This window comes from Balaenoptera ricei, chromosome 18 (assembly GCF_028023285.1).
Source record: "Balaenoptera ricei isolate mBalRic1 chromosome 18, mBalRic1.hap2, whole genome shotgun sequence".
Classification (NCBI taxonomy): domain Eukaryota; kingdom Metazoa; phylum Chordata; class Mammalia; order Artiodactyla; family Balaenopteridae; genus Balaenoptera; species Balaenoptera ricei.
The window spans coordinates 7,598,749-7,742,524 of record NC_082656.1 but is presented as its reverse complement, the minus strand read 5'-3'; the positions used below and the strand labels follow the sequence as shown (position 1 = coordinate 7,742,524).

At 48.1% G+C, this 143,776-nt stretch overlaps 1 protein-coding gene and 1 non-coding gene across 2 annotated transcripts; one reads left to right on the top strand and one right to left on the bottom strand.

Moving 5' to 3' along the window:
* Positions 1-56,067: 56,067 nt before the first annotated feature.
* On the bottom strand, positions 56,068-130,794 carry ALOX5AP (arachidonate 5-lipoxygenase activating protein). Its single transcript, XM_059902596.1, has 8 exons — positions 130,521-130,794; positions 127,487-127,584; positions 122,980-123,020; positions 86,813-86,938; positions 79,614-79,713; positions 65,346-65,416; positions 61,671-61,752; positions 56,068-56,513 (listed from the first exon to the last, which is right to left on the bottom strand). The coding sequence occupies exons 4-8, from the start codon at positions 86,880-86,882 to the stop codon at positions 56,351-56,353; spliced, it is 486 nt and encodes a 161-aa protein (XP_059758579.1). The 5' UTR covers positions 86,883-86,938; positions 122,980-123,020; positions 127,487-127,584; positions 130,521-130,794; the 3' UTR covers positions 56,068-56,350.
* A 122-nt stretch (positions 130,795-130,916) lies between these two features.
* TRNAN-GUU (transfer RNA asparagine (anticodon GUU)) lies at positions 130,917-130,990 on the top strand. Its single transcript has one exon. It is a non-coding gene; the product is annotated as a tRNA-Asn (tRNA).
* Positions 130,991-143,776: the final 12,786 nt, after the last annotated feature.

The window sequence follows — 143,776 nt, the reverse complement described above, 5'->3', positions numbered from 1 at the left end:
GGGGGATTTAAAAGGCAGAGCCAAGAAAAAAGGCAAAGGGTACCAGTTGTGGCGTCGCAAGACCAACTGTGGTGACCGGGGAGGTGTTCTTCCCACCCCGTCCCTCTCCTAAGTCTCCTCTTAGGAAGAAAGGCCCAAGGGACCATATTCCCCAAACCTGCTTGCAGGAGCAAATCGGTCCGGCACAAGCGTGGACGGTGGCGGCCGTGGAGTGTGGCATTCAGCTCCCCTGTGAGGGTCCTGCTGCAGCCCCAGCACCTCCAGATCCCCCCGGGCCTCCGCTGAGCTCACTCCCCGCCCCCGGGATGCGTCCGGCCAATGGCTACGCACCGGCCTCCTGCTACAGGAACCCTTTGCCCGAGGTCAACCCCGAAGCCTGGCGGAGACCCTCTTAACTGAAGCAGACGGAGGCTCTTCCCACCCCCCCTTCCTCGGTGTCCTTCCGCGGCGACAGCCCCGCCCCCTGACTGCAGCCCGCCCCCCGCACCTCCTCCTAGCCCCTCCCCTTGGTGCCTCACCTGCACTTCCCTCAACATGCCTCTAGCGCATCTCATCCTGTGCCCTTGTCTGCTCTTTGGAAGACCTGACCTGACCAAGGCTGGACGCGGACTGTCCCTAGAAAGGAATGAACGTTCCCACAGCTTGTCATGCTGGGAGCAGCCCACCTGGGACACAAAGGAGGCAGGAAATGTCCTTTCCTGCAGCCAGACGTCCGCGGTGGCCCTGACACCGAAGCACAGAGATTCAGGGACGTTTATGATGCCCTTGGAGCCAAGTTTGGAAGAAAGCAGGAGGCCTGCCCAGTAAGAGGTGCCAGGGGTCTGGGTCTGTAAGGATCACATTCTCTGTGCCATGCTTCCCTTCCATGTATCCCTGGACCTTCTCGAGCCCCGTGGACTCCGCTTCAACCTGGTTTCTGCTTTGCGGGGGGACATTAGGGAAGGACCTGCCCTACACCCAGGAGAACAGGGTCCCCTCCCCACTCCGTAGCCACAATAAGATTCAGAACACAGGGGACCCACGCGGAGAAGATGCAGTCAGGGAGACAGAGGCAAAGAGGGGAGAAGGCTGAGGCTTCAGCTCACGGAGGGGACAGAGCAGCAGGTCATTTGTGGAGAGAGCCTGAGGCTTAAAGTCCTAACTGGCCTGGTGGGGCCTCAGCACCCCCCTGCTTGCCTTCCCACAAGGCTGTTGACACTTCCTGGTCCCCACCTCCATCACCACCCCGGACCTGGCGGGGGGGCGGTGATAAATGAAATTGATAGAATTAGGCCGTCATGGAAGGCGGTTCTCAGGGTCGGGTTGGATATTGGGTCAGAATATACGGAGAAGCCCAGGTGTCGCCTTCATTTTGGGGTTCCTTTTGTAACAGGAGGTATTAAAGGGGGGGAGTATACCTGGATAAAAGAAGCCCCCAGCTTAGTAAAATGGGTTCAGCAAAGCAGAGGTGTGGCCATAAATCTCATTCTCTCCCTCTATCTGTGCACATCCATGCACACACGCACATACACACACGTATACATGCACATGCATGCACATACACATGCACACATACATACACATATCCTCTTTGGGGCTGTGGTCGTCATCAATACCTTTTGCCAAACATTTGTGGTCCTCCTCCTAGTCACACAGCTGAATTGCATTTTCTAGCCCCCTTGAAATTATGTGCGACTGTGTGACTTGATTTGAACAATGAAATGTGAACAGTAATGGTGTCACTTCTGCAAGAAAATCTCAAGAGCCAGTGAGTGATTCACTGCAGTATTTTCACCTGTGTCCCATCGACCAATAACAATCCAGATGGAAGCTTCTCCATCACTTGGGTCCCAGAAAGAGGGCAACACAGAGCAGAGGCCCCGCCAATCGGTGATAAATATTTAGACTGAGCAGTTAAAAACAAACAAAACCCGGGACTTCCCTGGAGGTACAGTGGTTAAGACTCTACGCTTCCAATGCAGGGGGCGCAGGTTTCATCCCTGGTCGGGGAACTAAGATCCCACATGCCACATAGCACCTGCAGCCCAGACCTGAGCGTGGTACTTGTCTTCAAAAAACAAGGATGAATTAACACAGCTTCCATCCCGGGGGGCCACGGTCTGTCTGGTGGGGCTCCTGGCATGTGGATGCAGAGTTGCCACACAAGTACAACCGGAGACACAAATACAGAGCACCATGGGGAGAGGCGGGGAAGCATCAGGAAGTGGCTGGAGGAGGCTTCATAGGAAAGGTGATGGGAGAGCTGAGCTCTGGACACAGGCAGAGCTGCCCAGGTGGACAGAGAGTGTGCATATCAGCCTATGCAGGGCCTGGCCCCTGGATGTCGTTTGCTGGCTGCTGTTGGCACCAAGCTAGAGGACAGCCTGTCGGCGAGAACTTCACAAGCAGAATTGTTTTCAAGCTGGGGAACTAACAGGTTGTTCCTGAGACAAGTTAGAGTGACCACGTCCCGCAGATGCAATTCTAGCACAATCCCCACTGAGGTGTTGATTGGCTGGGCCCTCAGCTTTCAGAGTGTTCGGGAAGCCTAACGACAAGGAACAAGCCCACAGTATGGAGGCATTACCTTAAGAATCCAGACGAATGCTAGACTCTGAGATGTGATATGAGGACGGTATGAAGAATCGCCCAGAACTCAGGGACACAGCTTGCTGTGAGGAAACAAGTGCTAGAAAAATAGATAGACAGATAGATACTAGATAGATAGATAGATAGATAGGTAGATGATAGATAAGATATAGACATAGGTATATGATAGATAGGTGATTGATAGATTAGACAGAGATAGATGATAGATAGATGATAGATAGATAGATAGATAGATAGATAGATAGATAGATAGATGATAGATAGATAGATAGCCAAGTTGGGGGTATGTAGCCCAAGATTTCTGGGGTCTCCTAGAGTGACCCAGTTTTTAAAATAAAAATTTTCTGCACAGACTGCCATCATTTTACTTTTCCGATTTGTTTTATCATCAGGTTTTACAAAGGTTTAAAAATGAAGTCTTGGGCTTCCCTGGTGGCACAGTGGTTAAGAATCCACCTGCCAATGCAGGGGACACGGGTTCGAGCCCTGGTCCAGGAAGATCCCACATGCCGCGGAGCAACTAAGCCCGTGTGCCACAACTGCTGAGCCTGTGCTCTAGAGCCTGCGAGCCACAGCTACTGAAGCCCCCGTGCCTAGAGCCCGTGCTCCGCAACAAGAGAAGCCACCGCAGTGAGAAGCCCACGCACCACAACAAAGAGTAGCCCCTGCTTGCTGCAACTAGAGAAAGACCTCACGCAGCAACGAAGACCCGACACAGCCAAAAATAAATAAATAAATAAGGTCTTGTTTATATTGTCATATAATAATTGCTCTTACTGAATATGTTCAATGACATCAAATCAGGAAATCCAGGTGTACAGAAATCAGAATAACATCAAATCAGAAATCCATGCTGGACACTACGCAGGGATGGGTCTTGACTCCTGCCTTGGTACAATGTGGTGGCACCTCTATTCAAGGAAACCAGAAAACCGATATATTCAAATGTATTTTGAGCATGATCGGAGAAAACAAGTCATTTCCCTGCCTCTCTGAGCCCAATCTCACTCCTACCTCATGAGATAGACCATTTATTGAAACCAAATCCATTTTACTAATGCCTCAGAGTAACTACCAAAACATCACCAAGCTACCTTTGCTGGGAAGAATGACTTGGACTCCTGGCAAAGGGCATGAGGTGAAGCACCAGGTGCCCCATTGTAGGAAGTCCCCTGCCAGGGACTCAGGGGCAGCCTGAGAGCAAATGGCCCCCAACCTAGGGAAGCCTATGGGAGACACATCGGTGGTGTCATTTGGATAGCAACTTGCTCAGAGACAGCTACAGGGTCAAAACAACTCCTTGATCCTTTAAGTGAATACCCTGGCTGTCTTCTTTGATAAATAGAAAACTGCCCCAGCCTAAGCCTCTCTCTCTTTCTCTCTACCTTTCCCCCTCATCCCTATTTGGATGAATTTCTCTCCCTCTGTTTTCTCATTCACGTCTCCGTCCCTTCCTCTCTTTTTCTGACATTCATTCCTACTTGAAAAGACACAGGACTTCGGATCAGGTGCCTGCCACGATGTCTGTAAAATCCTGTTCCCCAAAGTGACACTAATGGTCTATGGAACTTCTCTGGCCCTAATTGCTTGGCAGTAGAAATCTCCGTGGGCTGCTTCTCGCCCAATCAGTTCGCTCGGTAATTACCACGAGCCTGAGCAGCCGGAGCCACGTGCTGAGGAGGGGCAGCGGGTCAGGCTGAGATTCTGGGGCTGCTGACGCCAGCGTGTGCACAGAAAGACGACGCTTACAGCGGAAACGCGGAGCAGGAGGCGCAGACAGAGCCACCACGTTTTCAAAACCAAAATCACCTTGAACAGAAAAAGAGAATTTGTTTCTGCAAAACTAACACCGTTATCCATTTAGACCAAAATCACCAAGTCTCGGATGGTTTGAGATCAACTTGCCCAGAGTGAAGTCTTGCCATCTCGGCTCTAGAATTCTTCACACACAAAGAGACGACATCAGAGGACACCGATGGCCAATGGGCAAGACTCAGCCCTGTTCTGCACATGCTGCCAAAGAGCGAAACTTTTAACGTAAAATATACCAAACCGAAAATGGGTAACAATGCCTTTTTTGTAGAGGCCTTTCTCACTCCGAAAAAGTGATGAGGAGGGCTTTGAGAGGGAAGAAACCCAGCTGTCACTGGGCCACTTTGCACAATAACGTTGCAAAATCCAATTACAGGCACTGGATTGTCATCCTCTGCTTCTCGGAGATAATGGTTCTTACTGAACCGATCTGTGTCCTGTTTTTCATATTTTACAGGACCCGCAGGAGCAATTTCAAAAGCTTCAAATTTACCCTCCTTTAAAAGCTAGCACTTAGTAGACAATGAGGGACATTCACGGCTGTACCGCCAGCACCTAGGACAGTGCCTGGCACACAGGAGGTGGTTGGTTGGTTCATATCTACTGGATGCTGATTGACTGGAACAGAACGGAGCATGTTATGGGTAATTTGCTTTCAGGCTGTGGTTTTCTGACTAAATGCTCCAATGAGCATTCCATCACCAAAGTCATTAATTCAACAGATATTCATGGAGCACCAACTCCAAGCCAGTCCGGAGCTCTGGGGCCACAGTGGTGAGGCAGACAGGCGACCAGCCTTGTTAAAGCCGCTGCGGACTCCACCCTTGAGCTGCTTATAATAGGGTGAGGGAACAGAACAGATCGGAAGCAATTAGAAAACAATTAAGTGTTAAATTGTATGCCTCTGACTAGCCCAGGGGGAGAAGAAGCTAATGTATTCAATGCCGTTTTCAGGGAAGAGGTGGATCTCCGGCTGGGCCTTGAAGAGGCTCTGGATTTGGGAAAGCAGTGCAGAGTGGACAGAGTAGAATGTTCCTTCCAGGAGGCAGCTACCCAGAGCCACCCAAGGAAAACTGAGGCCTTAGATGCCCAGGTACACACTGGACCAGAATCACCCGCAAGTAAAGAGCCTGGAAATGCTCTAAGGGCTTAGAAGGGTCTGAGTTGGGCTCAGAGCTACAACTCAGCTCCTGCCACAAAGGCTACTTTCCTTCCTCTAAAACTCCACCCTGCGATTATTTTCTTCCTTCTTCTCTTGGGATAAAGGCTGGGGCTTCTTCTAATTGTTGGCCCAGGCTGACTGCATCAGAATCTCCTGGGGACCTCTGTTCCTGTCCCCACCAACAGAGTCTCTGATTCAGTGGATCTGCGATGGGATCCGGGAATCTGCATGTTCTTAAAGCTCCCCAGGGGACTCTGTTAATCAGATTGGTTTGGGAACTACTCTCTTAGATTTATTTCAAAGACGTCCCCTTTCTGCAATTAGGATGAAAGGGTAGGCATATAATAACTGAGGAAGTAGGTATGATTTCTGGCTACAAATCCCTCTAACAGGCGACTTGGAGAATTCACATGGGAAAGGAATCAACCTAACACTTTCTACTTCCCAGACCTCCTAAATGGGTCAAAATTTGGCCAAAATGAATTAAATTTTGCCTTTATGGCATAGGCACAGCCTGATGAATGAACATAAGAGATTTTCTTTTTATTTAGACTAGTAGGAAGCTGAAGCTTTCAGAGAATTGGAGCTAAACAAGATTAATGCACTGACTTTCCTTATTTAGCTATGTCAGTTTGTGCGTCCTATTCCTGAAAAATGTCCATTTGTGTATAAGATGGTCCAAGCATAAAAATCAGGAACAGTATATTTCCTTGGTCACACACACTGCTCGGAGAGTAATGCCACATCCATCAGCATTAAGAGGATTGAGAGGACGGTTTTGGACCAGTTTTTAATAGGCGATGCTTATTAATGTTTTAAGATGTCTTCCTCCTCTTAGACTCACCTAGTGAATCCCTGGTTCCATTTTCTTTTACGTAGCTAATTTACACTCTGCCCTGGGGATTGGTTTGCATTTTGTTCTCTTTGTCTGGATGTTCAATTCCTATCACTGTCAATGGGAGTTATGCGCTCAAATTGAAGGCTTAAAATATACCTGCAAATTAGTTCCTGGCCAACACACATACACACGTAACACACATGCTCCTTCTCATCCTGCTGTGTTCTTGACCCTTGCTTAATCCAGGATACCAGCGTTAAATGTATTTGTGACATTTCTAAAATCTGACTGAGGTTCCCCTGAGGTCATCACAGTATGTGGAAATTAACTAGTTTCTCCCATTTGGAAGCCGTACTGGTTTCCGAGGTCTTAATCGCTCAGAGGATGTACTTATTCTCCGCAGACTTAACTATATGACCTAGTTTATTATTCGTTCAGGATTAGTTCTGAATCGCTGGGAGCAAATCTCAATGTTTCCATCATTCTCTGCTTAGAGCAGGTTATCACGCGATGGCACCGAATTCTCTTCTGGAATGTGGGTCTGTGTTGTTTTAACAAATAATCAGCCGAATAATTACCATGGGGATATAGTAACACTGAACAGAAGAGACATCACAAGCGCGCACACCAAAGGGCTCAGTCGTAAATACTCCACATCATTAGCACCATGATGTCATTGCAATTCCAGAATCCACTTCAATGACAGCTTAGGAGTCAAGATTTACTTCCACGAAAACTGATAGGTGCAAAAGGTAAGGTTCAAACACCAGGGCTAATTATACCTACAGTCATGTTACATTAGTCATAATCCTACAGGAAAGAAAACATCAAACTCATTATTAAACTGACAAGCTATTCATTCTAGACCCCATCTCCCTAGTATAAGTGCCTTAGAAGGTTCAGAGCACGCTTTTCTGTTAGAATTCTACTTTGCGGCATCAAATGCATACAGTACTTTTTTCCAGAGCTGCTTATTTTAGATTATTCTGGTGAGTTGGCACAGACCTCAAAGGCCCTTCCTGGAAGCGATTCGGTTGCTTTATTCACCCCCCATGAGTGTGGATTGGGCAGGCACATTGTGCCAGGCACCGTGCAAGTAGCTGAGGGTCCAACGGTAAAAACACACACAGTTCTTGGTCTGATGAAGCCCTGGGCTGGCGAGGGAGACACAGGAGATGGGGTGATGGCACGTACAGTGTATAATCCCAAGCTGGGCTGCACGTTAGCACAGATGGAGCAGCTCTCTGAGAGCAGATGACCACACACCTGGTCTAAGCTGAAGGTCAGGGAAGGTGTGGCAGAGAAAGGGACGTACCTGAGCCGAGACGCGAGGGATGGTCGGGGTCAGGAAGGCCACAGGATCAGCACGTTGAGAAGCGGGTGGGGTATGGACGTGGCCTGTGATGTGCAGTGAAGGACACAGGTGTGGCCTGAGCACAAGAGCCAGGAGAGGTGCCGACGGGACCTGACCCAATGGAGCCAGGAGTCCCCTTCAAGAACCTGGTCTTCGGGACTTCCCTTGTGGTCCAGTGGCTAAGACTCCTCGCTCCCAATACAGCGGGCGTGGATTCGATCCCTGGTCAGGGAACTAGATCCCACATACAGCAACTAAGAGTTCGCATGCCGCAACTAAAGACCTCGCGTGCAGCAACTAAGACCCGGCGTGGCCAAATAAGTAAATAAATATTTTTAAAAAAACAAAGAAGAAGAACTGGTCTTCATTCTAAAGGCAACTGGAACCTATCAAAGGTTTTAAGAAGGGGTGACTCCATCAGATTCACACATAGAAATAATGTTTAGGTGGCAATGCAGAAAATGGATTGGAGAGATGCAAAAGCAGAGGAAAACAGGGAGACTAGTTAGGAAGCTAGTTAGCCTTGAGTGATTGGTACTGAGACTAGGAAAGTGGGTGGAGGACAGATGGAAATAAGGAGATGGATGCAAGCGTCATACAGGAGATAAAATGCACAGGCATTGGGAATAAACAGATCCCCAGGAACAAGGGGGAGGGGCGTGTCAGTAAGGATTCCTACACTTTCGGTTTACGTATCTTGAAGAATGTGGTCTCACTCACCAGAATTGGACAGATTTGCAGGATGGGGTGGCAGTGAAACATCCGAGCAGCCATTGGAAGACATGCAGATAAGACATGCGGGCTAGAGATACAAACTGGGAATTAGTTTATCATTGTCTAGATGGCCATGGCTGTCTTGGGCATGAATGAGACGAGAGAGAAAAGAACAGACCTCGGGTTTCTGGAAAATGATTCTGAAATGCGGAAATGATCTGAGTGACATAACTTCACATCCAACTTCCTAAATTTCATATCCACACTGATTCGTTGTTCTAGGGAACCCATTAACAGCTAGGTTAAAGGATCACTGTTATCTCTACACAGGAGAAACCTTAGGGTTTCCAATGCTTAAAAAGTCATTTATCACAACGTTTCAGTCAGATGTACCTACATGTGCCCTGGATGGTTTGGAGAGACCAGGTTAATGCAGCAGAGTCGGGGGCAGGTTCAGTGTCTACTGTGGGCGCCGAAGGTTTATTTTTGGGGTTCGCCCATACAAAATCAAGGAAGTTTGCCCCAGGATCACTGCTCATTAATCTCACTACTTTTGTTAACCTCTATCAAGCAGGTCGAGGATATATTTGATCTTGGGGCAAAGATCTTTATTTTTATTTATCAGCCCCCCTGCCAAGAACATGTTGATCAAGGTTCGGTGTAATTCTCAGTCCCTTAACTCACCAGCCAACTTTTTGTTCCAGTAAACAAAGGCAAATTCAGACTTGTAAACACTCGAAAAACATTTCTTCCTTTCTCTCTCTTCACAGATACAGTTTTCTATAATCCGATCGCTGTCTAATCTGCATATTTTTATGTTGCCTTTCGCTGGTAGGCTAGCACTCAGAATGTCCTGGTACACCAGTCACCAGCAGAGTTTGGTCCACAGTGGCTCCCACCAGGCTGGGTGGGGGAAACATGAGAAGACCCCTGAGAAACAGTCATTTCTGCCTAATGTCAGAAGCTTTGGGGCGGTGACAGCAGGCACAGGAAGGTGGCGGGACCTGAAATATTTACGATCATGTCACAGACTTGGATTTCCAAAACCTGGTAAGCCAGACACTCTTGTGGGACTTCTAAGGAACCTACCTGCAATTCTATAACCAGACACACTACAATTTACAGTCCTTCGGAAATCTTTGCAGTTTCTTCAATTCCCCAGGTTTCCTCCATAGCAGAGGCAGACTTACACACATGTACCCTCTCCAGACCGAGAGCCCTGAGTGAGCTCTCACCTTCCCTGGCATGTGCCCCTTGCCTAGTGCCTTTTCTTAAATAAATGAATGAAGGAATTAAATAGCCAAGGGACCCTGCTGGGGCCATGCCCTCACCCTCCGACTCTGAGTGGGAGAGGAGAATCCAGCCGAAAACAAGACAAGGAAACACCAAGAGCTGCTTCCTGACTGCAAATCCTGAGCCTCATCTAATCTACCTCTGCTTCTCTTACCAAGAGGGTGGAGGGGACTGAGCTTGGAGCCGTCCAGAGAGGCACTTTGGTTTGCATGAACGGTTTACGTGGGATGGGGGTGGGAGGATGAAAAAATTCTCCGTGAGGCCCACGTGAGGAGTCGTCCCATGAGTGTGAAGGGCCCAGGGTATGTAGTCCCAAGAGGAACCACCAGGCCAGGCCACGGAAGATGAGTGTGGACTGAACCTTGGAGAATGGGCCCCTCCCTGAAACAAGAAACCTCCGCTCTGCTGGGCAACTCCAAGTACACACCTCACGGGTCACACGACCTTTGCAGAAACATCTAGACCATCACGGCCACCTAGGCAACTGCATTGCCATTGCCAGCAGGCACTGGCATCTCCTTCCCTTTCCCAGGTTTTGTATCTAGAAGACCCTGTGTCCAATCGCCTGCTTCCAGACACCAAGGAAAGACCAGAGTGTCAGGAGCAAATGTCTTCTAAAGCAAAGAATGCTGAAGCCAGCCCAGGGCCACAGCTGTGTCCCTCGCCTCTCTACACGAGTGATGGTCCAACTTCAGACAAAGCTCATACAAAGCAATGGTCTGGGGCTGTCGAGGGTGAGGAGCAAACGCTGCAGGGAGCGCCTTGATAGAACCATACTTCCCAGCGCATCTGTTCCAAGAGTGTGTTGTGCCCGTGGTTATAGGGCAGAGGGCCAGGGGTCGGCTATGAGGTGGCCCCGTAGGAGTCGGGGTGCTTTATCCCCGGGAAGCTGGGGCTACAATCCACCCAGCTGGGACCTCAAGGTGCCCGAAGCCCAGCTCAGCTCAGAGCCAGGCAGATGCTGTTACCGTTTGTCTAGTTCAGGTTTCCCCGAAACAAAGCCCACACTGGGGACTTGGGTCTGGTGTGTTTATTTGGAAGGTGATCCCGGGAAGAAGGAGGGAGGGAGTCAGGAAGGAAGGGAAAACCAGTGAAAGGTGAGCTATTGAGCAGGTTACGGCTGTGACAACGGGCTCCATCTCACTGGAGGCGCCCTGAGGAATAATGGGTCTCAGAACCGTGCCTCTGAAGGATGCGGGGCTCCCGTTCTCTGTGGCTGGAGGACACCCCAGGGCACGTTAACGAGCCCATACTTCTGATCTGCTCTGGAACACACCTGGCAAATTTCCATAAGCTCAAAGAAAACTTGGAGGCTGGCGGGCAGAGCCACTCGGACACAAGAGACAGGACACTGTGTGCCAAGGGATCCTGAGCGTGGATCCCAGGCTACGGTCAGCTCATTTCCTATTGTGTGCAGGACACTTCAGCTCTCTTGGACCTCAGTTTTGCCATCTACAAAGTTAGCGTAAGAATGATACCTAACTCCTAGGGCTGTTGCCAGGATAAAATAAAATATGTTGTAAGAAAACACTTAGCACGCCCTAACACGCTTTACAAATGTAAGGGATGAACCTTTAAGATGGGGAATCAGGTTCTTTTTGCCAGTAAAATGTAAAATGGTACAACCCCTGCTGAGGGGAATTTGGCAGTACGTAGCAAAATTACATATGTATTTGCCCTTTGAAGCAGCAATTCCAGTTCTAAGAATTCATTCCAAAGATAAACTGGCAAAAATATAAAAAGAAATATGAAAAGACAAACGCACGTAGCAATTTTTAAATGCCTAAATTTTTAAAAAGCAAAACCAAATTGAAACAAACTTCACTCTATAACCTCGTGGTGGCGTAACCACAGAAACAGGAACGACACCAGAAAATTTAAAAACACCATGTTCTATTGTAAATCTCTAATGGGATATACCCTAAGGACTAGGAAAGAAAAAAAACAACCTAAACTGTTTTCAATAAATACATTGTTGGTGGTAACAGTGGTATTATATTCTGAGACTATTGTATGTGTACTGTGGAATAAAGCAATTCCAAGATGGAAGAAAGGAAAACATTACAAAACCAATGGGACTAAGTGAAAACCTCTCTGTTCTAAATTGAGTATATCAGTATAAACTCATGATATACTGTATCTTAAACAAATGAAATGTACAATTCCCAGCTCTGACCACTGAAAAGACAGACATGTGTATTTCAGTGGCTTCTAAACACCATTTCCTACTGAAAGGGACTTGGGCTCCTTGGATAAATGGCTGGTTATAGGTCAGAGAGAGGACATGTATAAGATGAGCCTGGACCACTTTGTCACATAAGGAAAGAAAGAAACTATCAGAAGACAAGGGTCATGTCAGATGTCAATTGAAAAGGTCCCCCAGTGCTAAGGGGACAGTTTGAGCACCAATAAGGAAACTAAATACAATAGGATACTAAAATACATAAAATATTTTTCATAATGATAATTAAAGAAAGTATCACATAAAGATACTTTTTTCCCTAAAGGATCCATTCTTCTGAATAACCAAAGAGTTAATGAGGGGAATTTTTTAATATAGAAGTTTGTCAGCTAATAAATGAAGGGATGATAGCATATCACTATTCTGTGCCTCCTAAAAAAGAGTGGATCTGCACTAGCATGAAAATTTGAATTTGAAATTAAAAAAGCACAATACCATTTACTTTACACTTCCAAAAATGTGATACTCAAGTAAATCTAAAATAATATGCACAAGATCTATATGAAGAGAGCTAGAAAATTTTGATGAAAGAAATCAAAGAAAATATAAATAAATGGAGAGAGATTTCATGTTCATGGATAAGAAGACAATATTATTAAGTCGGTTCTTCCCAACTTGATCTGTAGATTCAGTGCTATCTCAGTCAAAATTCCAGCAAGTTATTCTGTGGATATCAAAAAAACTGATTCTCAAGTTTTTATGGAAAGGCAAAAGACCCAGGACAGCCAACAAAGTACTGAAGGAGAACAAAGTTAGAGGATTGATACTACCTGATGTCAAGACTTATTATAGGGACTTCCTTGGTGGTGCAGTGGTTAAGAATCCACCTGCCAATGCAGGGGACACGGGTTCTATCCCTGGTTGGGGAAGATCCCACATGCTGCAGAGCAACTAAGCCCGTGCGCCACAACTACTGAGCCCGCGTGCCACACCTACTGAGTCCACGTGCTGCATCTACTGAAGCTCACATTCCTAGAGCCCATGCTCCACAACAAGAGAAGCCACCACAATAAGAAGCCTGCGCACCACAACGAAGAGTAGCCCCTGCTCGCCCCAACTAGAGAAAGCCTGCACGCAGCAACGAAGATCCAACACAGCCAAAAGAAAAAAAAGACTTATTATAAAGCTACAGTAATCAAGACAGTGTGGTATTGGTGAGAAAACAGACAAACAGGTCCATGGAATAGAATAGAGAGCTCAGAAATAGACCCTCACAAATACAGTCAATCGATCTTTGACAAAGCAGCAAAGCAGTACAAGGGAGAAAATATAGTCTTTTCAACAAATGATGCTGGAACAACTGGACATCCACATGGCATAAAATGAATCTGGACACAGACCTTATACCCTTCACAAAACTGACTCAAAATGGACGACAGACCTAAATGTAAAATGCCAAATATCAATATAAAACATTTTAAAAGATTGCAAAGGAAAAAAATCTAAATGACCTTGAGTTTGGTAATGAGTTTTTAGATACAACGCCGAAAACATGGCTCAAGAAAGAAAATAATCCAAATCTGGGCTTTATTAAATTAAAAACTTTTGTTCTGTGAAAGGCATTATTAAGACAACTATAGACTTGGAGGAAATGTTTGCAAAACGCAAATCTGATAACGGACTTGTGTCTAAAGAACTCTTAAAACTCAACAATAAAAAAAACAATTTATAAATGGGCAAAAACACCTCACCAAAGAAGATACACAGATGGCAAACAAGGATCTGAAAAGATGCTCCACATCATGTCATTAGGGAGCTGCAAATTAAAACAACGAGATTCCAACGCACACCTATTAGAATGACCGAAATCCAAAAAAGTGATCATCTCAAAAATTGGCAAGGATGTGGAAAAACAGGGACTCTCATTCATTGCTGGTAGGAAGGTAAGAATGGTGCAGCCACTTTGGAAGACAGTTTGGCAGTTTCTTAAAAGCTAAACATATTCTTACCTTACGTTACAGTGACTGTGCTCCTTGGTATTTGCCCAAGTTAAATACTTATGTCCACACAAAAATTTGTACATGAATGTTTATAGCAGTTTTATCTGTAATTGCCCCAAACTGGAACCTTTCGTAGATGAATGGATCAACAAACTGTGGTACATCTATACAGTGGAATATTATTCAGCATGTAAATAAAAGAAATGAAAAGAATATAAAAAGAACTGAGCTCTCAAACCACAAAAAGATATAGAGGAAACTTAAATGCATGTTGTTAAGTAAAAGAAGCCGATCTGCAAAGGCTACAGACTGTATGAGTCCAACTACCTGAAATTCTGGAAAAGGCAAAACTATGGAGGCCGTAAAAGGATCATTGGTTGCCAGGGACTTAGAGATGCAGGGGTGGAGTGCAGTGTATTTTTAGGGCAGTGAAACTATTCTGCATGATCGTGTGTGGTGGATACACGTCATTACACATTTGTCAAAACCATAGAATTGTACAAAACAACGAGTGAGCCTTAATGTAAACTATGGATTAAATAAGAATTTATCAATATTGGTTCATCAGTTGTAACAAAGGTACACACTACTGCAAGATGTTACTAATAGGGGGCATTGTGGGTGGCAGCGTGAGGGTCTGTAGGAACTCTCTGTAATGTCTGCTCAATTTCTTTGTAAATCTAAAACTGCTCCTAAAAAAATTAACTCTATTTATTCTTTAAAAAGGAATTGATCTAGGCAACAGCCATCAACGGCTGCTAATGTACAAACAGCGGAACAACCGCAGGTTACGTGCCTCCTAATGGAAGAACAGAATACCACCCGCAGAATAATGGTACCACAAAACAAACCAAAAACAAAAGAAAACTTGAATCTCATCAAACCTTTAGCTCTAGCTTCCAATCGGCAGAAAATACCATCACATTGTAGAAAATATGCAGAACAAAGCAGTACATCCAACCACAACTCAGGGGTGCAACCAGCAAAACACAGACAATTGCGAACACTACAGAACAAAATTACAAGTTCTTTAACAAATAATTTGTAAAGAGAAACAAAAAAGATAGAAAGGGAACTCATAGATTAAAGAAATTTAGGCGACCTATCAAGCAATTACAATATAGGGACCTTCTTTAGATCCCGAGTCAAACAAACAAACTGGGCGAAAAAAACCCTCAGAACATGCAATAATAAACATTGATGAGACAGTTGGAAAGACTGAATACAAATTGGATATTTTATGATATTAAGAAATTATTGTTAATATTTTTAGATGTGATCATGGTATTGTAGTTTTATACTTAAAATTAGAGCCTCTTTTGGCGATCAATACTGAAATATAAATATGAATGAAATAATTTGTTGATTAGCGTTTGCTTCCAAGAATCCAATGGGAGGGAGAAAGAATAGGGGAAGAGATGAAACAAGATGGGCCATGAGCTGATTTTTGCTGAAACTGAGTGATGGGTAGAGAGAATCCTTAACCATCTCAAGGGTCAGAAAACTAAGGCCTGGGGGCCAAATCTCGCCCACCAACTAGTTTTGCACTGCTCATGAACTAAGAGTTATCTTTAGATTTTTAAATGGTACAAAAAGACAAAAAGATTGTTTCATAACATGTGAAATCATATGAAACTCAAATGTTAGTGTCCACAAATAAAATTCTACTAGAACACAGAGACATCATTTATGTACCGTCTGGGGCTGCTCTGGGGCTATGACAGCAGAGTTGAGTAGTTGAGGCAAAGAAAAATATTGCTCTCCCTGGAACCCTCTCTCAAAGACTTCCCCACTTTCACCATTTGGCAAAACATACCCCATGCCTCATCGATCCCCCTGGATCCCTCCTGCTCTCCAACTCAGAAGGTGTCTACTACATTGTGAAATAATATTTTTCACTGAGTTAATCTTGACCTGAAGTCCAGGGTGGAAATTGCAACATTAACACATACATGGCTTGTCAGCTCTGGCTGGATTCTCATACAGAATTGTCCAGCCCAAGCCATTCTTTGATGGTCTGCACCCAGGCTGCTAGTCAAGCAAATGCAACTGTATACTAAAGCTACGTACGTTTTACGTGACCCGTGGCAGCTGAACCCTTGAAGGCTGGTAGGATTTTCATGAAAGTCTGCCCATTGAGACCCATTACCTGGGATTCTGAATTCTGCAGTGCAGGTGCTGGTGCAGCTCTGGGCCTCCGCTGTGGATTTCTGCTGAAGGAAGGCGACCTGAGCAGAGGACCCGCTAGGAAAGAGCGCCTGGGATTCCACTGCAGACCCTTGTGTTGTCCGTCCTCATGACAAATCAGCCCTCAGGCCGGGTCTCTGGCGAGTTAACTGGGTGGGAAGGAGGACGGTGGAAGGAGCCTGAGGCTGGAGGCTCCACACCTGCCCCTGGAGGCTCCACACCTGCCCCGCGGCCGGCGCCCGTCAGAAGTAGTGTGGCTTGTGTGACAAGGGCTGGTTTGGACCCTGTACGAGTACTCCTCAAGGCAGAGCTTGGCCACTGCGCCTGGTGTCAGAGGGCGTGTCAGGCAAGCCCCGGGCATGCCTTGGCGTTGACCTCACCACCCCTGGCAGGGCCCCCTCACCGGCACCACGCCCACCGCCCACGCCCGCGCCGCGGGGCAGGCAGTTTCAGCCCCGCCCCTCGGTGCCCCCAGGGCGCTCCCTGATCAGTTTCCCCTGTAGCTTACTCCCCTCTGATGCTGGCTTCAGGCCGCGGCCCTGGGAGGATGGGCCTCTGTGTGTGTGTGTTTCCCCTGATCCCAAAAGCACAGGGTGTGAAGCTTCCTGGCAGCAACAGGCTGACTTGGCCCCTCGGAGACAGGACGGAAACCTCCAGCCGCGATGACCAGGTCCAGGTCCCCGCAAGCACGGGTCCTGCCTTTCACGTGGCCGGAAGCCATGCCCTGCGTCTGGTGCCGGAGTTGGAGGAGGTGGAGAAAATGAAGCCCCCGCTGGGCTGCGCTCAGTCTGGAGCAGATGACCACCCCCTCAGAAGAGGCTGGAAAGAGGTTCTCTGTAAAACTTCCAGAGTGTCTGGATGAAGGTGGAGGTGGGCCCTTTTATTTATTAATTTTTTAATCTCTTTATTTCTTTATTGAAGTATGGTTGATGTACAATATTATATAAGTTACAGGGGTACAATATAATGATTCACAATTTTTAAAGGTTATATTCCATTTATGGTTATTATAAAATACTGGCTGTAGTCTCCATGTTGTACAATAGATCTTTGTAGTTTATTTTCTACCTAATATTTTGTAGGAGGTGGGCCCTTTGAAACAGAAAGTCCAGGAAGCAGTGAGAGACTGAAATGAGAATAAAAGTCAAAATTCTCACCACGGCCCAGGCCCTGTTTAATCCAGCCTCTCTGTCTCTCATTTCATGCCACCTTCCCTCACCCTGACCTGGTCTCACAGTGGTCTTTACTCAGCTGCTCAAGCATGTACAGCTGCAGCCTCAGGGCCTTTGCACGTGCTGCCCTCCCCCCCTGCCTGGAATGCTTCTGGCTCCCCTTCTCCATCCTCCTCGCTTTCCAAGCCCTGACCTTTACCCTGCTCAGCCTGTAACCCACCCTTCTCTTCTGTTTGGCTCTGAGGGAGAGCTTTCCCCTCTCCCCCTTATGCTTTCCCACAGTTGTTCTGTTTCATCCCTTTTTTGAGTCCTTCAAAGCCCCTGATACAACTCACAATTATTTCACTTATTCTTTTACATATTCATTTTTGTCTCCATCTCCCACACCTAGATTATAATTTCCTTCAGGACAGGCACCCTGTCTGACTTATTTTCCACGGCACACCCAGCACAGTGCCTGGACGTAGCAGGTGGTCACTAAATGTTTACTGCATAAATGATGACTGATTTGGCAGTCACTGTGTTAAACTTTGTTTCTTATTCACAGTTCCCTCTACAATTAGGCTAAATGATGTTCTCAGGTTTGGTTGTTCGATCTGTGCTTTTTTTAAGGCCTTTCATTCCTCCTGCCTTTTGTTCTCAGTCTCCTGGCCATTTTGATGCTCATTAACAATCCTTATCATGGAGTGGGTAGAAAAAGACATTTGCTTCTCTTTCACTGAGTCCACACAGGACTTGGTCAGACCAGAGCTCTAATTACTGGCTAAGCGATCATGTGGGGATTATTTATGACTCCAATTATCCATGAGATTTCTGTCCACTCAGAGCAGGCAGTAGTCAGAATAGGCCGACTGCTTTAACAAATAACCCCTAAATCTCAGAAGCTCAGATGAATGCCGTAAAAGTTCATTTCTCACTCATGAATGTCCTCCGCCAAGGAGTGACTCAGGGCTCCTTCTATCATGTGGCACTTCCATCTTCAACACCTGGCCTCCCAGGTCACCTTGATAGACAAGAGATCATGGGAAGACACCTGGACACCTCACCCTCTTGGCCAATAGTGATGCACACAGCTTGCACTCAGTTCCATTAGCCGGGTGGTCACATGGCCCCATGGCGATACAGGGACTGGGCAGAGGCATGAGAGATGAAACCTTGGTGGGCAGCCTTGTCCAGCAATAGCTCTCACAAGGGGACCCTGAGAGTCCCTGCCGTGGCAGCAGGTCACAGCCTGTAGGAAAGAAAGCTCTTGTAACTTCTTGACCTCCTGCCACTTCTCGTACCCTCTTGGAAGAGCCAAGTGCCCTACAAGCTCCAGGGCACCATCCACACAGCTACAACTCCCCTGGAACTGTGTAACGTGCAGCCCTGTTTAAGAGCACGAGAGAATTTTTAGGTACCTTCCACTTCCCTTGTTCATTGTATCCCTCTTCTTGGCTTTTCTCTGGAAGGCTCTAGCAGGTAGCGGTGCCCTAATGTGGCCCCACTGGCTGTCCGCATCCCTCAGTACCCTGCCAGGCCTATCAGCCCCAAGAGGGCTCCATTGGCAAATGGTCCTTTTTTCTCTCTTCTCTCATCAAATTCCCCCTTTTCAACATGGCTTAAATTGGGTGCTTGGAAGAGAGCAGTCCTACTGGGTTTCCTGCCAGTAAGTCATAAAGGACCGACAACACAACACAACTCAACTCTGAGACACTTGCCTCTAAGCAGGAGGTCAGTGGCAGACACAGATCCGTGCAGACAGAAAGGGAAGGACTTCAGGCTGCCAATCATGAGGGTCATCCATTTTGGTGGGGAGGGCTTCCTGGTGTCGAATAGAACCAGGCAATGCCCTCTGTTTTGAAATGTAAGTTGTATGACTATTCAGGTATGGTGAGGCCAGCAGATCAGGAGACAATTGCTATTGTAAAGTAAGACTCACAGTTTCCAAGAGCAGGGCCACATGGGGAAGCACCAGGTCAATCAGGAGCCAGAGACGGAGGCGGGGATGATGGGGAAGAGTCTTCACTATGGTTTATCCACTGCAGGGGATGGACAAGGCAGGGGAAGCAGGCTTGGGATTGGTTTTGGGAATAGTTCAGCAGGCTCTGGGGTATACAGGCTATCCTGAGTTGTCTGGTTCCTGGGCCTGGGGTGATTAGGGCCGGGGACTAGTGGCCCCGGGTGTAAGAGCCCGATAGATAAGGGAGGTGGCTGGGATGTGGGTTGTGGGCTCTGGATTGGTTGGTTTGTATTTGAAAAGTGTTCTCACAGGCCAGTTGCTGCTTCTTTCTAGGAACTGGTAACCCTGGGAGGGGCAGTCCCTCCAGGAACAGCAAGGCCCACAGGTCAAAGCACCAGAAAATACAGAAACTCAAAGATGTGATAAATACACATCCTCCAACTAATAAGCTAATTAATGCAGTTCAATAGATGACAGTCCCGTCTAGCGGCAAGAGGCACATTTGGGGATAATGACTTGCCCTACAGTCCATTGTGCTGATGCCTCCCACCCTTCCCCACACCCCCAGCCCACGAGCAAGTCCAGTGGGCTCCAGCTCCAAAATGCCCCAGACCTACTTCATGTCTTCCGTTCCCCCTGCCCCACGGTGCTTGCCTGAACCACTGCAGAAACCCTTTACTTGGATGTCCCCTGCCCTCCATCCCAACATAATCTGTTCACCAGAGTGGCCAGAGAAGATATTTTGCTATTGCTTGGTTTGGTCCGTTTGAAGTTTAAAGGGTTCTTTTTTCCCACTTTTGTTTCTTCTGCAGTCTAAAGAGTTCTTCTGTAAACTTTCATTATAGCAATTTTCAAGCACACACAAAACAAAAGTGAATGTAATACCCCCCCAAAACCCCACCACCCAGCTTCAATACTTAGCACCCCATGGCCAGTCTTGTTTTAACTAGACCCCGACCCACTTCTCCCCTCTCCCCACACTATTTTGCAGCAAATCCTTGACAGCAGAGGATCTTTATAAGCAAATCAGATCTAGTCACTTCCTAGTTTAAAAACCTACCATAGCTTCTCAAGGTATTGACAGTGAAGCCCTAACCTCACTGGGGCACTCGGAGCACTGCTTGACCACTCGGATGGCATCTTCTCACTCCGCTCCAGCCAGGAGGCCCTTCTGTTCTTGGACTCTCTGAGTGGATCCCTACCTCAGTGCCTTTGCACTTGCTGTCCTGCTCCCTAGACAGCCTACTGCCCCACATTTACGTGGCTGGCTCTACCGTGGCATCCACATCTCAACCCAGACACTCCCGCCTTGAAGGACTGGCCAGTTCATCCCTCCCGCACACCACTGCCATAACACTCAGAAACTAGTTCACTCGCTTGAAAAATATGCTTATTCTAAAATCAAAGCTCCAGAAAAGCAGAACCTTTGTCTATTTTGTTCAATGTTATATCCCCATGGCTAGACTAATGCTTGGTCTATAATAAGCACTTACAATTTGTTGAGTAAAGCCAACAAAAAAGAATAAAAGTGAAAACTAATAACTATAGGGCAGTTTTATTTTTCTTTTTAAGCAGGAAGTAATAGGCAATCTCTTATATAATCCAATCTACAGGGAGTAGAGCCACATCGATGAATTATTTGAAGCATGTTGGGCTGATTCTTTTATTTTTTTTTAATTTTTATTTTTTGGCCATGCCATGTGGCATGCAGGATCTTAGTTGCCCAACCAGGGATCGAACCTGTGGTCCCTGCATTGGGAGCAGCGTGTGGAGTCTTAACCACTGGACCGCCAAGGAAGTCACTAGGGCAGTTTTTAAAAATAAACTTTTCTGGTGCTCTTATAATTAAATTAACTGATTTAATCAAGCATCATTTGTTAGGAAAAATATCTTTATACAAATTTGTGTGAAAAAAAAAAACCACCTCTTATTGCTATATCTGTAAAAGATGCTAAGTGACCTAAGGTTTTTTTGTTTGTTTGGTTTCTGTTTGTTTCTTTGTTTGTTTGTTTTGGCTGCACTTCACGGCTTTTGGGATCTTAGTTCCCCCGCCCAGGGATCAAATCCGTGCCCCCTGCAGTGGAAGCACAGATTCCTAACCACTGGACTGCCAGGGAAGTCCCAAAGTGACCTAAGTTCTGATGCTGCATACAGGGAAAGAAAGTCAGGGGTGAAATGACTATTTGCAGTCCTTGCAAGTAGCTCATGCTTCCAGCTAAAGTGAGAATGGAGGAACTTGTGGCTTGTAAAGTTCCTTTATATGATGAGACTACACTCTCCAGCTCTTAATGCCATGCCAGGGGGAAAAAAAAGCCTCTAAGGAGACAAGAGTAATGAATTCTGAAATGAGAAGTAAAAGATTAAAATTTAGGTTCATTCAAGAAAAGCCTCCATTGAAGGCCTTTGAGTATTTGTGGATCCTGATTGATGGAATGCAAATTATAAAGTGAAATTGCGTTGTGTTTTTAATTATTTCATATCCGATTTTAAACAAACACCCACATAATGTATTAATCGGTGAAAATCCATTCTAAAAACTCCTCCTTTCTTCCCAGCCCTGCACCCCACGCCCTACACCTACACAGCCCCGCCCTCATCCACCGCCTCTCCGCAACCTCCCCTGTCTTAGAACCGGGATTCTCTCTTCTTTCTGCCTGTAGGAACTTTTCTGTAGAACTGGGGTTCAGCATTCCTGAATGTGAGTGCGTATTGCTTTACACGAAGTACGTGTAGTAGAAAAGTTTCACGTTGATTAAATTTGTATTCATCAGAGGCTTTTAAACTCCCTAGAAGGGTGTCCTTTTACAAAGCAAGCCGCGCTCCCTGTAACTGCTCCTTTGTGCAAGGCCACTGGGCTGGCCTGATGGAAGGCAGGCGGGACCCGGGACCCACGTGGGCGCTCCCTCTCCCGGCTCAGGCCAGCCTTCAAACAGCTGGGTGGGTGACAGGGTCCCCTCAGCCTTCTCCCACACGCCCCTCGTCTCTCAGGGAAACAACAGCATTATTGATTCAGGCACTGGTAGGAATGAGCAGGGCCTGGGCAGGCTCCCAGGATGTAAACCCTTTGAAGATAGAGAACTCCAGGAAACCAGGAGCGCTTGTGGGGCCCCGGGCCCAGCAAGGAACCCGCGGGGAAAGATGCGCCTGGCTTCCTTAACTCCGTGCCTGCCCCAGGCCTCCTGACCTCAAGGCCCTCTGTGGCTGGGCTGGCCTGGGCCAGCCTGGGAGGTTTGGAACACAAGTTTCTTTGAAGAAGCCACTTTGAGTTCTGTGAATGGCATACGTCCAAGACTTCGTATACATGCAATGTCACTTTGAGCATTTTTCTGAGTGCCAGCGAAAGCCCTTTACAGGACTAACTCATTTAAACCTCACAGATCTCTGTGAGGTGGGATTAATGTCATTTTACACTCAGTTGAGGAAATTGAGTCATGGAGAGGTCTGAAACCTACTGACATCATACAACTTGTAAGAGGGGGAGCTGGGAATGTACTCTAAGCCATTTGACATCAAGGTCCAACTTCTTGACCACTGTGGAGCACAGAGCCAGCACAGATAGAGATCAAAAACACAGACCCCCCGCTGTGTGGGATCAAATCCGAGCTCCGCTGATTTTCAGCTGTGTGACTTTAGCAGGTTGCTAAACCTCTGTGTGCATCAGTGGCTTTGAGTGCAGAATGGAACTCATGATAGGACCTATCACACAGGTTTAATATGAGAATGAAATCAGGTGCTATATGTCAGTGCTTAAATGGTGCCTGGTAGATAATAAGTGCTCTGCGTCTGCCTTTGTAAGTCCTACAGCACCACTGCCCAGCTTGCAGAATCCTGTTTTTCTGGCTCCTTTTCCCACCTGCTCATGGAGGACACCTACCCCCTGCAAACCCATGCCAATTATTTCAGGCAGGGGGACTTTCTGGAGGAGGTCCTGTTAGATGCAAGTTCCGAGCTGCATCTCTTTCTCTCCGGCTGGACATTGTTCGGTGATGTCCACCTTCAAGGATGCTGCCTTCCAAGGTGCCTAGAACCTTTTATCCAGGGCCTGGTAGACACGGTGGTCTCTCCAGACAACGTGGTGCCCACCCCCATCCCTGCCAGATGGGCGACCGGGCCCTGGCACTCCAAGGCTGAACCAGCTCTGTTCTCTGAGCCTTCATTGTGCCAGAGCCATAGGGGACCAAGCTGGGCAGCTTGCCTGAAGGGCCTTGCAGAGCACTTAAGGGAATTGGCTTCCGATCTATCCTCACAGAGTCCATGAGCTCATAGGAAGCTGGGCTGAGGGTCACATCTGAGGCAGAAATTAGAATTAAGCCTTCTCTGCAAACGCCTGAAGCTCTCTTATCAACCCGCACCCCCATCTCACCATTCCCCTCCCCTCCTGCGCCCACACCCTCCCTCAAACCAGGGGTTCTCAACCTGACTCAGAGCCCCCTGGGGTGGCCTGGGAGGTCTGCACTCCGTGAAACTGAGTGTGTGTGTGTACACTTCCTGGGAAGACCCCCAGAGTTATTGTCATGCTCTCAAAAGGGGAACATGATCCCCAAAATGCCAAGGATGCTGACTTCCATAGGGTAAGTCAATCTGTTAGGTTCGTTCTCCAGGAAAGACCCAGAGATGGAGTTAAGCATGCAGCCGAGAAACTCCTGTGGGAGGGGACCCATCAGGCAAGAGGGGCATCTCAACAGGGATTCTGGAGCACAGCCTGCCCAGGAAAGGAGTCCTGTGTTGGGCAGAAACACTGGGCCTTTGGACCACAGCCTTGCTCTGAGGTTGGCCTGGGCCGCCCGAAGAAGAGTAGAACCAGGTTTGAAAGCCGAGGCATGTCCTGGAGGAGCAGACACCTGGATGCTGTCAGCCAGCCGCGCTCCTTGTAACTGGGCCTCAGGCCCTTTCTGGAAGGGGATCTGGGCCGTGCATCTCTGTGCCTGCTACGTGCTCTGGGCGGCACTGCACACAGCTCCTGGCCGGTCCACCCCACACTCCATCTGACTTGCCCAGGCAGATCTGATCTGAATCCTACAAGTGGCCCGGCCTAAGCCAAGCTGGGCCCCTCACCCCTGACTTAGTGAATACCGGGTCCCAGAGTCCTGGGCCCTGATCTTGACCTGGGGAAGAGAACTAGGGGGATGAGATGCCAGGTAGGAGAAGTTATAGGCAAGGGAAGCCCTTATCTTATGATTGGATTGTATACACGCTGGTTGTTTGGAATATGGAATACATTTTCTCATGGAAATTCTATTACAAATGTTTCCCGGGGCTTTTTTTTTTGCAAAAACCTATTAAATTCATAATGATGTTGAAATAGTAAGAAGGGTCATCGGTCATCCTGAGCTCCAAGACCCGGAAGACGGCAAGGGCGAGCTCCCCTGAGTTGCCCAGGGAGCCCTGCACAGTAGAGGACAAGGAGAAGTGTGCCAGCATTAGGGGGTAGAAGCAGCTGCGGTGCGGAGCCAGGGGCGTCCCAGGGCTTCTGCGGCGAAGGCAGCAGAGAGACGTAGCACAGGGATGCAGAAGGACCAGGGATCTGAGTCAGGGAGAAGTCCCTGCGGCAAAGGCACGCTGCCCTGCAGGGAGGGTACGCCGCATCTTTCTTAACCGGGTTTCTTGCCTACCATCAGCCCAGGCCCCTTTGCGACCACCCTCACGGAAAGGCTTAGCCAGGCTGGAAGGAGAACGCGAGACCCAACAAGCTCTAGGTTAACCTCTGGAATGCCGGGGCCTCTCATCCCAGAGCGCCGGGAGCCTCAGGAGCCCGCCCTTGGGGGACGTTCTGAGAGCGACCACTAGATGGCGTGTCCGCCCTTCCCTACTCCGGGAGCGCGGGAGCCCGGGCACTAGGTGAGGAAACTGGTCGTTTAATTGCCATTTAATGAGAAGGCTGATCCCGATGTGCCCTCCTCCTAGGGGAAGCTCCAGGCTTCTATCAAAGGGAACAGCTTATTTATACTCTAACATGAAGAAGCATCAATTAAACACATTTAATGTGACCATAGGGGGAAAGCATCTAAGGGATGGAATACAGACTTGTCACCGTTTAAAAATATCAAACCGCCCATTCTGGTCTCCGTGGCCTGTAGATTGGACCTGGGAAGGGTCTCAAGAGTGCCTGGATCTCACGGAGCCCCGCCCCCTCCCCCGACAGGCTGAAGGTTGGGGACTTGTCCAATACTCCACACCAATCAGGTGATCTTTGCATCATACTCAATTTTCTTATTTGTCCCACTTGGACACTCACGTTGTCGGGACGTTCCTTACAATGTGGGGATTGAAAAATACAGTCATTGGTGATATTTTCTGCCTACTTGATCTGTAGGGCGGATTCTGGAAGATGCCATTGTCTGGACCAAAGTACACAGATCCAAACTGAATAAGTATGTGCCCAGGTATGTAGTATGTGGGAGCAGACTATGCACCAAGAAAACAATGAAGTCCTAAGCAAGTTTCACAGTTCTAAATTTGAGGCGAGGTCAGATACAGGGTGCTATTAAGGTTGTGGCTTAGTACATTACACAGATGCGCGAGGAAAGGCCCTCAGGAGAAATGCCTGCCTTTCCTTGATTCCAAAAATAGTGATCTCAGAAGTAAATGATCCCTTTTATGTTAAACACTCATCTGTTTCCCTTTCTTCATTAACTCCTAGTGCCAAACTTGTGGCCCATTGGAGGGAAGTCTATGAACCTGAACAGTATACTTTCTATTTTTTCCTCACTTCACTCCTGGCTCCACTGTATGTCAACCATCCTTATCTTTCCTTTTTCACTTGCTCCTATTTTCAGTGTATATTAAACTTATATTTTATGTCTCCTCTGTAAACTCCCTTAAATCCTTCCTTTGTGGAACAGAGCAAAATGCAAATAAAATAAAATGGACATCAGATGCATTCTTTCTGTGGCACAGCGTTAGGTCAAAGGGCTGCTGAGTATTTGTTGCCTGTACTCCTTTGTAAGAAAAGAGAATTTTAAAATTCTCTGCCAGCCTACCTGAGTGGTGACATTTTCCAATGCTATTTATTTTACTTACCAGCATCTTTAATTTTGCTTAATCTTTGATTTGGACACCTCCAAGTTGTGTCTTCTAGACTTTTCTCTTTTGTATGTGATACACAAAGCCTACTTTTTCTGATTTTCTAAACTCGGAAAGTATATTCTAACTTCTCAGAGGACTTAGGTAGCAGATTCATTTTTAAAAATTTTAGATTGGTTTACAATCCTATTATAAATGATTGCTGAACTTTTTTGCAAATTAAATTAAATTCATAATGATGTTGAAATAATAGGAAGGGTCATTCTGAGCTCCGAGGCCTAGAAGACCCACAGCAATATCATTTCACGAGTCTGGCTGGTGCCGTGGAAACATAGGAAGAAACAGAGAGAAAGTCATGGCGGGTTGACTCGAAAACTCAGATATCCCCAAAGTAATACAATTTTTTGGCTGCTGTTGCTATGACAGATAATGAGACAGTCTTTGAAGGCCTCAATTCCTGAATCTCAAAGATTCGTCCCCCAAAATCTGAACACAGTAAGCACTCAGTACTATTGTTCAAAGAATAAATGAGTTCACACAACCAAACCAAAAAGCTGGGGAAGAATGAATGAATCTCCTGGGTCAGGCCTTGGCAGTTCCATCCCCCAGGTCTCCAAGTGGGACTGGCCAACTTTCAGAGTTATGAAGATTCGCTAAAATGATGTTACTGTGGTTTTCTCAAGGAGGAAGTAACTAGGCAGGAAAAGGCCAGTCTCTGGGAAAGGCAGCTTTGAAGGAGAAAGATCTGGTGGCCCAGGAAACTTCGCTGGGAAAGGGCCTGGAACATTGCTATTTTATCAAATGTGCCCCCTCCCTGCCTTCTCCCCCGACCTCCCCTCCCTCGAGTGTTAGTAACTTGCTGTATGGATGCCAGCAATGGTAACACCACCATCCCGATTCCCATGCCTACTTCTGAATGCTTGTCCTGAGAGGTTTTCTATTTCCAAGGGTTTTATGTCATTGGCCAGGCCTAAACGTTTAAGAAAACAAAGAGGGTAATTAGTCTGCGGGTTTGGGCTGTGTAAACAACTGATTTCTCTAATTCAGGTCAAAAGCTGGACTTGCCAAGGACATACATTTTTACTGAAAATGTGCATTTAGATTAGAAAATTTCACCCATTGGTATTTTTTCAGCTCAGCAGACGGGTCTCCTCCTCCCTGGCTCCTGTCTCTTTGGCTTTCTCTGGGATTCCTTTTTCAGGATTTTTGAGCACCCCAGTGCCGTAGGGCTGGACTTTACGAGAAGCAGGCAGTGTTTGGTGTGGAGGCCTCTCCACGGCCTGGAAACATTCACTTTCCCGTCCAGCCTCCCTCCCTGCCAAGGAATCAGCGAGCCTGGGGGAAATGCTTTCCCTACTGTGTTTACAAAGCACTAAATTTTCAGTCATTAATTCCCTTCCTCCAGAAGGAGCCTAATGGAGTTTTCTACTAGTCACTGAGATAGCAGCTATAACCCTGAAAGATCAAGAAAGCCAGAAGGGCCTAAAGTGAAGTGAGAGACAGGGGACAGACTTCTCCCGCTTCAGAGGGAAATAGTTTGAATAGCTCAGTCACTACCTCACGCACTTGTTTATTTTATTTTCCTTTCGAGAACGTTCAGAAGTGTTGTGTAGATGGGGCCCCATCCTCCCCCCGTGCGCGCGTTCTTTGTCCTGGGGCTGCTGGCTAAGCTCTTCCCACCGTGGCGGGGAGGCTCGGGGTCTTGACCCCCCCAGGGGCAGGCACCAAAGCTGGGGTGCCCGGAGCGCCATACAGAAAGGGCCCTGTTTTCCCGGTGCTCAAATTACTCCTTGCAATCCAGGCTTCCAGGCAGACCCTTAACCCTCTCGGGGCCAGCGGGCTGCCGGGAGCCGTCCTCCTCCGAGCTCACGCCGGCCCGTCTCTGGGAGCCCAGACTGCCCTCTCCGGGCTCTGGGGCAGGAGAGGGACACCATTCCTGGTGGGGACACTGCTCCCCGGGCAGAGTCACAGGAGCAGCCCTGCCCCCGGGCCCCCTACTGCTCTATGATGAGCCCAGGGAAGACTCCCCTTGACTCCAGTGTGGATTCGTCTTCTAGAGAATGCCCTGAGACTCCAGGCGGCTGTAAGTGTTGCCGTGGCCAGACTGGAGGCAGTGGAAGCTGTGTTGGCAGGAAAAGCATCAGCGTTCAAAATACGGCCCACAGGCCTCCGCATCAAAGTCACCAGGAAAATGCAGACTCTCCCTCACCGTCACCACCAGCCCCGCCACCTCCAACTCCAGAATCAGAATCTTCCCAGGGATTGGGGGGTGACGGGGCTTCGATACAGGGCAGAGACCTAAAGGGTTTCTGCACCAGCCTCTGGGTCCCCGAAACAGGCTGCCCTCCTGGGCTCCCATGATAGTCTGAGGCAACGCTGCCTGGAGGCTGCAGGGGCCCTCTGAGGCGTGCCCTCCCAATGCAGCGGCCAGCAGGCTGTGCCTGCCTCCCCTCCGGACTCTGAAATCTTCTTGTGTGCGCCGGTGTTGTTCTCATCTCCATGCCCCTGGGTAGGATCCAAGAGAGAATTCGAATCCCTCCAGAAATCCCTCGATAGCATGGATTTTGGTTACCCTGGCGATGGCCTTGGTCCCCCTGGCCGCCTGTTTGGCATTGGATCTGGCCCTATCGTGTTCGCATCCCCAGAGACACTGCCATGAACCTTCTCTGGAGGAAATTTACAGAGAGACCTGAGGATCAGGGCCGCCTTTAGTGGAAGGAATTCCCTACCTCTGACTGCCAAATGAAGCCAGGGCCTCTTGGCCACCGGGGTAGCCCTTGAGACCCATCTCCTCAAGGAGACTTTCGAAAGGATGCTGGGACATCCTTCCTGTGTGAGCCTTTCCTCTGTGCCATGCCTGTAGAAGCAAGGAGCTGGGAGCCAAACCCTGGCCCTGCCTCTCATTCCGCGTGGTCTTAGGTACATTACTCACCTTCTCTGAGCCAGAGATTTTCTTACCTGTAAAAGAGAAATAATCATAATAATAACAATAAAGATAATGTCCCTGCAGCTTTGAGATGATGTGAAACATGTCTGTTCCCCCCCCCCCCGCCCCCCGCCCCCCGCCGATAGCATTCTCACCAGGCATCCGAGCTGGGAACTCAGGCACTGGGCCACTCAGGGAAATGGTACCAGGGAGTCATTCTAACTGCCTACGATTGACATCCAATCTGTCACACCTGATATTTATTCCTGAGTTTGACGGGAGATAATTATTGTTTTGTGGGAGGTGGTCTGGCCACGCCGCGCGGCACGTGGGATCTTCGTTCCCCGACCAGGGATCGAACCCCTGCCTCCTGCAGTGGAAGTGCAGGGTCTTAACCACTGGACCGCCAGGGAAGTCCCTGAGGGGAGATAATTATTGTTAGTTCTTTAAAGCAACAGTTGCCCAGGCTGTTGACGATAGCTCCCATCAAGGCATATGCTCCACCAGGCTAGGGAGCGGATGATACCAAAGCCGTCTTGCTTCTTGGATTTTCTCCTGAGCCCTGCCATGCTGGGGTGACTCTGCGTATAGTAAATATTTAAGCACATGTCTTGTGTAACGGTCACCAATCTGGATGCAGAGGGAGCCGTGGAGCAACACGCTGTCACCTGCCTCAGCGTCCCGGCTTCGAGAGAGACGGTGTGATGCCAATACCAGGAGTCTCTTGGCTACCAGCGGCTGATGGGTGGCAGAATTCTGTGGCCTGTTAATCGTCTTGGAAACAAATCCTTGAATTGGGAGAGACAGAGAAAGGAACTGTAATTAAAGCTTCCCTTGGGCAAAATTTCCCAGTGATGGGAATTAACACATTTCTTGTGTGCCCGTTAAGCTCCAGGCTCTAAGCTGAGAACGTTACATATACAGATCTTCCTTGACTTACAGTGGGGTTACGTCCTGGTAAACCCATCATAAACTGAAAATATCTTAAGTCGAAAATGCGGTATATACACCTAACACACAGAACCTCAGAGCTTAGCCCAGCCTACCTTCAACGTGCTCGGAACACTTACATTAGCCTACAGCTGGGCAAAATCACCTAACACAAAGCCTACTTCACAATAAAGTGTTGAATGTCTCATGTCATGTATTGAATTCTATGCTGAGACTGAAAAACAGAGTCTGGGTCCAGAATGGTTGCAGGTGTATCAGCTGGTTACGTCTCGAGCACGTGGCCGGCAGGGAGCTGTCTTCGCTGCCGCCGCCCTGCATCACCAGAGAGGCTCGGGCCACAGACCACTAGCCCAGGAAAAGATCCAAATGCAAAATTTGAAGTGCTTGAAGGTTTCTACTGAATGCAGACTGCTTTTGCACAATCGTAAAGACGAAAACTCGTAAGTCGAAACATCGTAAGTTGGGGACCGTCTGCATTGAATCTTTTAATCCTTGCAACAGCCAGAGAAGGGGCTCTTATTATTGTCACCAAGAAATGAAGGCTCCGAGAGGTTAACCTGTCTGCTCAGAGAACGAGGGGGCTAGAGGATGAGGCCAGAGTTGGGAGCTCTGCTGATGGAGAGAGGGAATCCGTGCTGCTCTTTTTAACCCTGCAGCCTCGTCAGTAACTTACCTTCAGAGACTTAGAGAGAAGCCTCGTGCTGGTCGGGACGCCTCCAGGTCTCTCCCGGGTCAATGCTAAACCTCTGATGCCTCCTGGATGCCCACTGGGCAAATATATTCTGTCTTATCTCAACGTATATATTTATTAAGACTCAAGGGAATGGAAAGACAGAGACAAAAGTAAATAGAACAATGCAGGATTAAGGGACTGGGCAGTGAACAGGACCAAGGAAGCCAAACCGTAAGAGACGTAGAGCCCGCTTCACCCTCCCCCTCCCCTCACCCCGGCCCCTGTGCCCGCTCCCTCCTCCCTCCTCTCCTCACACAGACCTCAGGGTTCACCAGCCACTGCAGACCCTTCCAGCCTCTGTTCCCTGCGTCACCCACAGCCACGTCTACGTCCACACTTCCTCCTTACACAGCTTGGTGCCTGAGCTCCCTGGTCACCCCCGCCGAGGAGTACAGCCTGCTTGTTCCCTGCTGGTTTATACTCCTTTTGCGTGGCGTCATAATCGCATGTTTATACGTGTGTCCCCCTCTATGAACTGCACGCTCTTCAGAGGGTGGATCGTCTTGTGTTCATCTATGCTCCGCGCGTATGTCGTCCAGGGCTTGGTGCATGGAAGGCGCCCTATAGATGCCGAATGGCGGAGGAATGAAGGCATAGTGGCCTGGAAAGAGAAACTGCGTATTTCCAATCCATATTCTGTGACAGGAAGGGTCTGATCATTGCTTTTGTTGCAAACTTAATGCAGTACTTTCTCACTCAAAGATAGTCGCTATGACTTTGTTTCCTCAGGTAGTAAATAAGCTTACACTGTCTCATAGATATCTCCTAAGGAACAACCAGGAACTAAATAATAACCTAACGGTCACAAGATCATAGGAAAACGAGAATAAGAAGACCTCTAGAATTCAAAGATAATTAAAAAAAAAAAAACCCTGGAAAACTAAAGTTTAAAATCTTCAAGCAGGTATTTTAATAGATACTGGGACAATTCGTTTCCCTTTTAAAGAATCACTTCAACTCCAAAATGTTTGTTGAATATCTCCCAAGTGCTTGATGCTATGAGGAAAATTATTAAGATCGCCTGCTTACAAAGCGCTTTATACTTCTCAGCACACTTTCACAGAATTGCTTCTGTGTTTCTGAGTTTCCTCACTGTGGCTGGCAGAATAGTGCCCCCAAGATGCCCACGTCTTAATCCCTGGAAACTGTGAATAGGTGACCTCCCGTGGTAAAAGGGACTTTGCAGATGGGATTGAGGATTTTGAGATTGAGATTATCCTGGTTTATCCGGATGAACCCAGTGTCATCACCAAGGTCCTTACAGGATGAAGTCAAGGGGTCAGAGTCCGTCCTAGGAGATGAGGTGAGAGAAGCAGATGGTTGGAGTGATGTAGCCGTGAGCCAAGGAATGCAGGCAGCCTCCAGAAGCTGAAAAGGACACGGCAAGGATTCTCCCGAGAGCACCCAGAAGAACTGCAGCCCTGCCGACACCTTGACTGTAGACTTCTGACATCCAGAACTATGAGGTAATGAATTTGTGTTGTTTCAAGCCACTGGGTGTGTGGTAATTTATGACAGGTAATTTAATACACACATCTTTACAACGCAGATAACAATAGTCCTTACTTAACTCATAGGCTGTGCTGTTAGGTGAGACACATGACAAAGACAAGGCCATTTAGTGACTCAGTGTTACCAGAGAATTATTATTTTGTTGTTGTTTGTTTGGGAGATCTTATCCTGTGAGGTCAGCAGATCCACCTTATACTCATGAGATGAACCCATATTAAGTCCTTACTAGACACCGGGTCCTGCAGTAACGCCAGGGACCCTAGAGGAATCCTGGGAGCTCCTGGCAGGAGACGAGGCAGACACCTCAGCAGGGACAGCCAGCACGGGTGACCAGGCCAGTTAGCAGTAACCCCAAGATCGGAAGGGACCCAGAGGAAGGAGAGTGGGGCTAACTGGGAGGTCTCTCTCATGAGGAGAGCCTTGAGCTAAAAACGGCAGACGGCAGAGACCACCAGGCGGCCCAGGGGAGGGAGCTGCAGGCAGGGGGGAGCCAGGGACCCCCCCCCAGGGGGGCTGGGCGGCTGCCCAAGATCCCACAGCTGAGACCTAGACCTTCCGTCCCCTGCACTTTCTGCTGCTTTGGGTCGCTGCACATATGACTAAGCTGCTGGCGGCCCTCGAGGAATATATCGTCTACAAAGGGACAGCCAGATGCACGCTGAGGGCACAGTTTAAATCAACCATAGGAGTCCCTGTCTGAGAGAGTTTAAAAGTAAACGGTGGGGAAATTCCACCAGAAAGATGTATAAGCACTGGACGTGGGGAAGGGTTCGAGAGGCAAGGATGGGAGTCAGAACTTCCGGGGGGATAGGGAGTAGATGGCTGGGGGCTGGGGGTGAAGGAGGAACCTTCTCAGTGTGGAGGCTGGTCCTCCCGGAGGCTGGCGGCTGGGCCAGTGTGGGGAGCAGCCCAGCACAGAGACCCCACCAGCCTCTGGGGACGTGAGGATGACAGGCTGAGTGCAGGAGGTCCCATAGGGCCTGAAAGCTATGTCCAGCTAAGACTTTATGCTGAGGGCGTTTGGGAAGGCCTGCTGAAGGGTTTTTGAGTAACAGGATGAGATCAATGAGATCAATGTGTTAGGGATTCTTATGGGTCTGTCTGTAAGACAGGGACTTACCTTTCTGGTGCCTGCTCCATTGTTATTTGTTGGACTGAATTAAGATTTGCAGGATGGATTGAAAGAACGGGGAAATCTGACATCTGATCTACATCCCACGTGCTCACTCCTCATTGGAGAGGAAGCTAACGGTTGCCAGCCTGCATAAGGACCGCAAACCCTAGGATTCACAAGAGGTTATAGAGTCACCTCCAGCTTATCTTTTCTTGTTGTTGCCTTTCATCTTTCCTCGTAAATACTAAATGTTTCACTAAGTGCAAAATGAAATAACACTTTTTATACTGAGTATTGGCTATTTATAACTGAGTGTAACTGAGTCTTGACCCAGTTATAAAACAGGAGCTTGAACGTATTCGTTCAATGCCAGATTCTGATGGGAATGAAGCAAAGTCCTGCCTGTCTTCTGAGCCTTCGCTTGGGACGATCGCTGCCCAAGCCCACCCCACGTGTCGGGAGCTGCTGAAATGAATGGGTGCTCAGCTGCGAAAATGTGCCCCAACTTGTGCACCAGAAATAATAGTGACAATATGACGCAGAACACTAAGAATCTGTTAACAAGTATAATAGCAAGAAATGCAACTTGAACTTGGACAGAAGGAGGCGCATCGGTTCATAGACCCAAGAGACAGCAGGAGCACCGCGGGGACCACGGGGGCAGGGGTTCAAACTCAGACAGAACCTGCAGGCCGCTCTCGCCATATGCTGCTCCCCGCGTTTTGGTTTCGTTGTCACCAGAAGGTGGTGGATGCTTTTCTCCAGGAGGTGGGGACCGTGACCACCAGCGGCCCCTAGGCTCTTCTCCCAGAAAGGAGCACCTCTTCCCCACCAGCTGTTATCCCGATGCATCTCAGGGATGGGCTGGCTCAGACGTCCTCCCCTCCAGGGGAGGCAGAGACCTAGAGAGGGAGGGATGACAGCTCCCATTTGGGGACCAAAGGCAGTTCCATCAAAGGTGGGGGGGGGGGGGGACAGGCAGCCAGAGCAGGAAGGAGTCATTCTGATCCAGGACGCAAACTTCAGTGTATGCACAGCAGCTTGTGGGGAAAGGAGGCCTGGGAAGGCTCTGTCATCTCCTAGACGTCATCACCGGGGTGTCCGGGTCCTGTCTGGCTGCCTCTGATTTCTGCCAAGAGCCGCCACTTACCCTCCACTCCCCTGAGTCAGTGTCCCTCCCTCTGTGTTAGAAACTCAACCCACCCCCAACCCCTGCCGTGGAGGTAACAGCGGGCACAGCCATGAGAAAAAATGACAGAGACAAATAAAGACCTAGCATTCTGGTTAGTCAAAGAATCACGGAAACCTGTAGCTTAAAAATGTCAGGTGTGGGTGAAATCAGATGAGGAAAGCAACAGTGGTACTTCAGAAGTTTGCAGACACCTCCCCTAAATGACTGTGAATTTGGCACCCATGGCAAAGGGTAAGTGATCAATCAAGTCATTGGTCTTTGCACTGACCAGTGGTTCGACCTTGACCACGGACAATCCCACTTGTTGAGAAAAAGGCCTGGCACAGGGGTAAACTGTTGACTGACTTTAGGGACAGCACAGTTGTATCTGTGCATTCTGCATTCCCCTGCTGTTACCACCAGTGCCTGCCCTGCTGTTCGCAATTGTTTTCAGTCCTCTGGCACCATTGATCCCTAATTGACCCCAGATTCCTGAGCGCCAGGAGCCTGCCCCGACTTGTGTCTGGCCGGCCCGCTGTGCACGTGTCCATTGGTGGCGTTCCACTGAGCTCAGCCTGGAAGTGCACCCTCCGAGCATGAGCCAGGCCGGGAGGCCAGCCTTCTCCAGGCCTCAGCGACAACAGAACCTCCCTGTAGCTAAGACACATACTTCCTCTTACGCGAAGCTAGGCAACACACAGGCCTTAATTTCCTGGCTCTCCGGCCAATAGTAATTCTGTCTGAGCTTGATTATTGGATAGCTGGCTGGGCTGGTTGTAACCTCGAGAAATGTTGAAGGTGGGTTGGCCGCACTCAGACGGACTCTGTCCCTTCACCCCAGGGCGCACCCTGAGCCCCAGCCAGCTGGCTTTCAAAATCTCCCGTGGGTGAGCGGGTGCCTGGGTGGGCACAGCTCTTCCGCCTCCCCACCCCTGATGACAGGTGGCCCTCGTGTCATCTGGTGCACAGAGCAGAGTGGGTTCCTGCAGTGAGAACGCGCCCCGCACGTGAAGGGCAAACTGGAGTCTCCTCTGCTCCCAGCTGGCTCGCTGGAGCGGCCTGGGGCCTCAGGGCGTCGTGTTTGCTGGGGACCGCGTGCAGCAGTGGGCTCGCAGGTGCCTTGGCAGCCTGAAGGAGGCTGCATTTAAGCCCTGCACTAAAACGACAGAGCCTTGAGGCCCATGGTTTATTGGGTGTTTCCAATAAAGGTGCAGGGCCCAACTTTCCCTGGGGAATCCACACGGCGCACATTCATCTGGCCACATCTGCACTTTTAAGATCTTAGGCAGATCCAGACCGGGGGCCCCCATGCCCTTCCAAGCATCCCCCTGGTCTGCCTTTGAAATCAAAGCTAGATGGTCAGATCCAGACAGGAGGAGGAGTGGTGCTGAGCCTCGGCGAAGCATTAAACGCTCAGAGAGGAATGGCTCCTTGATTGTAGACAAAAGTTTGTTTTCCTCTTAAACCACGGACCTGGAATGTGCTCTCTGATGATGATTACAGGATGAATCAGCACTCAGGTGATGGAAATCAGGCCCGCGCTCTGCTCACGGTATCCGGGCTGCGGGGCAGCTGTGGCCTAATGAGATCCAGCAGCCGTGCTCAGCTTTCCAGCGGGCGCTTGGGGGAAGGGTGTGCAGGCGCTGTTCTGAGGGGCTCCCTGCCCGGCCTGGGGGCTCAGCAACCCCACTGCCTGACCCCAGGGCTCTGCAGGTGTGCACCAGGGTCAGCCGCTCGCACACATGGACGCCTGGCTCAGGCGATAGGACGAGTGTAGTACCGAGGCCAGAGCTTTCCCCAGGACCGCCTCCCCAGCTCAAACCATGACCTAATCGTCTGAATCTCTCATCATCACACTAACTGTGTCTGCAAAATGCAGGTAAAATTTGCTCCTTTTGCACCTGGTGGAAATGATGTCTTCATTCCATACAGAATGAAGTCGCAAGATAGCTCACCTACAATAATGTAAGATCGGGTGGCTATAAAGTGAGGGGTGATTGATTTCCTGCCCTCTGCACCAAGCTCACGTGGTCATTTCACCTACCCCATTATAACACAAGCCCACATTTTATGAGACTGAATTTGGGGGGCCCTGCTTAGGAATTTACTATATTTATTAAGAACCCAAAGTATGCAGAGAAAAAGGCAAAGCACACAAAACGACCCTCCACCTGCTGCCAGGGCCACTCTGGTGAAATGCTACCATCGAGGACGTTTCCACCCGAAGGAGCTCAGATTTGAAACGCCCGTGGTCCTTGTCTCTAATCAGTGGCCCCCCAGGTAGGGCGTCAACAGGTGAAGGGGATGCACGTGGCCCTGGGGATGACATTTAGCCATCAGAGGTGCACAGGCGAGGGGTGGAAAGACGGCTCAGGGGAGAAGGCGAGGCAGGACACTGCTCTGGTCCTCACAGGACAGTAGACCCAGACCTGGCCTTGTGAGTAAGCTGCCTCCTCACACAGCTCCGGGAGGGAAATGTGGCCGGTGATGAATTCTCCGCCGTTTTACGTGGCAGGTGAGCAAAGCCACCAGGCCCAGCTGTTCCTTCCAGCCTCATCTTCCCCATCACCATTACTGGAGCCACTGGTCCTGAGACAAGGAGCAGCCTTGGGAGGCTGGACACCTTGTCATCACTAGCCTTGCCTCCTGTCACTGTAGATGCCGTTCTTAAAGGAGCTCCGGCTCCTGAACAAGAAAGAAAAGTGCTTTCTCTGCAGCTTCAGCACAAAAGATGACCTTCAAGAGGAGACATCCAGCTGTAGAGGGCGTGGGAGGAAATATTAATATTCACAGTTAATATTCTTCTGACTTTCTGGGAAAGAAATCACAGTACAGTTTCGACCTGGCCACTCTCTTGGAGGAAGTTTGCTTCACTGTCCAGAGTCTTGACCTCTCCAGAGCGGCAGCCGTCTCCAGATGCGGCCACCCGGCTGCTGTGGTCCTCCTGGAGACATCCTCAAGCAGACAAGTCAGCAGACTCAACCACTTCCTCAAAAGCAGCAACTTCTCACAAACAGAGTGTGAATTTCTCCCTGCCCCCTGGCTTCGCCCACAGGGAGGGCATGCCAGAATATACTAGAATGTTCCAGAACTCCATGGGAATTCTGGAATGCCTATACCCTCCAGCTAGGCAACCCAGCTCTCTGCTCCAGGCACTTGCAGGCTTCAGAATCTCCCCCTGCATGTCCTTCCCCGACATGAACGAAACTCAAGTTCAGAGACTGGATGTGTTTTGTGAGTGTTACCTTCCGTGCTCAAATTTTCTTGCTACTCGCTACATCCTCCCTGCACTGCACTTGCTTTTCCTCTAACTTCTTTTTTTTTTTTAATTAATTAATTTATTTATTTATTTATTTATTTATTTTTGGCTGCGTTGGGTCTTCGTTTCTGTGCGAGGGCTTTCTCTAGTTGCAGCGAGCGGGGGCCACTCTTCATCGCGGTGCGCGGGCCTCTCATTATCGCGGCCTCTCTTGTTGCGGAGCACAGGCTCCAGACGCACGGGCTCAGTCGTTGTGGCTCACGGGACCAGTTGCTCCGCAGCATGTGGGATCTTCCCAGACCAGGGCTCGAACCCGCGTCCCCTGCATTGGCAGGCGGACTCTCAACCACTGCGCCACCAGGGAAGCCCTCCTCTAACTTCTAACCACTGTCCGCAGTGGCTGTGTGCAAGGCAGGAGAGCCCCACCTGCGAGTCTGGTCAGCACCTGGGAGCAACTGCAAGTTATATGCATCTCCTCTACATCCTCAACATTCTATAGAAAAGCTCGACACAGCTTGTACCACATTACATGGTGACTGTTGCTATGCCTTCGCCTGGAAAATATGAACTGTCATTTACTGAGCACATCCTACGTGTCAGTGTTTAACATACATTACTTCCAAACCCATAAGATAGGTATTCTTTTTTCCCCATAACAGATGAGAAAACAAAGGATCCAAAAGGTGAAGTAACTTCTCTAAGATCACGCAGCTAAGCAGAGAGATCAAGCATCAGCTGGGCAGGCCTGGCTTCGAAGCCAACCTTCTCCCTATGACCCCGCCTGCCCCGCAGTGTCTTAGAAGCCTGAGGTCTGGGGTGAGTCTTTCCTTTCTGTCCTGGAGGTTTGCCCCAGGACTGAGGGGTTTCCTGGGATGAGGGACTCTGGGTGCTGAAACCGGGACAGTTGGTCACCCCACGTGGGAATGTGGATACCTGGACATTACCGTGGCCTCAAGTGTAGATGCCAGGCTGCGTGGAGCAAGGGGAAAGATCACGGCCCACAAGACGCCCCCTGCAGGGCAGGGACCACCGTGTAAAGTTTTCCAACTTTTAAGAAAAGTTCCAGCTGGTCTCCAGGCCAGAATATAATAATCATGATCATTTGGAGGGTGCACACAGGACTTGTCAGTGGGCAAGGTTTGCCAAACATCAGAGAAACATCCTGGGGTTTTTCTCTTTTTTTTAACGAATCCAAGAAATCTAAATCTAAGTAAAATTTTTGAAAGTATTCATGTATCCATTGGACTCATCGTCCTCAAGTGCTCATCTCTGAGCAGGCTTCAGGGTCCACAACCACCCGGAGCTTGATCGAGAGTCCTTAGGAGCTCCTGCCAGAAGGCCACCAGCAGTCCCTGTGCCACCCCCACCCCCACACACACACACACACTCACCCTGCACTTGACCTTGTCAAAGCCTCTGCAGCTTCTCTTTGAGCTTCTGCAGGTGCTGTTTAGACCAAACCTTCCCCCTTCCTCCTGAAACCCTACTCATCCTCCGGCCTCTCCTCCTCCCAGAGCCTTCCCGCCACCTCCTTCCTGCCTGGGTCACATGGGCACTGGCCCTCTGTGTGGATGTTTGTTTCACTCCCCCTCCAGGCTGGGAGCCCTGCCAGGCAAGAGCCAGAGACCATCTTCTTCTGGGGTTCCCAGCATCCACTACAGTGTTTGGCATACAGATGCTCAGTAAATGTTTCTTCCAGTGAGATAGAAACAGAGCTTTTCGGGGCCTGCTGGTGATGGAAACAGCCCAGCTTGAAAGGCGGTCTGCTCCACGTTGCATCCACAGGTGGCTCCAGGCTTACTTACAAGCACAGAACTTACCGTCAGCTTCGAGCCAGGGCCGCTGGTTCCTGGCTGTCGTGGAGGCCACCCCACGGTTGCCATGGGAACCAGCCACTCACAAAGCCTCCAGGGAGCCCTGAACTCCGCCCCCCACTCCCTGCTGCTGATCTTCCTCACATGCTGCCATGGGAACTTCCCAGGTACCAGCGCCTCCCTCCAGCCCATGCCTTAGGCCAGAAGATGGGGGCTGGGCTTCGGTGGGGCTCGGACCACCCCACCTACAGCTGCTTTTATGGAAAAAGGCACTCAAGGTTCCAAAGAGACGAGCCAGTAAATGCACTGCCGGAGCACATCCTGTCAGATGAAGTGTCTTCACACTTGGCAGCGAGTTGAAAAGGGCGAGAACCAAGAAGCAGGCAGGATGGGGAAATCGAAGAGGGATCAGTTCTCCTTTACCCACAGGGTGGCTTTTGGGGTGTGTGGGGAAGTCTGATGCTGGGAAAGGGGCACCAGGGAATGTTGTCTGACCTGCCGATGGTGGATCCCAGCAGAGGTTTTACCAAGTGACTTTGAGAAGCATCTGTGGAGTATTTCACAGTTGAAGAAGCTGAGGCTCAGAGAAGTTAACCGAATCCATGTTCTTATCGTCTTGGGCCTCTTCCAGGCGTGGTCTTATAAGTCTCCCATGCGTGCCTCCACGCTCTCCTGGCCGGCTGGAATGACGATGACTCTGGGCAACCTTGGAAGTGACCAGTGACCTGGTGAAGAGGACAGAGCCTCTGCCAATCCAAGTCCCTGAATAACTGTGCTCAATCGGGCTGCCCACCAATTTCCGCCCCTGCGCAGGAGTATTGCCTGGACAAGAAATAAACTTCTCGTGTGACTACACACGGGGTCTGTTTGTTACAACAAGTAGCTTTCCCTAACTGAACAATGGGACAGGAAGCTTTCGGCTTCCTTGTACTTCATTTCACAGGACTAGTTCCAGGACAACTGGTGGCATCTGAGGTATGTAGGCTCAGCTGGAAAGGTCCAGAGATGCTGGTATGTTCATCACGATAGCTTCTTCCTGTGCTCTGAAGGATTTCCAAGAAGTTGGCTCCAAGACAGAGCAATAATTGTTCACATAACGTGTTGCCAGAAAGATTATGGCTTTGCTGCATGGTATCTGGTACTTAAAAGGTGTTCTATAAATACTTATTGAATGGATGGATAGATGGATGGATGGATGGACGGATGGATGGATGGATGGATGGATGGATAATGGCTTCTACTGCAGGGCAGGGGAAGGAGGGACTCTCTTAAATATAGACATGGGAGTCTAACTGAGGCACGAGAAAGAAGGTAAAGAGAGAGAGCTGGTCACTCCAGTGACAGCACCCTCTTAGGGTATGTTGGCAAGTCCAGCTGGGTAAAGAAGAGCAGGTGACCAGAGATGGACAGGCCCAAGGAGGCAGCAGATGTGTGGCGTGAGCGAGCAGCTCCTGCTGCCGGAAATGCTTCCCAGCCAGCCCCAGCCAGGGCTCGGGATGCCACTTAATCAAATAAAAACACAGACAGGGTGCCCACTTAAATGTGAATTTCAAATAAACAACTCTTATTTGTCCTTGTGATGCTTGGGACATACTTATACTAAAATACTATTCACTTTTTAAAATCTGAAATTCAAATTGAAATGGGTGTTCTGTACTTGATCTGGCAACCCTAATCTAGGCTGCCCAATAAGTGATCTTGTAAGGACAAATGGGGGAAACATCTGACATAGGCTGATCAAAGACCACTGTTTCAGGGATCAGAAGTTGTTTGCTTCTTCTGAATAGCCAGGAGGTAGAAGACCTCTAACAACTTCACTGGGCCTCTTCTCTGCATTTTGGAAAGTATTCTAAGTACAGAAAATGGCAGGTTTGTGAATAGTGGTGTAAATTAGAAGAGAAAAAAAAAAAAAACTCAAAAAAACCAAAACCAAACCAAACCAAACCAAAAAACCCTTTGGCCTTCAGTCTACTAGATCCAGAGAAGAAATTCTTCCAACCCAGTGACAGTTTATTAAATGTGAAACATACGGCCTCATTCAGAACACAATTTATAGAATGGGGAGAACAAGGGGCCTTTCTGCTTTGAACCTTTGGAAGAAGTCTCTCTGTGTGTTTTTTTCCAAATTCTTAAAACAAACATTTTCCACATGTAGTTATTGCGCCTGTTAAAAACTTGCTGTTTAATAAATAAATCCATTGTCAGCGCAGAATTCTTGGTCAGCATTTGCAAAGATGCTGTTTTTGTCCCTTTAGATTCACTATTTTAGTTTATTTTCTTAATATTCCTGGGAGCCATGGGAGAAAGTTCTAGAAGTAAAGGGAGTCTAGCCTCACCCTTTTCCCCCATACTGATCACATTACAATTTTACATGAAAATCTCCGTGGGGAGAAAAAAGGCAAGAGGCCTGAAGGGCTAAGCCAACCTCCTTCCGGGGTCGGGAGGATGGGTCGTGTACCTGGACCACATGCTCGCTGGGTGCTGGTGCCTCTCGTCAACAACAGGATGGACAGCTGCACCTGAGCGTCACATCGTGACAGAACCTCCACCATCATCATCCCACTGGTCACGTGCTTTACCTGTCATTGTCTCCCGCGGGAGTCCCGATTTTCATGCGTGCCCCTCTGCAGTCTGTTCCCCACCCAGCAGCCATAGAGGGCTTTGGAAAACGCCATTCCCCTGCTTTAAACCTTCTGATGAGTCCCCAGCCTTGAACAAAATAGCCAAACCCTTTACTGTGGTCTCCAGTGCCCCATGACTCAATCCTCTGACCGCGTTCTCTCCCACCCTCCCCGTCACACTCGCTCCACCCCTCCACCCCTGCATCAGCCTTCTTTCTGCTCCTCAGGCACACCTAGTCCAACGCCCGCTTAGGGCTCCCTATGAGCTGGTAACTGTGCTTGAAAAATCCTTTCCCCGGGTGTTTGCCTGGCTGCTGCCTTGTTGTCACTCAGGTAACAGCCTAAAAGCTGCCTTTCCAGGCAAATTGTCCAGATCGTGAAACCTAAAGCCACCCCTTTCCCCCCATCTCATCACGCTGTTTGATTTTTATCATAGCACTTACTACTATCTGATCATTTTTTGTTTATTTGCTTATTGGCTGTATCCTCCAAGTAGAATGTAAACTCCAGAAAGACAGGGACCCTGTTTCTCCTCTTCAACCCGTATTCCCAGCCCCTAGAACAGCACAGCACAGAGTAGGCCATCAATACCTGTGGACCAACTGAATGAATGACTTGCAGAAACTTTCAAAGGCTCATCTTTTCACCAGGCACCAAATCCTCATGAAGACAAAACACACACAGACTAATGACACTAGCAAATATTTATCCAGGGCTCGCTACCTGCCTAAGCACTTCACGTGTATAATTAACTCTCTTAATCCTCACAACAGCCCTGGGAATTCCGTCATGTTATTATCCCATGTCACCGGTAAGGGCCTGGGGCACAGGTAGGAAACGTCCTCGCCTGGGACCACATGGGTCAGAGGATGCCTGGATGGACTCAGGCAATCGAACCCCAACTCCAAGCACAATCACTAAGCTGTGCTGCTAGCCCCAAGTAAAGCGCAAATCCTGGGACATAAAGGGGCCGTGTTTCTGGAAGGTATTCCCTGTGAGGCTTTTGGTTGAATACGTTGGTTTCTTTTATACCGTTTGTTGAGTTCTGGTCATATTTCAGTGTTAGGAGGAAGCAGAACCAACGTGTGATTTGGCAAGACTTAGGAGGGAGCCAAAGACAGAGGGTGAAGGAGGACCCACAATAGAACCACTGTTGCCCATGTCTACCCACCCATCCACTGGCCGTTCACCCAACGCCCAATCACCGCCAGGCGCCGTGCCACTCTGGGCACATCTGCCTATCAAGAGGTGGTAAGTACCGCAGAGGCACAGAGCAGGGTCGGGGGTGGGATGCTGAGGACAACAGAGGACGCCGCTTCATAGGTTCCACGTCAGAGACTGCGGAGCAGGATACTCCAGGCAGTGGGACAGCGAGCGGCGAGGGCCCGAGGCAGAACGTGCCTGGTGTGTCCAGAGGACCAGCAGGAGTGGGCCTGAGACAGGGGAGCAGTGGGCAGGGACGGGGTCAGCGAAGGGAGAGGACTTATGGGTGCTGTAAGGTATTAGGATTTTGCTCTGAGTCAACAGGAAGCCATGGTTTGACTTACAGGTTTGGAGAGTCACTCTGGCTGCTCAGACACTGAGTGGCATGCGCGTAAAAGCGGAGGCCATGGCCGTGGTTCTGCCCCCTAGCGGACATCCAACAGTGCCTGGACACACGTTGGGTTGTCACAACTTGGGGAGTCAGGGAGTGTGCTACTGGCATCAGTGAGTATCAGCGGGTATGTTGCCAAGCACCCTGCACTGCACACAAATCCCCACGACGGACAATTATCCAGCCCCAGAGGTCAGTCGTGCCAGGGTCGAGAAATCCGGAGTTAGCGGATTACTGCCATCATCTAGGCAAGAGATATACTCATTAAATAGCAACTGAGCACCTACTGTGCGCCGGGCAATGTTCCAGGAACTGGAGATACAGCGACGAACAACACAGACCAGGTCTGTGCCTTCATGAGTTTACAATGCAATGACAGTGGAAGCTTAGAACAGGGTGGAGGTGGCAGAGGGGTGAAAATGGCCGGGTTTTTGTATCTTTTGAAGGTAAAACCAACAGGATTTTCTAAGGATTGGGTAGAATGAAAGAGGAGCCGAAGTTGACCCCAAGGCTTCATCCTGAGCAGTGAGTACAGAGTTGCCGTTTACTGAGATGAGGACCATGGGGAAGGTGGGAGAAAGTGATTTGGCGGTTGGGCACATCTGGGGTTTTGTTGTGGACATATTAAGTGGAGATGAGGGAAGTTGTAGATTTAATCTGGAGGTTTAAAAAAAAAGAGGTCTAGGGGCTTCCCTGGTGGCGCAGTTGTTGGGAATCTGCCTGCTAATGCAGGGCACACGGGTTCGAGCCCTGGTCTGGGAGGATCCCACATGCCGCGGAGCAACTAGGCCCGTGAGCCACAATTACTGAGCCTGCGCGTCTGGAGCCTGTGCTCCGCGACAAGAGAGGCCGCGATAGTGAGGCCCGCGCACCGCGATGAAGAGTGGCCCCCGCTTGCCACAACTAGAGAAAGCCCTTGCACAGTAACGAAGACCCAACACAGCCAAATAAATAAATAAATTTTTAAAAAGAGGTCTTTTTTTGTAGGAAAAAAATTTTAGAAATTGGCAAATGTAGAGAAGAGCACTGAAGAATTCAGTGTAGGTGCAAGAGTACATCCAGGAGATCCTTTCCCACAAGCTGAGCTCTCCTCCCTGAGAGCTCTAACCTCTAACCCTGCAGAGGATGTGGAGAAGTAGGATGAGGTGAGAAGAAAGCCAAATGAAGAAAGTGTTCCAAGAGATGAGAGCGACCAGCCATGCCAGGGAAGTGTTCCCATGCCAGGAAGAAAAACTAAATACCACCTCCTCCCCATTTTCCAACGTTATAAATTGTTCCGGTGAAGCATCACAAAACCTGTCTACTCATCGCTGCCTTATCTATTTCAGTCTCTCCGTTTACTCTGATTAGTAATTAAACTGGATGTTGCACAAGATGCAAAAGTGTTTAATACATACTCCCTGTCCTCATGAAGTTTTCCATCTACTAAAGAAAATACAACATCAACGAAAGCTTCTGCCGCATCAAAGAAGGAATTAATCTAGCAGTATTCACCAGGTGTCTGCTATATTCACAGCCCTCTGCTTGTGGTTGAAAATACACAAGAGAAAGGCAAGACAAAGGTTTTCGTCTCATGGAATTTACAATCCAGTCGTGGAGATTTAGAGGAGACATAGAGTGGAGAGTGGAGATGCTCTAGGTGTTTGAAGAAGGAGGAAGCTATTCATTATTGAAAGGTCTTCTTACCGTCCTCCAGCCGGAAATGTCTCCCTTCTGCTGTGGTTCACATATGTATTGGGACTGGGAGTCCCAAGGAAGTTGGGGATCAGGTGACAGGATGTGAGTAAATCAGCATGACCATGACAACTTCTGAAAAATGACCTCAATGCCCACGGGCCATAGACTGACAGTAGGAGGAGACTTTTCCTAGGAGCTCAGGCTCAGAGCTAACATCCCCTAGGATTGGTGGTGGAAAGGGAATTAGGGCCAACACGAAGCTAAGATATCTTGGTGTCTCTTCCCATTCATTAGCTCCCAGCTGTGATTTCCCCAGAAGTAACCAGATAAAAGAGGTTTTGCATTTGAAATGTGGAGGCTTTGGAAAAATCAATTTCCACACCAATTTCTCTCTCAGGTCTGATATACTAACTCGAAATAGGTTCTCAATTCTGCATACCCCAGCATTATAATGGGAAATTCATGAATTTCTGCATTAATATAACCAAATCCTCGTATTATAAGGAGCAAGGCTTCAGTGCTCACAGGAACTCTTTGTATAAGGGGCAGATGAGCCTCAAAGGACAATCAGGCATTTACTTGTTTTAGCCTCATTTCTAGAGTGTAAGAAAGGCAGTAAAGTGATGGATTGCTGGGCATGTGTAAGTAGAACATGGTTCAAGTTTTTGCAAAATTTATACACCTCTTTCTATAAAAATCTCAGGCAATTCTTAAGATAAATGTGTATGGCTTGAGAAGGGATCAAAGAAACCATCTATTTTCTTTTTTGTACTAATTCCTGAAGTACTCTTCCATGAAGACTCAAGATACCTCAGAAGGAAGATGGAAGGACAAAGTATTTCCAAAAAAATGTCTACTTCCTCAATCTCTCCTCATCTTCTTTTTCAAGTCAGTTTGCTTTACCGACAGTAAGATATTTCAATTATCCGTTCTGTCAACACCTCACCAAAGCCAAGGTAAACATGATCATTTTGTTTTGGTATAAATAAATATGCGAGTAGATTATTTTTTCAAACAGCCAAGGACCATAGAGTTAGAAATCACCTGTAAAGTCTGGAAGGCTTGCAAGGCCATTATCAGGAAAATTCCCTCAAGTCACATTTCTTTAACAAACAGTAAGCAAAAGACCTGGATTTTTCTTTTTCACCGGTATGGAGACATCTTGTTCTTTGAGCCCGGTCCTAAATTGGGAAATACAAAGGGTCAATTGATTGCTTATGAATGTGATTTTTCTTACCTGACATATTTTCCATAAATTAGGACAATGATGCTAGGTTTTTAGATTAAAAGACCCAGTTCAATATGTCTGTCCGCGGAAGAGTACATGAAGCATTTGCTTTGTGCCTCCATTAAGAAGATGACTTACAATGGGCTGCTGTCAGACAAGGCGTCTGCATTCTGGCTGAGCTGATTTAGACCCCCAGGCTGAAAGCCTTCGAAGACCCTTAGCAAGTCCCTTCCCACCCCCCATCCTCAGAAACAACATGAACAACATGGAGACCCACACATGTACGTTTTGAGGATAATTTCAAGGTTTTCAAGCATCGCCACCCCAGAGGTCCAGACCCCAAAACCACATCTGAGCTCTGTGATCCAGGTTACTTACTTGCTCTCTCTAAGGCTCACTCTCCTCCTTCATAAGTGGGCATGTGATAACAATACCTTGATCATCAGTCGACTTTAAAGATTAAATGAGCAGCTGTATCTGAAGCTCTCAGCACAATGCCTTGCCCATAATGAAAGCTGGTCATCGTTAGCTGTTATTTTCATGCCTGGGCCATGAGTTTAAGATTCCCTGGTCAAAAAGAATAATATAGGTACTTTATCTGTATCAATTATTTATTTATTTATTTATTTATTTATTTATTTATTATTTATTTATTTTTGGCTGCTTTGGGTCTTTGTTGCTGCGCGCGGGCTTTCTCTAGTTGCGGCGAGCGGGGGCTACTTTTCGTTGCAGTGCATGGGCTTCTCATTGCGGTGGCTTCTCTTGTTGCGAGGCACCAGCTCTAGGCACGCGTGGGCTTCAGTAGTTGTGGCTCATGGGCTTTGTTGTTCCACGGCATGTGGGATCTTCCCGGACCAGAGATCAAACCCGTGTCCCCTACATTGGCAAATGGATTCTTAAGTACTGGGCCACCAGGGAAGTCCCTGTATCAATTTTTAAAAATCTATATGGCAGGTTTTATGGAGTAACAGTTAAGAGCATTAGTTTACTTTAATGTCCATAGTTTACTTGAAAATAGCTTGACATCGAGAATGGAAACATGAGTTTGTATTATTTGAAGCCTTAACTCTTGGGGCATTGAGTTGCTGTAATAGAAAATTCAGCCTCCGAGAGTGGTCAGCTGGCAAGATATCAGAAAGATGTCGGCTCTTCAAATTTCAAGCACCACCTGAGGCTTTGCATATTAAGATAATGCATGTCAGAAATGAGTTTTTATTGGCAAAATGAGAGACTTGTTAGTCTACATGACGAATATCAGAAATAGACTCTCAGTGGTAGAATTAAAGGTATTCAAGTTTGGAAGACTGGGTAAAATACTGTAAAAATGCTCCCCAATGCATGCTGTAGGACCCAGTGCAGCTGGGGTCATGTGCATAGAGATGGCACTGAGGCCAAAGACAGTCCTGTGAGCTGCCATTGGTTAAAATTTCTGGTTGCCTAATGACAGTTCTAGGGCCCTACCTCTGGAATGTTGTTGCTTGTGCCTCAGGGGAAATTTTTAGTCAAGAGATAGAATCCATCAAGCTCACAGTTGTACGAATTGTCCCGGGCCTGCTTTCTAAAGGAATCCTTGTTTAATAAAAGTTCTGTATTTGTGTCCAAATTTGGTCTGAGAATTGCTTTCCTAATAACATGATAATGAGGTCTGAGGGCACAGCTAACTCTCACCCACCTTCAATGTCTCAGTGACGTCATAAACCCAAATTACCCAAGAGTGGTGCTCAGCCCTATTGGATTAAGTCAGTTCACAGTAGCTTTTTTTTTTTTTTTTTTTCCCTGTGACCCCACCGCACAGCCTGCAGGATCTTAGTTCCCTGACCAGGGATGGAACCTGGGCCCCCAGCAGTGAAAGCGCGGAGTCCTAACCACTGGATCACCAGGGAAGTCCCCACAATAGCTTTAAGATAAGATAGACCTGAATTTGACTCCCAGACGTGCTACTTCCTAGCCCTTTGACCCAGATGTCCTTACCTGTGGGTCATTAAAGGATTAAATAAGATAAGGCATACAGAGCACGTGCACAGTACCTGGCACACAGCGAGAGAGTAATAAAGGCATCATCGTGGTTATGATCAAGTGTTTAGGGATTCTCATTTCTCCTAATTCTAAGTGGCTTTCCAACGTCTTTAGATGTTTATTTTTCACGACAATTTTACGCAGAGCTGTAAGTCGAAAGTGCCCAGTCTTGGGCTCTTGTGACCGACTTTGCTCAGGTGCTTCTTTTACCTCTTGGAGTCTTTAAGGTCCCCATTGGGATGAACATTCCTTGTGGGCAGCGATCTTGTCTCTTAGTCACTGATGATGCCCGGCACCTGGACCCAGGCCTGGAATGTGGCAGGGGAATGATAGGGACCTAACTGAACTGTGCATCTTCTCTTATCCAAGCTCAAAACCAGGAGTTCTTTATTCTCCCTCTCCTTTCCCTGCTCTCATTCCACCAACATGCTTCCCGTTTGTTGTTTATTCATAATGTTACACCTTCCAGCCTCTCAGCCGCCATCGTAGTCCAGGCACCATCTTGCATTTAGACCATTGACATCTTCACCTACTGATTATATCCAGCTTGTTTCCCCTCCCGTGTCTGGCTAGTTCTTTCTTCAAACTGTCTTCCACAAAGCAGCCAGATTATTCTATTAGAACTCTGCACAAATCATCATTCTCTCAAAAAACAAAAAACAAAAAAAAACAAAAAAAAACCCACTTTCAACAACTCTCTACTGAGAGCATCCAAATCCCACAGGCTGGCTGGCTGGCAACTGGAGTCTCCACGACCTAATCCATGGACCGTCCTTTCAGGAAATCCTTCACTCCAGTCACAGCGGTTTACTCATTATCTCTGCTGACCCCTGTGTTCACAGACCAGTGTCTCTCAAACATCTCCACCAAAGGCTCCCTAAACTACAGAGGAGGGTGGCTCAAGTACATAGAGGGAGATGTTGCTTTCAAGTCCCGTGTTTTATATAAAAAACTCATATGAATTTTGCATTCCTAGCACATAATATATCCATCCGTGTTTGTATTAATACATAAACATCTTAGATTATAACCACTCTGTAAGATTGGATGAGTCCAATCTCCAGGGTCCGAGCAGATGTGTCCAGGTAAGCCAATGGTTTGTGAATCCTCTAGCTTACCACAAAACACCATTTTCCCCACCATCACAAGCCCACAGTCTGTTCTCCTGGCTTCCCTCCTCCCTACCCTGACTATTTCGGGCAGCAGTCACCGCCTCCTCTGAGATCCTACTCACTGTAGCTTGAACTGTGGACCATCTTTTCATAAAGAATTCTGTTCCCCCAGATAAAAGGTAGGCTCTCGGAGACAAAGACCCTCTGTTACACCAGTGTTTTTCCCCTGGGTGTGGCACGGAGCTCTGAGCAAAAACAGCCCTCAGCCACATCTTCTGTATTCCTCAACTGCTTTAAAGTGTCTCTTTAACGTTTCCATTTTACATTGATTTCTTTCTTTCTTGTCTTTTCTCCTCTTTCTTTCCCATCCCTTCAATGGCATTTCTTTCTCCTTCTCTCCTATTTCGGGTCTGAGTGAACCAAACACTGAGTTATCCCTCAATGGTAGGAGTTTTTCTGATGCTATGCTTTAAAATGCTTCCAACAGAACAATATAAAGAGTGATAAGAGTAACAAAGAATGGCTTATTTATTTGTTTGTTTGTTTGTTTTTGGCATTTTATCAAAGACAGGCCCTGTGCTCAGAGATTTATTTGACTTGTTTCATGATAACACACCAGTTGAGAATCCCTCACTGTAGTAAAGTGGAACATTTCAGAAAAGTACACAAGCAACTCTCAGCTTCCTGGAGACCCACTTCCTTTCTCTGCCCGGCCTCTCCCATTTCATGTCTCAATAACAGCCCCACCGAACGGAAGAATGAAGTCAGGGAACTCATGGAAGGAAAGGCTTTGAAACAGAAGGTTAAATTGAAATGAGGTTCAGTCATTAGCTCTGCTTTCTGTGGTCCCCATTAACCCAGGTGATTGAAAGGGCAATGGAAGGATGTGTCAGCTGAATCACAGAATGCTATTGAGGTTTTCTTCCACTCAGTGGGCACGAACTATACACACACACACACACACACACACACACCCCTTTCCCTCCAGCCCCTCCCCCAGCCTTTTTCAGAGGCTGGAAATAACAAGCCTCATCCAGCCGCATGGCGTCAGTCACGCCAGCCAGCACTCTTTCATCTGTCACTGGCCGGCGCATCCATAAGTGTAAGTATAATTGGGGTGAGGGAGGGAGGCAGTGTGCCCAGTGGGCGTGGCCTCCTGGCTCCAGGTGAGAATCGACCTTTCCAGACAATGCTGTGGCCACGGTCAGGTTGCCATAGCACTGACGATGAGAACCGAACACATACGCACAGAAGCAAGTAATCACACACCAAATGTTCATTCTTTTGCTCTCTTGTTGACTGGCTGAGCAGATATTTATTCGTTGGAATTCTGAGAAGGCTTATGTTTCATTATGTTTATGCAGTGGTTTCCAGTCTATTAATAGCATGTCCATTTTTGCAGCAAACTTCCTCAACCATTAAGGCCAATTTCCATTAAAAATTGTTTTCAAAAATTATCCAAAGAGAGACAGAGTTGTTGCTTTTCTATAGATAGAATTTCTGATTTCCTTGAAGCTGACATCTTTTAGGCAAGCAGGAGTGTGCCAGTTTGCGAAGCTGCAGGAAATTTTAATACATCTGCTGGTTACAATCTGTACTACCTATCAGCACAGCATCTAAGTGCATAGGCCAGGGTAACAAGAAGAAAGGAGGATAAACTTCTCCTGGGACTCTGGTCTATTTGTGTGCCAAGCCGAATTTTTAATTTGGAGAGCAATTCTGCAGAAATGAACAGAAACTGCTATCTCAACATTTTAATAAGAATAAGCCCCTGAGCCAATGTGCAATCGAGTGCAGTGCTTTCTAGTAATTTCATTTATACAACAGCTCCACAAGCTGTTTCTCTCTCCACATTCAGATAACCCTTGCCTCTAGGGTGACCAGAAAAATGATATTTTAATAATGTGCCACATCTGTGATCAGAAATACTTAATGAAACACTCTCATGATCATATGGGTAACAAGCTTCAAAGAACTCTTTTCCAGATTTAGACAGGACCTCTTTGCTTCTTGTGGTAATTTTTCAATATCGTCTGCAAGGAATCGTTACCCAAAGACACGTGTTTGGCCTGGTCCAGCATTTTTTTCAGCTAGGAGACCTTGCTGACTCCCACAGAACTTCTGGACCAGTGCTGTCCAATAGAAATATCGATACAACGCAAGCTGCATATGGAATTTAAAATTTTCTAGTCATCACATTAAGGAAAGTAGAAAGAAACAGGCGCAATTAATTCTAATTAATTAGTGAATGCATTTTGTTTAACACAACATATCCACAAGATTATCATTTGGATGTGTAATCAATATAAAAACATTCTTAATGGGATATTTTACATTTTTTATATTACGTCTTCAAAATCTGGTGTGCGTTTTCCATTTACAGCCCATCTCCATTCCGACAAGCCAGGTTCAAGGGCTCCATAGCCACGTGTGGCTATCGTATTGGGTGGTGCAGCTCTAGAGCAAAGAGCTCCTGAATAGGTAGTCTGCAACCACTCACATCAGGAACAACCTGAGAATCTTAATAAGAAGGTGAATTCCTGGGCCCTGTTCATGACCTACCAAATCATATCTCTGGGGGTGGCACTGAGGGATTTGCATCTTTTAACAGCTCCGTAGCTGGAGCTTTGCTTACTAAAACTCGAGAACGTCCGTTAGGCTTCCTGTCCCAAATTGGCTCATAGTTCTTCAGATATCACCACCACAACCCTCACTGTTATCGACAGGGTTCCTGGCCTTCCCCAGTCAATAGAAATTGACTAGAGGCCAGACAAGAAATGCAGGCAAGGCTTTACCGGGGCCCCTGCTGCAGCAGCGGGGGAGGGAGAACAAACAACAGGTTCCCTTGCTTGTCCGTTCCCGAGGTGGGGCAGGCTTGTTTCTTACACAGGGTGAGAGTGAGCTGTGTCCAGGGGTCGGGCCGGAGGGGTGGCTTAGGGGGTCTGCCCACCCCTCAGGTGGTGTTGTGTGCAGGGGGCAGGCTCAATACCTTGCTTTTGCTCCAGGCTCTTCAAAAGTGGCAGTTGAGTTTTTTTTTTTTGGTCTCTCTGTATCTTTTGGGTCCAGAATTTGCCCCAACTGCGCATGCGCACAGTTATTTTTAGTCCCGTACAGTTTCCTTCTATTTTGTAGCTCGAGGAGAGGTGTGTCCAGGTGTAAGCACTGCAGCACTGCAGCAAAGGGTCCAGGTCCCAGGCCTGTCTCACCACCACACGTCATATAAACCAGGAGATGCAACCTCACAACCCAGTCTATTCTGTTATTGGCTCACAAGTGTCTCTTGAGCACTGACCATGCTCCAGCACTGTTCTCGGCAATAAACAATAGGGGTATTGCTCTGGGGTATTTGTTGCTCTGGGGTATTTATTGCTCTGGGGTATTTGTTGCTCTGGGGTATTTATTGCTCTGGGGTATTTGTTGCTCTGGGGTATTTATTGCTCTGGGGTATTTATTGCTCTGGGGTATTTATTGCTCTGGGGTAGAGCAATAAACAATAGAGGCAGTGTCCCTGCCCTTTGGAAGCTTACATTCCAGTGGAGGAGACAAACAATAAACCAGGGAAGGGGTAAATAAGTGGTCTGATTTCTGGTGGTGATGAGTGCGGGACAAGAAAAGCGGGAAGGCAGGAGGACAGAGGGTGGGGCGGAGGAAGGATGGGCTTCTATGCAGGCGCAGTGCGGTGGTCTTGGGGGCTCTGGGAAGAGATGACCACAGACACTGAATGAAAGGATGGAGGGAGCCCCGGAGCAGTCTGGGAGGAGAGCACTGCCTTTGAGCCGGCAGCGCGAGGCCTGTGATAGTCAACGCACTTGACTTTAAACAACGAAGTGTGTGGGATTTCGTTCTGCAGCAACAGAAAACGAATGCAGTAAGATAACAACAATGAATATAATAAATATAGCAATAATAATCTTCAGCACTTATTATATGCTAAACATATTCAATTGCTTTATCTCATTATTCCTCACAACACCCCGTAAAGCTGGCACTGTTATTAGCCCACTTTAGCACATGCAAAAGCTGAGGCTTAGGAAGACGGCACAGAACTGAGGACGTGACAGCGCAGGGGTCCAGCAGAGGCCGGAACTCTGCAGAGAGTTTGGTCACTGCGCAACGCTGCCTCCTATCAGGGGCGGGGTCCCTCATGCAGGAACTCTGCGCCTGAGAGCCCCTTCTTCACAATGTGGAGGAGGGCTGCTCTACCCGCGTCTTATCCGCCTGGTGCCTCAGCCCTGCCCGGCCTGCCCAGGTCATGGCCTGCAGAGCCTCCTCTGACGGGCCACCACCTTGCTTCCCCTCCTGCCCTCTGGAGGCCCCATGGCCAGTTTGGCCTCTGGGAGCTAAGGTGTCCCCACGCTCCACTGGGCATGTTCTGGCCTAGCCCACCCTTAGGGTGACCGACTCTTCTTGGTTTCCCAGGACTGTCCCAGTTTTAAAAACAAAAGCCCCACCTTTTCCAGGAAAGCCCTTGGCCCCAGGCAAACTGGGATGATTTCTCACCCTACCATCCTCTGAACCAACCCAGGCTGAGGTAGGCCCAGGGGCCACTTGCATCCTGCAGCTTGCCGTGACCTTTCCTGTCACCAAGAAGGAAAGAAAGGCCCGGCTAGGATACTGAGTCCTGCGCCCGCCCCGAGAGCTGAGAGCAGAAGCAACTCCTCTGGGGCAATTGGCTCCTGCTGGATGGGGTCTTCAGCCTAGACCCTCAGACAGGCCTAGGAAACCATGACCCCGTGAGGACCGTTCCCGTGAATCGAGAGACCTGCTTGCCTTGAACATCACACATGCAACACATTGATGCAGACATCACTGAGGCCAGACTCCACATCTCCATCCGCTCTGCTCCCAACAGGAGAAAGCCGGGGGGGAGAGTTGGCCCCCGTCCAGCCTCATCCTTCCTGGGATGGTGACCGTGATGCAACTCGGCTGGGGGTAAAGGGAACTCATCTACTGCTGGTCACCTCAACTGGGAGCTCAGTCCCAATGAGCTGGCTTCTCTCCGTTGGGTGTCCTAGACTCTTGAGCACACCCTGCTGTCTTCCAAATTGTGCTCTTTTTGTCAAGGGACAGCAGGTGTGACAGTGGTTGGGCCACCACGAATCTGTACCTGATACGGGAAATGGCTCAACACACGTACTTTATTAAGTATTACCAGCCAGTGACTCATGAACTCATGCACTTACTTATTCATTTGTCCTACTAATATTTGGGGACCCCTACGATGGGTCTGGCATCATCTTAGACTCTGACACTGAGTTACAGCACATTTTAAACTGAATGATATGAAGAGTGCTGGGCACGATGCTAGCACGTAAAGATACCAACCTAGTTCTCATGGGGTGTGGGTAGGGGGCACACATTCAACAAAAGATTCTTAAGGAAACAAAAGATTCTTAAGGAAGTCTGTTTGTCCATAGGAAGGATTGTTTGTTTGTTTTTGCATTTATCCCCAATTTATTTATCTCATTAAAACTGTTAGAAAAAAATCTTAATCTCATACGACTCACGCCTACTGTCCCCTACAATACATCACTGTACAGGACGTTTTTTTGAGTTCCCAAATAGTCTGAGCCATTGGGTGCCTCCTATGTGCCAGCCTCTAAGCTTGGCACAGGAAAAGCAAAATAAATAGGGACATTCAAGAGCTGATGATTTAGTGGGGATGGGTGGCACATACTAATAAACACCTTGACATTGTGATATGGATTTGCCGCGGTTGAGACGTGCATAGGGTGCTATGCTGGGGGTCAGGGGCAACACGAGACCAACCTGGAAAAAGGAATCTTCAGTTGTGTCCTGTCTCTTTCTTTGTTTAGTGGTATTTTTTTGCCACTTAAAAATTTTCAAATAATACATGAAAATATAAATAAGAGATTAACGCTTACTCCAAATCTCTTCACCCAGAGATAATCACACTTGACCATTGGTGACCTTCCAGGTGTGTGTGTGTGTGTGTGTGTGTGTGTGTGAAGACAGCGTATTTTTTATCATCATCATCAAGGTCAAGGAAAACAAAGCAGTTATTCAACTGTAGCAATTTACCCACGTAAAACTCAACTACCAGCCTCACATATGTGTCTGCATTTTATTTTAGGAAAACATAAATCGGGTCACAAAACATCTTCGGAAAGCAGGATAAGTAAGAAACACACAGACGGGATCTGAAGAGCAAATCTGGTGCCACCATCATGCTCGGGGGGCGGAGCTGACATGAAGATATTCTCTTCCAGGAAAAGTGAGGTTCACTCAAGCTGCAAAGCCCAAAGGGTCATCAGATTTACAGCATCGTTTAAAGGGTTGAGTTATGATGGCTTCTAGGTATTGATTAGCTGAGCACACCCACCCGGAATTCAGTTAGGGGATGAGAAGGAGGGGGGAGATGGTGGTGGTCACTGTCTTGATGTAGTTTTCAAAGTCACTTCCGAAAAGGAGGATGAGGAAATAGTTGACTATCCCAGCCAGGGACATGAGGAACAGGAACAAGATGATGCGTTTCCCAAATATGTAGCCAGGTGTGCTGGAAAAAAAGGAAAGAGAAAACTGTAGGAGCAGCACAAATGATACCAATTTAACAAAAAATGTTATCACTTTGAGATACACGGGGTTTAAATTACAGCTCCTTTTACTCAGGAATGCTCCGTTTATTTCATATGAAGGATGGAAGTCTTAGCTACTATTAGTCATTGAATCTATTTCAAAACCAAGCTAAAAGAGCCTCAAACCCATCACCATTAGGGCTCTGCTCTCCAGCTTCTCTGTGCCATCAGAACGCCAGCTCCTGGATGGCATGAAGGTGGGGGCTTCCGCTGGTCATCGGGGTTCTGACCAGGCACTAGGAACCCATGCACTGACTAAGACCCTCTCCAGGAGCGCCTGTAGGAGCTGTGCTGGCCAACGTGTAGAATGCAGGACTTTCAGTGCCTCTATGTGAGAAGGATGGTTTAAATGAGCCAAGAAGGCTGGTGGAATCTAAGAGGTGCTTTGGCATCTGAGGGCTCGATCTGGTCTCCTGAGGCCGCCTGGGAGTAACTCATGTTCGCACTAATGAGAGCCGAGCCCCAGCGCTGGAAGGCAGGCCCTTACAGTTTAAGTGAATCGGGGGAGGGAGACTTTTCCTCGCCTTCTCCCAGAGGCTCGAAATCCTAAGCCGCTTAGACAGAGCATCAGCTGGGGTCAGGAGGCACCTCCCCAGTGACCTGTGACCACCTAGCTGTGCACAGGGGCTGCCCCGGCTTCCTCTCTCCCCTGCGGCATCCTCCTGTGACGGCTGTGGCTGGTCCATCTGTGCAGCACCGGCGTGTTTGGAAAGTCCAGCCAGGTGAGTCTCTAAGGCTGTTAGTAAAGACCCCGGCGAGGGGCCCCTTTGGCAATCAGGAGTGCTCCCCGAGATCAGCCAGCTCAGCTAAACGGATGCCTTAATGCTACTTGGCCCTTGTTTGCTACAATCGGAGACCAGAATGTGGCATCCATGGGTTCGACGTTAGAAATTTTATCTTTTTGAAAGGGACCCCAAAGGTGCATAAGGCAACTCCTAATATTCCTGTGTCGAGAATTTGAAAATCATTCCACAGTTGAGTATGAATGTCCTCGTTCCTCACGGTGTCCCGGGGACCAGCAGCACAGAAACTTGTTGGAAATGCAGAATCCCAGGTCCCTCCCCAGATCCACTGGGTCAGAATCGGTGCCCCTGACGAGCCCCCTCCGTGACCCCCGGGCCCAGTAAAGTGTGAGAGGCGCTGCCAGCTGCCAGCTGCCAGCACCCGGCTCCTTAGCCGGCTGTGTTCCTTTCTCCTTGGTTTCCTGTTCACGGTCCTGCTATGAAGTGACACATTCTAGCTCTTTGTTGGGGAAAAAAAAGTTTGGTCCCAAAAGAGAGCGTCGTGAGCTGAATTGTATCCCCCGCATTCACGTGTTGAAGCTCCTAAACCCCAGTACCGCAGAATGACTATTTAGAAAGAGGGTCTTTAAAGAGGTAATTAAGGTCAAATGAGGTCACTGGGGTGGGCCCTAACTCACCATAACTGGTGTTCTTATAGAAAGAGGTGAGGACACAGACATGCACAGAGGGAAGACCACTGAGGACAAAGGGAGAAGCCCAGGAGAGAGGCCTCAGAGGAAACCAACGCTCCTGACATCTTCGTCTTGGACTTCCAGCCTCCAGAACTGTGAGAAAATGCATTTCTGTTGTTTAAGCCCCCGGGTCTGTGGCACTTCGTTATGGCGGTCCTCAAAGACAGATACAGAGAATTACCTGCTAATGCTGACAAGGAATGGAAAAGAAAGTAAAGGAGTCTATTTTCAGCCAGAGAATAGAGGCTTCAGAGAAATTAAATTGTTAAAAGTCAAATATTGTAGTGACTCAGATTTATCACATGAATGAGGCCACCATATGCTCATTACAGAAACAAGGAAAAGTGATCTGTGAAGCTATTTCAGAACCTGCTCAAGATAAATCTGTGGTGAAGGATGAAACGGGAGTACCTCCTGATGAAACAGTGGTGTTCTTGATTTGGGTAGGATGTTTCTAAGGATTCGAGGCATATCTCCCCTAAGGAGATGGGTCTGTGGTGCTTTAACTCTTCCCAGACAAGAACTCAGCACGCTGTCATGTGCAGGGCTAAGTGTGAACAGGGGGGTCCCCAGCTCTGGCCCTTCATTCACTGCCTTTTTAAGTCTCAAGCTTAGAGATGGGCTTTTGAAAACTGTGTCCATTATCATTTCTGTAAGCTCAATATTTGGGGTCTTGCATGGTGCCCCTGACTCTGGGAGATTCCCAGGTCTCTGCCATGCTTACTATTATCACCTCACAACTGACACAGCACCTGCTCAGGGCAGGTGGTCAGTAAAGGTCCTGAACGATGCTGAGTGAACGAGGGGGGCGTGGGCAATGAGGAGAAGGTGGGCTTGGGTAACCCGAATTCACAGGCCTCGACTCGCAGCCAATCTTTGCTCATCCAGCTCTGAGCTGAGAACTTCAAATTGCAAAGAGGAATTTAGTGGGAGCTCCAACAGGGAACAGGGCTCTGAGGGACAAGCAGACAGGGCAGCCTAGATGCAAGGCAGGTGATAAAAGGCAGATAGTCTTGTAACATCATGCCAACTGCCATTGAGTTTGGGCCCAGATAGTAGCTCAGAATGAAAGGGGAAGAAACTCAAATTCATCCTACACTGCAGTGTCGTTAAGGATGCTGCTGATGACCTCATCAGGACAGGGAGAAAGGGGTCACCGTGTAAGGAGAAGGACTGAGAATGAGAGCCATAACTTCCAGGAGGAATAAAGGAGGGAGATGTAAAATCCTTGCAGGGCAGCTTGAAGCCGGAAGGCGAAGCTTTGGCGAGGGAGATACCTCAAGGAGTGACTTACCTACCCACTGGACCAAAAATGACGCTAGAACTTTTGCAGGGAGCAGAGCCAAAAGATGATCTAGAGCCCAAGGGAGAAAGTTCTGGGGAAGGATCTCACTGAGCAGTAACCTCCAGCTGTTGGTGAGGCCAAGAACTAAAGCAGGTCCGGAGGGCATTAAGGCGTCTGCAGAGTCCAAGGGTGACACAGCCCAGGGACAGAAGGGGGAGGGGGGAAGGAGAGGAGTCTACAACAGAAGAGGGATTAGCAAGTCGTTTCTAGAAGGCAGAATTAAAAATCCCCTTGACCTGGGGACTTCCCTGGTGGCCCAGTGGTTAAGACTCTGCACTCCCAGTGCAGGGGACATGGGTTCAATTGCTGGTCAGGAAACTAAGATCCCGTATGCCCCATGGCACAGCAAAAAAAAAAAAAAAAAAAAAAAAATCCCCTTGACATGACCCCAGAGGCCCTTGGGCTCGCAGCTACCTCAGGCTATATTTGGTCTAAATTAGGATCAGACACTTCATCTAGTGTATATCATTTCCACTGATGACAACTGCCCAGAACACTGTGTTGAGAAAGTACTGTGAGGCCACGCTTGGTCTCGGCAGGAAGGAGCACCACGATGATTAGTAATGCACGCAGGAGTGGTGAGAAGGGCCCAGAACGGGCACAGACAGTGGGCTAAGGGGCGATGGGCTCTTCTTCCTGCCACCTAATGGGGGAGACCAGGGAGGGATTTAAGGGCATAGGCCTCATTGCAACGAGGTCCGGAGATGTGTCCATTTTTGAGTCTATATTCTGTTGTTTATTCTTGTTCATTCCCTGGTAGTGATGGACATATTTTGTCATGTCCCACAGAGTGTCCTGGAATTAAAGCAACTTTAAGGGAATTCCCTGGTGGTCCAGTGGTTAGGACTCCGTGCTTTCACTGCCGTGGCCCCGGGTTCAATCCCTGGTCGGGGAACTACGATCCCGCAAGCCGCGCAGCGTGGCCAAAAAATTTTTAAAAATAAAGCAACTTTAAGATCTCAGGCAAGTGGTGACGGATAAAGAGCAGACAAGTGACTGGTCTGAATTCCTGGGACTTTGCGGGAGGAAGACGGGGCTTCGGGAGAGCCAGCCGGGAGAGCAGAGCCCCTCATTTCATTGGTAGTTACTCTGCCCCCTTCGACTCTGGACAACAGGTAATCCTCTGGGGAAAGGCAGAATAGAGGTTTTCCAGGGTAAAGGAGAATAAAGAATATCACTGAGGACAGCGTTGATAAGGATGAGAGAGGTAATGGAGTTGCGGTTTTAGAGGATAACTAAAAACGCCGCTAGAGAGGAATGAGGGGGAGGTGAGCCTGGAGGAGACTTGCTGGGGGCACCACCATTCCTCTCCGGCTGCAGCTCACCATCCAACCACCCGAAATCACTCAGCTTTGCAGGCCCCCGGGTTCCCCAGACGCAGTGCTTTCACCTGGTGACCTTCTGGGATGGCACTGCCTTTGTCACCGCTGAAGGAGGCTCTCTCTGAACGGAGAGTCCCTTATCCCCTAGAGGGGGCGCTATTGTGAGAGACAGAGAGAAGTGAAGCCAGACAAGGGAGAGAAATGGAGCGGGACGCTGGGGTCAGCGTGTGGGCGGAGCTCCCAGAGCATCTTGCCCGGCCTTCAGAGCCCATCAGGAATTCTGATCCCTCAGGAACTGGTGGAAACTGTAACTCAAACATTTCTTCTTCAAGTATTATCATTTATTTTACTAAAATCCAGCCTTCCCAACCCAGGTCTAGGGAGAGCACAACTGTCGCTCTGGGCGACACCTGTAAGCAGCGCAGTGGTGACTCTACCCACTGCCTCCGTCTGATGTCTGCTCGTGCATCTTACTTTCTCAGCATTCTTTCCGCCGGTCCCCGGATGATCTGTTACTCAAGAGAACTCATCACAAGGTGCAAGCTTTAGTTCTCGTCTCTCTAGGCAAACAATGAAATGTTTCACTCGCTGGAGGCCTTGGGAAGCCAGACAGAGACCGTCATTCAAGCCCCAGACTCTGCAGGGTGGGAGTAGAGGGTGTGGGGTTGCAAAGAATGCGTTAAAGCATCCTTTGTGAGCCCAGCACCGTGTGGAGGAATTTTTAAACGGGAAAACTAGTCAAGGGCCCCAGCTGTATTTCAGAACCAGCCAAGCTCAAGGAGAAAAGGACGAGGGATCCAAGTCGGCCTCTGCCCTCGCACCCTGAGTGGTCCCACAGGGCCTTAAATGGTAGACAGAACACTGTTGTGAATGATCACTCTTCCAGCTGGAAAAGTACGACTCCCCGCACGGTTCTTAAACAGTCCCAGGGGCCTACCTCTGCGTTCTCTCCCCCAGGTAGCCAACAAAGTACTTTTGCCTCACAACCAGGTACATCAGTCCAGCAAAAGCGGCAGGAACTAAGTGGAGAAAGGAAAACACCTCGTGTTAGTGTCGCTGACACCAAAGCATGCTAAGTTAACCCAATATTAATACAGTCATTATGCAATCAACGCTGGTCACAGAATTGAGCAGAGGCCTCAGCTTCTGCCAGTCGGGGCCGATGTGAAGTTCAGCAAAGAGCCTGCAGCTGGAAGAAACCTGAGATCTCTAATAATAGTCATGTTGTGAAGTAAGTCAGAAACAGAAAAACAAATACCACATGCTAACACATATATATGGAATCTAAAAAAAAAAAAAAAAAAGTGGTTCTGAAGAACCTGGGGCAGGACAGGAATAAAGATGCAGACGTAGAGAATGGACTTGAGGACACAGGGACGGGGAAGGGTAAGCTGGGATGAAGTGAGAGAGTGGCATGGACATATACACACTACCAAATGTAAAACAGCTAGTGGGAAGCAGCCGCTTAGCACAGGGAGATCAGCTCAGTGCTTTGCGACCACCTAGAGGGGTGGGATAGGGAGGGTGGGAGGGAGACGCAAGAGAGAGGGGACATGGGGATATAAGTATATGTATAGCTGATTCACTTTGTTATAAAGCAGAAACTAGCACACCATTGTAAAGCAATTATAATCCAATAAAGATGTTAAAAAAAATTCAACAGAAAAAATAAAACGAAACAATCTAATTAGAAATTTAACAAAAGACAGGAAAGATATTTCAGCAAAGGGGATGTACAAATGGCCAAAAAAAAAAAGAAAAGCACATGAAGATTACTCTCATTAGACATTATAAGGAAGCACAAATTAAAACTATAATGAGACATCACTACACACCTATCAGAATGGCTAACAAAGAATAACGATAACACCAAACACCAATGAGGATACATATTGCTGGTGGGAATGTGAAATGTTACAGTCTGGTAAAGACTTCAAGAATTTCCTACAAAACTAAACATGGAATTACCATATGGTGCAGCAACTGTACACTTGGGCATTTATCTCAGAGAAATAAAAAATTATGTTCACATAAAAAATATAATAATAATAGTCATGTTACCCTGCATTGGCATCATGGTGTAGTTTACAAAGTCTTTTCAAACCCTTCATCTAATTTGAATCCTTTTCAGATGACTGATATCATCTTTTCTATTTCCAGATGTGAAAACATGGGTTCCATTGCCCAAGGGGCTTGTGTAAGACTGTCAGCTTGTAAGTGTGTGTGCGTGTGTGTGTGTGTGTGTTTGGGAGGAGAGCTGGACTTGAACCCAGAGCCCTGCTCTGAAGCTGGTTCTCTTCAAAGTACACCCTTCACCTGTGGGCCTCCAGGAATTGCGATGCGCAACCTTTTCTGAACAATTGTTACAGTTCAGGAAAGATCTCCGGGGAAAGAAATGCCCTTTGCATTCCAGCCAAATAACCCCATGGAGTCCTGAACACTTGGAGCTGAGAGTTAGGAAACCCAGCCCCACCAGGACTATTATGATCTGGAGCTAATGCTTAACTCATTCTACCTCTGGACAAAGGGCTGATTACAGCTTTCCTACCTACCAGGAATTAATATGCGGGTGAAACAGAAGTATGGGTATAAAAGCTCTGTGAAGACCCCCCCAGCGTTATTCAAATACCAAATTAAGTGCATTAACCGAGCACTTTTTATGTGTCAGGTACTGCCCGAGGCATACCGGGTACTCTGGTGTCCGATCTTCTCTTCTCTGAAGGTCACAAAATTGTCACAATTCACAATTTGCCTTGGACAAAGTCTTTCCTGGTTGGTCCCTTCCTGGTGGCTCTGCTCTAACTTATCGGCCCATCTCTCTTTCACTGGGAGCTAAGTTGAACATGACTTAAAAGAAATCAGGGTGCAAAGTGGCTGAATTCATTGCCCATATGCAGCGAATGGCGCCCACCTCTGGTGTGGACCTGGGCTGCTTGGAACACCAGGAGAGGTGTCGTGGATTCAAATCCAGGGTCTAAAATTCTCAGGTTTGAGCAAGTTCCCCTGGGGTTTGGGTTCCTGCTCTGTAAAGTGATGGGTTTGGGCTGGGGTTCCTTTCACCTAAAAAATTCTACAATCTACCATATTCATAGGAAGTGATGATTATTGAACAGGGGTGACTGACACTTCTGTCTCCCAGAAATGCCAACACTTGTTTTGGCAGAAAATGCATATTTCCAGGACCCTGAAACCCCTTCCAACTCCCTTTGTATTTAACTAACCAGAAAAACTCCAGATTCACCTGTATCATGTATCGTCTAAGACATAAAAGGAATCATCACTCCTACTCTAAGTGTAGTTTGACTTGATTTTTCAAGTGATGACAGACATGTTTCTTATTTAACTGAGGACAGAAAGTGGGAAATAAAGAGTGCACTTACTGACAGCCTTACGGCGCACATGATATTCCTGAAGTGGTTTCTGCTACCATCCCTCACCTCTCTTCTCTCTCACTGCACCTTATTCTTTTCCTTCATGGCATGTCTCACTCTTGGCAAAAGTTTATCCATTCATTTATTTTCTACGGTCCACCTCGCCAACTGCTGTGTGCTTTACCACCATCTCTGTTTTATTTATAGCTGCATATCCAGGGACAGGGCTTGGCACATAGTAGGTGTTCAATGTATATTTTTATGGAAATAAAGTACGAGGATACTTGTGAAAAATCCAGGATTTAGTCTGAAAGACCTGGGCTCCCATCCTGGCTCTGTTATTCACCAGCTGAGCAACCTTGAAAAAGTCACTTTATGTCCCTGGACCAAAGGGTCCTCAAAGGTGACAGGGCAAAATAATATCCACTTTACTTACTTTATAGAATGAGTGAAGGCAATAAGGATGAAATCATCTATCAGAGGACACTAGTGGCCTTTTCTCATGCACCGCTGGGCCACAGCATGGAAGCCGGCCAAGTCATGCCAAGCCTTCACCAGACACAGTGCCAGTCTCCAAAGGGGACCAAAAATACCACACAGGGACTTCCCTGGCGGTCCAGTGCTTAAGACTCTGCGCTTCCAATGAACAATGAAGGGGGCGCGGGTTCGATCCCTGGTCTGGGAACTAGGATCCCACACGCCGCACGGCACGGCCAGAAAAAAAAAACCAACAAACCACCACTCGGGTTTCCGTTTAATTTTAAATCAACTCTGGATGTCAACTTGCTGAAGTCAAGACCGCGGGCTGCTAAGAACCGGGGAGGCTGGAGACCTGGACCCAGGCCCGAAGAAGGACCACCACGCAGAAGCCGATTAGCAGGACAGCCAAGTGACAGCTGGCCCAGAATAGACCCCTCGGGCGCTCTCATTTAGAATGCCCTTGTATCTGAGCTAACACTGCTTAAGGATTCTGAGTCACATTTAGCCTTAAACCACCCTTGCCAGCGCAGCCACTCTCCACCAGCCACCAGGGAGCCAGCGTGAGCGATGCATTACCGCAGGGCTCCGCGCGGGCACCCCGCCCGCTGAAACACGGCCTCCGGAGGGTCTCGCCTCTCCAGGGCTTCATGGATTGGAGCTGGAGGGCAGGCAAAGCCTTTTCAACAAAAAGCCTGCACTCGAACCTCCTGGTGACGCATCACGTTTCAGAAAGAGAACACCCAAGGAGAAGCCTGAGTTACCTTGGCTGCAGAGGAGCCCGGCGCTCCAGAGCATGACGAGGAAGGTGGGGTACGCATCGACACAGTTCTGGCTGTAGAATAAACACACAAGGGGGAACATCAGAAGACACGTTACTGCAGCGCAGTCTGAAAATTACCTGAAACCCCGAATTAATAATCACTGTCGCGCACAGCACAAACCCCATTCATAATTCCACTGACCTCTACCTGATAAGACGTCAGAAACAGACGGTGGTGTGTGTAAAGCGGACACGTGTTTGGAATCCATCCACTCCCTTCCTCGGTGAAGCCGATCGGAGACCCGCTTTCTTGATGGATTCGCCTTGGCAGGATTCCTGCTCGCGGTTACACCAAAGCGCTTCTTGGAATTGAAAAGTGAGCGCCGCGGACAGCAAGGCTGGGCGGCGGTCAGGGTCGGGGCAGCAGGGAAGAGGGACCCGACTAAGAAACCTTCAGGTCAGACACACAAGTCAGCCCAGACACGAGGGCCAGGCTGAGGAAGGCAAGGCGAGCCTCAAGCATTAGAGGGACCAGGGGTCGATTCAGCAAAGCCGGTGCTCACGGCGTTATCTTGCTGCTGGAGCAATGGCTTTGTGCAGGGCTCAGTCCTCACCCCCGTGCTGGTGTCTTACACCCTTGGTCTCCTTTAAACTCAGGCAATCCTGCGACCACACATGGTGACTGCATGCGTTTCCTATGGCTGCTGGGACAACTAGCCACAAGCTCAGTGGCTTAAAACCAGACAAATTGATTATCTGGAGGTCAGAAGTCTGAAATCGGTCTCCTTGGGCCAAAATGAGGGTGTCCGCATGGCTGCAATCCTTCTGGAGATGCATCGCTTCTGTTTCCTTGCTTTTCCCAGCTTCTAGAGATCGCCTGCATTCCTTGGCTTGTGGCCTCTTCCAACCTCAAAGCCAGCAATGTCTGATCATGTCTTCTTCGCGACACCAACTCTTCTGCCTCCTTCTTCCACATTTGAAGGACCCTTGTGATTACACTGGGTCCCACCCAGATAATCCAGGATAATCTCTTAAATTGAACTTAAATTCAGCTGGTTAGCAAACTTGATTCCTCCTTGCCACGTAACATAACCCATTCACATGTTCCTGAGATTAGGATGTGAACACCTTTGGGGGGTCATTATTCGGCCTACCACAATTAGTCTCCTGTTTCAGATGAGAAACTGAATCTTGGAGAAGTTGAATAACTTGCCCAGGGTCACCCAGCTACAGAGTAGCAAAGCCAGGATTCACAGGCTGGTCAGTACGACTCTAAAACCAGGTGTGTTACCTCTTCGACTCCACAGGCACACCTCAGAAATAGCGTGGGTTCAATTCCACACCACCACGATGAAGCAAATACCGTGATAAAGAAAGTCACAGGAATGTTTTTGTTTCCCAGTGCACATAAAAGTGATGTTTATGCTATACTGTAGTCCAATATATGTGCAATAGCATTATGTCTAAAAAACAAGGTACATACCTTAATTAAAAAATACGTTATTGCTAAAATATGCTAACCATCATCTGACAATGCAGGGCTGCCACAAACCTTCAATTTGTAAAAAAAACAAAAACAAAAAAAACCACAGTGTCTGTGAGGCACAATAAAAAGAGGTATGCCTGCACTAAAGCAAACAGCAAGTGTTTTCTTCAGTTTACAGCCTAGATCAGGACAATCGATACGCACATCCATGGAAACACAACACAAGACTCAAAAGAGGAGGGGCAATGCAATAGAGTGGGAAGGATTTGGTGACTAGGATTTCGTCCCCCACCTGACATTAACCTGCTGTTTGTCACTGGCAAAGCAAACTCTCTGGACTTAGTTTCCTTACCAGTAAAACTAAGAGACTAATAAAGAATAACTCTGAGATCCACTTAAGCTCTAAGAGTCGATGGTCTAATGTACTGGTTCTCAAGGTGTGGCCCCTGGATCAGCCACATCAGAATCACCACGGAACTTGTTGAAAATGCAAATGTGAATGCCTTCCTTGGACCTAAGGAATTAAAAACTCTGAGGGTGGGCCCAGCAAGAGTTTTAACAGCCCTCCAGGTGATTCTGATACATACTCAAGTCTGAGAACCACTGGTCTGAGGTAATTCGAACTGTATAGGTAAAAGCAAAGATGCAATTTTCAAATTACATTTGGCCTTTTATCCAAATTCCTTCCTTGGATTCTTCATCTGGATCCTTCTTGATCTGGTTCTCATAAAGTTTCTCCTAAAAATCAGTCTTGAAGCCTCGTTCAAACCGATAGGATCTCAAGATTCAGTTGGTACCGCTGAGAACCCTGGAATGACCAGCCCTTGGTCTGTCCCCTGCAGAGAACCCAGAGAGGTTGGGTCACGGGGGCCTTCAGATCTTTCTGATGGTCAAAAAATCCCTTACCGGAGAAGTCAACAAATGGAAAAGGTAAGAAACCAATGTACCCTGTCCTGGATAGACACAGGAGAGCCAGAAGAACCCTGCTGACCTTGCTGGGGGCTCTGGATACCCAGGATTTCCATTGATCTATGGACACAGTAAGAACTCCAAAGGGCGGGAGTCCCTTACAAATCTGCCATTTGGGGTGAAGCACTTAGTGAGTAAACAAGCCCCAAAATGATAACTGTAGCAGCCGCTAAGCAAATGCATCACATCTATTCTTACGCCTCATTAGAGACACAAAACTGCAGCCTCAGGACTGAGAGAAGATCCATCTCCCAGTTCCAGAAAACTAGAGAGAAAATTCCCTTTTATTTAGTTGAATAATGTTCCATGTCTGATGGGATCTAATACCTGATACTCAAAACAGTTTGAAAATCTATTAATATCAAAGCTCTCCCTGCTTCCTCTCATTCTCGTGCTTCTGTTTTGTTTGTTTTGAAGTTGTGATTTTGTCTGGGTGATGCAAAATTATAAAAAATTCTTTATTGTCCAAGGAATGTGCTCATAGAGAGAAGTGTCTAGTGATGTGACATTAGATCAGCCATTCAATCATTCCTGCCTCTTATATCAAGTCACCATGGGCCCTGGTACAACACAGTCGGCCTGAAATTGAACGAACTCTCCCAACTCTAAGAAAACGGGCTCTTCTCTGGATTTCCAGAATACGCCCAGAGTCCTAACCCCCATTCTGGCTCAAGCCGGTCCCTCTCCCCATCCAGGATCTCTGACACATCTTCCATCCACGGCTTCATGCACACATGCCTCTCCTCGCCAGAGGGCCACTGCTGGGCTGAACTCAAACAGCTTTTGTCCTTTGGTCAGTGATGCGGCTGCCTTTAGGGACCTTAGAGGTCACTCGTGTGGTCCCTAAAGTCACAAAGCCTGGGTCCCACTCGGGGCTGCCACTTTTTTTTTTTTCAGTATTAAAATGTTTAATTTTATATTCTCTTTACCACCTTTAAACTTCGTTTTTTTAACATCTTTATTAGAGTATAATTGCTTTACAATGGTGTGTTAGTTTCCGCTTTATAACAAAGTGAATCAGCTATACATATACATATATCCCCATAACTCCTCCCTCTTGCATCTCCCTCCCACCCTCCCTATCCCACCCCTCTAGGTGGTCACAAAGCACTGAGCTGATCTCCCTGTGCTATGCGGCTGCTTCCCACTAGCTATCTGTTTTACATTTGGTAGTGTATATTAGTCCATGCCACTCTCTTATTTCGTCCAAGCTTACCCTTCCCCCTCCCCATGTCCTCAAGTCCATTCTCTATGTCTGCATCTTTATTCCTGTCCTGCCCCTAAGTTCTTCATAACCTTTTTTTTTTTTTAGATTCCATATATATGTGTTAACATACAGTATTTGTTTTTCTCTTTCTGACTTACTTCACTCTGTATGATGGACTCTAGGTCCATCCACCTTACTACAAATAACTCAATTTCGTTTTGTTTTATGGCTGAGTAATATTCCATTGTATATATGTGCCACATCTTCTTTATCCATTCATCTGTCGATGGACACTTAGGTTGCTTCCATGTCCTGGCTATTGTAAATAGAGCTGCAATGAACATTGTGGTACATGACCCTTTTTGAATTATGGTTTTCTCAGGGTATAGGCCCAGTAGTGGGATTGCTGGGTCATATGGTAGTTCTATTTTTAGTATTTTAGGGAACCGCCATAATGTTCTCCATAGTAGCTGTATCAATTTACATTCCCACCAACAGTGCAAGAGGGTTCCCTTTTCTCCACACCCGCTCCAGCATTTGTTGTTTGTAGATTTTTTGATGATGGCCATTCTGACCGGTGTGAGGTGATACCTCATTGTAGTTTTGATTTGCATTTCTCTAAAGATTAGTGATGCTGAGCATTCTTTCATGTGTTTGTTGGCCATCTGTGTATCTTCTTTGGAGAAATGTCTATTTAGGTCTTCTGCCCATTTTTGGATTGGGTTGTTTGGTTTTTTTTATATTGAGCTGCATGAGCTGCTTGTAAATTTTGGAGATTAATCCTTTGTCAGCTGCTTCAAAATATATGCAAATATTTTCTCCCATTCTGAGGGTTGTCTTTTCATCTTGTTTATGGTTTCCTTTGCTGGGCAAAAGCTTTTAAGTTTCATTAGGTCCCATTTGTTTATTTTTGTTTTTATGTCCATTTCTCTAGGAGGTGGGTCAAAAAGGATCTTGCTGTGATTTATATCATAGAGTGTTCTGCCTATGTTTTCCTCTAAGAGTTTTATAGTGTCTGGCCTTACATTTAGGTCTTTAATCCATTTTGAGTTTATTTTTGTGTATGATGTTAGGGAGTGTTCTAATTTCATTCTTTTACATGTAGTTGTCTAGTTTTCCCAGCACCACTTATTGAAGAGGCTGTCTTTTCTCCATTGTATATTCTTGCCTCCTTTATCAAAGATAAGGTGACCATAGGTGCATGGGTTTATCTCTGGGCTTTCTATCCTGTTCCATTGATCTATATTTCTGGTTTTGTGCCAGTACCATACTGTCTTGATTACTGTAGCTTTGTAGTATAGTCTGAAGTCCAGGAGCCTGATTCTTCCAGCTCCATTTTTCTTTCTCAAGATTGCTTTGGCTATTTACGGTCTTTTGTGTTTCCATACAAATGGTGGAATTTTTTGTTCTAATTCTGTGAAAAATGCCATTGGTAGTTTGATAGGGATTGCAATGAATCTGTAGATTGCTTTGGGTAGTATAGTCATTTTCACAATGTTGATTCTTCCAATCCAAGAATATGGTATATCTCTCCATCTGTTTGTATCGTTTTTAATTTCTTTCATCAGTATCTTATAGTTTTCTGCATACAGGTGTTTTGTCTCCTTAGATAGGTTTATTCCTAGGTATTTTATTCTTTTTGTTGTAATGGTAAATGGGAGCATTTCCTTAATTTCTTGTTCAGATTTTTCATCATTAGTGTATAGGAATGCAAGAGATTTCTGTGCATTAATTTTGTATCCTGCTACTTCACCAAATTAATTGATTAGCTCTAGTAGTTTTCTGGTAGCGTCTTTAGGATTCTCTACGTATAGTATCAAGTCATCTGCAAACAGTGACAGTCTACTTCTTCTTTGCCGATTTGGATACCTTTTATTTCTTTTTCTTCTCTCATTGCTGTGGCTAAAACTTCCAAAACTATGTTGAATAATAGTGCTGAGAGTGGGCAACCTTGTCTTGTTCCTGATCTTAGTGGAAATGGTTTCAGTTTTTCACCATTGAGAACGATGTTGGCTGTGGGTTTGTCATATATGGCCTTTATTATGTTGAGGTAAGTTCCCTCTACGCCTACTTTCTGGAGGGTTTTTATCATAAACAGGTGTTGAATTTTGTCAAAAGCTTTTTCTGCATCTACTGAGATGATCATATGGTTTTTCTCCTTCAATTTGTTAATATGGTGTATCACATTGATTGATTTGCGTATATTGAAGAATCCTTGCATTCCTGGGATAAACCCCACTTGATCATGGTGTATGATCCTTCTAATGTGCTGTTGGATTCTGTTTGCTCATATTTTGTTGAGGATTTTTGCATCTATGTTCATCAGTGATACTGGCCTGTAGTTTTCTTTCTTTGTGACATCTTTGTCTGGTTTTGGTATCAGGGGGTGATGGTGGCCTCGTAGAATGAGTTTGGGAGTGTTCCTCCCTCTGCTAGATTTTGGAAGAGTTTGAGAAGGAGAGATGTTAGCCCTTCTCTAAATGTTTGATAGAATTCACCTGTGAAGCCATCCGGTCCTGGGCTTTTGTTTGTTGGAAGATTTTTAATCACAGTCTCAATTTCAGTGCTTGTGATTGGTCTGTTTATATTTTCTACTTCTTCCTGGTTCAGTCTCAGAAGGTTGTGCTTTTCTAAGAATCTGTCCATTTCTTCCAGGTTGTCCATTTTATTGGCATATAGTTGCTTGTAGTAATCTCTCATGATCCTTTGTATTTCTGCAGTGTCAGTTGTTACTTCTGCTTTTTCATTTCTAATTCTATTGATTTGAGTCTTCTCCCTTTTTTTCTTGATGAGTCTGGCTAATGGTTTATCAATTTTGTTTATCTTCTCAAAGAACCAGCTTTTCGTTTTATTGATCTTTGCTACTGTTTCCTTCTTTTCTTTTTCATTTATTTCTGATCTGATCTTTATGATTTCTTTCCTTCTGCTAACTTTGGGAGTTTTTTGTTCTTCTTTCTCTAATTGCTTTAGGTGTAAGGTTAGGTTGTTTCTTTGAGATGTTTCTTGTTCCTTGAGGTAGGATTGCTATAAACTTCCCTCTTAGAACTGCTTTTGCTGCATCCCATAGGTTTTGGGTCGTTGAGTTTTGTCATTTGTTTCTAGGTATTTTTTGATTTCCTCTTTGATTTCTTCAGTGATCTCTTGGTTATTTAGTAGTGTGTTGTTTAGCCTCCATGTGTTTGTATTTTTTACAGATTTTTTCCTGTAATTGATATCTAGTCTCATAGCGTGTGGTCGGAAAAGATACTTGATACAATTTCAATTTTCTTAAATTTACCAAGGCTTGATTTGTGACCCAAGATATGATCTATCCTGGAGAATGTTCCTTGAGCACTTGAGAAGAAAGTGTATTCTGTTGTTTTTGGATGGAATGTCCTACAAATATCAATTAAGTCCATCTTGTTTAATGTGTCATTTAAAGCTTGTGTTTCCTTATTTATTTTCATTTTGGATGATCTGTCCACTAGTGAAAGTGGGGTGTTAAAGTCCCCTACTATGACTGTGTTACTGTCGATTTCCCCTGTGTTTTTATGGCTGTTAGCATTTGCCTTATGTGTTGAGGTGCTCCTATGTCGGGTGCATAAATATTTAGAATTGTTATATCTTCTTCTTGGATTGATCCCTTGATCATTATATAGTGTCCTTCTTTTTCTCTTGTAATAGTCTTTATTTTAAAGTCTATTTTGTCTGATATGAGAATTGCTACTCCAGCTTTCTTTTGATGTCCATTTGCATAGAATATCTTTTTCCATCCCCTCACTTTCAGTCTGTATGTGTCCCTAAGTCTGAAGTGGGTCTCTTGTAGACAGCATATGTACAGGTCTTGTTTTTGTATCCATTCAGCCAGTCTATGTCTTTTGGTTGGAGCATTTAATCCATTTACATTTAAGGTAATTATTGATATGTATGTTCCTATTACCATTTTCTTAATTGTTTTGGGTTTGTTATTGTACATCTTTTCCTTCTCTTGTGTTTCCTGCCTAGAGAAGTTCCTTTAGCATTTGTTGTAAATCTGGTTTGGTGGTGCTGAATTCTCTTAGCTTTTGCTTGCCTGTAAAGTTTTAATTTCTCTGTCGAATCTGAATGAGATCCTTGCTGGGTAGAGTAATCTTGGTTGTAGGTTTTTCCCTTTCATCACTTTAAATATGTCCTGCCACTCCCTTCTGGCTTGCAGAGTTTCTGCTGAAAGATCAGCTGTTAACTTTATAGGGATTCCCTTGTATGTTATTTGTTGTTTTTCCCTTGCTGCTTTTAATATTTTTTCTTTGTATTTAATTTTGGTAGGTTGATTAATATGTGTCTCAGTGTGTTTCTCCTTGGATTTATCCTGTATGGGACTCTCTGCACTTCCTGGACTTGGCTATTTCCTTTCCCATATTAGGGAAATTTTCAGCTATAATCTCTTCAAATATTTTCTCAGTCCCTTTCTCTCTTCTTCTTCTGGGACCCCTATAATTTGAATGTTGGTGCGTTTAATGTTGTCCCAGAGTTCTCTGAGACTGTCCTCAATTCTTTTCATTCTTTTTTCTTTATTCTTCTCTGTGGTAGTTATTTCCACTATTTTATCTTCCAGGTCACTTATCTGTTCTTCTGCCTCAGTTATCCTGCTATTGATACCTTCTAGAGAATTTTTAATTTCATTTATTGTGTTGTTCATCATTGTTTGTTTGCTCTTTAGTTCTTCTAGGTCCTTGTTAAACGTTTCTTTTATTTTCTCCATTCTATTTCCAAGATTTTGGATCATCTTTACTATCATTACTCTGAATTCTTTTTCAGGTAAACTGCCTATTTTCTCTTCATTTGTTTGGTCTGGTGGGTTTTTACCTTGCTCCTTCATCTGCTGTGTGTTTCTCTGTCTTCTCATTTTGCTTATCTTACTGTGTTTGGGGTCTCCTTTTCACAGGCTGCAGGTTTGTAGTTCCTGTTGTTTTTGGTTTCTGCCCCCAGTGGCTAAGGGTGGTTCAGTGGGTTGTGTAGGTTTCCTGGTGGAGGGGACTGGTGCCTGTGTTCTGGTGGATGAGGCTGGATCTTGTCTTTCTGGTGGGCAGGACCACATCCGGTGGTGTGTTTTGGGGTGCCTGTGACCTTATTATGATTTTAGACAGCCTCTCTGCTAATGGGTGGGGTTGTGTTTCTGTCTTGCTAGTTGTTTGGCATAGGGTGTCCAGCACTGTAGCTTGCTGGTCATTAAGTGGAGCTGGGTCTTAGCATTGAGATGGAGATCTCTGGGAGAGCTTTCACTGTTTGATATTACGTGGAGCCGGGAGGTGTCTGTTGGACCAATGTCCTGAACTCGGCTCTACCACCTCAGAGGCACAGGCCTGACACCTGGCCGGAGCACCAAGACCCTGTCAGCCACACAGCTCAGAAGAAAAGGAAGAAAAAAAGAAATAAATAAATAAAATAAAATAAAGTTATTAAAATACAAAATAAGAAATAATTATTAAAAATTTTAAAAAATTGAAAAGTAATAAAAAGATGAAAAAAAAGAAAGAAGAGAGCAATCAAACCAAAAAACAAATCCACCAATGATAACAAGTGCTAACAACTATACAAAAAAAAAAAAAAAAAGGACAGACAGAACCCTAGGACAAATGGTAAAAGCAAAGCTATACAGACAAAACCACACAAAGAAGCATACACATTCACATTCACAAAAAGAGAAAAAAGAAAAATATATATATATCATTGCTCCCAAAGTCCACCACCTCAATTTTGGGATGATTCATTGCGTGTAGGTCGCCTGAGGGCATCTGTTCCCCGCTCAGACAGGACGGGGTTAAAGGAGCATTTGATTCGGGGGCTCTGGCTCACTCACGCCGGGGGGAGGGAGGTGCATGGAATGCGGGGTGAGCCTGCGGCGGCAGAAGCCGGCGTGACATTGCAGCAGCCTGAGGCGCGCCGTGCGTTCTCCCGGGGAAGTTGTCCCTGGATCACGGGACCCTGGCAGTGGCGGGCTGCACAGGCTCCCGGGAGGGGCGGTGTGGAGAGTGACCTGTGCTCGCACACAGGTTTCTTGGTGGCGGCAGCAGCAGCCTTAGCATCTCATGCCCGTCTCTGGGGTCCACGCTGACAGCCACGGCTCGTGCCCGTCTCTGGAGCTCATTTAGGCGGTGCTCTGCATCCCATCTCCTCGCGCACTGCAAAACAGTGGCCTCTTGCCTCTTCGGCAGCTCCAGACTTTTTCCCGGACTCCCTCCCGGCTAGCTGTGGCGCACTAGCCCCTTTCAGGCTGTGTTCATGCAGCAAACCGCAGTCCTCTCCCTGGGATCTGACCTCCGAAGCCCGAGCCTCAGCTCCCAGCCCCCGCCCGCCCGGGCGGGTGAGCAGACAAGCCTCTCGGGCTGGTGAGTGCTGGTCGGCACCGATCCTCCATGCGGGAATCTCTCCGCTTTGCCCTCCGCACCCCTGTGGCTGCGCTCTCCTCCGCGGCTCCGAAGCTTCCCCCCTCCACCACCCGCAGTCTCCACCCACGAAGGAGCTTCCTAGTGTGTGGAAACCTTTCCTCCTTCACAGCTCCCTCCCATCCTTATTCTTTTGTCTGTTTTTTCTATTTTCTTTTGTCCTACCCAGGTACATGGGGAGTTTCTTGCCTTTTGGGAGGTCTGAGGTCTTCTGCCAGTGTTCAGTAGGTGCTCTGTAGGAGTTGTTCCACATGTAGATGTATTTCTGATGTATTTGCGGGGAGGAAGGTGATCTCCACGTCTTACGCTTTCGCCATCTGGAAGGTCTCCCGGCTGCCATTTTTTGACTGTGCGATTGTGGGTGCATTTCCTAGCCTCACTGAGTCTCAATCTCCTCATCAATTGAAGGTGAATGGAGACATGAGTATTTATTGATACCTTCCTGGCTGTTGTGAGAATAAAACGAGGGAAAGCAGCGCCAGGCTCGTAGTAAGCATTCAATAAATGGTGGCTATTATTCCTCCAACCTCTTCCTTCTTATAACCCCCAATGGAAATGTCCTTCCTACTGACAAATTATTGTTATTCCAAATATTCTTTTGTGCCAGTTTTTCTGCAGGACAAAACTGACAAACCCACTTTGTCTGTCATTTCTTGAGGTCTAACTACGAGCTACTCAGCAGATCTCTCAACAATTCACTGTGCTTTGTTCAACTGGACGCACTGCACTGCCTGTGTTTTTATGGAGAAAAGGATTCATTGCAATTTTCCCTTTCATTTTTCTCCATCTTTAGGAATGAGATATAGAAGCACTTAATGTTTTGCTAGTTAATTTGGGTTTATTTAAAATAAGTAAATATGGGAGGCATAAATTAGGAGTTTGGGATTAAAATATACACACTACTATATATAAAATAGATAACCAACAAGGACCTACTGTATAGCACAGGAAACTATACTCAATATCTTGCAATAACCTATAATGGAAAGGAATCTAAATAAGAATATGTGTGTGTGTATATATACATATATATATAAAACTGAATCACTTTGCTCTACACCTGAAACTAACACAACATTGTAAATCAACTACATTGCAATAGAACTTTAAATAAATAAATACATAAATAAGTAAATATTGGTAATAACAGTAATAGTATCAATACTAATCAATAGAACCAATGTAGATGTATCACCTTCAAATCATTCACAAGTCCCTGCTACTTGGAAGTGAGTCCAGAGTGGATTCTGAGAAGTGTGGGGGGAGAAGGGACCTTAGGGTATCATTTACCAAAATGCATCTTATGAAACACTAAACCTTTGATATGCTCTAGAAAAAAAAAACGAGGGGTGTCTGTAGTTAAATAAGACCTCCCCTTCTTGTAGAACCAAGAGTCACAGTGTCTTAGTACTTTAAAGGTTCTCAGAAGTCTTGCTGTACAGAACTTGTTCTTCTCTTTAACACCTGTTAACAGCCCATGAACTTGTAACCTATGGGTCACATTTTGGAAAATGACACATCTGCAGAGACCCATCTTCTCTCCACAACCTGTGCTCACCCGCACTCATGGAGAAGAATCTTAGGTCAGTTAACTGAGGCTTTTCTCCAAAAATCAAACTTTGACGGCTCTGGCTGCGCTCATCAACTGGGAACAGGGCTTTGACCTATATTTTAGACACATGAAGAGAGAGTCAAGGTCGAGATCCTTTGAACTCTCAAACCCTGACTCAGCTCTGCCCTCGAGGGAGATGGGTGGTAGAGCAGCCCATTAACCGAGGCTGAGTCTGAGCTGAAGCCCTCACCTGGCTGGGATGTCTGTTTACCAACAGCCCCCAAATCTTGAATTATCTGTATCAGTCAACAGTCATACTTTATGCTGAAAAGCATGCATCAGCCGTTTCAATCCACCAGCATCATTTATTCTTTATGCTATTTTCCCTTTATACAGTCTCTAAACATTTATGATCCCACACCCCATCAACCAAGAGTTTTGATCATGCAACCCTATGACGGGTATATTTATGTACAAATTATATACACATCCTACTCTCAATCTGTATATTAAAACTAAGTAAAGTTCAATTTCCTATTTTTTAGATAGCAACATTAAATACATGTTCTTTTCTTCTCACACCCCTACGGCTCTTCTTGTACCCCTCTTTGGTGCTTTGGAGGCCCCTGGAGAAGCTATCACTGGGGATGACTTGCTACCGGGCTAACACGTAAGGCCCTTCCTGGTAGCTTCCTGGCTGGGGCATGCAGACTGGGGGCTCCTGGCGTTGCCAGCAGGCGGCAGCCTCTGTGTTGATCTTCAGCACCTTCCACAACCCACCTCAGGCACACACAGGGCGCTGCCAGCTGGGTCAGGGAGGAAGTAGTCTTTGCAACAGAACCACAGCAGTGTCTGGGCAATCTTTTAATTACAGAAAATTCTCCTCCACTCCCCCTTCCCCCCAAAAGCTCCTACCTCTCCACAGCTCTCTCTCCTCCCCTCCCTCTCCTTGCCCTCTCTCGGGGGGTAAGTGGGAAAGTCACGTGGGTTTGGGAGCTGGGCAGCAGCACCCATGCGATGGGGACCCCCAGGCGGCACCAATCACCCACCACTCTCCTCTAGCGCCTTCTGACGGCAGGGGCCCTGAGCCATTGCAGAACTTCCAAACCACCTTCCAAACGACAGCGCAACCATCCCCAGAGGGCACTTCCACAGTCTGGAGGCTGGCAGCGGGGGACCAGGTGTCAGCGAGGCGGCTTCTTAGAAGCAGAGCTAGGTCACTCCTGGGGGAAACGGCAGACACCAGGCGGCCTGGCCTGCCCCGGTTCTTCTTCATTTTCGGCAGGATGGAAACTTAGCTTCTCAGCCGGTACAGAGGAATTCCGCTGCGTGCAGCCCTGCCCCACTTCTCCAGACGGGCCCGGCCGTGCTCCTAAGAACCCAGCAGCTGGTGAGAATGCAGTGATCTGGGCGGGAAGAAGCTTCCCTTTCCGAACAGGTAGCATGGTATTCACGTTCTTCTGGATTCCGCGTGGGGGGAGGTTCTGGCGTTACCCCGATGGAGGACACTGTCCTTGCCCCTCTTGCACTCTTGCACATGGGTGTGTCTGCGGGGACCTCTCCCGTCTCCCCTGCAAACAGCACAGAGGGGCTGACAGCACCGCACACTCTCTCCTCCACCTCCTGTAAATGTGAACATCTAATATGGCTTAAATCACATCCTTCCACTTCTTCAGTGGATTCTGAGAATTAACACACCGAAGGTCCAAATCTTAAGATGGAAATCTCCCTGCAAGAAGTTCAGGAAGGGATTTCCTCGGAATCAGACTGCGCAGGAGTGCTGGGTCTGAGGGGCTGGGGCCGACGGGAGGCAGAGGGCCCTCGAGTGGCTGCATTTGCTTGTGTTATTCCTGCAGTTCTAGGAGAACGTTGCTTGTGTGGCCACGACTCCCACTTTGGAAGGTTCTCTGGAGACATCCAAGTCACCTCCGAGCCAAGACTGAAGGCCAGCTCCTTGGCCAGCCCAGAGCTGCAGCCTCCCTTTCTCACAGGCCAATCACAGGCTCAGAGAAGCAGGTGACAGGCCGCTGGCTGAACCCTCTGTCTGAATGCATTCAGCAGAGAGGAAAATGAATGTTGGATTTGCATCCCAAATAGCACCCGCCTCCTTCACTGAGTTCTTCAGGTGTTTTCAAACAGCCTTTTCATTCAGAAGTAAAAGCAGGAGAGGTGGAGAAGCCATTGCATAATTCCCCCATTCTTTCCGTTCTGGTTGCTCCAGGAGACCTGGCTTAGGAAACGCACTAGAGTCCCCTCCAGACCCCACCGAGGGGACCTGAGGGGCTGCAGGCAGCTGCCAGCTGGTCCTGCCTGTTGCTTCCGAAGCCGGCTGGTGAGTGATGGCTGGTTTTCCCGGCAGCCCCTCTGGACTAACGCCCCAGAAAATCGGTCAACTCCACGACTGAATGACTGGCTGAGAGGTTCCTGAACAGGCGGAGCTCCATCCCCCCATCCCACAGCCCCACTTCCCCTCTTTACACACCAGCACTTGTTAAGATGATGAAAAGTGCCCCCAAAGTCTCCCAGGTGAAGTTCAAGCTTCCCTGGGAACCCCGCCTCCCCGGCCTTTGGAAGGTTGGCCCAGACAGACATGCAGCCCTGTGCCCAGGCCCCCCCATCTGTCAGTTAGCAGTGTCAGGGTTTGGACTCACTTGGCAGTGTAGACCCGTTCCAAGGCAAGTGTCCCCGTCCTCTGGAAGCTCCACCCATTATGGGTCTTGCTTTCGTGCTCCACCTTGTGGGCAAAGAACCCTGCCAGAGGGAAAAGTTTGGATTTGGTTTATAACGGGGAACGTTCACGAGCCTGGTATCCCATTATTTTACTAGAATGTTAGATGGTTCCTTAACTTGACCTCTAAGATGCCCTAAATGTCCTCCATCAAATGTCACTGAGCAGAAATTTACTCAGCAGCTACCCTCCACTAATCACTGCGTTTGGTGTTGGTGACTCAATGGTGAGCAACACACGACCCTCACTTTCAAGGATCCGACAGTCGGAAGAAATAGACAACCAAGTAAAGAAATTACACTACAGAGTGACTCGTGCTAAGATCAGATTGAGTGAGAATACAGAGCCATCGAGGGTCAAAGGGGGCAACTTAATTCAGTGTTTGGGACAGAGAAGGATTCCTAGAGGAGGTGATATTTAAGATAAAATCTGAAGAACAAGTGTGGCAAGCAGAGGAGACCACTCCACTCTCGTGTAACGGAACGTGCAAAGGTTCAGAGGCAAGAACCTCTGGGGTTCAGTACATCCAGCTTATTGGTGGTGGGGAATGGGAAGTGGAACCTGGTACAATTACAAATGAGACCGAAGAGGTAGGTGGTGAATTGTTCTTTCAATGACATTTCTCTATTATCACTTGCCACGTGCCAGACACTCAGCTTACGTCTGAGAACAAAACACACAAAGAGCCTTGGCCTGAGGAGCTTTTGTTCTGGCGAGGATGCAAGAAGAGAAGACAGACCACACACCGTAAACAAAACGCAAAAATTAAAACGACACAGTGTGCCAAGCTGTGGACGAAAGAGAAGGCACAGCACGACAGGGGCCGCTGGGGGTGCAGACAGGGTGGCCGGAGGGAGCCCCAGGGAGAAAGCTGTAAGTGAACCAAGGCTGAAGAAGACGGTGGCTGAGAAGTGCCTGCCGGACTTAGCAGCATGACCGTGACCTTGATGAGAGCCACGTTAAGAACTTGTGAATTTATTTCCGTCTTGAGAGCAACAAGGAGTTACTGACAGATGTAAGTTGAGGAGTGGCATCGCCAGAAAGCCACTCTGTCTTTAGCATGGTGAGTGTTTAAAGGGGTGAGACCCAGGACAGGGGAAAGACAGAAGGGAGCTGGTTAGGGTGATGCTTGTGGGATTAGGAGATGCCGAGGGGACAGAATCTGCAGGCTGGATGGTGGGGATGGCGGGATAAAGGTCTGTCCCTCTCTCCCTCTCTCTCTCTCTCTCTCTCTCTCTCTCTCTCTCTCTCTCCCTCACCTCTCCTATTTTATTCCTTTCCTCCTATTTCAAGAGTGAAAAAGGGAAAAGCGTGATTGTCAGGGATCCACTCACAGGATTTCTTTCCATCAACTTTCTATTAGATTCCTCAAAAAGACATGAAAAGGATGCCTTATCCATTGTGTACATGAATAAAAGTCTTCATGTTTTCCTTTGTGTCAAAAGTACATTCCTCTCCTAGAACTGTGCCCGTTTTGAGCAGAGCTGCAGGGCTGGCTTGTCTGAAGGCCCTCTGTTAGGCACTGGACATATGCTCCTTTATTGGGCCTGGCACCAGCTCTGTCAAGTGGGTGGTACTGTCCCCACTTTGTAGACAAGGGCCCTACGGCTCAGGGAGGTTAAATGACTTTCTCAGAGTCACTCCACCGGGGAGCAGGGAGGCTGGCATTCAACCCCAGCTGGGCATTCGAGGGTGTGTTTATCCTCCTACTGTCACATAGAAGCTCACTTCAGGGATTCCATCAACTACACAGGGTTTAAGTATCCAACTGTCCACTCTGGACGTCCCTTCTTACCATAGAATACAGTAGAAAATTCTGATCATTGTCTTTCCAGAACCCAAGGTGACACCCCTTGCCCCTGAACATGTAAACAGAGACAGTATTAAGAAAGTCTGAGGTTATTTCTGCAACCAACTGCACAGCGTGGCCGTCCTTCTCCGAGTCTGCCTCTCTTCTTCCTCTCCTTGCCTGATAACAAACCCCTTCCTCTTTTCCAAGCCTTAGCCCTCCACCTGCAACCTTGACGCTGCTTCTGCCACCCTCTTCCGGTCTTTGTTCATCAGTGTTTGCCCCATTTCCTGAACCTTCAGTCTCTGTTTTCCTCCTAATCTTTACCTTTGAAACACACTCAGATCTTTCCTACCCTCAAAACAAAACAAAAACAAGCCTGCCTTAGTCCTGTATCCCACTAGGGTCTACCTCTCCCTCCTTCTAAGCTAAACTTGAAACAGTTGGGCCACCTTTGTCCACTCCTCCAAACACTGACACTCCAACTCCTATTATCCTTGACCATGTTACAGAAACTATGCATGCAAAGACCACTCACACACCTCTCTTGGCTGGCTGCTAACATCAGGCCAAACCAGAGAGACAGAGAGAGACACGGAGAGAGAAGGCTACAAACGCTGACCAAGAACTTACTGCATGCTGGGCTCTGCTGGCTACTCTACCTATGTTAATTATCTCAGGCAATACCTTCAACCATCACACATAGAAGATATTAGTAACTCCATCTCTCTGTTGAGGAAACTGGTGGTCAGAGAAGGTAAATAACTTTCTCAGGATCACATAAAAAGCTCTTGAGATTTTCATTAAGTTAGTATGAACCAGCAGCGTGATACAAAAGAATAATTCACACATCCATTATTTTAACAGAACTGGTGTCTGAACCTCGGGAACAGTTTCCCTGCATGGAAAACACCCACCTGCCTCTTAGAAAGAACATGGCAAGTTGGTGGGGAGTGGGGTAGGAGGGGGAACCCAATGACAAGGGACTCTGGAAACCAAGTCATATGAGGAATGATCCATTGAAGAAGGGATGTTGCAGGTGACTTTGTAAACACAGAAGCAGCAGGCACAGTCGAAGCTTTTCCAAAGAACAAACACACTAGTGGATAGAAATTATAAGGCAGCAGATTTCAGTTCCATATAAGAGAGAACTTCCTGAGTAGTGAGCGTTTGAATGAATGAATTCGAGAAAAAATACACTGTGTAAAGGTCTACCCTTTGGAGTAGGTTTGAATCCCAGTTTCACCATTACTGGCTCTGGAACCTCCAACCAATGTTCTAACCTCTCCAAGCTCCACTTTGCTTACCTGTGAATTAAGCCAGGACATGGAAGCAACCTAAGTGTCCATTGACAGGTGAATGGATAAAGAAGATGTGGCACATATATACAATGAATATTACTCAGCCATAAAAGAAACAAAATTGAGTTACTTGTAGTGAGGTGGATGGACCTAGAGTCTGTCATACAAAGTGAAGTTAAGTCAGAAAGAGAAAAACAAACACCGTATGTTAACACATATATATGGAATCTAAAAAAAAATAATGGTTCTGAGGAACCTAGGGGCAGGACAGGAATAAAGATGCAGACGTAGAGAATGGACTTGAGGACACGGGGAGTGGGAAGGGTAAGCTGGGACGAAGTGAGAGAGTGGCATGGACATATATACACTATCAAATGTAAAATAGATAGCTAGTGGGAAGCAGCAGCATAGCACAGGGAGATCAGCTCGGTGCTTTGTGACCACCTAGAGGGGTGGGATAGGGAGGGTGGGAGGGAGACTCAAGAGGGAGGAGATATGGGGATGTATGTATATGTATAGCTGATTCACTTTGTTATACAGCAGAAACTAACACACCATTGTTAAGCAATTATACTCCAGTTAAGATGTTAAAAAACTTTTTAAAAATAAAAAACAAAGAAATATAATACTATATATTTCATAGGGTGCAAGGATTAAATGAGATAATATTATGCCCAGCACCATACTTGACACAAAGCAAATTCTCAATACACTTAACAGTGGGAAGGGCAAGGCCAGTGCGTTGTGAGCCCTCCGTCAGGGGAGTGTTCAGCAGGGGCTCTTGAGGATGCTGTAAAGAAGATTTCTGCTGTCACCATTCAGGCCTCCACGCACGAGGCCCGGGTCCCTCCCCTCAGCTCACCCTCTCCTCCCAGTCTAATTAGTTTGGCTTCCTATGGAAATCACTTTCTCTAAATCTGTGTTTCCCAGGTTTGCTTCATGGCAAAGCTGCTGGCACCTTGGCCAAGAAGCTGGAGGCCCTCTGGATGCTACGCATGGGAAATGCATCTCTCTCCACTCCCTGGGAAACCAGGCTTTGGTAGTTCTGGTCCAGGTCTCTCGGAACGAGATACTTTAAACTTGGTCTGCATTTCCAAACGTGCGTTCTGCTGGATCAAGCTGGAAGAGGGCCACGAGTTCAAAGATCTTGATGACTAATGAGCATCTGGGAGGCAGAGGAGAAGGTTCCACCAGGCGGGTGGGCTCTGGCCCTTCCCCCGGGGAATCGGGCGCACACCATGTGCCGAGAGCACAGAGCCCTCCAACACTGTCACAGACACGGGGACTGACCTCCTTGTCTTGGGACAAAGACAAAGTGTGCCGTGCCTGGCAACAACATGTAAATAGTTCCTAAAGCTAACAGAAAGGGTATCAAATGTAATTGGGGGTGGAGGCAGAGCTTTTGCATGTTTTCCGCACTCAATAAGGTAGACCTATGGCTGCAACATCGAGGTTAATTAGAATTGCAAAGAGAAGTTCTGGACCTACATTTGGACCTTTGTGTTTGCCTAAAAACTCAACGGTTAAAACGGGTAGAGGTGTTATCTTCCAAGTCATTTGAATTTTTCTTGTTCCCCTGCACGGGCACATTTAACAGTTAGAAAGAAGAAGTCCTCACAGGGTGATCTCAGCATCACACGGGAGCCCTGGTCTCTGCCTCAGAGGGGAGCAGGGCTGATCCTAAGCCTCTGAGGGGGAGGCAAGGGCTCCTTTTGTGGCTTCAGAAGGGCAGCAGCATGTCTTTTCCCCCGAGCATGGGTGGGACAACGCTGTGAAAGGGAAGTGGGGGGACTGGATGGGGACGGACAGAGGTTGTGATGCTGGGGCCGTGCCGTCCACACCGCTACACATGCACCCCAATCATCTGTGTGCCCAGGATGAAAAGTCTCCAGCCCAAAGCAGGAGCTGGTCCACACTTGTCTCTCCCCCACCAGGAAGCCTCCTCAGTTCATGGGACCGTGTCAGGGAGACCGCTGTGTCCTGTCGTTATCTATCTGAAATGGTCGGCCGAAAGATTGCGGTTCAAACTCAGACATGCGGCCGTCTGTAATCTCTCCTCCCCCCTTGCACCAAAGAAGAAGACTTAATCTCATCTGCCAAAAAATAATTAGAAATCTCATCGTCCACCTCAAGTCTGCTCCGGGTTTGCTGTGCTTCTACGGAAAAGCCCAGGATCCCCTGGACAGACAAGGGCCAGATCCTGGAGCATCTCAGGAGAGATGAAAAGAGTCTGTTCTCACAGGAGGAGACCCTCCAGCTTCCCCCGACTCGGCCTGGACCAACAGGGAGCAGCTCAGGGTGCACTCGAACCTCTGCTCAGCCCCATCTGCACAGGCGGCTGAGGGGACCCTGGCCCCCGTCCACTGTCACCGAGATTGACGGGGATCCGGGGGAGGGCCGGAGGGGGAGAGCTGAACAAGCAGCGCCCTCCGACACCCATGCGACTGCCTCCACGGGGGCCGTAAGCATCATTGCAGGCTTCCTGCTTCCTGCCTGCCCATCTTTTCCCGCCAGCCTCTCCTTTCCTGGGAGGCAGGAACCTAGCTTTCTTGTTCACTGCTACATCCTCATGGATGCGGGACCCTTCCTGGACAGAGCAGGGTCCCTGTGGGTGTATGCAGGTCGAATGAATGAATCCCTTGGCGACTGACAAGACTAAGGGAGCCCCAACATGAAACAGCAATGGCCTGAGACTGTGGCAGCCTCAACCGGCCCTTCGTCCCCTCTCTGAGCTGCAACTCTGTTGTGTGAGGTTTAGAATGAAAATGTTTGGGTCAGAAAGCTGCCAAGTGCTGTTCCGGACACCAAGGGGGGGAAAGTGGCGGGAGGGTTGGTGGTGGTGGGATGAATTGGGAGATTGGGATTGACATGTATACACTGATATGTATAAAATAGATAACTAACAAGAAGCTTCTGTATAAAAAATAAATAAAATAAAATTCAAAAATTCAAAAAAGAAAAAAGAAAACGTGTTGTTCCATGGAGGAAACATACTCGGAGTATGGAAAGTGGCCACTCTCTGGTGCGGGGAGGCCACGGGAAGCCTTACTCAGTGCCCAGAAGGCGCATCACCAGCCTCTGTCCACACTCGAGATGGGGGAAAATATCCGAATATCCCCAGTTGATTGAACACCCAAGTTTCCAAAGTGTGCCAGGGTGTGAGCATTCAGTAATTACCATTAAGTTACAGAGCTGCCCTTAGTAATTCCTCTCCTTTTTCCTCTACCTTTGTAAACTGCAAATCCCAAAGACACTGGCCGTACTGATAGAGAGAGCCTGAGGCAGTCCTAGCTCAGAACTTTAAAGAGAAAGTTCTACCCAGTCCTGCCTTTTTCACTTCTAGGTCCCTTGCTTGGTTTAAGTGATCGCAGAGTTCATGGAAATGCAAACCCCAAACAAGAAAATCCTCCCCGCTCTCTCTCTCCCTTTATATAAGTACATAATGCCTACCAAAAAATGCTTCAAAAATTATGCATTGCTAGAGAAAAAGAAAGTATTGCAAAGAAGATGTTTCTTCAAAAGAAAAAAAAAGAAAGCAATACAGAGGTAAAATAATGTTAAGGTGAAATCCCTCTCACACCGCATAAATTTCCTTTTTTTTAGCCTACAGGTGACAGGTGAAGAGCGCCCAGCTGCACTTAGTATAACCCAGTGTCTGGGTGAACATATATCTGATTGTCCCTTTCCAGCCTTCCTGCCCTCCAGCTGGTCTCTGGCCACAGTAATTCATAGTTAAAATGCTGATTGCAGACACTCCAGTGACGGTTTTTGTACAACCTCCAGCTTGCTGCCCTGGCTCTACAGACATGATTAATCATCCCCATTAAAGTGAAAGAACGATTGGGAGAAGGAAAAACCTAAATTCATGCAGAAAGGCACAAACCCCTATACATTCAAATAAAGATACAAATATAGATAAAGACAAAAGTGTACACACACACACACACACACACACACACACACACAACTGTGTAAGCCTGACTTTCAAACAACTAGAAACAAAATCTACCCTGAGGGAGGGGATTCCCTTACCGTTCTGGACCACGCTGATGAGGGTGACGATGGCCAGCAGGACAATATTGCCCAGGGTTTCGTGATCCATGTTTGTTTCCGGCTCCCAGCAAGGACTTATCAGCTCCGTGGTACCCCAGGCCCGCACTGTGCAGGAAGGGGAAGTGAGGGCCGGACTCTGCCTTTCATCATTAGAATTTCCAAAGGTCCCAGCACAATTACAGGGCTTCTTCTTCTTCTTTTTTTTTTTTTTTAAACTAGCCACCAAAGTACCCTGGCTCAGCGTGTCCTGCCAGAAGAAGCAGGGCTCGGGAGAGAGGCAGGAAGGGAAGAAAAAGTGAAGCATGTTTTTTATTTATTGAGCACCAAAAAGGTTTGTGTCCAGAGTACTGTCTTTCTCTCTTTCCTTGAATTCCTAGGGAAAAAGTAACTACTTGACGCATGTCAGGGTCCAGAGTAGCAGCCGAGTAATAAGCCCTGGATGAATGAATGAATGATGATGAGGTGGACGGCTGATGCCTCTGTTTCCACGGGAAACAAGCAACAAGAGAATGAAAACTAAACCAAAGAACTTAGATAAGGAGCAGAAAGGGGGTCACCTAGGAAAGCTTCCACACGGGAAGGACCTTAACCACCGCAACTGGCTTCTCTGAGGTAATTACTGAGCTACTTCCCTGGAATCGTCTCAGCATAATAATAAGAGTAGAGAGAAGGTGTAAGAGGGAACCTGCTGAGTGAGGGAGGTGGTGGCCTGGCATCTTATAGGACAGTTTTCTTCCCTCCGCAGTTACACAGATAATGCAAGATTCTGCAAACTTCATCCCAGGCTCAACAACTATTTGGCAGTGATGAAGAAGAGCTCTTATCAAAACCTCACTTTGAAAGAGAACATTGGGGGACTTCCCTGGCAGTCCAGTGGTTAAGATTCCGCGATCCCAATGCAGGGGGCACGGGTTCGATCCCTGGTCGGGGAACTAAGATCCCCGCGTGCCACACAGCCAGAAAAAACAACAACAACAACAAAAAGAAAGAAAGTAAAAATAAAAAGGACATTGGCCACTCTACTTAGTGGCAGCAGGATTTGCATCTTGCTGTGGGAGAGGCCAGCACGGGGAAGAGATCACACAGTCCTCATACCTAAAGCAGCTGAGGCCAGTTGGGGTGAAAGAGGTCCATGGGGGTCCATGGAGGACCCAAGCGTTTGGAGTTTGGATGCACAGAGGCCAGTAGCAAGGGCAGCCCTGGCTGGTCATGATGCTCTTGAGAACTCTCTCTGAGTGCCTGGGGCACTTCACAACGTGTGGAGTCTTTACAAGATTGGTTAGGGGCTGGGCACTAGCAAGCTTTGTGTATTCACCTCAACGAGATCTCATTTGCAAGTGTCAGGGAACGCTTAGGTCCCAGTAGACGAGGGGTCTGGTCCCCATGAAGTGTTGGCCCTTCTAAGACCCCTGCTGTCTTAGTGACAGTGCATCAGAAGTGAAGGCCAGGCCCCTTGAAAAGTACTCTAGTTGCAAACAATAGAAACTTAGCTCAAGCTAGCTTGGGCAAAAAAGGGAAATTTATTGACTCAAAGAATCCAAGGAACTGAACAACCAAACACTGAAAAGAGCAGAGATGAGGTTGGGCCTCTCAAACGGAGTTCTCTGTCTCAGTCTCTCTCCTTTTCTCTCCACTTTCTCACAGCTCAGCAGCCATATTCTCTCTGCAGACCAGTTTTCTCCACACAGTGGAAAATACCTCCACCTCCAACTCTGGAGTTTTATGTCTTACAGCTCTGTCACCTGTAAAGGACTGACTCTTCTCAGTGAACTATTAGGACAATCCCACTGGCCCAGGCTGGTCAGATATCTACTCCTAGGACCCCCAGACGGCAGGACAATGAAAGGACCTGGTGCTTTCCACAGCTGTCACGTGGTTGAGGGCCACTGCTCCATAAAGACTGGGGCAGGGCAGGGGTGGGGTGAGGAGTGCCCTATGCGTCTGCTGCCACGCTGTGACTGTTCACCGCTTATAATCCCAGATTTTAAATGCCCAGCTTTAAAGAATTCTCTGTGTGTTACAGCCTGACGTCTTTAAGGCTCGTCCTCATCTCCTTCCTGCTCCCGTGTTTCTGTCTGTGGCGTCTGAGTTTGTGCCAGGATCTGCAGGCACACAGAAAACAGCATCAACAGAATCCTACGTGGTCAGCCCAGGGCGTCTGTGGCAATCTCGCCAGGGGCCAGGAACGCAGGAACGCAGGAACGCAGGAAGGAGCAGCCTCTCCGGCTCGTTCCCCGACCCTCAGGAGCCCCGCGAACAGGATGGGGGCGCGGGGGTTGGAGCGGAATACCCAGCCAGCCCCACTTTAGAAAGCTGAGGAGGCGCCTGGGAAGAGGTTCACCCTTCCCGTGGGGGGACCTCCACGTCTGACCTCCCGGAGCCTCCCCGCCCGGGCGGGGCGCGCGTACCGGTGGAGCGAGTCCACTTCACCCAGGAAGAGAGCGTTTTAGCAGTCGGCCGAGATGGCCATTAAATTACAGCGAGCACATTAAGATTCTGGCTGCGGCTACAGAGGAACACTTAGCAGAGGTGAAGCCTCTGGAAATGCCATTCATCTCAACAGAGAGCTGCTGAGACAGAACAAAAAGAGAGGCAGGCCAGGGGCACGGGGCAGGAGCGCGCACGGGGCGCGAGGGGCGCAGCGGCCCGCGCTGGATTCCGAATTCCTAGCAGAACGGTCTCCAGGCCTGGAGCCGGCCCTGGTCCGGCCTACACCAGACCAGACCCAGCCCTGGACCCAAGGCCCTGAGCAGCTGTGTCCTGGGGACCTAGCTTGTGCGTTTGCTCTCCAACACACCCCTCTGGGGACAGATTATCCCTCCCATTGCCCAAAAGACGAGACTGAGGTGCAGAGCGGTGAAACCACAGGAAGCAAGGAGCAGACCTAGGATTCAAAACCAGGCCTGTCTAGCTTCAAAGTCTGGGTTTTTAACCACCGCGAATGCTGCTTCTGGAATAGTTTTCAGAGCTTGGGGCGCCTGGTCCTTCTGCATCCGAATTTGGCAATCCCCTCAGGGGCTAGTGAAGTGACCAATGGCCGCTCAGCCCCTAAAGAGATTTTTTTTTTAAGAAGAGAAAGGAGAAATTAACATATTTCCGGACACCTGACCGTTAGTAAAGGTAGCTTAACAAGAAAGAGCCCACAGATCCCGGCTGTAGGCCCAACACCCTCTCCTCCCGGACCCCCCCCCCTCCCAGCGCCCTCGGTGCTGATGCAGACACTGCACTTATCCGTGTGTGACAGGTTAGTTAGACAAATGTGCTGGGAGTAGGGAAGAATAATTAGCACGTTCATTAATTAGAGTACAGTTAGTAGTTTGACTGTGAAGACAACCATTTGTCAACAGAGATCAGGACAGCCGGGGCCAAGCAGCGACTCGGGGGCAGCAATTCACGGAAGGCGGTGGCACTGACCAGCTGCCATTAAAATCCATGGGAGCTGCGGCTCATCCACTTAGCGGCAGCGCGCCTCCATCACCATGGCAACACGGGCCCACTTCAGGCAACAACATTCATGCATCCTTCACCGCACCACGGGTGGGTGGAGTGTTGCCGTTTCATGACGTCTCTTGCCTTCACTTTCTGGCCAAGGTTGCCCTCAGCATTCATTAGGAAGAGGATTTCCCCGCACATAAACGTTGGGAGTGAGGGAGAGGGCGCAGAGTGCCCCCAGGCTGCGGGTCAACTCTAGAGGGGCGTGCAGATATAGCCCAGGTCTGTAGGCACACACTGGAGGTGGCTACAAAGCAGTTCCTTTTAATTTCACTTAATCTAAAGAATATTCAGACCTGGGACTTCCCCGGCGGTCCAGTGGTTAGGATTCTGCTCTTCCACTGCAGCGGGCAGGGGTTCGATCCCTGGTTGGGGAGCTAAGATTCCGCAAACTGCACGGCGTGGCCAAAAAAAAAAAAAGAATATTCAGACCAGTATTGATCTGAATGAGAAGTGATAGGACCAAAGATCAGACCACAATTTGTTCCAGATGTCATACATAGGTAGTCTCCAAGAGAACCAACCAGCCTGGTTAAAGTGTCATGTCTTCTTCCCCGACCACAGTCAGATGGCCTTTCTTTATATGAACAGCCCGCAGTTCCGAACCGAACTGAGTTAGATAGAGATGAGCCCTCATGCCAGATGAGGAAATTGAGGGGTAGTGAGTATGCTACAACCTCAATGCTACCGATAAAAGTCCACGCATGCTCAGGGCACTGAGCTAGATGCCTCACAAATCAAAATGACATGTACAGATATGACCTCAGTTCTCTAGAAGCTCAAGTTACAGGCTGATAATATCAGTGCAAGGAAACAAATAGAAGCAGAAATCCGTAGGCTGCAAGAAACGAAGATAATATATCCGGAAAGCTTCTTTCTCTCTTGTCACAAACACACAACACAGTGTACTGTTATGAGTTTAATAGGAAAATTAAGCAAGTAACCCACAAGTGCAGAAGACATCATGTTGTGTTCTATGTACAAAAACAGAGGTTAGACATAGATTCCTTCGCCCAAGTATCAGCTTAGTCTGCCTTATAGACTCACCAAGGAAAGGCGATCAGAAATGGTATGACCTGACTTGGGAAAGTTCAGTTCTAATAGTATTAAAAATTGCGATGCTCATATATGCTCAGCTGATTTTTGACAAAGTGATTCAATGAGGAAAGGAAAGTCTTTTCAATAAAGGGCACTAGAACAACTGGATATTCATATGGGGGGAAATGAATCTTGACCCCGCCCCAAAATCACACAAAATATAACTAGAAATGAGTCTTTAACCTAAACATAAAAATTAAAATTATAAAGCTTCTAGAAGAAAATATAGGAGAAAGTCTTTGTGACTATGAGGAAGGCAAAGATTTTTTAGATAAGACACAAAAAGTGTGAGCTATGTAAGGGGAAAAAAATCAATAAATTCGACTTCATCAAAATTGAAAACTTTTGCACTTCAGAAGACCATTAAGAAGATAAAAATGCAAGCCACAGACAGGGAGAAAATACGTGTACTACATAAATCTGATGAAGGACTTATAACCAGAATACATAAGGAACTTATTTTCAGTCAATGACAAGAATATAAACAACTCATTTTAAAAATGGGTAAATGACTTGAACAGATATTTCAAAAAAAGAAGATAGACAAACAGCCCAGAAGCGCCCGAAGAGATGCTCAATATCATTAGCCATCAGGGAAATGCAAATTAAAACCACAATGAGATCCTACTATAAAGCTCTTAGAATGGTTAGCAAGGATGTGGAACAAGTGAAATTCTAATCTGTAACTGGTGAGAGTGTAAAATGCTAAATGTAAAAATGGCAAAATATAAATAAAAACACATTGGAAAAAGCTTGGCAGTTTCTTAAAAAGCTAGATACACACTTACTATTACCTAGCAATTCTTAGGTGTTTTTCCAAAAGAAGTAAAAACATATGTCCTATATCAGCAGGGGTTCAACCAGAGAAGCAGAACCACTAGAAGACTATATATATATATAGATGGATGTATTATAGGGATATGACCTAACACAATTGTGTGATTAAATAGCCTATGTGCATGTATGTATTTGCTTCTAGGGCAGATGTAACAAAGTACCACAACTGGGTGCCTTAAAACAACAGAAGTTTATTGTCTCACAGTCGTGGAGAGCAGAAGTCCAAAATCAAGTTGTTGGCAGGGCCACGTTGCCTCTGAAACCTACTTGCTCATGCAATTTACTTGTGGCTTCAGGCACTGCTTGAGCCCAGTCTCGTATACATATACCCCTTCCATTTGATGATGGAATGTGGCTTTGTGAGCCCAACTTTCTAGCTTGGGTCAGATGACAGTCACTATGGACAACTCAGTTCACAAGCTACCATGATGGCCCATGGTGAAGAGTCAGCATTTACTACCAAGAGCAAGCCAGGTGTTTCTTAAAAGGAGAATAGTTATCTTCAGAGGATAACATAGCTTTGCTCCAACATCCTAAGGAGCTTTGCTAGGATTCACCTGTAGAGGCCTGCCAAAGGCTCCAAACCGCATCTTCCTACCTACCGCTACCAGCAACCTACCAATAGAACTTCAACCACCACTGAATCGCATTGTATCAGCAGAGTCTTTAGGCTCAGTGACAGAGCAGCTTTCACAGCAGGCTGAATTTGAATTTGTATGCAAAAGGAAGATCATGATGCAGCTGAAGAGCTGAAATCTTTTTCATTTAGCTGGAAACCAGATTGAAGAGGTGGTATGAGAGGGACCTGGGGAACCCCGTCACAAAGGGCCCTACCAGTGCCATCAAGAAGTTTCAAGGGAATTCTCTGGTGGTCCAGTGGTTAGGACTCCACGCTCTTGCTGCCAAGGGCCTGGGTTCAATCCTTCGTCAGGGAACTAAAACTCCACAAGCTGCACGGGGTGGCCAAAAATAAAATAAAATAAAATAAGAAGTTTTGAAATGATCCCAGAGGCAAAGAGAAGCCACTCGAGGATTTTAAGAGGATTGTCTCGCAATCTGTATTTGCATTTTGGAAGATCACGCTGGCTACAGTATGGAGAGCAAATTGGAGGAGCCAGCAGGGAGACGGGAGAGCAGTTGGGGGTCCGTTCCAGAGATCTATGGAGAAAAATGGCTTTGGGCACAAGATGGTGGATATGAGGGCTATTAAATAGTAACTATGAGGTTTAGTGAGGGATGGGGGATAAGGAAGAGAAGACAAGTGTGATTCTCAGATTTCTGACAACGTTCTGGATCTGGATGAGTGTTGGCGCAATTCCCTGAGAAGTTCCTCTCGAGATCCTTTCACTATCATCATTCTTATGGTATCTCATCAGGGGTCATTTGGGCACATAGCTGAAGTCCCCAGTGCTCGGTTGACTTTGGCTCTTCTTGAGTGAATTCTGATAAGCGTCATAGCTCCCAAATGATCCACTTGACCGTACTATTGAGATATAGCAAATTTAGACTTGATGCAGAGGTACGTGTATTAAAAATGAATGCCCATTTCCTATGGTCTCCTGACAGGAGTAGAGGGAGGTGTGCCCGGCTATCAGAAGGAAGGCGTATGGGGTAGACTCAACAAAGAGTCCATGAACCCTGTGTGATGACTGGAGAACTGAATTCCAAGCTTCGTTTCCCCCCAAATACACGGCCACAGGGGGTTCCCAGCTGGAGATTAGAGGTGCAGCATCCACAATGAAGTTCAACTCCTACAACCGAAGAGCACCTGTGCCCACAGAGAGGTGGGGAGAGAAATTAGAACGGCAGCTGTGTTCGCTGGAGGATGGCCTCAGGGTGCAGACACCCCATTCTCTTAGGGAGCAGCAGGCAGAAGAGAGAAGAACTCCTTTGTTTGTCGTTCTGTCTTTATTGACAGAAATTATGCAACAAGCAAGTACATAGAACTCCGATCAAATGACTGGGCATTCAAAGATTCAAAAGTTAAGAGTCTTCCTCTGGCAAAATTAGCCTGACCACATTAACAGAGTATATACAGCATTGAAGTGTTTTTGTTCCTGGTTTCCTTTTGAATAAACTAGCTGAAAACATTACTGTTTGTGGCGTTAAATGGATTTCATAACTAATATAGGATGTGGCTAAATTCCTATTACTGTGATAATTTTAATTGAATTTCCTCTTAACATGCTTAATCGTCAACTTTTAACACTGCATTAAACATAAGGTTCCAATGTTATTAATATGAAACGCTCACATTCCCCACGACTGTGATTATATTTTGCTTATCATTCCTGAATGTTGTATTAAGTCTATTTAAAAGATATCCCAAGAGACCCTTATATGTTTACTGCATTAGAAGAAAAACAGATGTTCTCACATATCCTGAGAGATATTACAATTTACACTGTATACGAAGGGTGTTGAGAGCCACTTAGAGATCTTCTTAGGTGGCTAAGTTTTCAGTAATCCATAGCATCTGATTTTCTCTGTCATATTATAAAGTTAGAAAAAAAGTCTGATATTATAAAGTTAGAAAAAAATGCCAATCACATTTTCCAAATGCGAACACATATTTTTAAAGCATCTATGGGACTTCCCTGGTGGCACAACGGTTAAAAATCCGCCTGCCAATGCAGGCGACATGGGTTCAATCCCTGATCCAGGAATATCCCACGTGCCGCGGAGCAACTAAGCCACGCGACGCAACTACTGAGCCCACGCGCTGCAACTACTGAAGCCCGCGTGACTAGAGCCCGTGCTCCACAACAACAGAAGCCACCGCAATGAGAATCCCGCGAACCGCAAGGAAGAGTAGCCCCCGCTCGCCGCAACTAGAGAAAGTCCATGTGCAGCAACGAAGACCCAACGCAGCCATAAATAAACAAATAAATATATATATATATTTTTAAATCCCTTTTAAAAAAAAGTATCCTTAAAAAGAAGAAAAACAAAGCATTTGAACTGCAGCCCTATTGTTCTCTGACTGTGTCTGAATCACATTCACAAGTTAGAACTGACACAGGCTTATCAACAAAACATCCCAAACAGTCACTCCTCACTCGACCTGGAGCTTGTCCATTAACGGCACCATGAACTATGACACGGCAAAGACAGCCCTAGGCAATCCAAGCAAGTTTAACAGAGAATATTCACTAAACACCATTTGATTCTTTGAAATGCCCTAACGAGCCTGGTCATTGTATGCAGGATTGTAACAAGACTTGTTCTCTAAATTGTACACCTACAGGAAGAGATAAGGAGGAATGAGGGTGAGGCTTGGGGAACATTTGTTGAATGCAACTAAGTGCAAGCAACCGCAGCACATTATTTAATCTTGATAACAACCCTCTGAAGAGGCATTGTTGTCCCATTTTACAGCTGGGGACACTGAGGCTGAGAGAGGTCACACGAGCATGTGGTGAAGCTGAAATCCTAGCCTAGGCTTGTTTGACTCTAGAGAATCATAATAATAACAATAAATACTAACATTTATTGGTTGTTTTCTATGTGTGCCAGATACTGTCCTGAGCACTTTATATCCACTATAACCCCTAATTCTTACAAAAAGACTTTGTCACCCTTCTCTATTGTGACCATGTCACAGATGAGTGAACTGAGGAAATTTTCGGTCCCTTTCCCACCATCGCACAACCCACCGAGAGCAGAGACGGGCCTCAGACCCGGGATAGTGTGACTCCAAGCCCATGGGGTTTCACCACAGTCTGCCCTGCACTGATAGGGGAAGGGACAGCAGGAAACAGGTACCATGGCAACAGTAAGAAGGGGCAACTTGATGGCAAGAGAGGAAAAAAGAAAAAAATTAAGAAGCAACCAGAGCACAAAAATAAAGCTGCCCAGGCTGAGGCGTCCAAAAGATGCAGCTGTCACTCAGGATGAGGGCAGGAGTTTGGGGGAGGGGAAGACTGTGAGGCCTGTGGCCACATGTTCAGTGAACTTGGGGGAGGGAGAGTAGGGAGGTCAGGGGGCAGCTAGGAATAGAGGGGGAGGGGGCTGTCATGACCTCAAAGCTCAGGGATTTTACGGGCGTTTCAAAAGCTGCATTGGGAAGCCAGGGCCACCCTGATCCCACCTCCTGATGTGACCTCAAGCCGCTGATGTAGCCCCACAGGTCTGCTTATGGTTGGAAAACATGTAAAAACTAGCCCAGACCCTGTGAAACTGACAAAGGAGCATGTCTCCCAGTGGGGTTCCCCTGGCCCCTGGGGATCGCTTCCTCTGGGCTGGTAGCTCTCATCACTCCAACATCACAGGCCCAGTGACTCGGACCCCTGCAGGCAGCTCAGCTCTGACGGGGGGCATAGCCTCGATGTCACGAGTTGGCAGATGTTGCCCCCAACTCAGCATCACGGTGATCATCAGGCCCTTAAATGCTGACATTCCTATTTGACTATGACCATATATTTTTCTTATCACTTTGAATGTTGGATTTGGTAGCCAGGAAGGGATCATCCTAGAAGTCAAGGGGCCACTTGCCTGAACATTAGTTCCTGAAAAGAAGCCCAAGAGAGGAAAGGGATGCTGTGTTACAGAAGGAAACTCGACGGGGAGCTTTTCAAACTGTTCTGGCCTCGAAACACATCCTGATGGATGGGCCCTTCCCACCATGAGGACGGCTTCCACGGGGGCTCAAGCCAGGAGGAGCCACCGGGGCAGGGCAGCAGGGCGCCTGGACCACTTCCCACCCCGTAAGTCACGTCCCAGCCTCCCTGGTCCACCTACAGGCCTTGGAGGTTACTGCCGCCTTTTCCTCTGCATGTACTGACAGGGAGGCCTCCAGGCTCAGGAGCAAGTAAAACTGGGCATGGAGATATTCTCTGCCCCCAGTGCTCGAGAAGACCCTTACCACCTTCACTCTGGCCAGTGCACTGTGGCACAACTGTGTGGTCTTAGAATGTTTCTTAGAATAAAAGCTAACGTATAGCAAATGCAGCAAATGCACCAGACACTGTACCAAGAGCTTTTTCATCCAATGCCTCATTTAACATGGACAAAACCCTATTGTTATCGCCCTTTTTACAGATGAGGAAATTGAAGCTCAGAGAACCCCAGTCACTTGACTAAAGTCACAAAGCAAATAAAAACATGGTACTCAAAGCCAGTCTCGTCGACTCCAAAGCCAGTGAAACTTAGTTACTTCTTCTGGAGGCCCTGGAGGCTCAGGCAACCCGTCCATGGCGCACATCAACCTGGGGAAGGAGCAAGGTGGCGAAGCCAGGGAAGAGGGCAGCCCTGCTACAGCCTGGGAGCCATAGCCAATCGAGAAGTGATCTGACCACAAGGTGCCCTCTCCCCAGCCAAGGGACAGTCTCTCACAACCCTGATGCAAGTTCCAAAAGGGGAACCCAGCACAGTACCACGGTGAGTAATGATGATGCTGGGAGTGGCACTGCTCCCAGAGTAAGATGAATTTCCCAACAGGAGCCACAGCCTGTAAGCTAAGTGGAGACATTCTGCCCAGTGCCCAGGGCCCAGTGGCAAGCTGGCTTCTCAGAGGCCACAGAAGCCCCCAACAGAACCTCCTACCAATGCTCCCCAAGTCGACCATCGTCCCGCCCAAAGCATTGTGAGAGCCGTCCGCAGGCTGCCCACTAGGTGCTGGGTCCCGAGCTCCTCCGACCCAGGGCAGCTGGCAGTCCTCCCGCCAGGCCCCTTGCCAGCCCCCTGCCTCTCTCAGGAGGAGACTGGGAAGGTGGGGAGGGCAGGAAAGAATGAATGAGGCCTCGGAAAATGGACCACTCACGCTGAGCGATCCCACCAGTGTCCATACACGGTGACACCCACACTTACTCCTCGAGTCTCCCCCCCACTTGCTCCACCCCCTTCGCCCTTGGTCCTGGAGAGGCCACTCATGAGGAGGGAATACAGTGACTGCCTCCGAGTGTCTTCCTCAGGAGAGCAGAAAGGATCGCCCGGCTTCTCCCTCCAAAGGGGCGGAGCGACGTTCTAAGCTCTCCGCCAATCTGAACACTCAGCTCAGGTCTTTTGTTCTAAGGTTAGTAAATCCATCACTTACCCTAATGCTTATTCAGCGTCCATCTATAAAGAGCCAGGGCGCAGAGGTACCACTCAGGGAGATCACAGTTATTTAATGCAAGGCAGATAAGAATCCCTCAAACTCTCAGTTTGCTAGGAGGGTGGCCCCATGTTCAGATTTATGGAACAAAACTTTAGAAGAAACTTGGTTTGGAAGTAGGTGGAGTTGGATGGAGATTCTGGGACCACTCTGGTTGCCAACAGAGCAATATTATTTTGAACAAAAGAAGTCAGCACAAAAGAATACATTCTGTATTACTCTATTCATATGAGGTGCTAGAAACAGGCAAAACTTAGCTATGGTGAGAAAAATCCAAACTGTTTTTGCCTGGGGACAGGGGACCCAGATTGACAAGGAAGGGACATGAGGTCATTTTCTAGGGTGATACCAATGTTTTCTATTTTGAGTGGGTGGTTTTAGATAGCTACCTTACACTTGTGAAAACTCATTGAACTGTGCACTTAAACTGTGTGGAATTTACATCATGTAAACAACACCTCCAAAAAACAAATTACCCTATTTGGTTAAGCACTGTGGTCAGGTTTTTATTAATGCTACCAAATGTAATCCGTCGTTGATTCAGGAAGGAAGAACCAGAGCAAAAAGAAAGATAATAAAGGTGAAATGAAGAGCGGACAGAAGGCAGTGTGGCATAAAGTGTGACCTCCTTTCGCAAGTCCTTAAACCTTCACAAGCACAGTCAAATTAATTGCATTGATCCCATAGTTTAACTGGATTTTCTTGTGCAGGTGGGCGGGAAGACTACTGAAAAGATGGAGCTTTGTGTACAGGGTGGAAATAGATCACATGTGCTTCTTCCTGAGGGGACACTCAAGGGACAAGGGGAGGTAGGCTTTCGGGTATTCCAGGCATCATGGGACGAGCTTTAGAAACTCACAGCCAGGAAACTGGGTATGTGAACAAACGTACCTAAATCTCTGAAGCTCTAAGAGGCCCAAACTAACGTATGAGTTGGGTCTGCTAAGGGGAGAGGAGGGGTTATACCTGGTGCCTTGACCCCATTTGAGGTCTCGTTGTGTTTCTGTCCCCATCCTGGTTTCCAGCCGTTACATGCTGCAGGGGTATGGTTTCACCTCGAAGCCGTTTTCACAGCTGTATAGGACCTTCTTATGGAAGGCCACTTCCCTTGCCCATTTATTACCACCCAACACATATAGTCTTGTCCTCTGGCCCCTTTACCCCCAGCCCAGCCCAGCCCAGCTGGGGCTCCAGGAAGAGAATCCCACAGTTGTGCATCTGCCCCTCACCCTCTGGGGTAGACTTCTGTGGGGCTTTCACAGCATCAGCAATAAGACCTTGTGTTCTGATCCCACAGCATCCATGTGGTTCCCATTGAAAAACAACAACACATGCCATCACTAATACCTACTGCAGTTCCTAGGGCACATGCCAAGTATTGATAAGTGCTTTGACAATGATGATGGTGCTGGTGCTGGTGGTGATTTTGCGGATTATATCCCCACAATAGTGGCTCTTTCTTCTTTGGGTGGAGTCACACATCTCCTAGAAAAACTTTGCTTTAGAAAGTAAAAGAAATCGTGCTTATCAGACTCCAGCTCAGCAGGAACAGTGATCGTGGTATTTCTAGGGGATTCTCCCAGAAAGCCAGGGAGAAGAACTGGGCATGTGGAGCTCAGTGCCCTGAGGGGACTGTCCTCCGAGCAAACTTCACCTGCATTTTCTTCCACCTGACTAGCTGCAAATTAAATGCAAAAAGCTTCCAAGCCCTAAAATTCCAGGGAACCACGTTAGTTCAGAGCGACAGATGTTATTGTTTTGCTGAACCCTAATTCCGTCAAACCACAGAGGTGGCCCTGCCTGTCAGGCAACTTCCTTGGCTTCTTGGTGTGACCTGCTGCTACGTCTTCACTCATGCCAGGCACTGAGATGTCTCTTGTCCTTCACTTGACGCAAATACTTTGTTTCGTATGAAATCCATCTCTTGTCTTTTCCATTAATCTGCAACCACTTTTAAAAATGCCACTTGGCATCAAAATGATTATAAACCCATTTATGGATACGGGTCCTGAGGTGGCAAAGTAGTACTCCTAACTGAGGGGGTCATTGGAGAGCACAGAATAGGCTTATCTCCATCTGTTCAGATGACCATAAACATGAAAACACACGGTCTTAACACACGATCCCTTGCAGAGGACTCACAACTCTGGGACCACAGCCAGGTGTATCCTCCCACCGCCCCGCTGTGGCCGGGGGCTGCAGACCCCGTCTGAGACACTCCTCACTCTTTCTCAAGTTTCCCTCAGTGCTTTCTTGCTTTGCTCCAAATCAGACTCTATTTGTTGCAAGAAAGCATGTAACGAATCCCAGAGTGCTTTTGCTCGGGCCTGTTCTAGGATCTTTAAAAGCAATGTTTATGTCCTGGTGGTTTCCTAACATTATCTTGCCAAGTATTACCTCCAGGCTTGATGTCACTGTCATGTAAGGCAATTCCATGAGAAGCTCCCTTCCACTTGGGATTTATGGACAGGGCTTTTTATTTTTCAGCCTCTGATTCTCATGGAACTTGGTACCCTAGAAGGGAGGGAGATGGAGGCTTTCTGTAAAACCCGGGGTCTGACCTCCTCTTTCCCACACACACCGGCGCTGCCACAGACTCTGGCCGGTCAGGCCCCGGCAGCTCCCTCCCCTGAGGCTCACTGACTGTCTGCTGGGGAACAAGTTCCTGGAAGGGGATTCTGCTCTTCAGGCTGGGAAAGGTCACACGCTAAAAATCTCCATGGCAGACGCTGTCACCGGGGAACACCTGGCATCGAGGAAGAGACGCTCTGACGTGGAAAGCCCCACCCTTCAGGGAGAGGTTTCTCAACCAGTGTGGTCTGTGAACGGGCCCGGTGCCCAGTCCCCGCTGCTGGACGTCTACACGGCTTCTCTCCTACCCGCCAGGCCTCCACACCAGCGCTCACTCCTGTTTCCTCTTGGGGTAAATGAGATCCTGGCCCTCCCGCATCCCCAGGCTCCCAACCAAGGAGTCACCCTCCTCTGCTCCTTCACACTCCTCCCCACGTCGAGGGTCTCATGGACCTGCCCCCGAGGTGTCTCTTTCCATCCCCCCAACAGTGTCTGCGTTCAGACTCTCATTACGACTTGTCTGGACTACTGCAGTGGCCTCCGAAATTACCTTCCCACCTCCGGTCACACCTTTTGACAACCGATACTATGCACATCATCAGAATTATCATTCTTTGTGTTTGTTTTCTTTTTATTATTTAAAAAAAAATTTTTTTTTCATTTATTATTTTGGCTGCGCTGGGTCTTCGCTGTGGGGCGCCAGCTTTAGAGTCCGCGGGCCCAGTAGCTGCAATGCATGGGCTTAGTTGCGGTATGTGGGGTCTCAGCTCCCCAACCAGGGATCAAACCTGGGCCCCCTGCATTGGAAGCGCAGAGTCTTAACCACTGGACCACCAGGGAAGTCCCCTTTGTGTGTGTTTTTTTTAAACAAAGCAAAACAAACAAACAAAAAACATTGCTCCCATTGCACACAACACCATGGCAAAGCCTTGAAACTCAAGGCTCTTCCCAAACGATTCCCCTAGCCTCCTTCATTTCTGTATCTTTTGCTGCAAAAAAAATTACCCCCCAAATGAGTGGCTTAAAGCAACAAAGAAAACATTTATTATCTCTCCCTCTCTGTGAGTCAGAAATTCAGGCACGTCCTAGCTGGGCAGTGCTGGCTTGGGTCTCTCAGGAGCTTTCAGTCAAGTTGTCAGCAGGGGCTGAAGTCGTCTGAAAGCTGGACCTCGGGCTGCAAGATCTGCTTCCAAGGTGTCTCGCTCACGGGGACAGGAAGTGGGTGCTGGCTGTTGGCAGGAGACCTGAGTTCCTCCCCGACGTGGGTCTCTCCCGACGCCACGTGTGTGTCTCATGACAGGATGGCTGGCTTCCCCAGAGCAGGCAATCCAAAATCCAGTAAGGGAAGTGGAAACATTTTCTATGACCTAGCCTTAGAAGCCACACACCATCACTTCCACTATATTTAGTTGGTCACACAGACCAACCTTCATACAGCGTTGGGAGGACTATGAAAGAGCATGAATGCCCCAAGGCGAGGACCACCGGGCACCACCTTGGAGGCTGGCTGCCATGATTTTCCATCGTGACCCTCACCCTCCCATCCTGGGCACCCTGCATGGTAGCCACTCAAAATGACCCTCCTCCCACTCCTAGCTGCCCAAATCTTCCCAGTTCGGCCAGAGCTCACTCTGCCATGAAGGCAACCCAGATCCCATAAGCTTTAATAATCTCCTGGTTCACTTAGCACTTTTACTTCCGTTGCAGTACTTATCACACTCTGCCTTGTATTATAGCTGGGTGCAAATCTATCTACCTCCAAAAGACTGAAAACTCCTAAGGAGAAAATCCCTGACATTCGCATTTTCACCCAGTCCTTGGCAAAATACTTGAAGAAGATGCTCTATAAAAAATTTATTAAATTGAGGACTTCCCTGGTGGCGCAGTGGTTAAGAATCTGCCTGCCAGTGCAGGGGACACGGGTTCAAGCCCTGGTCCGGGGAGATCCCACCTGCTGCGGAGCAACTAAGCCCGTGTGCCACAACTATTGAGCCCGCATGCCACAACTACTGAAGCCTGCGCGCCTAGAGCCTGTGCTCCACAACAAGAGAAGCCACCGCAATGAGAAGCCCGCGCACTGCAATGAAGAGTAGCCCCCTCTTGCCGCAACTAGAGAAAGCCCGCACGCAGCAACAAAGACCCAATGCAGCCAAAAATAAAAAATAAATATTTATAAAACAGAAATTAAATTGAATTGAATGTGTCTTTCTTCCTGCCAGACTGGGAAGAGACTATTTCATTTAACATCATACTACGGGTCTACTATGTGCCAGCTGTTGGGGACAGACATGGTTCTTGCTTCCACGGAGTTTTCAGCCTAGCGAAACATTGATAACTTCTCACAAATGACTGGACAAATGGCACCACATTTAAAAATCTCTATTCTGTAAACTCAGTGCATTAGAATATTACTGAAAGTATTTTAAAATAAGATTTTATAAAGATTTTATGGCCCAATCCTTCCACTTTCTTCTCAGCTTTCTTGTGATGGTTCCTATTCATGCATTCATTCATTCACTCGTTCACGCACCTACTGTGGGGATTCAAAGATGAACAAGAGAGTTTCTCCTTTTAAGACCTTTGTAATCCAGTGGAGGAGACAAATGAGCACAAAGATGACTATAACGCAGCTGGCAGCACGGCGGCAGCAGCAAGTTCTGAGAGTGATTCAGGAGATGGTCCTCTGCAAGCGCGTGAGGGGCAGGACCCTCGCTTCTGCTATAGGAGCTGCTGAGAGCACAGGAACCACCACAAACTACACCAGAGATTAAAAAGCTGTGTCTTTTTTGTCCAGCAAGATCTGGACACCGTCCCCTGATCCCCAGAACAAAACATCCTTGCCAATCTCTCCCTCTTTCTATGCAGGGGATTGAGAGCCAAGAAAGGAAACAGGAACAGGGATGCATTGAAATTCTCTAGGTAAAAAGTCTCGGCAGTGTGCTTCCCTCAGAAAGGAAATGGGCCAGTCCTCACCTTGGACTGCTCAGTGCTGGCTGTCCCCTCTCTGGACCACGGTGGCCGGCCTGGAGAGGACAGGTACACCAGTGATTCAACACTAGGGACTCCAAGGAATCTAGCACCTGCTAATCTTCCAAAAAGAAGGGAAAAAATGAAATCATGCTCAGATATTAATTCCCAGGGAATCAGGACTATTCTTATCATTACCGTATTTTTTTGATCCATGAATAAGAACACCTGGCTAGTCCCATTGTTTGGCACATGGGTCTAGTAATCAGGTGGAATATTTTCCTTCACTGCTGTCCTGGAACACTGGGACCTACGACTGCTAAAGCAAACTTCATGAAAGCTCATTTTTTAAAATAGATCTTTATTGGAGTATAATTGCTTCACAGTACTGTGTTTGTTAGTTTCCGTTGTACAACAAAGTGAATCAGCCATATGCATACATATGTCCCCATATCTCCTCCCTCTTGCGTCTCCCTCCCACCCTCCCTATCCCACCCCTCTAGGTGGTCACAAGGCACTGAGCTGATCTCCCTGTGCTATGCAGCTGCTTCCCACTAGCTGTCTATTTTACATTCGGTAGTGTATATATGTCCATGCTATTCTCACTTCGCCCCAGCTTTCCCCTCCCACCCCATGTCCTCAGGTCCATTCTCTATGCCTACATCTTTATTCCTGCCCTGCAACTAGGTTCATCAGTACCAATTTTTTTTTTTTAGATTCCATATATATGTGTTAGCATATGGTATTTGTTTTCCTCTTTCTGACTTACTTCACTCTGTATGACAGGCTCTAGGTCCATCCACCTCACTACAAATAACTCAGTTTCGTTTCTTTTTATGGCTGAGTAATATTCCATTGTATATATGTGCCACATCTTCTTTATCCATTCATCTGTTGATGGACACTTAGGTTGCTTCCATGTCCTGGCTATTGTAAATAGTGCTGCAATGAACATTGTGGTACATGTCTCTTTTTGAATTATGGTTTTCTCAGGGTACACGCCCAGTAGTGGGATTGCTGGGTCATATGGTGGTTCTATTTTTAGTTTTTTAAGGAACCTCCATACTGTTTTCCATAGTGGTTGTATCAATTTACATTCCCACCAACAGTGCAGGTGGGTTCCCTTTTGACCACACCCTTTCCAGTGCTTATTGTTTCTAGATTTTTTGATAATGGCCATTCTGACCAGCGTGAGGTGATACCTCATTGTAGTTTTGATTTGCATTCTCTAATAATTAGTGATGTTGAGCATCTTTTCATGTGCCTCTTGGCCATCTGTATGTCTTCCTTGGTGAAATGTTTATTTAGGTCTTCCGCCCATTTTTTAACTGGTTTGTTTGTTTTTTTGATATTGAGCCCCATGAGGTATGTATATTTTGGAGATTAATCCTTTGTCTGTTGCTTCATTTGCAAATGTTTTCTCCCATTCTGAGGGTTGTCTTTTCGTCTTGTTTATGGTTTCCTTTGCTGTGCAAAAGCTTTTAAGTTTAATTAAGACCCATTTGTTTATTTTTGTTTTTATTTCTGTTACTCTAGGAGGTGGGTCAAAAAAGATCTTGCAGTGGTTTATGTCAAAGAGTGTTTTTCCTATGTTTTCCTCTAAGAGTTTTATACTGCCTGGTCTTAAATTTAAGTCTTTAATCCACTGTGACTTTATTTTTGTGTATGGTGTTAGGGAGTGTTCTAATTTCATTCTTTACATGTAGCTGTCCAGTTTTCCCAGCACCACTTATTGAAGAGGCTGTCTTTTCTCCATTGTATGTTCTTGTCTCCTTTGTCATAAATTAGTTCCCCATACGTGCGTGGGTTTATCAATCACTGGGCATTCTATCCTGTACCTTTGATCTATATTTGTTTTTGTGCCAGTACCATACTGTCTTGATTACTGTAGCTTTGTAGTATAGTTTGAAGTCGAGGCGCCTGATTCCTCCAACTCTGTTTTTGTTTCTCAAGATTGCTTTGACTATTCGGGGTCTTTTGTGTTCCCATACAAATTGTAAAATTTTTTGTTCTAATTCTTGAAGAATGCCACTGGTAGTTTGATAGGGATTGCATTGAATCTGTAGATTGCTTTGGGTAGTATAGTCATTTTCACAATATTGATTCTTCCAATCCAATAACATGGTATATTTCTCCATCTGTTTATGTCATCTTTGATTTCTTTCATCAGTGTTTTATAGTTTACTGAGTACAAGTCTTTTGCCTCCTTAGGCAGATTTATTCCTAGGTATTTTATTCTTTTTGTTGGAATGGTAAATGGGAGTGTTTCCTTAATTTCTCTTCTTGATTTTTCAGTGTTGGTTATAGGAATGCCAGAGATTTCTGTGCATTAATTTTGTATCCTGCAACCTTACCAAATTCATTGATTAGTTCTAGCAGTTTTCTGGTGGCATCTTTAGGACATTCTATGTATAGTACCATGTCATCAGCAAATAGTGACAGTTTTACTTCTTCTTTTCCAATTTGTATTCCTTTTATTTCTTTTTCTTCTCTGATTGCCGTGGCTAGGACTTCCAACACTATGTAGAATAAGAGTGGTGAATGTGAACATCCTTGTCTCATTCCTGATCTTAGTGGAAATGCTTTCAGTTTTTCACAATTGAGTATGATGCTTGCTGTGGGTTTGTCATATATGGCCTTTATTATGTTGAGGTAGGTCCCCTCTATGCCCATTTTCTGGAGAGTTTTTATCATAAATGGGTGTTGAATTTTGTCAAAAGCTTTTTCTGCATCTATTGAGATGATCATATGGTTTTTATTCTTTAATTTGTTGATATGGTGTATCACATTGATTGATTTGCGTATATTGAAGAATCCTTGCATCCCTGGGATAAATCCCACTTGATCATGGTGTATGATCCTTTTAATGTGTTGCTGGATTCTGTTTGCTAGTATTTTGTTAAGGATTTTTGCATCTATGTTCATCAGTGATATTGGTCTATAATTTTCTTTTTTTGTGATATCTTTTTCTGGTTTTGGTATCAGGGTGATGGTGGCTTTGTAGAATGAATTTGGGAGTGTTTCTCCCTCTGCAATTTTTTGCAAGAGTTTGAGAAGGATCGGTGTTAGCTCTTCTCTAAATGTTCGATAGAATTCGCCTGTGAAGCCATCTGGTCCTGGACTTTTGTTTCTTGGAAGATTTTTAATTACGGTTTCAATTTCATTACTTGTGATAGGTCTGTTTATATTTTCTAATTCTTCCTGGTTCAGTCTTGGAAAATTGTACCTTTCCGAGAATTTGTCCATTTCTTCGTGGTTGTCCATTTTATTGGCATGTAGTTGTTTGTAGTAGTCTCTTATAATCCTTTGTATTTCTGCAGTGTCAGTTGTGATTTCTCCTTTTTCATTTCTAATTTTATTGATTTGCATCCTCTCCCTTTTTTTCTTGATGAGCCTGGCTAAAGGTTTATCAATTTTGTTTATCTTCTCAAAGAACCAGCTTTTAGTTTTATTGATTTTTGCTATTGTTTTCTTCATTTCTATTTCATTTATTTCTGCTCTGATCTTTATGATTTCTTTCCTTCTACTGACTTTGGGTTTTCTTTGTTCTTCTTTCTCGAGTTGTTTTAAGTGTAGGGTTAGATTGTTTATTTGAGATGTTTCTTGTTTCTTGTGGTGACACTGAATTTCTATAAACTTCTCTCTTAGAAAGGCTTTTGCTGCTTCCCACAGGTGTTGGGTCATCATGTTTTCATTGTCATTTGTTTCTATGTATTTTTTTATTTCTTCTTTGATTTCTTCAGTGATCTCTTGGTTATTTAGTAGCGCACTGTTTAGCCTCCATGTATTTGTGTTTTTTACAGTTTTTTTCCTGTAAGCAATTTCCAATCTTATAGCGTTATGGTCAGAAAAGATGCTTGATACGATTTCAATTTTCTTAAAGTTTCCAAGGCTTGATTTGTGACCCAAGATGTGATCTATCCTGGAGAATGCTCTGTGTGCACTTGAGAAGAAAGTGTATTCTGCCTCTTTTGGGTGGAATGTTCTATAAATATCAATTAGATCTATTTGGTCTATTGTGTCATTTAAAGCTTGTGTTTCCTTATTTATTTTCTGTTTGGATGATCTGTCCATTGGTGAAAGTGGGGTATTAAAGTCCCCTATTATTATTGTGTTACTGTTGATTTCTCCTTTATGGTTGTTAGCATTTGCCTTATGCATTGAGGTGCTCCTATGTTGGGGGCATAGGCATCTATAATTGTTATATCTTCTTCTTGGATTAATCCTTTGATCATTATGTAGTGCCCCTCCTTATCTTTTGTAACAGTCTTTATTTTAAAATCTATTTTATCTGATACGAGTATTGCTACTCCAGCTTTCTTTTGATTTCCATTTGCATGGAGTATCTTTTTCCATCCCCTCACTTTCAGCCTGTATGTGTCCCTAGGTCTGAAGTGGGTCTCTTGTAGACAGCGTATATATGGGTCTTGTTTTTGCATCCATTCAGCCAGTCTGTGTCTTTTGGTTGGGGCATTTAATCCATTTACATTCAAGGTTATTATTGATATGTATGTTCCTATTACCATTTTCTTAATTGTTTTGGATTTGTTTTTGTGGGTCTTTTTCTTCTCATGTGTTTCCCTCCTAGAGAAGTTTCTTTAGCATTTGTTGTAAATCTGGTTTGGTGGTGCTGAATTCTCTTAGCTTTTGCTTGTCTGAAAAGCTTTTGATTTCTCCGTCAAATCTGAATGAGATCCTTACTGGGTAGAGTAATCTTGGTTGCAGGTTTTTCTCTTTCATCACTCTAAGTATATCCTGCCACTCCCTTCTGGCCTGCAGAGTTTCTGCTGAAAAATCAGCTGATAACCTTATGGGGATTCCTTTGTATGCTATTTTTTGTTTCTCCCTTGCTGCTTTTAATATTTTTTCTTAGAAGTTAATTTTTGTTAGTTTGATTAATATGTACCTTGGTGTATTTTCCTAGGGTTTATCTTGTATGGGACTCTCTGTGCTTCCTGGACTTGGGTGACTATTTCCTTTCCCATGTTAGGGAAGTTTTCGACTATAACCTCTTCAAATATTTTCTCAGACCCTTTCTTTTTCTCTTCTTCTTCTGGGACCCCTATAATTCGAATGTTGGTGCGTTTAGTGTTGTCCCAGGGGTCTCTGAGATTGCCTTCAATTCTTTTCATTCTTTTTCTTTATTCTGCCCCTCGGCAGTTATTTCCACCATTTTGTCTTCCAGCTCATTGATTCGTTCTTCCACCTCAGTTATTCTGTTATTGATTCCTTCTAGTGTATTTTTCATTTCAGTTAGTGTGTTGTTCATCTCTATTTGTTTGTTCTTTAGTTCTTCTAGATCTTTGTTAAACATTTCTTGTATTTTCTCAATCCGTGCCTCCATTCTATTTCCAAGATTCTAGATCATCTTTACTATCATTACTCTGAATTCTTTTTCAGGAAGATTGCCTATTTCCTCTTCATTTATTTGGTCTTGTAAGTCTTTACCTTGCTCCTTCATCTGTGACATATTTTTTTGCTGTCTCAGTTTTTTTTGTTTGTTTGTTTTTTTAATGAGTGGGATTGTGTTCCTGTCTTACTGGTTGTTTGGCCTGAGGCTTCCAACACTGGAGTTTGTAGGCTATTGGGTAGAGCTGGGTCTTGGTGCTGAGATGAGGATCTCCGTGAGACCTCACTCCGATGAATATTCCCTGGGATCTGAGGTTTCCTGTTAGTCCAGTGGTTTGGACTTGGAGCTCCACTGCAGGAGCTTCGGCCCCATCCCCGACTCGGGAACCAAGAGCCCACATTCCGCATGTGGTGGCAGAAAAAAAAGAGAACAATAATAAAGTAAAAAATAAAATCAGACTAGGAAACTAACAGATATGTTAGAAAGAATATAAAAATAAAAATATAGACGAATCAACAACTGGAAGGTACATCAGTACCACAATAGTAAAAAAGAGGGAAAAGAAAGAAAAAAAAGGGGGAAAGGCATTGGCTGTGGAGGGCGGGGTCTAAGCACGGGTGAGGTTTGGGTGGTGGGCGGGGCCAATGCTCAGGACCCACAGGGCTGGAAAAGGCCCTGGGGGCCGTGGGGGGTTGGGCTTAGGCTCAAGGAACATAAGGGGCCCAGGCGTGCCCCCCACCCCTGGTCTCAGAGGGCAGGGGACCTCAGCTGGGAGTCCAGCAGGCTTCCTGGGCTCACGTGGGTGGGGCTAACCCATGCGCTCTCCTCTGGGAGGGCCCATCCCTCCTGCCTCTCCTGATCTCCCCGGCCTCCCTCCTATGCCCCCAGGACCCATGCGGCCTGGAGGGGGCTTTGGAGGGGGGAATACTGGCCTGGGAGCTCAGCAGACTTCCCAGCCCGAGTGGGCTAGGCAATCGCCCTCCGCTCCTCCCGGAGGGTCCCTCCTGCCTGCCTTTCCTGATCTCCCTGGCCTCAGGGTCCCTGATCCTGTCTGGCCTCCACTACTCCTCCCCCCTCAGTCAACCCACGTCCTACCGGTTCATTTGGGGGTTCCTCCCGTCTCCTTGGGCATCAGGGTCCCCCACCTTCATTTATTTTTAAGGCATGTATTTTAATGTATGTGAAGTATATGATACACATAAAAAGGATTTATGAGATATATGTACAGTTTAAAGCTTAATAAAATGAACACCACGGACCCACTACCCTGCTCAAGAAATATATATCAGATTATTAGTAATAAGAAGAGTTAACATTTTCTGAGCACTTATCACGTGCCAGGCACTGTTCTAAGCACCTCACATATTATGGGATGGATCCTCACAACAGCCTTATCAGTCAGGTGGAGGGAGCTACAGGGAGGAGGGGCAGGAGGCTGTGTACAGAGGAAACGCTCGTTTCAGACTCTGCAGCCGACAGACAGAGGGATGTGGAGAAGAGTGGACACTTTGGTGACTCTTTCTCCCTTTCCTTTCATTGTCCCTCTGTTGACGTCCCAGTTGTTTAGTGACGATGTCCTGTTTCCCATAAAAAGATAAGACCAATGTTTACTAGTTTGAAAAGCCTATGTAAATTATCCCCAGAGCTGACTTCTTCACCCTCTGCCCACAGAAATGCTCCACAATACCCTCCTCTTTGCAAATGATGATAGTATCATGCTCTCCTTCCAGCAGACATAAGAACAAGGGGATTTCCATAGCCACAAGGTGAATGGAAGGGAAACTAACTTTTAGCAACGTGGCCCGTTCACCTCTGTCTACTGGCTCACATATTATAGCACACAACAATTCAATAAAACCTCCATGCCCACATTTCTTCTTTAACGTGCTCCCTTCCAATAATTGAGCATAAAGACTTATTTCAGGGAACTTGGTCCTCTGTTCCCCTCCTTGCAGAAGTCACCTTCATGGAAAAAGTCAACTTCAGTTCCTGGAACAGTCAACACCATCCTCAGAACTAATGTCCAGGCCACACTGCAGCGTGGCAATGGGCTGTGAGAGCAGAGATTCCCCCCCAGGGTCACTGGGGCAGCCCGAGGCAGGGGACCGGGGAGAGAGCTTGCCACTGAGCCCCCGTCCAGTCTTCACGACAATGATTGGGAGGGAGAGTTGCAACATCTTGAGAACTCAGGGCCCAGCGGGAAGCCTTTGCACAGGAAAGTGATGTCCTCCCTGTTACCAGGAGGTGGGACCCAGACTGGGTCCCGGTCACGAGCTGCACCCTTCCGGACATGCAGAAGCCACTGACTGTCCACGGGGAGGAGGAGCCCAGCACAAGAGAGAAGCCCTCCTCTGAAACAGGGTGCTGGAGAACAGGAATGGCCGGCCAGACAACCTCGGCGGGGGTGGGGGGGGGCCTGGGGGATGGGATGGAAATGGGGGTGGCGTGGCTGTGAGGCTTCCCGCCAGCATCCAGGGGGTCGCAGAAAACTGTGTGTCTAGGCACCTGGGTCATCTTTAGGAGAACTCAACTCACCTGCACATCTGACGGGGAAGGAGAGAGCAGCTACCTGGGCCACTGAGGGTGGCCACACACTTTCTGTGGGTTCCTGAGAAGATGAGCTTATGGACTGGTTTCACTTTCAAGAAAACTTCCTTGGGACACATTTTGACAAATGAGGATCAGTGACTTTATAAAATGTCAAAGAAAATCTTTAGGTTTCTTGATGGGGCTCAAGCCGAGGGAAGAGCAAGTGGTGGCAGCTCACGCCCCAGGCACCTCTGGCCCAGAGGTTACAGCAATGGTTTCCCAGTAAGCCAGCCCAGGGCCCTATCACAGAGCCAAGAGCCAACTGGCAGTTCATTCCTACCAAAAAACTCCTGGGAAACCAGATCCAGGCTGTGGTTGTCAATCAGCAGCAAATTTAAAGGATGTGAAGGCAGAAACACAGGGCAGGAAAAGATGTAATGATAAAAAAAACAAAAAAACTCATTACCCACATGCCTGGCTAGGTAACGAGACACGCACAGACTCATATGCATCGTGGTGATTTTGCATCAAATTACAAACCTTACCCCTGAGAGCCAAGAACGACATTAGAGCCAGAACGATCATGGGAGTTTTTAATACCACAAAAAACTTTCAAGAAATACAAATTGTTTACATTGAGGTATTTATTTTCCTCTTAGTAGGACGGCATGCCATGGCCATGACCTCTTATTGCCAAATGTCCCAAATCGGAGTATTGGTGGAAATTAAGCAAAAGATCTTTTTCAATGACCCAGCATTGGAATGACAGACAAAGGGCAGGAAGGCCTGAGGCTGAGGTTTTGGGCGTCCACAGCTTGCAGGCTCCGGCGGGCAGGGGTGAGTCTGGAGCCTGCACTGCCCTGTGGGCTGTGTCCCCGCTTCCTTCCTCCTTCTCTGTTCACACTCTCACTCTCCGCCCCTCCTCTTCCACTTCCACTTTCTTTCCTCCCACTCACTCTCCACTCCACCAGCTATATTTGTCTTTCCTGCCACACCCGTTCTTAGAATAACCTTCCATTTCCGGCACCCAAATCCCTCTTCTTTCCACCCTTCGGAACTCTTGGAGAGCTCATGGCAAACGTTCCAGCTTTGACAGCTGGTTTCAAACTCCAAAGCATCCCATATTTGTGCACTGCCAGAGGTGGGCGATGTACAGGTATGAACGAGACGGGGACCTCCTGGCCTTGGAGAATGTCCAATCCAGAGAAGGAAGCAGACAGAGGTCCACATAACTGAAATCCAGGCTGAGCCGGCTAAGGTACCAGAAAGGTACTATAAAAATACTAGAAAGGTAGAGTTAAAAATACCAGTGTGCAGGCACGATGGGGAGCCAAGGTGAACTCGGCAGACAGGAGGAGTGTCCCTGGAGGAGGTGGAAACAGAGCAGAAGGCAGGGGCCTGCACCTCTTATCTCCGAGGTCTCTTTGTGAGGGTGCTAAATATCAGGTTGGTCAAACATTTCGTACGGGTTTTTCCATAAGATCTTACTGAAATAGAAAAGATGGAGGACAGATGCGCGTATCTTCAAAGGGCGCTGATGGAGAGTTTCAGCACCTGCTTGCGCAACCGCGGGGGCCCCCAGCTCTGCACACAACCCCAGCTCACAGCCAGCTTTACATCCTCCGGGACCTTTGTCCAGAGGTGCGGCAGCCACGCCAGACACCCCACCTCCAGTTCTGAGGGACGTTGCCGGCAGGAGGGCAGAGATCTCAAAGATCTCCCTCTCCTGACCTGGAATCAAGACTCAAACCTCACCCAGGACCCTCCTGTGCTTTACGGCTGCCCCACGCCTGTCCGTGTAGGGCTTTCAAGCAGCCTGTCTGCCAGTACCGCCTCACCACAGAAGGGGAGGTGAGCAAGTGCAGAGAGAGCGAGAAAGCAGATGATTCCTTCCCGGACCCGCCCTTGTGCAAACCACTTCCCCCCTCCGGGCCTCAGTTTCCTCATCTGTAAAATGAGAAAGGTGGTCCATGCCAGCTGCCACCCGACAGGCTGATTTCTGTTTCCTTCTCGCTCTCCTTCAGTACATCCTGGTCTTCCAGTAAGATGGGCTCTTCCCCAATTTCTGGAGCCACTTCTCCCCACCTGCTTGTCCTCCTCCCCGCTCCTCTCCCTTCCCTCCCCGGGGGCCCTGCTCATGCACTTTTCAATGTTTCCCCTCCTTTGCTCATTCTGTCTCAAAACGTTGGCTTTTCTCCCCCTGCCTGGGTTTTACTGGGGAAGCAGCCAGACAGGACAGTCCACGCGGCTGCTACTGTGGGGCCGGCTCTTCTGAGGTTTCCCTCCTCCCTCCCGTGGCCTCCAGTGGCCACTCGCACACGCAGGAGACAGGAAGTGAGCCTTTCAAAGCGTCTGCTCAGCACTGGCGGCAAGAAAGAGCCGTTCACCCCAGCCTGACTTGCAAAAGGGAATTTAGAATCTCTGAAAGGCCAGCAGACCCAGGTTGAGGCAATTGCCTCCTTTTTTACAAAAAAAATCATGGTTGAGACTTCAGGGAAGAGTTAGCCATGCTTGCTGAGAGACAGAAGCCAAGTGGCACCTAGAACAGGGTCTGACACTCAGTGGATGGGGAATGAGAGATGCACGCGTCTGTTGCGAAGGACGGTTCCTCCTTTTAGAGCCGTTGTCAAAGAAATGGGCTTTTTTAGGAGACACTCCATCTGGAAAGACAGCAAAACAATGCTATGCATATAAAGCACATTTCCCTTTGGATCTTTTTGCTGGAAGCTTCCTTCCTGCCTTCTTTCTCCTGGAGTGGCTCCTAAAAGGACGCTGACTGAACAGACCCGTCGTAAGGGCTTGTAAAGGAGAGGAAGCAGCCGAAGGTGACCATTTCCCCCTTCGCTGCCCACGACCTCATCCTCCTCAGTCTCCCTGGGAACCAGCCTGAGAAGCCGCTGCCAGTGCCCCACGCCCAAAGTCATACCCCACCACGCAAGGGCGGATTCTAAATGCATGCGATAGCTTTATCTACGCTTATCACCTGTGTTAGTCTCGCTCTCTCCCTGCATGAAACTCCTTCGGCATTTGTGTTCTGTGGCCCTCACCCAGCACTTAATAAACACTTTTATTACTTTAATCCTTTTAACGTGCATGCCCAGTCTCCCAACCACACTGCAAGCTGCTCAAGAACAGGGACCACATCTCATTCACCTCTGTCATCCTGGTACCTATCAATACATCTAATTCGTAGTCAGCGCAATCTTTATTTTTTATTTTGGTTTATTACACAAATAAAACATGCTCACGGTAGGACTACAGGTTTACTGGCAGAGTAAATCACCACACGACAAAACGCACAGCCTCCAGAGCAATTAAAGGAACGCAAATATTTCAAAAGGGAAGATATTCTCATACGTGTATTATATTAAGGCAAATCAAGAAAGGTGATAAAATGCTACGTGGGAATGACTACAGGAAAAGAGTGTACTTAGACAGCACTGGAGGGTGCTGCCATCCGGTTCAAGACTTTGGGTCACCACCCGGTGACATCTAACAGGAAGTATGAAGATCCTCGTGGCCTTTAATCTGCGGTGTGAAAGTTGAACCTGGCACGGGGGCGTCCTGACGCGGCTCCTCTGCTCTATACTCTGGAATGACTGTCATTCCAGCCCTTCTCCTGCTGCCCTCTCTCTAAGCTCCCTCTCTCCTGCCACCTCCCTGTGCCGTGCGCTTCTGTCTGCTCCTGTGTCTGGGCTCAACTGCGTTGCCAAGAGCCAGCCCTCATTCTGTTGCAAAGTAGGGTCCTCCCTGAGCTAGACCTTGACCGTCTGTCCTCTCAGCATCCTCTCCAATGTCAGATAAGTCCTGATCTCATTTACATTCCTCCTACCAGGGTCTTTTTTTTTTTTTTAATTTTTGGCCCCGAGGCATGCAGGATCTTAGTTCCCCGACCAGGGATCGAACCCGCGCCCCCTGCAGTGGAAGCGCAGAGTCTTAACCACTGGAGCGCCAGGGACGTCCCGTACCAGGGTTTTCACGGAACCCTCCAGGGTGGAAGCAGCCACGCTCTGTGAGTCTTCATCCACGTCCAAGGCAAGGCAGCCGTCCTTTCCTCCTGGAAGTGACGTGTGCCCCGAAACCCAAGAGCAGAGAGCCAGGGGCTGCCCAGGGAGGCCCCACAGGCCGAGGTCGGCATCCGGGCTGTGGACTACGCCCCCCGCACGGTGGGATGGTTCCAGGGAAAGCAGCCAGGGACAGCCCGAAGGGTGTGGTCTTGGGAAGCAAGACTTGGGCTCAGTTTTTTCAATCAAAACTAATGTTTGCAGTTTATCTTTCTGATAATGAAATTGTACATGTTTATTATAGTAAAATTGGAAAGTAGATGTAATCAATAAATAAACAAATGGACAAACACCTATCATCACCCCTTGATTACCTCTGTTATCACCTCAGCACGCAGCCTTCCAGGATTTCTTCTATGTATGTACATGTCGGGTGTGCGTGTCATACAATTCTACTAATCTGTACATTTAAAAATGGTTAAGGGCTTCCCTGGTGGCACAGTGGTTAAGAGTCTGCCTGCCAGTGCAGGGGACCTGGGATGGAGCCCTGGGCTGGGAAGGTCCCACATGCTGTGGAGCAACTAAGCCCGTGAACCACAACTACGGAGCCTGCGCACCTAGAGCCCGTGCTCTGCAACAAGAGAAGCCACCACAATGAGAAGCCCGTGCACCACAACGAAGAGTAGCCCCCGCTCGCCACAACTAGAGAAAGTCCGCGTGAAGCAACAAAGACCCAACACAGCCAAAAATAAATAAATAAATAAATAAAATTTTTTTTTTTTTTTTAAAAAGGTTAAGATGGTGAAGTTTACGGTATGTGGGTTTTGGGGGTTCTTTTTGGTTTTTGGTGTGTGTGTGTTCTAACCACAACTTAACAAATACGAAAGAGATGCGTTTTCCCAAATAGGCGCAGTGGAAGGCAGCTGCTGTGAGCCTGAAAGGGTCCCTGCCCAGAGGACTGCCTGAAGTCGAGAAACCCAAGCAGAAAGAGGCAGGAGCTGTCCTGCTGCCAGAAACAGGACCGACTGGAGTTGTAGGAGGTCGTCTGGAGAGGAATCACCCACTCGAAGGGACAGACACACAAACTCCCCAGCAGAGGGGTCACTTCAGAACCACATCAGGGGGACAGGGCCTAGCCATTTCTGCCCCATGTGCTGCTCCTCTAATGGGCCACCTTTGGTCCAGGGCTCCCCACTGGGCTGGCCAGTGCTCTGTCAGATCTCCATCACAGTCTGAGGTTCTCCGTCCACTCCTGCAACCTCCATCATCTTTTATAGCCATCGCCCCACAATAAACCTCTTGTACTCATAACTCAATGTCTGTTCCCCAGAGGATCCAAACTGTAGCAGTAATGGAGAATTTCAGAACAAGTTTCCCTAAATCATAGTAAATGCTGCAGGTTGAGCCAGCATCTCTCTTTAGAGTGTGTGAGCACATTTTACCCTTTTCCCTCAGCTTTGAAACACCAACACTTAACATCCTGTTCCACATATTTATTTATCCTATTACATATTGTATAAGTCAACTTTCACTAGACAGTACTGTGGTAACCTAAAATCTCTGTAGCTTACAGCAACAAAGGTTTATTTCTAACTCACTTAGTATGTTACTGGTCTCTTCTAGATGTCTTCTCATCACAGAATCCAGGCTGAAAGAACAACCTCTATCCTGGACATGCCTTCCTAATAGCAAAGGGAAGGGAGCAAAAATGCTGGTAGAAACATTCAAGTTTCTCCCACTCACATTTTATAGGCCAAAGCAAGTCACACGGCCAAACCTGACAATGAGGTAGGGAAGCATACTCCTCCTACAGTCTCAAAGCAACAGGCAAAAATATGTAACACTCCTATAGGGGAGCAAATATTTGGAAGTATACAGAAATGCCAGGGCTAAGGTTTCTGAGAGTTTCTTGTCCTTTCCCACATTGTGCCAAGATGACTGCTGTAGCTCCAGGCATCACAGCCCTATTCCACACAGGAAGGAGAAAGAAGGGGCAAAGATAAACAGAAAGAACAGCTAGCTGAGTCTGTCTCTTCTAAGAATTTTCTTGGCAGTCTCTCCCACGACTTCCATTGACATGGGATGTATTATAAGCTGCCACTCTCAACAATACAGGGGTTCTGTTAGTAAGGAAGCACAATAATATGAATATTAGGTGGTCAACTAGTAGTTTCTGCCACTCCAACATAAGAGAGATTATCTATACACTTTTGGAAGATGCAAGACCAATGAAGCAAGTTAACCGACAAAGCCTGAAGAGAAAACACAGTCTAGAATTTTCTGTAGTTGTTGCAGAGATGCTGGCAGCTGATCTATCTAACAGAACCCTGGCATGTTTCTGGGCTTGGAGTCAGCAGCTGGGTTAGAGGGCAGAAGCAGGACGTGGGCTGGAAAGAGAGAGATTATGTGAATGCCTCATATGGACAACTAGCCTTTAGACACCGTCTTCCCCACCGCCGCCCAGAGAGCCAGCATTTACTGGCAGACGGAACAGAACAAAACCCAAAGATACTGAACAAAATATTCAAGGAGCGCTCAGACTCTGGTTAATAGGTTGGAACCCCAAAATTCAGCCTCTTTGGGCCCTTATTTGGAGGCCCCTGCAGCCTGAAATCCCTCTCTTTGCCCACCTTACCCAGAGCTCTGAGTCTGAAGTCCTAATTGGTGGAGACACTTTGCCTGAAAATAGACAACAGCCGAGGAAGCTCACATCAGGCACTCACTTTTCCTGTCATATGTAGGCAGACCACTGGGGCTCTCCAGGCAAATGAGGGGCTCCACTTCGGGGCCAGGCACAGCTGCAGCTGGTGATACCATACTGAGAGCCGGGCATTAAGTGAAAAGTCCTGCAGGCTGCCCCATGAGACCTCCCAGCCTGCCTGTACCCATGCAACAATAACAGGTTGCTATAAAAATGGAACATTCAGAGAACCACAAAAGAGTGCTTATAAATTTTAAAAGTCTGCCTGCCACAAATATGAACATTAATACTGGGAAGGGGATGATGGACTGGGGCGTTGCAAAGTAAATCTTCATATTGAAATGTTAAAAGTTAATGTCAAAGCCTTCTAAATAGGTCAATACAGGTGATAACACATATACAGTCTTGAGTTATCAGGGTAACCAGAAGCAGAGGTGAATAAAGAAACTGTTTTTTTAAAAAAAAAGAAAGAAAGGGAGGGAGGGAGAAAGGGGGAAAGAACATTGTCTCTGAGTTGTGAATTCATGGTGGGGAAGGAAAGGTGGGAGACCATGACTTTCCACTATAATCTGCTCTGTATTATTTGCTCTGTCGCCACGCACATGCACTACTGTAACAAAAATAAATGGATGTGACCACTGAGAGGGGTGGGATAGGGAGGGTGGGAGGGAGACGCAAGAGGGAGGGGATATGGGGATATATGTATATGTATAGCTGATTCACTTTGTTATACAGCAGAAACTAACACAACATTGTAAAGCAATTATACTCCAATAAAGATGTTAAAAAAATAAATGGAAAAAATCAAATAGGAGAATTGTGTCTCGAGTAATGAGGTTTGGAAATTCAGTCACAACGTAGGCATCAAACACCTGCTTATTAAGACTCAGCAGTGTTTGTCAGTTACTAGGAGACAGGAGCTACCTGGTCAGAAAGTGTCCAGAAGATGCTATAAGATGGGACCACTTCAAGTAATTGTAACAATAAGAGCAAACACTTATTGACGCTTACTGGATGCCAGGACTCTGCTGAGAGTTTTACTTGCCTATTTCTTTTAATTCTCATAACAATTCTAAGGTCTAGGTGTTTTTTTATCATCATCCCCATTTTACAGATGAGAAAACTAAGGCAGAGAAGTAAAGAAACATGTCCTGGTGCCCAGGGTAGTAAGCGGTGATAGAATTTGAATAGCCTGCTAGCAAGGATACAACCTTAACCACTGTGCTTTGTTGCCTGTAAGCTAGTGCCCCAAATACTGTCTGAAAAAATACTGGGCCATTACAATACTGGCAGGCGAGCCCTACATTCTATCATTACAGTTAAATTCACATAATGGGCACTGACTTTTTTTTTGCCTCATTGCTTCCGCATGGCTGTTATAAGAAATGTGTGTTAAAAGGCCTTGGAAACTGTAAACCATTCACTGCAAAATGAAAGATGTTAAAATGCTATTTTCTTTAGCTCACTGTCAGGGTTGGGACTCTTCGCTGGATCCCTTGTAAGCCCCACATAAAGCCCCAGCCCACTTGAGCACACAAGTCCTCCCCACTCACGCTGTTGTATCTCCCACTCAATCTCCTTCTCGTCCCCAGAACTCCTCCTCTTCACTCCTCCCTCCTCCCCACCCAAAGTAAGCTCTCCACCCTCAGCATTTTCTGCCACGTTCCTTGTATGTATCACTTAAACCATCACCTCAATTTTATCATTTAACTCGAGAGGCCCCAACCAGGAGAGGCAAACGTCTGGGAACTTGCACTTCCCCCAAATGAGACAGCCTTGTAGCAGATTGTTTCCCAAAGAATGCAAACCCGGGCTAGAGCAACAGGCCCCAGTGAGACGGCAGCATCCAGCATCAGGCCAGTTTCAGCCACTCGCCCGAGGAACTCTCTTCCATGACCAGAGAGCAATGCTCAGCACAAATCATGGCCCTTCCTGGACTCTTGGCGACGGTCGAAACCTTGATGCATCCCCACTCCCCAAATGTAGCTATTGAATGGTTTAGTGTGTCTCTTTCAAGATCTTCTTGTACAAATACACAAATACGTACGTGTGTATATATTATACTACACATAGAGATGTCCCCTAAATCCTCCTGGAATAGCACTGAATGATGTATGGATTAATTGTAAGAAAATTCACATCTTATAGCATTTTAAATCTTCCCATTTACATACAAACTCATACAAACTCTCAACTTGTATGATCAAGTCAAACATGAAACTCCCAAGAAAGAAAGAATTAGAATAAGGCATTATATCTGCAACAACTGCGTCTTCGGTGGTTTTGATAAGGAATTCTCGCCTGCCTTTTAAAATATTGTTATGAAATATTTCAAACACAAAAATCAGTTAAAATAATAACAACCTACAGAACGGGAGAAAACATTTGCAAATCATATATCTGATAAAGGGTTAACATCCAGAATTTATAAGGAACTCGTACAACAACAACAACCAAAAAAGTAACACATTTAAAAAGGGGGCAAAGGACTTGAAGAGACAGTTCTCCCAAGGAGATATACAAATGGCCAAAATGCATCTGAAAAGATGCTCAACATCTTTACTTATCAGAGAAATGCAAATAAAAATCCCAGTGAGGTATTACCTCACACTCATTAGGATGGTCACTATCAAAAGAACAAAAGATAACAAGTATTTGCCGAGATGTAAAGAAATTGGAACCCCTGTCCGTTGTTGGTGGGAATGTAAAATGGCACAGCCATTATGGAAAACAGTACGGAGCTTCCACAAAAAATTAAAAATAAAATTACTGTATACCCAGCAATCCCACTCCTGGGTATATATCCAAAAGAATTCAAAGCAGGATCTCAAAGAGATATTTACACACGCATTGCAAATTATTCATTGCAGCATTATTCACAACGACCAAGAGGTGGAAGCGACCCAAATATCCATTGACAGATGAATGGATAAAGAAAATGTGGTCTAGACAGATATATATTCACATGTACATACATACATACATATTATATACATATAACGCAGCCTTAAAAAAGAAGGAAATTCTGACATATGCTACAACATGGATGAATCTTGAGGACATTATGCTAAGTGAAATAAGCCAGTCACAGAAGGACAAATACTGTTATGATTCCACTCATATGAAGAATCGGAAGCAAACTCATATAAACAGAAAGCAGAGTGGTGGTTGCCAGGGGCTGGGAGGACGGGGGATAAAGACTTGTTGTTTAATGTCTATAGAGTTTCTGTTTTGCAAGATGAAAAAGTTCTGGAGCTCTTCACACAACAATGCGAATATACTTAACACTACTGAACTGTATACTTAGAAATGGTTCAGATGGTAAATTTTTTATGTGTTTTTTTCCACAGTAAAAAAAATAACAAAAATCTGTGTATCCACCCTGGAACACTATCAAATCCTAAGATTTCACTACACCTCCTTCAGTTTTTTTCCAGGAACAAAGGGTGGCAGACAATGGGAGAGCCTTCTGTCTCCATGACCCTACTCTCCTGTTTCCCTCTTCAGAGGTATCTGCTTCCCTGCATTTGGTTTTTATCATTCCTATGCATGTTTCATATTATGACCGCATGTCCACGTATCCATAAATAATACATAGCATTGCTTTGTCTATTGACTACTTTTATAGAAATGGTAACGTACTGTACCTATCCTTCGTGCAACATCACATTTGAAAATTTATACACACTGGTAAATAAAGACCCAATTCATTATTAGAACTGCTATATAGTATTGCAATGTTTAAATATACCATGTTTATTTATCCACCATCCTTTTGATGAAGTTGAGTCATTTCAAATGCTTCACTATTATGACAACTCAACAACAACAAAAAACAAACAACCCAATTGAAAAATGGACAGAGGGTCTGAATAGACATTTTTCCAAAGCAGGCATACAGATGGCCAACAAGCACATGAAAAGATGTTCAACATCGCTAATTATCAGGGAAGTGTAAATCAAAACCACAGTGAGATATCACCTCACACCTGTTAGAATAACTGTTATCAAAAAGACAAGGAATAACAAATGCTGGAGAGGATGTGGAGAAAAGGGAATCCTCGTGCACTGTTGGTGGGAATGTAAATTGGTGCAGCCACTGTGGAAAACACTAAGGAGATTTCTCAAAAAAATAAAAATAGAACTACCATGTGATCCAGATATTCCACTTCTGAGTATTTATTCAAAGAACACAAAAACACTGACTTGAAAAGATACATGCACCCCTATGTTCATTACTGCATTATTCACAATAGCCAAGTTATGGAAACAACCTAAGTGTCCATTGATGGACGAATGGATAAAGAAGATTTGAGATATATATATATACATATATATGTGTGTACACACACACACACACACACACACACACACACACACACATATACAATACAGTGGAATACTACTCGGCCAAAAAAAAGAAATCCTGCCATTTGTGATAATACAGATGGACCTTGATGGCATAATACTAAGTGAAATAAGTCAGATAGAGAAGATAAATACCTTATAATTTCTCATATGTGGATTCCACTCATATGTAGAATCTAAAAAAAAAATGAACAAATGAAATTAAATAAAATAAACTCATAGATAGAGAACAGATTTGGGGTTACCAGGGGGGAAAGGGGTTATGGGGTGGGAAAATGGTTGAAGGGGACCAAGTGCATGGTGATGGATGGTAACTAGACTTGTCCTGTTATCACTCTGAAGTGTACATAGATGTTGAACTGTAATGCTGTACACCTAGGACTTATAAAAATATTTAAATAAAAATAAACAAAATATTTCACTACTGTGAACAATACTGGATCAAATCATCTCGTACATATCCTTGTCTATGTATATCTCAAGGTGAAACCCGTGCATTGGAGGGAATGAGTCTCTCCAATGTCACCAGGATACTGACGAATCGTTCTCCAGGGCATGTGTCCTGATTTCCATCCATAGCAGATGAAAGTGAGTGCCAAATGCTCCAACCCACACCAACTGAGTTTGTCAGGCTTCCTCAATTCTGCCAATCTGCTGGGTGTGAAATAACATCTCATTATGATTCTATGTTTCCCAGATTATTAGAAGAGTTTAGTGTCTTCTCATGAGTTTATTGACAATATGGATTTCCTCTCCATTAATGTTTTGCCTGTTTTTCTGTTTTGTTGTTTGTCTTCTGCTAATTGGCAGGCATTCTTTATGAATTCTGGATACTAAGGCTTTGCTGGCTACGTGCATTGCAAATTCTTCACTCAGTCAATGGTTTTGTCTTTTAAATTTATTTTTTGCTTATTCGTTTAACAAAAGTTTTACTACATTTTAAATATAATCAAATACATCAACTCTTTATTTCACGTTTACGCTTATTATGTTGTGTTTATGAAATCATTTCTTACCCCGAGGACATTGTTCTGTCTTCTTTGGGGAACAGAGTAATGATTCAGTAAATATTTGCTGAATAAATGAATTATTTCTAGTTTGTTGGTCTCCAGAAAATTGCACAAATCCAATTTTTATTTTGTATAAGCCCCATGCTCATATAAGCAATTTTTTATTGCAAAATTGGACTTAAATGTAAAAGGGGGTGCTACCATTTGTCCTAATGAGGCCAAGGTGAAGCATGCCTTTTGTAACACACCAGCGAGAATAACTATTATTCTTCACAAAAGATTCAGTTGAGAAACAGGATTTTTAAATATAGCAATATTTAGATTAGAAAGCAGAAAGTAAGCCTTGTTATTGAGGGCTACAGCAATAGAACAGAGCACCTAGAACAGCCTACAGCATCAAAAATTTTATTGAGCATCTATTATGTAAGGAGAGTTGTAGAACTTCTTTCTTCAAAAACGCAATCATGGGGTTTCCCTGGTGGCGCAGTGGTTAAGAATCCACCTGCCAATGCAGGGGACACAGGTTCGAGCCCTGGCCCAGGAAGATCCCACGTGCCGCAGAGCAACTAAGCCTGTGCACCACAACTACTGAACCTGTGCTCTAGAGCCCGCGAGCTACAGCTACTGAGCCCGTGTGCTGCAACTACCGAAGCCTGTGCGCCTAGAGCCCCTGCTCCGCAACAAGAGAAGCCACCGCAACGAGGAGTCCGCGCACCGCAACAAAGAGTAGCCCCCGCTCGCCACAACTAGAGAAAACCCGTGTGCAGCAACAAAGACCCAACGCAACCAAAAATTAAATAAATAAATAAATAAATTTTTAAAAAATAAAAGTCACCTAAAATCTCAGATACCAGTTCTTTTTTTTTTTTTTTTTAATTTATTTATTTTATTTATTTATTTTTGGCTGTGTTGGGTCCTCGCTGCTGTGCGGAGGCTTTCTCAAGTTGAGGCGAGCAGGGGCCACTCTTCATTGTGGTGCGTGGGCCTCTCACTGCGGTGGCCTCTCTTGCTGTGGAGCACAGGCTCCAGGCGCATGGGCTTCAGCAGTTGTGGCTCAAGGGCCCAGCAGCTGTGGCTCGCCGGCTCTAGAGCGCAGGCTCAGTAGTTGTGGCGCACGGGCTTAGTTGCTCCACGGCACGTGGGATCTTCCCGGACCAGGGCTCGAACCCGTCTCCCTTGCAATGGCAGGCGGACTCCCAACCACTGCGCCACCAGGGAAGCCCAGATACCAGTTCTTAAATGAAAGCACATTTATTACTGAAGAGTCGCACATTGTAAAATTCCCCTCAGGAGTGGTCTCCGTGTCCCTCAGACACCTTTTCTCAGGCGGGTAAAAGAGTTGGAGAAGGGAGACCAGCGTGACGGGTATACCATGCTTGACAGAGACCCATGTGCGCAGACACGGGACTGCCGTGAGTTACCACCTCACAAACTGGCACTCCTCTGCCCCCAGACAGAGAAGATCTGCGGAGACTAACCACCTACCACCCTCTATCTGCAATTTAGGGAAACTGCTTCTGCTGCCCTTCATTGCTGGCCCCTTAAAAGACAGCTTGCTGCAGATGCTTGAGAAACTAGTGGAAAGGGGGAAGGAAGAAAATTATAATCACCACTCAGAGATAACCATAAGCACTACTCATGTGTACACACACACAGACACACACACACACAATTTGTGCTCATACCATGTATGCAATGTGAGAGGCTGTGTGGGTCAAGGTTACAAGCGTAGCTGCTGGAGCCTGACTCTAGGTGTGGAGCCCGGCCCTACACTCACAAGCTCTGTAACCTGAACAGATGCTCGCTCTCTGCTCCCATTCCCCCACCTGCAAAATTAGAATAAGAGGAATATTGATAGTATCTGCCCCACAGGCTTGTTATGGGCTTAAATGAGACGTTATGTATAAAGTGCGTAATAACATGGGACACACAGAAAGAAGATGCAGCTAGGAGTTATCATGATGACACAGTTCCCCATCTGACCTGTTAACTTAACATTTCATCATAACCCTGTTGTCAAATATTTTTTGAAAATACTATTTTTAGAATTATAGTGTTCTGTAGCCTACCTTTTTTTACTTCACACTTTTACCCTGACCATATGTTTTAAAATATTATTCTTGATGTCTATATTTTAATACTCTATTTTCTAAATATACCACAATTTATCATTTTCCCCTGTTGCTGGATATTTAAGTTGTTTCCTATTTATCAGTATTATAAATAATACTGTGATGATATACTTAAAACTTGGGCCACATCCCTGGTCCCTTTCTTAGAATAGATTTCTAACGTCGAATTTCTAGAATGAACATCATTCAATGTTCATGTTACCAAACTGCTATCCAGAAATAACAGGCCAAGTTTACCCTCATCAGCCCTGTGTGACAGTGGCCCGTAACTATGCCATTGATAGAATTTTAGTAGTATCTCTTTTTCTTCTTTGCTATTTGAGAAGAGGAAACTTTTTACTTCCTTTCATTTTGATTTTGATAACTCGTGAGGTTAAACTTTTATGATTATAGTGGTCGTGGGTATTTCTTCTTTTGGGAATCTTCTGTTCATGTCCCCAGTTTTGTTTGTCTGATTTTTTTTTTAGTTGAGTTGTAAAGAGGTATTTTTCCATATTAATTGATACATGCACTTTATATATTAGGAATTTAATTTTTCCATCACATTTTATTTTTTCCCAGTCTCCTTTATGGTTTCTGTTTTACTTTACTCATCTCTTCAGCATGGAGTTACTGAGTGCCTGCTATGTGCTGAGCACTGTGGTAGGTGCTGGGGATTCAGCAGGGAGCAAAGCTGACTAAAATCTCTGTCCCTGGAGGGCCTACATTTTAGTCGGAGCTTCTAGTTGAGGGTGTCATTTCAGTGGACACAATCATCTAGTTCCTGGAATGACCTATAATTGAGAAGGACCTATAATTACTTAAACATAATTGGCCCATTAATGCCATCTTCCTTTCAGAAAAGCATTGTACCCACATGAATATGGAGCAAGAGAGACCCCAGAGCTCAGCCTAACAGAGAAAATCTGATAATATTTTCAAACAAGTATGACGAAAAAGACACCCTTAGACTTTCAGCTGGGACTCAAGCACACTCAGTGGTTATTTCCTTTTCTCCCTTCCACACAGGTGCCTCTTAAAATTTTACAGCCGGACTTTCCTGATGGCACAGTGATTAAGAATCTGCCTGCCAATGCAGGGGACAGAGGTTCGAGCCCTGGTCCGGGAAGATCCCACATGCCACAGAGCAACTGAGCCCGCGTGCCACAACTACTGAAGCCTGCCCGCCTAGAGCCCGTGCTCCGCAACAAGAGAAGCCACCACAATGAGAAGCCCACGCACCGCAATGAAGAGTAGCCCCCGCTCGCTGCAACTAGAGAAAGCCCACGAGCAGCAACGAAGACCCAACGCAGCCAAAAATAAATAAATAATAAATAAATAAGTTTATAAAAAAAAAATCTTTTTTGCAACCACTTGTATACCTCACGATCTGGGGCTGGAGAAATGGGGGCATCCAGGTGGGGTTGATGAGAAGAGGGAAGTTTGGGGTCTTACCTCAGGCTACTATACCAAAGTACCATAAACTGGGTGACTCATAGATAACAGAAATTTATTTCTCACAGTTCTGGAGGCTGGAAGTCCAACATCAGGGTGCCAGCAGGGTCAGGCTTCGGTGAGTGCCTCTTTCGCGTTGCAGACTGCTGACCTCATGTTCTGTCCTAATATGGAGGAAAGAGATGGAGCTAGCTCTCCAGCCTCTTCTTAAAAGGGCACTAATCCCATGCCCTTGACATCCCTACCCAAATACCTCCCAAAGGCCCCACCTCCAAACACCACCACATTGGCGAACAGATTTCAACATGTGAATTTTGACGGGATACGAACATTCAGTCCATAACAGGTCCCATAAGTAGAGGAGACTGCGCCAGGAATGACTTTATGGAATGATGGATGCAACAGCCAATTTCACAAGAGATTCCTTTCCCTCAGTGGGGAGAGGAATGGGACCTGCAATAGGAGCAAAACTACCTCTTCAGCAAACTGTGTGCACATGTGACTCAAGGACCAGATGAGTGGCCACCCTCCAAAGCTTCAGCACTTGGAAACAACTCCAGGGAAGGGGACAGAGGGAATCCTGAATTGACAGAGATTGCGTTTGGGGCAGCAGCAGAACAGGAAATCAAAACAGAAGTTGAATGGAGTGATAGAAAGATAAGGTTCTATTTCTTATACATCTGAAAGATATCACTTTGTTTTTAAGAGGAATCACAAGAAGAAAGAGAAAGAGAGAGAGAGAGGTCATCATTTAAACACTTAAATTAGAATTTCCCACAATGCTGGGAATTCCCTGGCAGTCTAGTGGTTAGGACTCTGCCCTTCCACTGCAGGGGGCACGGGTTCGATCCTTGATTGGGGAACTAAGATCCTGCAGTCCACGTGGCCAAAAAAAAAAAAAAAAAGAATTTCCCACAGTCCTTAAGAAGAAACTGAAAATGCAAATGAAAAATTCCATTAAATTAGTATAAGTTTAAGCTAACTTTTAAAGGTGCAGTTTGGAAAACCTTATCTGTTCCAGTAATTCCAAGGTGGAGGTCATCAATTCCTTCTTCACCTGTTGGCCACTCATAAGCACCACATGCATAAATAACTCCACAGAACCAGATTAAACATAACTGACTCCAAAAGTTGCCCAGCACAGATGGGCAAGAACCTCCTGACAACAGGATCTCTAGATAGTCCTACTCAGAAGATTCCTCCTTTATCCCCTCTCCTTGCACGGCACAGGCTCAACTCTGCAGCTCCACTTAGCTCTTTCAGAAGAGCTTTATCAGAAGCTGGCCTCCATCCCCCTCAGCTTTCTCCTCAGTGAAGCAGAGCTGGCTCTTGCTAGGAGGAAGCAAGTAGAAGAAGGGTCGGAGAACCCAGATCCAGAAGAAAATTCAAAAAATATGCTCAATATCAGTAATCACTAGGGAAATGCAAATCAAAACCATAATGAGGTAACACTTCACACACATCAGGATGGCTATTACAGACAAGGAAGGAAGGAAGGAAGGGAGGGAGGGAGGGAGGAAGGAAGGAAGGGGGAGGGAGGGAGGGGAAGGGAGGGAGGGCGGAAGGGGGAGGGAGGGAGGAAGAGGAAAGGAAGGAAAGAAGAGAGAAAGAGAAGGGAGGGAGGGAGGAAGGACAGAAGTAAAGAAGGAAGAAAGGAAGAGGGAAAGAAAATAGCAAGTGTTGGCAGGATGTGGAGAAATAGAAACCTTTGCACACTGTTGGTGGGAATGTGAAACGGTACAGCTGCTGTGGAAAATGGTATGAAAAATTAAAAACAGAATTACCATATGATTCATCAGTTGTATTTCTGGATATGTACCCAAAAGAATTGAGAGTAAGGTCTCAAAGAGATATTTACACATCCATATTCACTGCAGCATTATTCACAGTTACCAAAATGTGGAAGCAACCCAAGTGTCCATCAACTGATAAAGGGGTAAAGAAAACGTGGTGCATACACACAATGGAATATGATTCAGCCTTCAAAAGGGATGAAATTCTGACACATGCAACAATGTGGACGAACTCTGAAGACATGCTAAGTGAAACAAGGTAGGACAAGTACTGTACAAATTCACTACATGAGGTCCCGAGAGTAGTCAAGTTCATAGAGACAGAAAGTAGAATGGTGGTTGCCAGGTTGGGGGGACGGGGTGGATGTGGAAAGGAGGAAGTAACGTTTAATGGGTGCAGAGTTTCAGTTTGGGATGATGAAAACGTTTTGGAGATGGATGGTGGTGACGGTTGCACAGCAGTGTGAATGTACTTAATGCCACTGAGCTGTGCGCTTAAAAAAAAACACAACCGGTTAAAATGATGAGAAAAGAACTAGGAGGAAGGGGAGAGGAAGGGGTGAGGGAAGGAGGAGAAGAAGTAGGAGCTGGAGGAGGGTCCCTCACAGGTAAATTGAACGGTAACGAGGAACACACAGGACTGGATTTAGCACGTGGAGAGCTGGGGTGAATTTCCTATTCCGTGGGCGGAGAAGACAAGGGGAGCGATCCCAAAGGAGCTCAAGAGATGCGGCTTCGCAAAAGTAAAATGAAAGCCAGGAAGTTCTAAGGGTGTGGCACAAAGCTAAGGCTCCCACTCCCCACCTTTGGGCAGACGGGTCATCCCAGATCTCAAAGGCCTCAGTGCAGAAGTCAGGGAACGCGGAGCGGGGAGAGCCTGCAGAGGCCATTTCAAACTTAAAGGCATATCTTAACTGCCACTCCCTCCATAAGGCTCTTCTGATGTCCCAAACCAGGCATTCTCAACGCTGGCCCTATCCTCGCCAAGGGGGCAAAAATTGTCTCTTAGAGGTGAAAAAATCTTATTCTTTCTATGCACCAAGCACAGAAGTGCAAAGGGCAAATTCACACATACGCGGTGTATCTATGGTATCAAAATTTTATGGTGGGGGGTTGGTTACTAGGGGGGGAAATATCCAAAGGAGAGGGAGAGGGGCAAAAACACAACCACGCAAAGGCTGAGAACCACTGCCCTAAAGCTAGGGGGCTCCGGGATGTGGCTCCAGCCTCCAGGCCCGCACAGCCCTCTGGGCTTCTCGCACAGCTCGAGCGCGTGTGGTCCGGCAGGAGAGCACGCGCGACCTCACCCCTTCCAGCTTCCGCGGCCGGGCACCCAGTCGGCCAGGTCGTCGTCACGCTCACTGTCACTGCTCGAGGCCGCCCGGGACAACCGCTCCAGCGCGCACGGGGCAGGAGAAAGTCCCCCGGGGAGGGTCCCCCACGGGCCCCCCGGTCCCGCCGGTCCCCGGGCCCCCGGAGCCGGGGGCGGGGCCGGCTCTCACGTCGTAGGCGGGTCCCGCGCGACGCGCTCCGGCCCCGACAAGCCCCGAGGCTCCGCCCGAGCCTCCGCCCGCAGCCCGGCTCCTCCCGCCGCCTCCTCGGCGCGCTCCTCCGAGGTGCCAGCGCGGCTACGCCCAGGGCGGCGAGAGAGCCGCCGCGGCCGCGGAAATCTGTACACACCGCAGCGCCGCTTCGGTAGCCGGGTCTCTGTGGCGCAATCGGTTAGCGCGTTCGGCTGTTAACCGAAAGGTTGGTGGTTCGAGCCCACCCAGGGACGAGAGAGCTTGTTTTCCTGTAGGAGGATTCATTTTAAAACTACAACTCCGAGATTTTTAATCAAATAGGAGTACGACACTGCCACGTTTCTAGGACAGAGGAAGACAACGTCCGCTTAAGAGTATTCGGTGCCCAACGCAGTGAGTCCAAGAGCGACACTGCTGCTGAACTGGGAGCCCGTGGCTTGCTAATTCTAGTCCTACCGAATATCCGGGGGAAATGTGCATATATGCTTCAGGAGACCTGCCCAACATTGTTCATCAACAGCAGACATTGTAATGGCAAAAACAAACAAACAAACAAAAAACACTCAATTGCCCATTGACAGGTGAATGAATAAATACCATTGGTTTCTCTCAGAAAATCTGATACCACCAAAAAGCAAATGTAGTTGTTCAATTTTGCCACATCTGCGGCCAAAAGGATTTGAGGAGCAAATGCAGATGCAAAAATGCAAGAGGAGACATCTCAAAGTCAAAGTATGTGGAGGCACAGTTATACCAAGAAACTATTTGCTGAATTAAGCTGTGTTACAGCTTTTGGATCAATGACTTGAATCTAGGCACAGGCCTTAACGTTTTCTTTAGATTGCTGGCAGATTTTTTTCTGAAATTAAACTCAAGCAGAAATTGTTTGTATGGGCTCCTGTTAAAAGGTCTCAAATGACATATTTTCAACTCGTCTCACAGAAGACACAAATATTTTTCAAGCAGATGATTTGCATATGACTTGCTTTTTTTCTGATTTTACTGAGAAATAATTGACATGTATATCACTGTATACATACGAGTTTCTATAAGGATAGAGAACCACATAATAATATGATAAGATGAAGATGTAATTCATTTCTGCCAAGATTGAGGTCATGTGGTAGGTGCTTTTTGTCTGGGATGTTCTTATCAGGGATAGAATTTTGAGACCTAGAAGAAGGAATAGTTGACTGTCTCACTAGGGTGTCTCCTAGGGAATGCCTTGGCAAATGCTGGCTGACAATTATTTATCAAATTATGGTTGATAATAAAATATCCTCTACTGTCTCGTTAGGACCCCTCAGGAAGGAGACACAATATTGCACTTACGGTGGAATTCCAGGCAGAATGACAGATAGCCACCCCAAAAATTGTTCTTAGGTAGGGGCCTTTCTGATGCTTCTCAAAATTCCAAACTTGCCACCTACACTTAAGGATAGCTTACAGTGACACAGAGAACTATATTCAATATCCTATGATAAACCATAATGGAAAAGAATATTTTTAAAAACATATTAAAAAAAGAATGTATATATATATATGTATAACTGAATCACTGCTGTACAACAGTAATTAAGACAACATTGTAAATCAACTATACTTCAATTTTAAAAAAAGATAGCTTACAATGGAAATAAGAAACGGGGAGGGGGTGGCAGTGGAATTATGTCATAAGATCATTTATACACTGTTGAAATTGAGTCTCACATTTCCAGATGAAGAAGGTGTAATATTTGCTATTGCTGAAGTGATGGGGACTTAGCATGTCCTTCCACCTTGAAGCTGACTATATTTACACTAGGTTATAAGCTCCTTGAGGGAAGAGACCATTTTCTGTTATTAATGATCAATTTAGGGTCCAAAGGATTTCCTTCAGGACACGGTTCAAATTCTTGAGCTTAGCGCACAAGGGCTTTCATGATCCGCAGCTGTGTCTCCTGCCCAGTTTCCGCATGAGACCTTTTAGAGGTTATAAGCACTTACCAGGAGTTCCTTGAATGGCCCAGGCTGACTTACACCCCCTTCCCGGCCAGACACCTGTCCCTACACCCCGATGTGCCCCTACCCCCTCCCCCATTCTGCTTACCTGGGTAACATCTGCTGAGGAGCTACCCCCTCAGGAAGCCTCCCCTGACACTGCCTCCGTCTGATTTAGAGGTCCATCCTCCACACATGCATCACAGTACCCTGAAACCAGGGAGTTACTCGTCCCCTGCACAGGAATATGACCTCTTCAGAGTAGGAACCATGTCTCCGTTCATCCAGCACAGGCCTGTCCCATGGCACACGCTCAGGACCAGAGCAATCCCTGCCTTGTCGGGGTATGTGGTTAACAGAGACCGACAGTCAGATAAAAATGCATATGATGAAGGGTCAGCATGAGAAACACAGAAAAATGTTCCCAGGCCTTGAAGGAGGAAGTCAACTTAGATGGGCTGGACGGTGTCTTCATGGAGGATTTGAAATGACCCTGAAAGATCTGGACAGGCCAGAGGCAGAGGAGGGGTATCTAAGGCTGGGGAAATTTCAGGACAAGATGAGGGCATGATGGGGGTGATGGACAAAGTGTACTTAAATAGGGAGCAGTGAAAACGTTCTTAGCTTGTGGAAGGGCCCTGAAGACCAAGAGAAGAGGCTGTCCAAGAACAGTATGAAGGTTCCTTAAAAAACTAAAAACAGAGCTACCATATGACCCTGCAATCCCACTCCTGGGCATGTACCCAGAAAAAAACATGGTCCAAAAGGATACATGCACCCCAATGTTCATTGCAGCACTGTTTGCAATAGCCAAGACATGGAAGCAACCTAAGTGTCCATCGACAGAGGAATGAGTAAATAAGATGTGGCACATATATACAATGGAATATTAGTCATAAAGAAGAATGAAATAATGCCATTTGCAGTAACATGGATGGACCTACAGATTGTCATACTGAGTGAAGTAAGTCAGAGGAAGAGAAATATCATATAATATTGCTTATATGCAGAATCTAAAAGAAATGATACAAATGAATGTATTTACAAAACAGAAATGAACTCACAGACTTAGAGAATGAACTTATGGTTACCAGAGGGGGAAGGGTGGAGGGAAGGGATAGTTATGGAGTTTGGGAGTGACATGTACACACTGCTATATTTAAAAAGGATAACCAACAAGGACCTACTGTATAGCACAGGGAACTCTGCTCAATGTTATGTGGCAGCCTGGATGGGAGGGGAGTCTGGGGGAGAATGGATACATGTATATGTATGGCTGAGTCGCTTTGCTGTGCACCTGAGACTATCACAACATTGTTAATCGGCTATACTCCAATATAAAATAAAAAGTTAAAAAAAAAAAAAGGAAGAGAGAAGAGGCTGCACTTTACCCTGTAGAGTAAGAGAGTCACTATTAAAGGTTTCTGTTTCAGGACAGAATGAAATCTATTTTAGGTGGTTGGGTTGGCAACAATGTCAATAAGAAATAAGAGATCAGAAGACAGTTTAGATGCAATTATATTTCAAAGGAGACGCAGTGACGCTCTGGGCTAAGGTGGGTAAAGGAAAGGAGGCATGGATTAATTCAAGGGAAGCCTGGTCAAGATTTAGGGACTGAAACAGGAGGGAAGTTTGAGGGTGAAGCCCGCATTTAGAGCCTGGGAGACCCAGAAAATGGTGATACCATTGCTTGATGTGGGACTTTGGAGGGGTCTTAAAGAAACCTTGAAATTAGAAAAATTATAAATTGTCCATACTCTTAGCTTTCCTAACTTGTGGCCTGTTCTCCACCATGGAGTTCATCTAGAACCTAGTCTCAGAAACAATCTTCATTTTAAGTTAAACTTCATTTATTTAAGATAAACTTCCCAAGAGACTACTTAGGGGTCCACAGAGCCCTATGAAAATCTGAATGGGAAGCTAAGGACCCTCTCCCCAGAATGTACACATTCACAGAGAAAATCTTATTTACAGTGTCCAAGAGAGTCACAGAGCCTCTGGTGTAGAGTTCTTGGCCCCCAGATTTTGAAGGCCCGGGTTTGTATTTTATTTATTGGATTTGTATTCTAACTACTGATAAAGGTCATAAAGCATGTCAAATCCAAAGTGTTTAGGTACGGAAAAATTACTAAACTGAAGATTTTAAGGTAACACAAAGAACTAGAAGAGTCTAATAGTATTGACAAGTCGCAAAGAGAAGCCAGTAGCCAATTTCTTTTCTTTTCTTTTTTTTTTTTTTGCTGAGCAATTAATTACATATGTAAAATTAGTAATAAAGGACTTGAGACTAAAAAAACTGCCTTGAGGTTTTAACATTTAATGCTTTATTGTTACAGTCTGGAGCTACTGGAGGTACTAGCTGTGAAGGGCTTTAATATAGTGATCTTTCCAGGGTCCCTTCTATAGGGATTTACACCATCACCAGATACCAATTTGTATTTCTTTCCTTGGGAGTTACTTTAATGACACCCAGCAAACTATCATATTTTAGTCACCCCCTCATAGGAATTGAGCCTTTTTTTTTTTTTTTTTTTTAGTAAAAACAAACCAAAAATTATTGTCTGTCAAAGATGACTCAAACTAGTTATTCCTAAACAAGTAAATCAAATACACTTTAAAATAAGGAGATCTTCAACTACCTTAGTAATAAACTGCAAAGTAGATCTTAGATTATTATATGCATGTGTGAGCATAATGATAGTTTATTTATACTTAATTATCCAATATATTCACTTGTATAAGAACATAGGCTGGCTTGATAATTGGAATTCACTATAATACTACTACAGAGGTGAAAATCTGCAATGCATAAGAACTAAATATAGAACTGAAGTTTTAAATATAGAATTTCCCTATTAATTACCAAGCACAGGGATGCTTTACAGTAACCACAAGGTCCATATCAGTGGGACTCCAGTTTACAACTCAAACATCTTGACATCCTGCTGAACAGGCCCTGTTTACGTTGCCTTGGGGCTGGGGGAGTTTTAAATATCACGTGAGTTGTAGACACACTTGAACTTCTCAGCATATTTATATCATCTCTGCCTCCAAACTCAGTGGGAAGGTTATAATAATGAGAAAGCTGGCAAGAAGGGTGCTTGATCAAGCTATTAAGTGCCTGCAATAACTAAACAGAAAATGCATTTTCATTTTGAGATTTGAAGTATTTCATAGGAGCTCCTTTTCTCCTGATGACCTCTTGCTTCGGTGGTTACATTTAATCTCCGGATTAAACTTCTCCAGTACCAGATTTATCGTCGCTTTGGCGCTTTGCTGTCTTGCAGAAGTTAATAAGCGCCTTTTGTGGGTCTGCTTTACTCAGAAGCATCCTGTAGTGCCTGTCAGCCACCTTTGCCTCTTCTGTGGCTTCCTGAGGGAACACGGGTGGGGAGAAAGGGGTGAGGAGCTCCTGGAGGTGAAAAGCAAAGCAGGGCCAGAAAGACAGTCACAGATAAGCTCACTGAACAGGCCTGTTTCAGAACCACCAACTGTATGGGGCTCTTTACCTGCGGCAGGAGCGCCCACAGGAGGAGATGCCTCTGGAAACGGCTCAGAAAAAGTCATTAGTTTAAGGTCACTCCTTCGGGATGCTCCCTCTAACCTGCCAGCTCGATTCCGCCGTTCCTCCCCTTCCTCCCCTGCCTCCCCTGCCTCCCCTTCCTCCCCTGCCTCCCCTGCCTCCCCTTCCTCCCCTTCCTCCCCTGCCTCCCCTGCCTCCCCTTCCTCCCCTGCCTCCCCTTCCTCCCCTTCCTCCCCTGCCTCCCCTTCCTCCCCTGCCTCCCCTTCCTCCCCTGCCTCCCCTGCCTCCCCTGCCTCCCCTTCCTCCCCTGCCTCCCCTTCCTCCCCTTCCTCCCCTGCCTCCCCTTCCTCCCCTGCCTCCCCTGCCTCCCCTTCCTCCCCTGCCTCCCCTTCCTCCCCTTCCTCCCCTGCCTCCCCTTCCTCCCCTGCCTCCCCTTCCTCCCCTGCCTCCCCTGCCTCCCCTTCCTCCCCTGCCTCCCCTTCCTCCCCTTCCTCCCCTGCCTCCCCTTCCTCCCCTGCCTCCCCTTCCTCCCCTGCCTCCCCTGCCTCCCCTGCCTCCCCTTCCTCCCCTGCCTCCCCTTCCTCCCCTTCCTCCCCTGCCTCCCCTTCCTCCCCTGCCTCCCCTTCCTCCCCTGCCTCCCCTGCCTCCCCTGCCTCCCCTGCCTCCCCTTCCTCCCCTGCCTCCCCTGCCTCCCCTTCCTCCCCTGCCTCCCCTTCCTCCCCTTCCTCCCCTGCCTCCCCTTCCTCCCCTGCCTCCCCTTCCTCCCCTGCCTCCCCTGCCTCCCCTTCCTCCCCTGCCTCCCCTTCCTCCCCTGCCTCCCCTGCCTCCCCTTCCTCCCCTGCCTCCCCTTCCTCCCCTGCCTCCCCTTCCTCCCCTGCCTCCCCTGCCTCCCCTTCCTCCCCTGCCTCCCCTTCCTCCCCTGCCTCCCCTGCCTCCCCTTCCTCCCCTGCCTCCCCTGCCTCCCCTTCCTCCCCTGCCTCCCCTTCCTCCCCTGCCTCCCCTGCCTCCCCTTCCTCCCCTGCCTCCCCTTCCTCCCCTTCCTCCCCTGCCTCCCCTTCCTCCCCTGCCTCCCCTTCCTCCCCTTCCTCCCCTGCCTCCCCTGCCTCCCCTGCCTCCCCTTCCTCCCCTGCCTCCCCTGCCTCCCCTGCCTCCCCTTCCTCCCCTGCCTCCCCTTCCTCCCCTTCCTCCCCTGCCTCCCCTGCCTCCCCTTCCTCCCCTGCCTCCCCTTCCTCCCCTTCCTCCCCTGCCTCCCCTTCCTCCCCTGCCTCCCCTGCCTCCCCTGCCTCCCCTTCCTCCCCTGCCTCCCCTTCCTCCCCTTCCTCCCCTGCCTCCCCTTCCTCCCCTGCCTCCCCTGCCTCCCCTTCCTCCCCTTCCTCCCCTGCCTCCCCTGCCTCCCCTTCCTCCCCTGCCTCCCCTGCCTCCCCTTCCTCCCCTTCCTCCCCTGCCTCCCCTGCCTCCCCTTCCTCCCCTGCCTCCCCTGCCTCCCCTTCCTCCCCTGCCTCCCCTGCCTCCCCTTCCTCCCCTTCCTCCCCTGCCTCCCCTGCCTCCCCTGCCTCCCCTTCCTCCCCTGCCTCCCCTGCCTCCCCTTCCTCCCCTTCCTCCCCTGCCTCCCCTGCCTCCCCTTCCTCCCCTTCCTCCCCTGCCTCCCCTGCCTCCCCTGCCTCCCCTGCCTCCCCTTCCTCCCCTGCCTCCCCTGCCTCCCCTTCCTCCCCTGCCTCCCCTGCCTCCCCTGCCTCCCCTGCCTCCCCTTCCTCCCCTGCCTCCCCTGCCTCCCCTTCCTCCCCTTCCTCCCCTGCCTCCCCTTCCTCCCATGCCTCCCCTGCCTCCCCTGCCTCCCCTTCCTCCCCTGCCTCCCCTGCCTCCCCTTCCTCCCCTGCCTCCCCTGCCTCCCCTTCCTCCCCTGCCTCCCCTGCCTCCCCTGCCTCCCCTGCCTCCCCTTCCTCCCCTGCCTCCCCTTCCTCCCCTTCCTCCCCTGCCTCCCCTGCCTCCCCTGCCTCCCCTTCCTCCCCTTCCTCCCCTGCCTCCCCTGCCTCCCCTTCCTCCCCTGCCTCCCCTGCCTCCCCTTCCTCCCCTGCCTCCCCTTCCTCCCCTTCCTCCCCTGCCTCCCCTGCCTCCCCTTCCTCCCCTGCCTCCCCTGCCTCCCCTGCCTCCCCTTCCTCCCCTGCCTCCCCTGCCTCCCCTTCCTCCCCTGCCTCCCCTGCCTCCCCTGCCTCCCCTTCCTCCCCTGCCTCCCCTGCCTCCCCTTCCTCCCCTGCCTCCCCTGCCTCCCCTGCCTCCCCTTCCTCCCCTGCCTCCCCTGCCTCCCCTGCCTCCCCTTCCTCCCCTGCCTCCCCTTCCTCCCCTGCCTCCCCTGCCTCCCCTGCCTCCCCTTCCTCCCCTGCCTCCCCTTCCTCCCCTGCCTCCCCTTCCTCCCCTTACTCCCCTGCCTCCCCTGCCTCCCCTGCCTCCCCTTCCTCCCCTGCCTCCCCTGCCTCCCCTTCCTCCCCTTCCTCCCCTGCCTCCCCTGCCTCCCCTGCCTCCCCTGCCTCCCCTTCCTCCCCTGCCTCCCCTTCCTCCCCTGCCTCCCCTGCCTCCCCTGCCTCCCCTTCCTCCCCTTCCTCCCCTGCCTCCCCTGCCTCCCCTGCCTCCCCTGCCTCCCCTTCCTCCCCTGCCTCCCCTTCCTCCCCTTCCTCCCCTGCCTCCCCTGCCTCCCCTGCCTCCCCTTCCTCCCCTGCCTCCCCTGCCTCCCCTGCCTCCCCTTCCTCCCCTGCCTCCCCTGCCTCCCCTGCCTCCCCTTCCTCCCCTGCCTCCCCTTCCTCCCCTTCCTCCCCTGCCTCCCCTTCCTCCCCTGCCTCCCCTTCCTCCCCTGCCTCCCCTTCCTCCCCTTCCTCCCCTGCCTCCCCTTCCTCCCCTGCCTCCCCTTCCTCCTCCCCTTCCTCCCCTGCCTCCCCTGCCTCCCCTTCCTCCCCTTCCTCCCCTGCCTCCCCTTCCTCCCCTTCCTCCCCTGCCTCCCCTGCCTCCCCTTCCTCCCCTTCCTCCCCTGCCTCCCCTGCCTCCCCTGCCTCCCCTTCCTCCCCTTCCTCCCCTGCCTCCCCTTCCTCCCCTGCCTCCCCTGCCTCCCCTGCCTCCCCTTCCTCCCCTGCCTCCCCTGCCTCCCCTGCCTCCCCTGCCTCCTCCCCTTCCTCCCCTGCCTCCCCTGCCTCCCCTGCCTCCCCTGCCTCCCCTTCCTCCCCTTCCTCCCCTGCCTCCCCTGCCTCCCCTGCCTCCCCTTCCTCCCCTGCCTCCCCTTCCTCCCCTTCCTCCCCTGCCTCCCCTTCCTCCCCTGCCTCCCCTGCCTCCCCTGCCTCCCCTTCCTCCCCTGCCTCCCCTGCCTCCCCTGCCTCCCCTTCCTCCCCTGCCTCCCCTGCCTCCCCCTTCCTCCCCTGCCTCCCCTGCCTCCCCTGCCTCCCCTTCCTCCCCTGCCTCCCCTGCCTCCCCTGCCTCCCCTGCCTCCCCTTCCTCCCCTGCCTCCCCTGCCTCCCCTTCCTCCCCTTCCTCCCCTGCCTCCCCTGCCTCCCCTTCCTCCCCTTCCTCCCCTGCCTCCCCTTCCTCCCCTGCCTCCCCTTCCTCCCCTTCCTCCCCTGCCTCCCCTGCCTCCCCTGCCTCCCCTTCCTCCCCTTCCTCCCCTGCCTCCCCTGCCTCCCCTGCCTCCCCTGCCTCCCCTTCCTCCCCTGCCTCCCCTTCCTCCCCTTCCTCCCCTGCCTCCCCTTCCTCCCCTGCCTCCCCTGCCTCCCCTGCCTCCCCTGCCTCCCCTTCCTCCCCTGCCTCCCCTTCCTCCCCTTCCTCCCCTGCCTCCCCTTCCTCCCCTGCCTCCCCTTCCTCCCCTGCCTCCCCTTCCTCCCCTGCCTCCCCTTCCTCCCCTTCCTCCCCTGCCTCCCCTTCCTCCCCTGCCTCCCCTTCCTCCCCTGCCTCCCCTGCCTCCCCTTCCTCCCCTGCCTCCCCTTCCTCCCCTTCCTCCCCTTCCTCCCCTTCCTCCCCTGCCTCCCCTTCCTCCCCTGCCTCCCCTTCCTCCCCTTCCTCCCCTGCCTCCCCTTCCTCCCCTGCCTCCCCTTCCTCCCCTGCCTCCCCTTCCTCCCCTGCCTCCCCTGCCTCCCCTGCCTCCCCTTCCTCCCCTGCCTCCCCTGCCTCCCCTGCCTCCCCTTCCTCCCCTGCCTCCCCTGCCTCCCCTTCCTCCCCTGCCTCCCCTGCCTCCCCTTCCTCCCCTTCCTCCCCTGCCTCCCCTGCCTCCCCTGCCTCCCCTTCCTCCCCTTCCTCCCCTGCCTCCCCTGCCTCCCCTTCCTCCCCTGCCTCCCCTTCCTCCCCTTCCTCCCCTTCCTCCCCTGCCTCCCCTGCCTCCCCTGCCTCCCCTGCCTCCCCTTCCTCCCCTTCCTCCCCTGCCTCCCCTGCCTCCCCTGCCTCCCCTTCCTCCCCTGCCTCCCCTTCCTCCCCTTCCTCCCCTTCCTCCCCTGCCTCCCCTGCCTCCCCTTCCTCCCCTGCCTCCCCTTCCTCCCCTGCCTCCCCTGCCTCCCCTTCCTCCCCTGCCTCCCCTGCCTCCCCTGCCTCCCCTGCCTCCCCTGCCTCCCCTTCCTCCCCTGCCTCCCCTGCCTCCCCTGCCTCCCCTTCCTCCCCTTCCTCCCCTGCCTCCCCTGCCTCCCCTGCCTCCCCTTCCTCCCCTGCCTCCCCTGCCTCCCCTTCCTCCCCTGCCTCCCCTTCCTCCCCTTCCTCCCCTGCCTCCCCTGCCTCCCCTTCCTCCCCTTCCTCCCCTGCCTCCCCTTCCTCCCCTGCCTCCCCTGCCTCCCCTGCCTCCCCTTCCTCCCCTGCCTCCCCTTCCTCCCCTTCCTCCCCTGCCTCCCCTTCCTCCCCTGCCTCCCCTTCCTCCCCTTCCTCCCCTGCCTCCCCTGCCTCCCCTTCCTCCCCTTCCTCCCCTGCCTCCCCTGCCTCCCCTGCCTCCCCTGCCTCCCCTTCCTCCCCTGCCTCCCCTGCCTCCCCTGCCTCCCCTTCCTCCCCTGCCTCCCCTTCCTCCCCTTCCTCCCCTGCCTCCCCTTCCTCCCCTGCCTCCCCTTCCTCCCCTGCCTCCCCTTCCTCCCCTGCCTCCCCTGCCTCCCCTTCCTCCCCTGCCTCCCCTTCCTCCCCTTCCTCCCCTTCCTCCCCTTCCTCCCCTGCCTCCCCTTCCTCCCCTTCCTCCCCTTCCTCCCCTGCCTCCCCTTCCTCCCCTTCCTCCCCTGCCTCCCCTTCCTCCCCTGCCTCCCCTTCCTCCCCTGCCTCCCCTTCCTCCCCTGCCTCCCCTGCCTCCCCTTCCTCCCCTGCCTCCCCTTCCTCCCCTTCCTCCCCTTCCTCCCCTGCCTCCCCTGCCTCCCCTTCCTCCCCTTCCTCCCCTTCCTCCCCTTCCTCCCCTGCCTCCCCTTCCTCCCCTGCCTCCCCTTCCTCCCCTGCCTCCCCTGCCTCCCCTTCCTCCCCTGCCTCCCCTTCCTCCCCTTCCTCCCCTTCCTCCCCTGCCTCCCCTGCCTCCCCTTCCTCCCCTTCCTCCCCTTCCTCCCCTGCCTCCCCTTCCTCCCCTGCCTCCCCTGCCTCCCCTTCCTCCCCTTCCTCCCCTGCCTCCCCTTCCTCCCCTGCCTCCCCTGCCTCCCCTGCCTCCCCTGCCTCCCCTTCCTCCCCTGCCTCCCCTTCCTCCCCTGCTTCCCCTTCCTCCCCTTCCTCCCCTGCCTCCCCTTCCTCCCCTTCCTCCCCTGCCTCCCCTGCCTCCCCTGCCTCCCCTTCCTCCCCTGCCTCCCCTTCCTCCCCTGCCTCCCCTGCCTCCCCTGCCTCCCCTGCCTCCCCTTCCTCCCCTGCCTCCCCTTCCTCCCCTGCTTCCCCTTCCTCCCCTTCCTCCCCTGCCTCCCCTTCCTCCCCTTCCTCCCCTGCCTCCCCTGCCTCCCCTTCCTCCCCTTCCTCCCCTGCCTCCCCTTCCTCCCCTGCCTCCCCTTCCTCCCCTGCCTCCCCTTCCTCCCCTGCCTCCCCTTCCTCCCCTTCCTCCCCTGCCTCCCCTGCCTCCCCTTCCTCCCCTTCCTCCCCTGCCTCCCCTTCCTCCCCTTCCTCCCCTGCCTCCCCTTCCTCCCCTGCCTCCCCTTCCTCCCCTGCCTCCCCTTCCTCCCCTGCCTCCCCTGCCTCCCCTTCCTCCCCTGCCTCCCCTTCCTCCCCTTCCTCCCCTTCCTCCCCTTCCTCCCCTGCCTCCCCTTCCTCCCCTGCCTCCCCTTCCTCCCCTGCCTCCCCTTCCTCCCCTGCCTCCCCTTCCTCCCCTTCCTCCCCTGCCTCCCCTGCCTCCCCTTCCTCCCCTGCCTCCCCTTCCTCCCCTTCCTCCCCTGCCTCCCCTTCCTCCCCTGCCTCCCCTTCCTCCCCTGCCTCCCCTTCCTCCCCTGCCTCCCCTTCCTCCCCTTCCTCCCCTGCCTCCCCTTCCTCCCCTGCCTCCCCTTCCTCCCCTGCCTCCCCTGCCTCCCCTTCCTCCCCTGCCTCCCCTTCCTCCCCTTCCTCCCCTTCCTCCCCTGCCTCCCCTGCCTCCCCTTCCTCCCCTTCCTCCCCTTCCTCCCCTTCCTCCCCTGCCTCCCCTTCCTCCCCTGCCTCCCCTGCCTCCCCTTCCTCCCCTTCCTCCCCTGCCTCCCCTTCCTCCCCTGCCTCCCCTGCCTCCCCTGCCTCCCCTTCCTCCCCTGCCTCCCCTTCCTCCCCTGCCTCCCCTTCCTCCCCTGCCTCCCCTGCCTCCCCTGCCTCCCCTGCCTCCCCTTCCTCCCCTGCCTCCCCTTCCTCCCCTGCTTCCCCTTCCTCCCCTTCCTCCCCTGCCTCCCCTTCCTCCCCTTCCTCCCCTGCCTCCCCTGCCTCCCCTTCCTCCCCTTCCTCCCCTGCCTCCCCTTCCTCCCCTGCCTCCCCTTCCTCCCCTGCCTCCCCTTCCTCCCCTGCCTCCCCTTCCTCCCCTTCCTCCCCTGCCTCCCCTGCCTCCCCTTCCTCCCCTTCCTCCCCTGCCTCCCCTTCCTCCCCTTCCTCCCCTGCCTCCCCTTCCTCCCCTGCCTCCCCTTCCTCCCCTGCCTCCCCTTCCTCCCCTGCCTCCCCTGCCTCCCCTTCCTCCCCTGCCTCCCCTTCCTCCCCTTCCTCCCCTGCCTCCCCTTCCTCCCCTGCCTCCCCTTCCTCCCCTGCCTCCCCTTCCTCCCCTGCCTCCCCTTCCTCCCCTGCCTCCCCTTCCTCCCCTGCCTCCCCTGCCTCCCCTTCCTCCCCTGCCTCCCCTTCCTCCCCTTCCTCCCCTTCCTCCCCTTCCTCCCCTGCCTCCCCTTCCTCCCCTGCCTCCCCTTCCTCCCCTGCCTCCCCTTCCTCCCCTGCCTCCCCTTCCTCCCCTTCCTCCCCTTCCTCCCCTGCCTCCCCTTCCTCCCCTTCCTCCCCTGCCTCCCCTGCCTCCCCTTCCTCCCCTTCCTCCCCTTCCTCCCCTTCCTCCCCTGCCTCCCCTTCCTCCCCTGCCTCCCCTTCCTCCCCTGCCTCCCCTTCCTCCCCTGCCTCCCCTTCCTCCCCTGCCTCCCCTTCC

Excerpts from the sequence above, each read along its gene's own strand:
- ALOX5AP (XM_059902596.1), bottom strand. The coding sequence starts at position 86,882 with ATGGATCACGAAACCCTGGGCAATATTGTCCTGCTGGCCATCGTCACC. Across the intron at positions 65,417-79,613 it reads GAACGGGTCTACACTGCCAA|CCAGAACTGTGTCGATGCGT; the intron begins GTGAGTCCAAAC and ends TTTATTCTACAG. Across the intron at positions 56,514-61,670 it reads CTGGGGGAGAGAACGCAGAG|CACACCTGGCTACATATTTG; the intron begins GTAGGCCCCTGG and ends CTTTTTTTCCAG.